Below are 144,179 nucleotides of genomic sequence, written 5' to 3'. Positions count from 1 at the left end.
ATGAGCGCCCACCAGCATTTGCAACAGACCACCAGGAGTGCCCCCCCAGGACCACCCCCACCACCAGGGTCCCAGATACACATCCTTATCCCCCCCAACCACTAGAAGGGAGCTACACCAGTGAAGCTACCAGAGAATAGTAAAGGAACACCCCCCTAGGGTTCCTTACCTTAGAGTGGCTGGTGCTGTTGTCTTCAGTAGGTGCACGTGAAGTCCATTTCCGACATCTCCGCTGAGGATATGTGGTCACAACGCCCAAAACCGTCGTCCGTACGACCAAATCAAAAGGGCCGCACCAGCCCCGCGTCTGGTCCTATTTCTAATGCTGCATCTGGGACCGAGACGCGCATCCGGTGGAAGTGCCCGCCCCTACCAGAACTGACGTCACCCGTCGTCCGGTCCAGCTCCTGGTCGACTGTACTATACAGGGAGCCTGACACGCCGCCTGCAGTGCCACCCCTGGGCAAAAGAATAAATGGACCTCCTCGGCTGTGTTCTTTCCCCAAGAGACGCAGAGGAACGCACAAACAGCAGCCTGCCTCGGTGTTCAGCTCCCTAGCTGACCGGACTGCTTCCTACTGGCCCGAGATCCGGAAAGACCTGCTTCCCCTCTCAGGTATGCATAGCCTCAGCCTCCCCAGCTGTTTGACCCTTGGTCCCTCAGTGGTGTATCCCCGCCGGAGGAAACACCATAAACTGAGGAGCTGGAGGGAGAATGAGGTTTAAATCTCTAATTGGAAGGCGGTGTTTCCTAAGAGGGAAGGAGCCTGTGTCTCTCTACGGTGGCTGTCCTGAAAGACGAACAGGGAAAAATAGAGATATGATAGTGCAGATCCTCAATGTCCACACAAGCCAGAAAGTCTCCCTGATAAAGGAGGAGGCTATGACAGACCTGGTGAATTCCATGTAGAATTTCTGGACATTTAGAGCCTTGAAATCCAAGATGAGGAAGATGTCCTTTTAGATTTTTACTGTGAACAGATTGGAATAGAATCACTAAAAAACATTTTGCCACAGACAAGGGGGCAATGACCCCCTTGCACCAAGAGGACTGCATGGAAATCTGCAAATCTATGCTGTGCCACAAGCAGGGTGGAAGGCATGAATCGAAGTGGGCCAAGATCCATATTCAAGCTTGTAGGCCCTAAAAACCACCTGCTTCTGATGAGCTGGCTGACCAATTTTCTGCAAAAGCTTAACAGACATCCCTCCACTTTAAAAAGCATGGGCTGAGGAAGGCTAGTCTGAAGACTTTGGTATTTTGGTCGTCCAGGGTTTGCAGGCAAACTGACAAGCTTTACTTTGGCGGAAGAGGCCTTCTTGGTCTCTGGAGGAGTGGGGCTTCCCAGGCTGAGACCTAGGCTTCTTTTTGTTGGGGCCGATAGGTGCTCTTGCACCCAGTAGCAATATTATGGAGGGTGTCCAGGGCAGTCCCAAAGAGACACCTTTAATGTTAACCCATTTTGTGGTGAACCAAAAGAAACCAAAGAATAGTAAAATGGCACCCAACTGTCCTAATAACAAGGAGCTCCTAGTGCTCATCTCACAAGGCTTACTTACAAAGTGAGCCTTCACAGACAGGGTCATACCTAAACTGTGCCATGGTTCTGGACCCGAAACACACGCCACAGCCAACTAGTTAGTACACTCAGGTTGGAAAGTGCCAAGTGCAGAGCCCTGTGCCAGAAAGTTGTGTTTTCGGCTAGCCTTCTGTTGTCCAGGGGTTTCTGTGTATGTAATTCAAAGCTAGTGCCGAGGACCTGCCAATCTGGATATCTGTGTACATCTTGACTGAAGAAAAAAAAAAAATTAAAACTAAATGTTATGACACTAGCAAAAAATGAGGCATGCTGGTCAGTTTATTTTCCAGTGTTCGAATCTTCCTATAGGCTGCAGTATAAGCCGGTAGTCATTGAATACTCGCGTCCCTCAATGAACGCTAAAGAAATTGCATTTTTGATCAAGTGCAACTTTGAATCTGATTGATGGTAGTGGAGCAGTACATTTGGAATCCAGTAACTGCTATTATTAAAAGGGCAAGAACATTTTTTTTTTAACTAGATGCCAGGAAGCTGGTCGGAGCATGTAACTAATACTACCCTTAGTAAAAAATAAACACAGCAGGCATTTATAATTGATGATCTGCCATCAGGCGACCCTAGATTTAGCCACGCCATATTTCACCTGTGAGAGAATTATGTTTTATTACGAAAAATCAACATTTCATTACAATGGAAGGCCGGAACACATTTCCTGCTTTGTACTTCTACGCAGAGCCCATTTCCATGTGGATTTACACAGGTCCATCAAAGTTAGTATTAGGACCACTAACTTTGTGTGGCCAAGGGACTTGGAATGGCTGTAAGATGAAAAGTAAAACGTACGGCAGAGCTGACAAAACAAGGGTGGAACAACACAGCACATGAAATCTAAATAATGAAAACTTAAGTTAAGAAACATAGCTATGGCCATAAAACTATGTGCTTACAAGGATTGAGTGCAGCAGTAGCTGCAATGGCTTTGCAAATACAAGAAAAGTATTGAGACTCTTGACTTGTGTAGCAAAAACAGTTGAAACAGCTGCAGTATAAAACGTAAAATGTGCTGCAGAGCTGCCAGTGCCAGGGTGGAATGCCACAGCAAATAAAATCTTAGGAGATAGCAAAGTTTAAAAAAAGAGTTAAAGTGACACTAAACTCTGGTTTAAAAAAAAAAAAAAAAAAATGAAGTTCTATATAAAATTCTATGTATTCTTAACTCAAAAAAGTACATTCTACTGCTTTCTGCCTCATCCAATTTATTTTGCTGCTCTGCTTTGACTTCCTGTTTAAGGGTAGCCATGTTCATTCTCCATGGTATGTAGAAACGTAGCCACTCTCCCTTGCTTACTCCTGAGTTAGACTAGGGAATATGCCATTTGTATTGCGCATACAGCAGTACAGAAGACCACAACTAACGTGCACTGCTCTTTCCAAAGGGAAATATGGGGGGGGGGGGGTTTAGGAGCTTACAGAGGACAATACAAAGCAAAAAAAACACAGTAAGAAACAATTTCAGGAAAAAGATTAGAGAGCCCTGAATCATACAATAATGGCACAGCTGGGGGAAAAGTGAGAATTTTCTGTCATGTTAAAAGAACATTGCATGAAAATGCTCGTTCTTTCCAATATTGTTACTCTCAAACATTTTCAAAACATGTTAAAGAAAACATGTATAAATTTCACAAAAGTAACAACTCAGTAACATATACAATATGCTATTTTGTGGAACCATTGCAGTACTTTCCATTGCGATCCAAAACATTTTCTGTTATGTTTTAACTATTCAGTCTGGTTAAAGCGACTCTGTCGCTATTTTCAAAAGATAAAAAAAAAAAAAAAAAGGAAGAAAGGAGGAGGATAGCTCACTGCAAAGTAAACTAACAATACGTACCTTTCTCCCACAGCTGCAATAAAATATGCTTGCTTGAAAGCCTTCTGCATTTAACAAATGTGGGATTGTTGGCCTTCCCTGCTGCACTCTGCGCTTTCCTCCACAGTCCTAAATATCGCTACAGGATCTAGCAGTGGGTGAAAGAAAGCACAATGCACAGCAGGGGGCCAAGCATCCACACCAAGATGCTGAAGATATTTGAGCAGGCATCTCTCATCAATGCAGCAGGACAGCAGGGTTGGCAAGTATTGTTTGCTCACTTATCAGGGAGCACTTTATCTTTAGTCCCTTTAATGCACTGAAAAACATTATTCATCTGATTGAGAAACACATTCTGGTGGGCAATCCTGCTGGACAGCACAGTCCTCTTCTGGCATATCCATGTCTTGTGGAATTGGTTCATCGTCACAAGTATTATTTTCTTGGGTAACTTCATCTTCAGAGGGCTCATCTTCTTGAGTCACGCATTCGTTTGGATCTGTCAACATCATGTGCAAACCACTGGAGTGCAGGAAAGACTTTAACTTATCATCATAGACCACCTTAAGTGATAGTCGCTTGTCCTTGAATCTTACACGGTCTAGTTTTTTAGCCTTGGAGGTTTCTTCTGATGAAGAGAATTTTACCAACACATCCCCAGGACAAGTATTTTTTTTGTCAAATAGCAGAAAAATATCATCTTCATTCAAAGAAAAGCCCACAAAGAATTCTTTAACATCACTTTTAGTGACATCAGGAGAAAAGTTTGTAAGATAAATGTATGCTTGACTGCTAGGAAGTAATTTTTGCATTTCTGATCTAGAGATTTGGGATATGTACAACTTATGTCCTTTAAACATTACTTTGTTTAACGCAAGAGCCTTCCTAAAGTGCTCCTTACTTGTGAATGTTGCAAAACCTTTTCTTGTTCTGTGACCTCTTTCATCATACACAAAGACAATATGATCATCACGTACATGGTTTTTAAAAAGCTTTTTTAGGTCCTCTCTTTTAACACTGTAGCTCAAGTTTCTCAATTGCACATGGTACTCAGCGGAGTTTGTTGAATTCTTTTCTTCATTTTGACTTGCAGGTGACCTAGAACAGCTTAGGGGTGTTCTAGAGGAACTTAGTGGAGACCTAGTATACCTTCGCGGAGACCTTCGAGGCGACCTTCGTGCAGACCTAGAATGCCTTTTTGGAGATCTAGACCCCTTTCGAGGAGACCTAGAGCGTGTTCGTTTTCTATTTCCTGATGTGCTTGAAAGGCAGTCATCTTCATAAAGTTTTCCACCATATTTGATCCACTCTTTTTGATCCGACCACGCTATGCTCGAGATCTTGCCATCCTTATCCTTGTATCTATTATAGCCTTCCAATGCACCATTTTGGTTGCCAAACAGGATTATTACAATTACCTTACTAGGTGACTCTTCATCTTTAGAGAACACCATGTCCTTAATGGAAACGCCATCAAAGAAATGTTTGATATCTTTCGGAGTTGGATCAACCTCATCAATGTCTATCCGCAAATATAATGATCCGGAGCTAGAATGAGCTTCTCTGCCTTCTTTATTTTTCTCATCTGTACCATTTCTACCATGTGCAGAATCTTTGACCTTCTGGCAGTTTTCCAAAGCTTGCTGCTTTTCTTCTGTGGAGACAACTGAAATTTTTATTATGGAATTCTTTATTTGTTGGCCTGACATCTGAAGAGCTTGATAAGCATTGTCCCATGTTGCAACATCAACAAAAGCTTCACCATCTGGCCCACCAGTGATACTAACACCTCCCTGGGGAACGTCCAGTCCAACAAAGAATTTTCGAATATCATTGGAATTTGCTCTGCGAGAAAGACCTTCTAACCGAAGAGTAACACTCATTCTTGGTTACCTGTAGAGAGAAAAAAATATATATTTTTTTACTGACAAACATTAAAGGAACACTAAAGGTTCAATTTTTTTTTTTTTAAATAACATTCATGTTATACTTACCTCCACTGTGCAGATCGTTTTGCACAGAGTGACCCGGATCCGTGTCTTCTGGGGTCCCTCGGCGGCTGTCTCGGCTCCTCCTCGCAAAAGCTTTCCACGTTCATGCGAGCTCCCTCGCATGGTGGAAAGCTTTTGCGAGCGCGCTCCCGTGATACAGCAGTGGCCATAGCCGCCGACTGTATCACTCGGCCCCGCCCCCCCGGCGTCATCCGCTGTGATTGACAGCAGCGCCAGCCAATGGCTGCGCTGCTATCAATCCGCCCAGCCTAGCCAATCAACGGCCAGGCTGGGAACCGAGCAGGATGACAAGCACGCGCCCGGGACTTTCGAACAGTGAGGTAAGTAAAACGGGGGCTCGGGGGGGGGGCGGTGCTGTCAGATGTTTTTTTACCTTAATGCATAGGATGCATTAAGGTAAAAAAACTTTTACCTTTACAAACCCTTTAACCACTTGAAGACCAAGCCTTTTCTGGCATGTGACAATCAGTATTCTTTGCTAGAAAATATCTTATAACCCCAAACATTATATGTATTTTGTTTTTTAGAAGAGGCCCTAGAGAATTAAATGGTGGGTTTTAAAAAAAATAAATAAAAATTATGTCACACAGTATTTGCGCAGCAGTTTTTCCAAAAAAAATTCTGGAAGAAATATTTTTTGTTAAAAATAAAAAAAAGTTGTTTTTCTTAACATATAAAAGATGATGTTCTGCCCAACAGGTCGTGCTTTAAAATTGCACATGCTTGTGCAAAGACAAATAAAATTTACCTTATTATCTATAGGCGACTCTTTAAAAGCCTTTACAGGTTACCACTTTAGATTTACACTAGAGGTCGACCGATATGGGTTTTTCCCTGGCCGATGCCGATATTTAGAAATCGGGGCGGCCGATATATGATGCCGATTTTTGCGGACGATTTTTTTTTTTTTTTCCAGGTGGCACTTACAGGTGACACTGGCAAGTGGCACTGATTGGCGGGTGGCACTAATTGGCACTGGCAGGTTGCACTGGATGGAATTGGCACTAGCAGATGGCACTGAATGGTACTGGATGGCACTAGTTAGCATTGGCAGGTGGCACTGGTTGGTACTGGCAGATGTCACTGATTGGCACGTGGCATTAAGGTGACACTGGCAGGTGGCACCAATTGGCACTGGATGGCAATAGTTAGCACTGGCAGATGGCACTGGTTGGCATTGGCAGGCGGCACTGGATGGCACTAGCAGGTGCCACTGGTTGGTACTGATTGGCAGGTGGCACTGGATGGAAATAGTTAGCACTGGCAGGTGGCACTGGTTGTCATTGGTAGGTGGCACTGGCAGGTGGCACTAATTGGCATTAACAGATGGCACTAGTTGGCAGGTGGCACTAGTTGCCACTGGATGGCATTGGCAGGTGGCACTAGTTGGCACTGGCTGGTTGGCATTAGCAGATGGCAGGTTTCACAGCCCATAATGTAGCTGTGTGAAACTCTCTCTCTCCATACAGTTTCATATGGTGCTGCTGCTGCAGAGAGGAGAGAGAGAGGAGCTCAGATTCATCTTGATGTTGGAGGTGGGTGGGACCCGAGGTGGGCGGGCCCCAGCAGCTATCTAGCCAATGATCTCATCCCATTGGCTGGTGTTGGACAGCTGAGTCCCGCCCACTCCGACATCAGACCGTGCCAATGACAGCTCCCTTCTCTCTCTCCTTGGTGTTTCACAAACACGGCGCTGCTCTGCAGACAGTGTAGAGAAGGGAGGAGGAACCCCATGTAGCTGTGTGAAACTTTCTCTCTCTCCATACAGTTTCACATGGTGCTGCAGAGAGAGAGGCTCAGATTCATTGTGATGTTGGAGGTGAGCGGGACCCGGGGTGGGCGGGCCCCAGCAGCTATCCAGCCAATGATCTCATCCCATTGGCTGGTGTTGGACAGCTAATCCCACCCCGACATCAGACCGTGCCAATGACAGCTCCCTTTTCTCTCTCCTTGGTGTTTCACAAACACGGCGCTGCTCTGCAGACAGTGTGGAGAAGGGAGGAGGAACCCCATGTTCCTCCTCCCTTCTCCACACTCTGCTGATGCAGATATGTTAAATATCGGCCACATTTGGATAATAATCGGCCGATTTCTCCAAAATGACCGTATATCGGCCGGCCAATATATCGGTCGATCTCTAATTCACACAGGGGGTCTGTGCTAGTATCATTACTGCCCAAGAACTGACAATAGCAGTTATACCTCACATGTGTGTTATTGATCAGTTTTATTGCTGTCACAGGGAATGCAAAACATTCCTTGTGATGGCAATATGCATGTGACCCATAAGGGCAAAGGAGGGATTTGGGGTCTTAAGAGCAATAAATCACACCAAGATCTATGTTTTCGAATGCTTTTGATTATTGAAAATGGTGCAGTTGACATCCAACCGGAAGTGATGTCAGGTCATTGTTTCTGGATTACCATAGCCAAACAAAGCTAATGCCGTCTTTGTTTGGCTCTCCTATCAGCCAGTATACGTGATTTGCTGTGCCTGAGACCATTGCGAAAGGCAGCAGTGGGGGGGTGGTGCACAGAACAAACGTCCCCTCCTTTTCACAAGAGAGCCAACCACTGGCTCTAAAGAACAGTACGGGGATGATGCTCCATGAATTCTAGGGATGTAATGGTATGTTGCTAGTTGGCAAGTGGTTAAAAAGCCATAGGAAGGTTACAGTATCAAAGTCAACAGTATAGCTTCATTGTAGATTCATATTGAAAACAGTTTTGATGACATAGTGCTAGTATAGTGGCTAATAGGATAGTAGTACTCTGAAAAACCACAGGTCATTCATATATGTCTACTCACCTTTGGTTATTTTCGTTTTTCAAAAACAGTCACCTCTATGAATATACTGCCGTCACTTTAGGGAAGGCTGTAGGAAAACAAAAAGAGAAAAAAACAAACAAACAGTAAACCGTCAATTCCCCACTTTAAGAACACAAAAAAAAAAAAATTATATATAACATATTAAAGTGGGAGAGAGGGAGCGAGGGAGATGATCTGTTCAAATCCACTGCAATAGAGCAGGTAAGTATGACATGTTTTCTTATTTTTAGAGGAAAAAAAATTAAAACTGAAACTTTACCATCACTTTAAAAGCCCATTCACACGAGTGCCGTCCACTGCAGTATTTAAACCTTTTTTTTTTAACCTTGTGCACTGTGTTAAGGCAGTCCATTCCTATGCACAACAATCCAAAAATCACACCTGGCACACTTTTGGTGGTGTGTTGTAAAGATATACTGGGCTTATGCAGGCCAAATATGGGTCCAATTCCAAACTAATTTCCTTTCCAAAATCAGAAGTTTTGTGCGTTTTGTGATCCGATGATGCCACCATAGATTTTGAAATTCGACCAACCAAGTTGCTATAGAAAATACATTTTCATTGCTAGGAATCTTCTTTTCTTGCACTCATGCGCATTTCTTTTTGCGTTCCCATAATACAAACACTTCTCACGCAGTTAGCAAGCACTCCCTGCACAAAACATAACCCTTTGATCGCCTCTGATGTTAACCCATTTTCAGCCAGTGTCATTAGTAGCGACTGAATATTTTTTTTAGCACTGATCACTGGATTAGTGTCAATGTTCCCCAAAAAGTGTCACTTAGTGTCCAATTTGTCCCCTGCAATGTAACAGTCCCGTTATAAAGTTGCTGATCGCCGCCATTACCATTTTTATTAATTCCGTAAATCTATCCCATAGTTTGTGGACGCTATAACTTTTGCACAAACCAATCAATTGTGATAGATTTTAACCAAAAGTATCAGAATCCATATTGGCGTAAATTGATGAAGAATTTTGATTTATTCAATTTTTTTATTTAATATGTTTTGTAGCCGAGAGAAAATTGTTATTTTATTTTTTTAAATTGTAGGTCATTTTTTGTTTATAGCGCAAAAAATAAAAACCGCAGAAGTGATCAAATACCACTACAATAAAGCTCCATTATTTTAGGTACAGCGTCGCACAACCGTGCAATTGCCAGTTAAAGAAACGCAGAGGAGTATGGAAAATAATGGTCTGGTTCATAAAGGGACGGTAAACGTGCACACTCAAGAGAATGCCTTTAAGATTTTCTCGGGATGGTAAAAGACTCCCCAGAGACTACACGCCATCTACCCTTCCTTTTCCCCCCCTATGTTGGAGATGTGGAGCCGAACCGGGCTCCTTACTACACATATGGTGGTCGTGCCCTAAACTACAACCATTTTGGACTGAGGTCCATCGCATCACCAACTCCGTAACGAACGACCTATAGTCTAGATTGCTTGCCGGCGCAGTTTCTGCTCCACCACTCCAACATGCCCCCCAGGGTCTATTTCCGATCTCTAGCGATGCATTTAATTAATGCAGCAAAACTTTGCATTCCCGTGAAGTGGCGTTCTCCTGAACCTCCGACTGTGGCCGACTGGTTCAGGCGCATAAATCAAACGTCACATATGGAAAACCTGATTCACCAGGCTCATGATACAACATCTAGTTACTCAAGATCTTGGGCCTGCTGGATACATTATACCTCGACAGACGAATATAAGCGGATGTGGTCTTAGTGGATGTCCGAGAGCTGTGGTGGGAGCACATACCTCTCCCACACCTTCCTAACCATCCCATTCTGGACCCCCTCCCCTCTTCTGTTGCTACCGCTCCGCCCTCTCCCGTTTAATAGCTTCCTAGGTTTCTACATGTCAATTGTGCCATAGGCCCTTTAGAGTTAAAGCGGGGGTTCACCCTAAAAAAAAAAAAAAAAAAAAAAATGTTCTTCATCTACCATCCCACCCAGCATACCAGCGTCAGCTACAGTATGCCTTTTTTTTGCGCTGTACTTAACGTTTAATCGTCCAGTTTCGTTTCAGACTCCGGCGGTGAAATAGGCGTTCCTATGAAGAGGGGAACATGATTGACGTCCGGCTTTGGCGCGTCACGCGTTCCGAAAATAGCCGAAATAGGACTCCTAGTCTGTGCGCAGGCGCCGTGAAGAGCCGAGTCCTACTCCGGCTTTTTTCGGAATGTGAGACACGCCATAGCCGGACGTCAATCATGTTCCCCTCTTCAAACGAAACTGGACGATTAAACTAAGTACAGCACAAAAAAAAAAAAAAAAAAGGCATACTGCAGCTGACGCTAGTATGCTGGATGGGATGGTACATAGTTGTTTTTTTAGGGTGAACCTCCGCTTTAACTTTGCACCTACCCTGCGGTGCCCCCCCCCCCCCCCACACATGCCTAGACTCCCTCGCACCTATATTTTGATTACCCGCCCTCATGACTGTTTTTTCACGCTCCCCATGACTCATCTTGACCTACATGGGCAACCTTCCTACCAGGTTATCTACCATTGTTGTACCTTACGATTTCCTTTGTTTATTGTTAAACTGCTTGCTGTTACGTGGCAGCTATGTCCGCGAAAATGCTTATCTTCAACTTACTATTCGTGCCTTGTATCCTTTGTATTGTTTATCTTTCGTTACAATAAAAGATTGAAAAAATAAAAAAATAAATGGTCTGGTTGCAAAAAAAAGGGGGGGGCAAATAGTTAATCACCACTGGGTTTTAAAAATGTTTGCTTTTGCGGGACGTAAAATAAATAAAGTCCTGCAAGCAGCATCACTGCCCCAGCGTGAAAGTGCCTCAATACTAGAATTATTGCCCTCACTTTTACATGTGTGGTGCAAACAGTTTACATATGTGGGCGTGACCTACGTATGCGTTTACTACTGCACGCAAACACGTGGGGACAGGGGTGCTTTAAAAGAAAAAAAAAAATATTTGGTCACTTTTACTACTATTGCAAGGAATTCAAACACCCCTTGCAATAACGATACAGCATGACATGTCCTCTTTATGGAGAGACCTGGTGTCTAAAAGACCCCACATCTCTCCTCTACCCTTAAAAGCAAAATAACATAAAAAAAAAAAGTTGCTTTAACCACTTAAACCCCGGACCATTTCGCTGGCCAAAGACCAGGTCACTTTTTGCAATTCGGCACTGCGTCGCGGCACGTGGCTCCCAAACAAAATTGACGTAATTTTTTTCCCACAAATAGAGCTTTCTTTTGGTGGTATTTGATCACCTCTGCAGTTTTTAATTTTTTGCGCTATAAATAATTAGAGCGACAATTTTCCCTCTTTTCGTCCATGGACGGACACAGCTTCTTAAATCTTGACAACGTGGGTTATGTACAGTCTATTAGGAGAGGACAAGGCAGACATGTTAGATATTTAAATACATGTAACTAACAGTGTTGAACAGCCCAGCCCAGCCCAGCGGGCGGTCCCTCCGGTCAAAACCCCTCACCCTGCAGCTCAGTTTTTTTTCTGCCTAGGAGAAGGACCTGGCTCCCTTTGGGCCCAGAGTTCTGAAGAAATTGTTACTTTTTATGGTTTATTTTTTGATCCTGAGATCCATCAACTGCCGGCTGGGTGACAGGCTGGATAATATAGATGCTTGTAGTCTCCCCAGTCCGACCATCGAGCGTGAGCAGACCTTAGCTACGCGATGGGTTGGCCACGACATGCCCCGTTTGCTCCAGGGGTGGCCGGTGAGCTCTATGCTCCGGGGTTCACATATGACCGGGCTGCTGTTGTCTCAGTCACAGTGGACCATGGCCGACAGCCACTCCGAACTGCTAGGCCGTGGGTCGGTCAGGAACGCAACAGCAAGTACGCGCATGGACGGGTAAGTAATGTTCCTCCTGTTTCGACAGAACAGCTGGGTCTCCTGTCCTCCCTTTCCTCTTCCTGTGCCCCCCTGCTTCCTCCTCCACTTGAGGGGCCCGGGTCTGCTCTCAGTGGGGGGTGTTGGTATGTCACTTAGAAGCCTCCGCTCGGTGTCTCTGCGGCCTTCTCGTCCACCTCAGTGTGTTTGGGCGCAGTTTTGGGTAGCGCCGGCACCATTTTCTTGTTTTTTTTCAGCATTGATATTCCCATTTTGTCGTGGCCGCGCTGTAGCGCTGGATGGCTTCCTGTACGACGCAAATGACCCCACAGAGCACCTCAGTCACACGCTGTGTGTGGAGGCAGAGCGGACGACGGCGCTAAGCAGTTTTTTGCTGGGTGGCGAGTTGCCTGGGTGAACCCCCCCCAGTCAGTGCAAGAATGGTGGACATTTTTTGTGTGCAATGCCTTGACTTAGTCCCTAGGGCTGTCAGTGAGTCAGCAGCTGACATTTCTTCCCCAGACATTCCAGAGTCATTTGTTGCCAGGGTGGAAGCAGCGTGTGGGCGTAAGGGGGGGTTAAAAAGCGCCCCTCCCCCGCCATCTCCTAGGGCAGTGATGGCGAACCTTGGCACCCCAGATGTTTTGGAACTACATTTCCCATGATGCTCCACTGCACTGCAGAGTGCATGAGCATCATGGGAAATGTAGTTCCAAAACATCTGGGGTGCCAAGGTTCGCCATCACTGTCCTAGGGGAATGATCTGACTCAGACTTGGGCCTGGCTGCAGCACAGGACCACTGTTCTGGAGCGTCAGTGGATGCGGAGCACTTGTGGGTGAACTTAACGCAAGTCCTTTTTGGGTCTCACCAACAGACCCGCGCTGTTAAGTTCATAGATAAGGAATAGGAATGGCCACAGGGGGTCCTTTGTGGTCCCTCAGCGCATAGTGGCCCGTTACCCATTTAAAGAGCCTTTTGAAAATATGGGCTTCGCCTAGGTCGTTGACCCCCCCCCCCCCCCCCCGGTATCGAGGTTGCGCAAGGTAACCACTATTCCGATAGAGGAGACCCCTGTTTAATGAACCCGCTGATCGGAGGTCCAAAGCGGTAGATGGGCTAAAATGTTGCACCGGGCAGAGGAGGAGCATAAGCTCCCCCCAGAATGCGTGACACCGGCTGATAAGCTGGTGCAGGGCCTTGTGTACGTCTGATGCAACCCTGGATGTGGCCCCTTTAATCTCCAGGACCTCTGTATCTGCAATGGTTTTACGCCACCTGATATGGCTAAAATGATGGTCCACGGACCGAGCTTCTAGGGAGGCTCCGACGGATTTACCTTTCAAAGGTGGGAGACTCTTTGGGACCTCGCTGGAGGACATATTGAGGTTGTCACTGGAGGTAAGAGAACACTTCTCCCACAGTCCACTAAAAGTAAGGAGCCGCGCCGTAAGCTGAGGCCCTCCTTTTCCACACAAAAGCAGAATTTTCGTCAGGGCCCGCTGGCAGACCCTCCCAAGCCGACAAAAGTCCAGCTGGGGGACGGAAGCGTCCCTGGGTGCAATAGCAAACCAAGCCCGCAGACAAGTCTGCTACCTCATTAAGTTTTGCCCCCACCCGATTCTTGGGTGGGGGGGATGTCCTCATGAGTTTGCAGCTCGGTGGATCTCCCTGCCTTCCGACCGGTGGCTTTGCGAAGTGGTCACCTCAGAGTACAAGATCGAGTTTCTTTCTTGTCCACCAAACAGATTCTTTCCCTCAAATCTTCCTCTCCTTCTGGCTCGTCGGAATGCCCTAACGGGGGCAGTACAGGATTTACTGAGGTGCGGGGTAATCATACCTGTACCGCTGCTGGAAAGGTTTCAGGGATTACACTCAAATCTGTTCATGGTCCCAAAGGAGGATGGAGTTAGTCCAATCCTAGACATCAAGGCCCCCAATGCCTTGTGAAGGTTTCGGAAATTCGGGATGGAATGGGTTCGCTCGGTGGTCGCTCCATCCGGGGGACTTTCTGGCGTCCTTGGACATCAAGGACGCATACTTGCATGTCCCCATCTGCGTCAGACACCAGAGGTTTCTGCGTTTTGCAGTTGGGGAATACCACTATCAATTTGTGGCGCTCCCCTTTGGCTTAGCGTCGGCACCAGCTTGAGTCTTGCAGAAGGAGATTCTGTCCAAAGGGAACAAATCTCCATTGTCTCTGGATCATCAGATTCGGGTGAGTCACCTAGTCAGGGCCTCTCCAAGTTGGTGGCTGAGATCCCTCTGGACTGTGATTACGGCAGACACCAGCCTGACCGGTTGGAGGGGAGTCTGGGGGGAGGGTTCAGTCAGCCCAGGGTCGCTGGACTCCTGAAGAATCCCTTCTACCGATCAATGTCCTCGAACTTCGGGCGATCAGGCTCTGCTTCTCCACGTGGCTACGAGAACAAGACACTCGGCTACAGCGTCGGGGGTTGCTCACATTCTAAAGGTGGGACGAAAGGAGCGTGCCCGCTCTAACGGCCGTTTACATTTCGGGCGTAGAAGACTATCTATGTTTGCAGATGCTGGACCGTCGGGAATGGTCGCTACACCCAGAGGCGTTTCAACTCCTTGCCGGAGATGGGGCACACCAGATGTGCATCTCTTGGCTTCTCAATTGAATCGCAAGGTGTCGTGGTTTGTGGCCAGGTCCAGAGACCCCTGGGCAGACGCATTGGTGGCTCCATGGGGTCAGTAACGGCAAATTTTTGCCTTTCCCCCACTGAAGTTGCTTCCTTGTCTGCTCTGCAGAGTGGAGGCCGAGGGCATTCCGGTGATCCGAATTGCCCCAGAGTCCCTGGTACGCCGACCTTGTGCGCCTGTTGGTGGGCCCTCCCTGGCGTCTTCCAATGCGGGAGGACCTTCTGTCGCAAGGTCCCATGCTTCATCCTGCTTTACAGTCGCTGGCTTTAACGACATGGCTCTATAAAGCCAGGTACTAAGGGACCGTGGTCTGTCGAATTCAGTAATCTCCACCATGCTGAGGGCCAGGATGTCATCTTCACGGAAGATCTACCATCGCACTTGTAAGGCCTACATCTCTATGTGTGAAGAGATGGATTGGCACCTGAGGGCATATTCGGGTTCTCGGATCCTGCTGTTTTTTCGGCGTGGAGTGGATCAGAAACTTGCCTTAAGCTCTATTAAGAGCCAGATTTCAGCCCCTGGCGGCTCATTCACTGGTAAGTACGTTTGTGCAGGGGGTCCGACATGTGGTTCCCCCAATTAGACTATCACTTCCTCCGTGGGATTTGAATCTAGTGCTCTCAGTACTTCAGGAAACCTCCCTTTGAGAACATTAGGGAGATTCCTCTCTTGACACGCTCTACGAAAAAAATGCCTTTCTAGTTGGTATCACATCGGTCAGAAAGGTTTCTGAATTGGCAGCCTTGTCTTGCAAGTCTCCATACTTGGTCCTCCATAAGGATAAAGTGGTAATACGCCCGCTGCCTTCCTTCCAAAAGGTAGTTTTGGCTTTTCACCTGAATGTGGACATTGTACTTCCATCCTTGTGTCCTTGCATCCCAGAGAGACTGCTACATACTTTAGACGTGGTACGTGCTCTGCGGGTGTATCTGTCTGCTACGGCTCCGTTCCGGAGGTCAGACTCACTGTTTGTGTCGCTGACTGCTCCACAGAAGGGCCTGGCGGTCCCGTCGGCCACAGTCTCTCGGTGAATCAGGCAGACCGTCATCCAGGCCTATGCCCTTAGGGGCGGGCCCCTCCCTTTCCTGTCTCGGCCCATTCGATCGGGTCAATTGGTGCCTCCTGGGCTTCCGACATCATGCGTCTGTCTCACTGGTGTGTTATTCGACGACCTGGTCGTCCGTTCACGCCTTCTCCAAATTTTACAAGGTTGACTTGTGTGCATCTTCGGATGCTTGCCTTGGTTGCAAGGTTTTGCAGGTGGCTGTTTGAGGCTGCAACTGCTCAGTTGAGGAGCTCTGTTTTGGGGTGAAGTTTGTTTTAATGCTGTTCCCACCCCTCGCTTTTGACACTACTTTGGGACGTCCCACTTAGTCAAGATTTAAGGAAGCTGTGTCCGTCCATGGACAAAGAGAGAAAATAGGATTTTTTGTACTCACCGTAAAATCCTTTTCTCTGTCGTCCATGGACGGACACAGCACCCACCCCTCCTTTTAAGTTTGTACTACTTTTTGACTAACTGAGCTGTTGGCTGCAGGGTGAAGGGTTATGACCGGAGGGACCGCCTCCATCATTGGTATCAGTGGGAAGGCAAGGTCACTGTGCTTCTGCCCTTCACATAATAGCATGGTGGAGATGAGCTCTCCCAAGCAGTTGGCAAGTGGTTAAGCATCTGGTGCAATAAAAAAAAAAACTTTTGGCTAGTGATACACTTCAGAAACTATCCACCATACTCCCCAAAGCTAGGTTCACACTGCTGTGATCCAATCTTCAGTGTAATTATGCGATCTGATTTGGATACAATTTTGAGGTGGTCTGCATGTTCTATGGGGCCAAAATTGTGCCAAAGCTGTACAGCAGGGGTGCCCAACCAGTGGCCCGCTGAGCTCCCTCATGTGGCCCGCAAACCTCCTTCTCTGGGATAGAATAGAATAAAATTCTGTTATTGAGCCCTGGTTCACACTGGGCTGCGGGAGTGAAGCTGTGCGAGTTCAGCTGAACTCGCACAATTTCACTCCCGCTGGCAGTCCCGATTTCGGCCGAGATTTAAGAGACATCTGTGCAGGTTTCTGCACAGATGCCAATGTAAATCGTGGCCCGAAATCGCAAAAAGTAGTACAGGAACTACTTTTTGAAATCGGTGCAGCGCCGCAGATGCGGTGTCGCACTGATTAGGACAGTATCTTTGCCGTCAATTGCCACCGATTTGAGATGCGATTTCACATGTGAAATCGCATCTCAAATCGAAGCAAATCGTACCCAGTGTGAACCTGGGCTAAAGGTATGTTTATTAATAAAATCACAGTGTATATATGGGCATATCTGTTCTGCAGTGGTTACTGGGCAGTGCACCTGCAGGTTACCTGCACTGAGCCATAGGCCCCTTTCACACGGGCAATCTGACCCAATTGGACCCTCCATCGCCTCTAAGGAGTAGCAGATGTAAATGGACTTGCCTGACAAAAAGGCCCTGCGTGGCTACGAAACATTGCACTCTCTTTTTGTTATCTGATCCATGGTGTGCTGGCAAATATGTACGCTTGCCTGATGTTTCCAGGACCCAACTAGTAATCGCTGCAGCACCCACCATTTTATGAGCCATATCTACCAGGAACGTGTGCGATAGGAAAATTGATCCGTCAGTAAATGTAAAACTTGTGTCTGTTTACAAACGCCTACGTCCAATTCTATCCAAAAAAAAAAAGAAGGAAGAAGTAGAGTGGGCTGCCATCCACCTGCTCCGCTCATTGTGGCCTGTGACCGGCAGTTTCCCTTTTATTGTGGCCTGTGACCGATTACCAAGTCCCTTGGGTGGCCCACGCTCTTCAAAAGGTTGGGCACCGATTTGAATCAGCACCATTGAAAACAATGCGATTTCCAGTCTTATGCGATTCGGACCAACTCACGTTGCATCTGAAATCCCATTATGTAAACTATTGGTTTTCTATTGAGTTGATGGAAATAAATCGATTGTGAACACCACCACCTTGTGGAGAAACAGATTCTACAAGCCAGTAACAAGATGGCTTTCATCTGACGTACTCAATTATCACACCTAGAGCAGCCCCTATACCCCCGTGAAGTTCATTGAGGGACATAAGAAGTCTTAAAGGGGTTGTAAAGGTAAAACATGTTTTCCCTGAATAGCTTCCTGTACCTTAGTGCAGTCCTCCTTCACTTACCTCATCCTTCCATTTTGCTTTTAAATGTTCTTATTTCTTCTGAGAAATCCTCACTTCCTGTTCTTCTGTCTGTAACTCCACACAGTAATGCAAGGCTCTCTCCCTGGTGTGGAGAAACCCTCTTGAGGGGGCGAGCAGGAGGGTCAGGACGCTATCTAATTTTCAGATAAAGGAGCTGTGCGTTAGTGGGCGTCCTGACACTCCTGCTCACCCCCTCAAGAGGCTTTCTCCACACCAGGGAGAAAGCCTTGCATTACTGTGTGGAGTTACAGACAGAAGAACAGGAAGTGAGGATTTCTCCGAAGAAATAAGGACATTTAAAAGCAAAATGGAAGGATGAGGTAAGTGAAGGAGGACTGCACTAAGGTAAAGGAAGCCATTTAGGGAAAAAAATAAATTTACCTTTACAACCCCTTTAAAGCATAACTAAAAAGGCAAAACCTTTTCTTTGATTTGGATAAAGTGGAGTCTTTTTTTTTTTTTCCTGTGTCCCTTTTAGACCCCTTTCACACTGGCAGATCCTGCCCGATAGCACTAAAGCGCCGCTCATTTTTGTTGCAGTGCTTTTTGGCCGCTAGCGGGGCACTTTTTACCCCGCCCCCCGAAAAAAGGTAAAAAGTTCAGTTTACAGGTGTTTTGGAAGCACCGCCCATTCATTGCAATGGGCAGGGCATTTTAGGAACGCCATTTACAATCCTCCCAAACCGCCGCAAAGATGCTGCTTGCAGGACTTTTTATAAACAATTTTCGAAAAACAATGCAATGAAATGGAGGTGCCTTTCAGAGGCTATAGTGCTAAAAATAGCACCTGCAAAGCGCCTTTTAACCACTACACTACCGGCCACCGTCAATTGACGGTGGCACGATAGCTCTATTATTCTGACAGGACGTCATATGACGTCCTCGTCTTTTAGAGCCACTAGGGGCGAGCACCCGCCCCGTTACTGGGAACACGATGCGTGTGCCCGGGATTGCCCAGTAACTGAGCAGGACCGTGGATCTGTGTGTGTAAACACAGAGCTCCACGTCCTGTCAGGGAGAGAGGAGACCGATGCTGTGTCCCTTGTACATAGGGACACAGATCGGTCACCTCCCCCAGTCACCCCCCTCCCCCCACAGTAAGAATCACCTTGCAGGGTACACATTTAACCCCTTCCTCGCCCCCTAGTGTTTAACCCCTTCCCTGCCAGTCAGATTTATACAGTAATCAGTGCATATTAATAGCACTGTTCGATGTATAAATGTGAATGGTCCCAAAAATGTGTCAAAAGTGTCCGATGTGTCCGCCATAATGTCGCAGTGCCAATAAAAATCGTAGATCGCCGCCATTACTAGTAAAAAACAAAAAAAAAAAAAAAACATAATTATGTCCCCTATTTTGTAGGCGCTAAACGCTTATTGCGATTTTTTTTTACCAAAAATATGTAGAAGAATACGTATCAGTTTGCAGTCCAGAGTCCGGTGCATTTCTGCTTACCGGCTCAGGTGCAAAGTTTTGCCTGAATTTGCACATGAACCAGGCACAAAAATCACACTGCGGCCCCAGACATCACATTTTATGCAAAGTCGAACGTGGTTAAAAACACAGCCTTATAAGACAAAGGCATATTGAGCTAGTATGCACGTGGGGGGGGGGGGGGGAATGAACTATTTTCACATTACTGGGTTTAGAAACACTAAGAATGAATGGAAGCCCCACAAATCTCTACGAGCAGCGCAATGTGGTTGCGGAAACAGCTGCGATTTCCTGCCCCGCTAACACTGCTCAAGCGCAGTCTGGACTTAGTCCGGGGTCACACTGGCGCGCTGTAATCTACCCGCAGCGCGGGTGCGTTTTCCCCGCGTTCCCATAGGCTTCTATGAGGTCCCGGGTTCTTGCTGCATTTTTGGAAAGCACCCCAAAAGTCATGCTTGCTGCCTCTTCCGTGCGCTTTCAGCAGCAAAAACGTGCGACTGCATAGAAGTCTATGGAAAGGCAGCTCGAATCGCAGGTAAAACGCACAATCTTCACAGATACACAAGACCTCCCCCATACCAGTGTGATACATGCGATTTCCTTTATATTACATAAGTGATATGTGTTTTATGACACACCTGTGTGATTCTAGTTTTGTTACACAAGCGATACGCGTTTTTTTACGATGCACCGGTGTGATTGGGCCCTGAAGGAGGGATTTGTACCGATGTGGATGGACCATACTAATGTATGCTGTGATCAGCCCATCAGACACAATCCAATAAAATCATACATTCACTAATCTGTAGCACATGCGTTATTATAACGATCGTTATTTGAAGCGTCACTGCTCACAGGGAGGGAGACCACAGCAGATACAGGCCGTTACGGCGCAGTGCGTTGCCATTACCACCCGGTGGTCACGTGTTTTCTCATCCTGCTCTCCCCCATAGGGCCATCACACACAAGCGGCGGACTAGGAAGGCGCCCCTGGGAATGAAGACAATTACCGTGTAATCCGCTGACCTCCGCCGTACAGCCGCTTTCCGATCACACCAATGTATGGCGCCCACAATGCTCCGTAGGAGGGGTCACAGCGCATGCGCACTCGGGTCTCCCTCACAGACAGCCAGCGACACACCGCTATTGGTCGTTCGCGGCTCCTGTACCAGAACGGGAAGTGCCGCCGACGTCACATCCTGGCCGCCCGGGTCAGGGCGGAAATGTGTTGTTTAAACGGGACAGAGCTGTCTCGTTTAAATGGGTGCCCAAGGCAACCCTATGCATGACTACATGTGATTAGAGTAGTTTAAGATGGTTTCATGTGTCTCAGAAAAAGAGAGATGATAGAGACAGCACAATGAGATTCTTCTATTTGTTTAGCAGGTTACTTCACCTTTATGAGGAAACTGCCTCTGTAGGTAAATGGTGTCTGTAAATAAAAACAAACTGTGCAGTTCTGACCAAGTTAAATCCTGCCCTTTGTTATAGGTGAGACCATTTACACCTCCTGAAGCCTGACTGGAAAACTCTGATGATGTTACCAAGGATTTCTAACTCTTACTGTTCACAGGAATGAGCTCTTTCTCAGACTCCTGTGACGGTGAACAGTAAGGCCCCTTTCACACTAGGGTGTCGGCGGGAAAGCGCTGCTATTTGTAGTGGCGCTTTACCATCGTATATGCGGGGGTATTTGGCCCGCTAGCGGGGCTCTTTTAACCCCTGCTAGCGGTCGAAAACTGGTTAAATCCACCTGCAAAGCACTGCTGCAGCAGCGATTTGCCTGCAGTATAGCCGCGGTGCCCATTCATTTCAATGGGCAGAAGCGGTATACACACCGCTCCAAAGATTTTTACCGTCCTGCTGTCGCACCATGAGGGCTTTCACACTGGAAAGGGAGCTTTGCAGGCGCTATTTTTAGCGATATAGCGCCTGCAAAGCGCCCCAGTATGAAAGGGGTCTAACATCTAGGATTCCCTTAGGCCCCTTTCACACTGGGGCAGGACGTGCGGTGGCGGTATAGTGCCGCTAAAAATAGCAGCGCTATACCGTCGGAATTCGGCCACTAGCGGTGTGGTATTAACTCCCCGCTAGTGGCCGGAAAAGGGTTAATACCGCTCGTGGAGAGGCGCATTGTGGGCGGAATTACCGCGGTGTCCCATTGTTTTCAATGTGAAGGAGCGGTATACACACCGCTCCAAAAGATGCTGCTTGCAGGAGATTTTTTTCTCTCCTGCCAGCACATCGCCTCAGGCTTTCACATTGAGAATGCTGGGGCAGGAGTTTTTCAGGCGGTCTTTAGGCGCTATTTTTATCGCTAAACCGCCTGAAAAACTCCTCAGTGTGAAAGGGGCCTAAACAACATCCTGGGAGCTTTTCAGTCAAGCTTCATAAGGTAAAGTATGTAAATGGTCTATGTCTATAGCAAGGGCATTATTCAACTTTGGTCACAGCTACACAGTTTGTTTTTATGTATTCCTATAAGGAGCCCCATGCCTGCATAGACAGTTTTTTTTTGGCAACAATTAGCTATGACTTAAACCACTTACAGACTGAAAAATTTGTCTGCTTAATGACCAGGCCGTTTTGATCATGTGGTAAGTATGGGGGGCTGAGGAGGCTGCTGCACACAGAAGTTTTTTTTTTATCTTAACCACTTAAGCCAAATGCCCAGGCCAGGTTTTGCGATTTGGCACTGCGTCGCTTTAACAGACAATTGCGCGGTCGTGCGACGTGGCTCCCAAACAAAATTGGCGTTCTTTTTTCCCCACAAATAGAGCTTTCTTTTGGTGGTATTTGATCACCTCTGCGGTTTTTATTTTTTGCGCTATAAACAAAAATAGAGCGTCAATTTTGAAAAAAAATCAATATTTTTTACTTTTTGCTATAATAAATATCCCCCAAAAACATATATACATTTTTTAATTACGCAATAAACGTTTATCGATTGGTTTGCGCAAAATTTATAGCGTTTACAAAATAGGGGATAGTTTTTTTTTTTTATACTACTAATGGCGGCGATCAGCGATTTTTTTTCGTGACTGCGACATTATGGCGGACACTTCGGACAATTTTGACACATTTTTGGGACCATTGTCATTTTCACAGCAAAAAATGCATTTAAATTGCATTCTTTATTGTGAAAATGACAGTTGCAGTTTGGGAGTTAACCACAGGGGGCGCTGAAGGAGTTAGGATTCACCTAGTGTGTGTTTACAACTGTAGGGGGGTGTGGCTGTAGGTCTGACGTCATCGATCGAGTCTCCCTATAAAAGGGATCACTCGATCGATGCAGCGCCACAGTGAAGCACGGGGAAGCCGTGTTTACATACGGCTCTCCCCGTTCTTCAGCTCCGGGGCGGCTAGAAACGAATAGCCGCGCCCTCGTTCCAGATCGCTCCCCGCGGGTTACCGACCGCCGCATGTACCGGGGGGGTCCCGATAGGACCCCCCGACCCGCAGAAAGTCGGGGACGTACATGTACGCCCATATGCCTGTACGTGCCATTCTGTGAACGTATATGTACATGCGGCGGGCGTTAACCGGTTAAAGGGGTTGTAAAGGTTCGATTTTTTTTTTAAATAACAAACATATTATATTATACTTACCTCCACTGTGCAGCTAATTTTGCACAGAGTGGCCCCGATCCTTCTGTTCTGGGGTCCCTCTGCGGCTGTCTCGGCTCCTCCCCGCTATAGATAACTGCCCCCTGGGAAGCGCCAAGGGGGTTACCTTGCGGGTGCGCTCCCGAGTCCTGCATTCTGCGTCCATAGCCGCCAATTGCATGACTCGGCCCCCGCGTCATTGGATTTGATTGACAGCAGCGCGAGCCAATGGCTGCGCTTCTATCAATCTATTCAATGAAGAGCCGAGAAGCCCGGGCAACGATTGAGCGCGTTCTTGATGCAGGACTTTCCAGGGCTCAGGTAAATAAAACAGGGGACTGGGGGGCCGGTAATCATTAGATATTTTTTTCACCATAAAGGGGTTGTAAAGACATTTTTTTTTTTCCCTAAATGGCTTCCTTTACCTTAGCGCAGTCCTCCTCCACTTACCTCATCTTTCGATTTTGCTTTTAAATGTCCTTATTTCTTCTGAGAAGCCCTCACTTCCTGTTGTTCTGTCTGTAACTACACACAGTAATGGTGTGGAGAGAGCCTCTTGAGTAGAGAGTGTCCTGACACTTCTGCTCGCCCCCTCCCCCCTCAAGAGGCTATCTCCACACCAGCAGGGAGAAAGCCTTGCATTACTGTGTGGAGTTACAGACAGAAGAACAGGAAGTGAGGATTTCTCAGAAGAAATAAGGACATTTAAAAGCAAAATGGAAGGATGAGGTAAGTGAAGGAGGACTGCATTAAGGTAAAGGAAGCTATTTAGGGGAAAAAAATGTTTTCCTTTACAACCCCTTTAATGCATTAAGGTGAAAAAACATAAACCTTTACAACCCCTTTAACCACTTGCCGTCGCCGCACCGTCATAATACGTCCACAAGGTGGCTCTCCTAGGCGAGACCACGTAAATGGACGTCCTGCCTTTTAGCCGCCACTAGGGGCGCACGCGCGCCGCCGGAGGCGCGCGCGCGCCCCCGCTCGCCCCCGACTCCCGTGCGTGTGCCCGGCGGGCGCGATCGCCGCCGGGCACACGCGATCGCTCGGTACAGAGCGGGGAACGGGAGCTGTGTGTGTAAACACACAGCTCTCGTTCCTGTCAGCAGGGGAAATGCTGATTTTCTGTTCATACAATGTATGAACCGAGGATCAGTGTTTCCCCTAGTGAGGCCACCCCCCCCCCCACAGTAAGAACACACCCAGGCATACTTAACCCCTTCCCCGCCCCCTAGTGTTAACCCCTTCACTGCCAGTGGCATTTTTATAGTAATCTAATGCATTTTTATAGCACTGATCGCTATAAAAATGCCAATGGTCCCAAAAATGTGTCAAAAATGTCCGAAGTGTCCGCCATAATGTCGCAATACCGAAAAAAAAATCGCTGATCGCCGCCATTACTAGTAAAAAAAAATATTAATAAAAATGCCATAAAAATACCCCCTATTTTGTAAACGCTATAACTTTTGCGCAAACCAATCAATAAACGCTTATTGCGATTTTTTTTTACGAAAAATATGTAGAAGAATACGTATCGGCCTAAACTGAGGAAAAAAAATGTTTTTTTATATATTTTTGGGGGATATTTATTACAGCAAAAAGTAAAAAATATTCATTTTTTTCAAAATTGTCGTTCTATTTTTGTTTATAGCGCAAAAAATAAAAAACGCAGAGGTGATCAAATACCACCAAAAGAAAGCTCTATTTGTGGGAAAAAAAGGACGCCAATTTTGTTTGGGAGCCACGTCGCACGACCGCGCAATTGTCTGTTAAAGCGACGCAGTCCCGAATCGCAAAAAGTACTCTGGTCTTTGGGCAGCAATATGGTCCGGGGGGTAAGTGGTTAATGCATTAAAATAAAAAAAACTTCTGCCTTTAGAACCACTTTAACCACTAGAATACCGGCCGCATGTAAAATGACGGCCTCACAGTGGCTCTGGAAACTCAACAGGACGTCAATTGATGTCCTGGATTCCTCCGGCCACTGGGGGGCGCGCGAGCGCGTCCCCGAGATGCCGATGCGCGTGCCTGGCGGTCGCGATGTCCGCCAGGCACCCACGATCAGCAGTGACAGAGCAGGGACGTGGAGCTCTGTGTGTAAACACAGAGCTCCACGTCCTGTCAGGGGACAGAGGAGACCGATCTGTGTCTCTTGTACATAGGGACACAGATCGGTTACCTCCCCCAGTCACCCCCCTTCCCCCACAGTTAGAACACACCCAGGCTACACATTTAACCCCTTCCTCACCCCCTAGTGTTAACCCCTTCAATGCCAGTCACATTTATACAGTAATTAGTGCATATTTATAGCACTGATCGCAGTATAAATGTGAATGGCGCCAAAAATGTGTCAAAAGTGTCCGATGTGTCCGCCATAATGACGCAGTCCCAATAAAAAAATCGCAGATCGCCGCTATTACTAGTAAAAAAAAATAATAATAATAATAATTCTGTCCCATATTTTGTAAGCGCTTATTGCGATTTTTTTTTTTTTTATTATTTTTTTTTTTTTTTACCAAAAATATGTAGAATACGTATCGACCTAAACTGAGAAAAAATTTTTGGGAAAAAAAAAAATTTGGCTATTTATTATAGCAACAAGTAAAAAATATTGAATTTTTTTTCAAAATTGTTGCTTTTTTTGTTTTATAGCGCAAAAAATAAAAACCGCAGAGGTGATCAAATACCACCAAAAGAAAGCTCTATTTGTGGGGAAAAAAGGACGCCAATTTTGTTTGGGAGCCACGTCGCACGACCGCGCAATTGTCAGTTAAAGCGACACAGTGCCGTAAGCTGAAATTTCACCTGGTCAGGAGGGGGGTATATGTGCCCGGTATGGAAGTGGTTAAATCAGACTTGCAAACAGGAGGGTGTGCTTAGCAGACAAAGCCCCTCCTCCACTTTAAAGGAAGACTGAACACTCCTGGGACGTATGACATAATTTTGGCATAGGCCAGAAACCAGGAAGCAACTGAAGATATGAAAATAAAATATACTTTCCCATCTCAAAATAAAATCCATAAGCTGCACATCATAAAGCAGACCCATGTGAATAGGTAAGATGAATGGCAGCCTCAGCCCGGACTCCAGCCAGGCAACAGACCCAATGCGTTTCGCTCCACCCCTTGGAGCTTGATTATGATTAAGCTCCAAGAGGCTGAGCGAAATGCATTGGAGGCTTGGCCTGGCTGGTGTCTGGGCTGAGGCTGCCATTCATCTCACTTCATTCACATGGGTGCAATTTATGATGTGCCGCTAAGGAATCTTTTGCGTTGACATTTCTGCAGCTTGGAGCTAGGACAAGCTCCCTGTCCCTGCCTGCACTCACAGTGGTCTAGTTGGACTTTACATTTTTACCTGAGCGGCACCTAAATGTTATACTTTTCAACCTATTTACTAATTCTAGCAACATATGGATTAAAAATAGTTAAAGCGGAGTGCCACACTTTTTTATTCCCCACTTTGCAATGCCCCCCAGTGCACAGTGCTAAATGGCAATTATTAAAAATAAAATAAAAAAAACCTGTGCACAAGATCCCCTCCAGCCCCCTCTTAAGGCCCATACACACGGTCGGACTTTTTGCCAACAAACTTCAAAATGAGCACGTTTTCAAAATAGTCCGACCGTGTGTACGCTCCATCGGACATACTTTTTTGGGTTTCATCGGACAAAAACTTTGGTCTGCAAACTGACAAACTTTATGTCAACAAGAGTCCGATGGTGCCTAGTCCGATGGTGTGTACAGCAAGCAATCAGACTTTTGGACAAAGTACAAACGCGCATGCTCAGAAGCAAAGACCAGCCGGAAGCGTTCTGTCTGGTAGAACTAGCGTTCGTAATTGAAAGAGCACATTCGTGGCGCAGCAAGTTCTGAAATCAAGAAAAGCAGCGCACATTCTCATCTTCTTTATAATGTGATAATACTAAAAGCTGCTTTGCTGGTGATACTGATGGAGTAAAAAAAAATGTCTTTACTTTGGATTTGTGTATTTTGGTTATATGAATCAAACATATTTCTATATTTTTTGGTGGGTCAAGTTAGCACAGCCCCATTGCGCAACATGTCTGCTTGACGAACGGACGTTTAGAAACTAACAAAATTGCACAAAACTGAAAATCGCGAATGCACACAGACGAAACCTCTACTAACTCTCGATTAGCAGAAGGAGCCCAAAGGGCGACGCCGGAGAATGGAACTTCCTCTTTTAAACTCTCGTCAGTACGTTGAAACGTCACTACGTTCGTGTTTGTTGCCGAAAAAGTCAGAGCGTGTATATGCTATGGGTATGACCAGACAACTCCCTTTGGACAAAAATCCAAGGGAAAGTTTGTTTGATGTCCGATCGTGTGTACGAGGCTTTATACTTACCTGAGCCCAATCTCGATCCAGTGCTGTGCCCAAGAGCAGTGTTGCTCTCTCCTCACTGGCCATGGAGGCAGCAGTGGCAGCCACTGGCTTTTGCTGCTGTCAATTACAGCCTGTGAGAGAACAGGGGGTAGGGCTGATCCGCACCAAGTGTTAAATGGACACACATAGTGCAGATCAGGATCGAACCTGCATGAGTGCCCTCCCACAGCAAGCAGCTTGCTATGGGGGCAATCAGAAGGGGATGGCGCAGGAGCATTGGCAGGGGACCCCAGAGACAAGGATCAGGGCTGCTCTATGCAAAACCATGGCACAGAACAGGTAATTGTGACATGTTTATTATTTATTATAATGAATCACCTTGACAAATCGCATGTTAACACACAATGGGGGTTATTTACGAAAGGAAAATCCACTTTGCACTGCAAGTGCACTTGGAAGTGCAGTCACTGTACACCTGAGGGGTAGATCTGAAATGAGGAGAAACTCTGCTGATTTTATCATCCAATCATGTACAAGCTAAAATGCTGTTTTTTTTTATTTTCCTTGCATGTCCCCCTAGGATCTACATCGACTGCACTTCCAAGTGCACTTTCAGTGCAACTTCAAGTGCACTAGTAGTGCAAAGTGGATTTTCCTTTAGTAAATAACCCCCAATGTGTTGCATTTAGAGTTGCCACCTCATCCCTTTAAAACAGAACACTGGGCTCCCAGTTGATGGTGGCTTCACATGTGGACTCTCTGACCAGAAGTGCATTCTTTGATCAAAAGTGCGAGTTAAAAACCAGGAGTTTGAAACAGGAGGTAAGACAGGAGTCTTCATTATTTTTTTCAATCACTGATCCAGAACAAGCTTGCAGCTAATAAAGTTGGAACTCTTGCTATATAGATTCAGCGGTGCAGCAGACGCTCTCATCTTAGTCTGCTCACCCCAGGGATAGTGAGAGCAGGACGCTCTCAAACGAGTCGGCTCTCCCCAGGGATAGTGCAGCCAGGCAGGGTCCACCACACCCCCCTAGCCAATTGATCCAGGGTTGCACCGATCGCCGTTAAGGGGTCAGGAAGGAATTTTTTCCCCCGATCGCTGCAGATTGGCACAGCACGCCTGGGGTTTTTCGCCTTCCTCTGGACCAATCGGGGAGAGAAGACTCAACGAGTGACGGCTCACTTGGACAGTCTTCCACCCATCACGTCCGGCGTCTCGCGGCTCTTCCCGCATCCGCGCCAGACCAGGCCTCATTCGCGGCCGCCGCAATTAGGAAAGACTGACGACAATGTGACTTGCGACAATGGCTAATCTGCGATACTCTGCGGACTCTATTCGGGGTCTGAGACAATTCGCAACAGCATTACCAGCCGTCACCAAAAAGGCCTTAAAAATAGAGCAACTTTTGAGATTCGATCGACGATCGACCATCAAAAATGTTAACTATTTAACCCAGCTCGAGCACATATCATGTGCTTTGATCAACACAAGATCGGCAGTAAAACACTGATTAGAAATCCACGATTTCTTACTACAAAACGATCTAGACTGCCTCTTTATTACAGAAAGCTGGCTCTCAAGACGACTGCAACACCATTCTCGGAGAATTGGTGCCAGAAAACTATCGCATTATAACGGAAAACAGAATAGGGCAAAGAGGAGGAGGCCTGGCGGTGATCCACAAGAATCGCATTACAATCACTAAGCCAGCCCTTCAAAATCCTCTTCCATTCATGGAAACCCTTAGGCCCCGTACTCACGACCAAACATGTCTGCTGAAACTGGCCCGCAGGCCAGTTTCAGCAGACATGTTTGGTCGTGTGTGGGCGCGAGCGGGCCGAATTCCAGCAAACATTTGCCCGCCGGGCCTTTTCCCAGCAGACAAATATTCGTGGACTTGTTTTAAAACAGTCCGCTGGAATTCGGCCCGCTCGGACATGTACGGTCGTCAGTACAGACCTACCGTACATGTCCAGGCGCCCGCCGTCCCTCGCATGCGTCGAATGACTTCGACGCATGCGTGGAAGCATTTTAAAGGCGGGCCGCCCACGTCGCCGCGTCATTGTCGCGGCGACACCGCGTCATCGACGCGGCGACACCGCGGACACGCCCCGCGTATTGTTTACGCGCGGACTTCTGTACGATGGTGTGTACAACCATCGTACAGAAGCCCTCTGGCAGACATGTATGGTGGAAACGGTCCGACTGACCGCTTTCACCATACATGTTTGCTCGTGAGTACCCGGCCTTACTCTTCAACTTCAAACTTCCCCCCAGGAGACTGTTCACATTCTCCTCTGCTATAGGCCACCTGGGCCAAAATCGCAGTTTTTGCCATCATTAACGGAGTTTATATCCACTTATACCCTTAACAGCAAACACCTTTTGCTGCTCGGGGACTTTAATCTGTGGGCCAACTCCGCACAGGATCCCATTGCGGACGCCTGCATTGATCACCTGGAGGGATTAGGGCTACAGCAACTTATATGCGGGCCAACACATGCTTCAGGTCACACACTCGACCTAATTTTCAGACAAAATCTGAAAATAAGCATTTTAGAAAATGAACCATTGCCATGGACAGACCACCATGCAATTAATTTCATAATCTCCAAAATTCCCCCAGTGATAAAAGCACCCAAGCCGGTGACAATACACTGGGCTAGATCTCAGAAGAAGCTCCATTCGGAACTCTTCAAATCTACCTTGGGAAACAGAATCAAAACAATCCATCCACATCAAACAGCCGCAGATACACTGGATGCCATAAACGCAGCCCTGCTACAGTCAGCCGATTTAGTAGCACCGAAACGCAAAGCCTGCATCCGAAAAAGAAAGTCCGGCTGGTTCAACAACCAGCTGTCGCTTCTGAAGCAAGAGCGCAGAAGGGCGGAAGCCGCCTGGAAAAGAAGTCCTGCAGAGGATAACCTCATCATCTACAAGGCAATAACAACACGATATCAAAAAGAAATCTTCAAAGCCTAGAAACATCATTTTTCTATGGCGATTAACAGCGCCCTAAACCGCCCCCGCAAACTCTTCAAGATGGTCACCCAGACCATGAATCCAGGATGTCTTAAAGTCCCCAACTCAGACACCCAAGAGTTCTGCAATGAACTATCGGATTTCTTCATCAACAAAATTGAAAGAATCCAGGAAAGCATCATGCAAAACAATACCCCCCTAAACCCCACTGTCAATCAACCACAAAACACCCACAGAAACGCTCTACAATCAACAAAGTTCACTCTGGAACCGATCTCCATCGATACCACAAAAAATATCATTGGTGCTTTGCGGAACAGCACATCGCCCAATGATATCATCCCCACCAAACTGCTGAAGGAATGTGCCGACATCCTGGCACCACCCATCACACAGCTTATAAACCAGTCATTTAAGGAAGGCACAGTGCCATCCCTGTTGAAAGAGGGCACAATCCAGCCCATCTTGAAAAAACCTAACCTGGATCCCAAGGACCCAACTCACCGCCGTCCCATAACAGGCCTAAATGTTCTCTCCAAGATAATGGAGAAAGTAGTGGTACAACAGCTGCAACAGCATCTAGATACCCACAATCTACTGGATCCATTACAATCAGGCTTCCGTCCCGGACACGGGACAGAAACGGCCTTACTCAAAATATGGGACGATGCCCTCGAGGCCGCAGACGAAGGAGAATCTTGTCTCCTGGTTCTGCTGGACCTAAGCGCAGCCTTTGACACGGTAGACCACAAACTGTTACTGATGCGACTAGCCAAGGTAGCAGAAGTCGCAGAAGGTGATTTACCATGGTTTTCTTCCTTTCTTGAAAACCGATCACAAACAGTTAAATTGGGTTGTTTCACGTCGGAAAAGCGCACGGTGTCATGTGGAGTCCCCCAAGGATCCCCCCTGTCACCGGTGCTTTTCAACATCTATCTTCGCCCTCTCTTTGATATTATCAGTAGCCAAGAACTACTCTATCACTCTTATGCAGACGATACGCAACTGTATTTTCGCATCTGCAACAAAAAGGATCATCATCCCAGTTTAGAGAAATGTCTCTCTTTGATAGAAAACTGGATGACTAAGAGTTATCTTAAACTCAACAGTTCAAAAACAGAACTCCTTATGTTTCACGCCAGCCGAAAGAGTCAACTGGCAACAACCTGGACACCGCCGCCCATTCTGGGCCAAATCATCACCCCTAGCTCCAAAGTCAAAAGTCTCGGGGTCATCTTCGACACCTTCATGACAATGGACGCACAAATAGGGTCAGTAGTCAGCGGAGTGCACCATCTGTTGCGCCTACTACGCAGACTTATTCCATTTATCCCCAAAGAAGACGTAGCAGTCGTGGTGGGAACAATCGTGAATTCCAGACTGGACTATGCTAACGCCCTGTACCTCGGACTCCCAAAGTACCAAATCTCCCGTCTGCAAGTCGTTCAGAATACGGCCGCCAGACTGGTGACTGGGAAAAAAAAATGGGAATCAATCTCACCTCCGTTGAGAACCCTTCACTGGCTGCCAGTAAAATACAGAATTGCATTTAAAGCACTCTGCCTGACACATAAGTGCATCCATGGGAAGGCTCCGCAATATCTTTGCGACAAGATAGAACCTCACAATTCGAATCGCGTTCTGCGATCCACCGACCAAAATCTGGTCAGGGTACCAAAAACCAAATACAAGTCCAAAGGAGAAAGAAGGTTTGCTTTTCAGGGTCCTAGACTATGGAACGCTTTACCAACCAGCATTCGGTTGGAGGAAAACCACCTGACTTTCAGAAGACAGATCAAAACTCTGCTCTTTTGATGTCATGAGACACGAACAACTAGCGCCCAGAAGTGATTCAGTTCGCATGCGCCGCGCTTTATAAGTTTTTCATTCATTCATTCATTCATATGAATTACACAGGTTCTGTGGCTAATTAAGGTCATAATTAGACTCATTTGGTGCCTTACCTGCATTAAATTAGCCTCAGAACCTGTGTAATTCATATGTGTTCTGTTTTAAAGGGATGAGGTGGCAACCCTAGTTGCATTAAAGCAGTGTTTCTCAATTCCAGTCCTCAGGCCCCCCCAACAGGTCAGGTTTTCAGGATTTCCATTATTTTGCACATGTGATTTGATCAGTTTCACTGCCTTAGTAATCACCACAGCCTTTTCATCTGAGGGAAATCCTGAAAACCTGACCTGTTGGGGGGGCCTGAGGACTGGAATTGAGAAACACTGCATTAAAGCAATGTTTCTCAACTTCAGTCCTCAAGGCTCAGGTCATGTTTTCAGGATTTACCTCAGATGAAAGGGCTGTGGTAATTACTAAGGCAGTGAAACTGATCAAATCACCTGTGCAAAATAATAAAAAGCCTGAAAACATGACCTGTTGGGGTGCCTTGAGGACTGGAGTTGAGAAACACTGCATTAAAGCAATGGATAGCATGAATGCACTCCGACATTTTGTGCACTCAAGAAAACATGTTGCTGTCTTGGAAGGGAGGGTGAGATTTAGCTGGTCATACAGATTTTTCTTTTTGAATCAATTGGAAATAACCATCTTTGAATTTTTTTTATTATTGCTTGTCACATATAGACCTAGTTTCCACTTGTGGTGGTCTCAGAAAAGCGATCCACAGTGGATGGCTTTCAGAGACAGGACATTCGGGAGGGGATACTGCCACTTTCTGCCTGTTTTTGATAGCTAAATTAGGTTTTTGAATGGGAATAGCGTGTCATAACTGTGAGCTTAGTGTTAAGCTTGTTGTTGCGGTGCATTCTCATTTACTTAAAGGAATTGCATTTGGTGTGGGGGTACTGCCAGCGGGACAAGAAAGGGGGATAATTTTTGCCGCAACCTTTTTTTACAGGGAAACAATGTTTTATATAAAATATCTTCTAAGAGTATACTCCCCAAATAGATGTGGGAAATTGCAAGAAAAATACAATTATACTTTCATGTACAGGAAAAAATAATAAAATAAAACAATATAGAAAAACGGACAGTCACAAATTAATGGCATCCACGTCGTGTCTTTGTGTGTGCCAACCCACATGGTGTCCCAGCACTATGCATTTTTAGCGTGATTTAAAAAAAAGTAAGTCTCTTGGACTTCTTGCTGTACATTTCTCGCAGTAGGGCAGCTCATCAAAATTAACAGGTTGCTCTATCCATGGCATGCACACACAAATGCAGATATGTCAAGCAGGTCTTAGCAAATCACAGAGGGTCTCCTGTACTGTGCTCCAATATAGGGAATTTACACAGGTCAAAATTCCTATTACCGGTATCTTAACCACACAGAAGATATGTGTAAAGACTACTTGTTATGGAACAATGTATGTACCTTCGTCCTATTACTAGATAAAGGATTGAAAAAATATGGAGGCAGGCTGGACAAAAGTATAAAAAATATAAATTTATTATAGAAAAATATACACAATAAAAAGCCTTAAATGAGCAAACATTTAAAACTGGATGCTGCTATAAGTGAAGCATCTAAATTATGACACAGACTGGAAGAACTTTGATGTATATGATGGTTCTGCACTGTTAAACACGGAAAGCTGTTACTCCAGTTGTACACTCGGGGTTACTGTATTCTTCAGAAGTAAATTAGATAAGACTATAAAAAAGGCAAATGAAACAAATACATAATGTTAAAGCGGAGTTCCGGCCACAATTGCACTTTTTAAATATAAATACCCCTGTAATACACAAGCTTAATGTATTCTAGTAAAGTTAGTCTGTAAACTAAGGTCCGTTTTGTTAGGTTGTTACAGCATTTAGACACTTTATAAAATAGAAATTGACTGGGGCCATCTTAAGTGTGGGCATCATGAAGCCAGACTGTATGACTTCCTGGATTTCAGCCTTGCAAATCTTGCACATGCTCAGTGATGCACAAGCAGTGTCAGATCAGGTTTCAGCACCTGTGCTGTCCAAGTCACATGATTCTTTGAGACTGGGGAGTGCACAGACTCCTGGAAAGTTACACCCACTACATTCCCAGGAGTCTGTGCGGTGAAGCTTAAGCACCTAGGTGCAGGAAGTGGGAAGATTAACTATTCTGCCTAGCAACAACACTTTGAAGGCATCTAAAAAAAAAAAAAAAAAATTTCGTAAAGGACTAATGACATTTTTTTAAAACTACTGATGTAATGTTATATTTATGGGTGGAACTCCACTTTAACATTAAACATATATATATAACTCACTACCGACCTTCATGGTAAGCTGTCTTTATGTATTTATATAGAAAATAATATAATGAAATAAAATCTGGATCTGATCCGTGCTTAAACTCTGAACATTATGTTATACTTCTTGAAACGTGGACTTCAATAGAGTATAAAATGCTACTCTAACTGTAAGATTTGAGAATTTTTAGATAGGTGAGTGTTTTTTTGATTACCCTCAATAGGACCAACTGGACAGCATTGACCACAAATTACTGTCATGAATAACTTTATTTTTCTATTTTCATATAGACTTGTTCTATGTTCTTACGTGGCGTCTTGGAATATCTATACGATCACTTGGTCTTAGTACCCTCCTGGATACATAATATACTCCCCGCCAAACCATATGCATTGCATAGTGAAGACTATATAGGTGTGTACTTTTATTTTAAATACCACAAATGTACTCTATTCCTTAAATTAATTTGTGGGAAATGATGAGTGTGAGATACGACATCTCCACTCTAGGAAAATTTGAATTACTAAATTTCAATTTGCTATATTCTGATTGAAATATATGTTTTTTTCTTATGAAACAGCTGTTTTTTGCTACTTCATTCATCCTGGTTCCCACACTCGCCCGGGAAATTGCCGTTTTTTTTTCTGCCTAGCAGAGGAGGTGGAACGGGATCCCTATGGGCCCAGAGTCCTGAAGAAATTTTTATTTATTTTATTTTCGTGATTCTTCTATGAACTGCCGGCTGGGCGACAGGCTGGATATTATAGATCCTTGTAGTTCCCCCAGTCCGGCCATAGAGCGTGAGCAGACCTTAGCTACATGCTGGGTCGGCCACGACATACCCCATGGCTCTTGGGGTGACCGGTGAGCATATGCTCCGGGGTCCACATATAACTGGGCTACAGCTACTCCGTACCACTCGGTTGTAGGTCTGTCAGGGATGCACCAGCAAGTCCTCGCAAGGACGGGCAAGTACGGTTCCTTCTGCCTCGGCGAGATGGAACAGCTGGGCATTCCCAGGATTAAGGGGTTCTCCTGTCCTCCCTTTCCCTGCTCTCTGTCACCCTTTCCCCTCCTGCCCTAAGGGCCGCTGCAACCGGGGTGTACCTGTGGGGGGACTCCGGGTCTCTGTTGGGGACTGTGGGGTGTCGGGGTCTGCTTTCTGTGAGGGGCGGTCTGTTCCCTGGGAAGTCTCTGCCACGACCTTCGCGTCCACCTCGCAGTGCTCAGGCACCATTTTTGCAGCGCTGACGCCATTTTTAGTATCCCTGCCTTTATTGAAATTTCCATTGGCGGCCATTTTGCCGTAGGGCTGCACTGTGGGCGGCCATTTTCTTGTGGTCCATGCCCTTTTATCTGAGTCGTCTGGCAGCCATTTTGGCCTCTAGCACTGGCTTTCTGAACGGTGTGCAGTACATTCACCTCAGTTTTCTTCACACACACTGTGTACAGGCGGAAGGCGGGGGGCAGCAGCGCTGAGTGGTCTCCCTCTGGGTGGTGAGTCCCCTAGGTAACCCCCCAGTCGGTGAAACGAGGGTGGAGTTATTGAGTGTTTTTACTTAGTCCCTGAGGGCTGTCAGTGGGTTATTATGGAGTCAGTATCTGGCCTTCCTTCCCTTAAATTGTCAGAGGCAGCAAACGGTGCCCCTGCACCTGCGGTTCCCATGGATACGCTGTCGGCAGTCCTGCGTAATTTGTTGCTAGGGTGGAAGCGGCGTGCGGGCGTAAGGGGGGTAAAAAGCATCCCCTCCCCCTGCCATCTTCTGGGGAATGCTCAGACTCGGATTCAGGCCTGGCTGCGGCTCAGGACCCCGGTTTTGGTATGTCAGAGGATGCAGACAAGGATATCCCTTGTGAGGAAGACCCCTCGTCCGGGTCGGCGCAAGACAGGGCACTTGTCAATGCTCTTGAGGAACTCTCTCAAGCTGGAGGATACAGCTGAGACGTCCACGCAGGGGTCTGTCTCATTTGGGTCGCACAAAGCGAATGGCTCTGTTAAAGTTTTTCCTTATGTGTCTTTCTTTGATAAGTTCATAGATAAGGAATGGGAATGGCCGCAGAGGTCCTTTGTGGTCCCTCAGCGCATGGCAGTCCGTTATCCTTTTGAGGAAAATCTTTTGAAAAAATGGGCTTCTCCTCCAGTTGCTCGGTTAAGTAACCACTCTCCCGGTAGAAGGCACCCCTGCGATTAAGGACCCTGATAGGAGGTCCGAAGCGGTGAGCCATTCCATGTTCACCATACTGGGGTCAGGGTATATTGGCTGCGACTTTGGTGTCTCAGACACTCACTTAATGGGCAAAGATTTTGCAACAGACAGTTAGAGGAGCATCAGCTTCCTCCAGAGTGCGTAAGGCTGGCTGACCAATTGGTACAAGGCCTTGTTTATGTCTGTGATGCCACTCTGGATGCGACCCCCTTGATTTCCAGAGCCTCTGTATCTGCGGTGGTATTGCGCCGCCTGATTTGGCCGAAATGCTGGTTCGCTGACCAAGCATCCAAAAAAGCTCTGGCAGATCTGCCTTTCAAAGGTGGAGGCTCTTTGGTACCTCGCTTGACGACATTATTAAGGTTGTCACTGGAGGTAAGAGCACACTTTTCCTTCAGTCCTCTAAGGGGAAAGGAGCCACACCGCAGGCAGATCCTTCCAGACTGATAAAGGTCCAGCTGGGGGACAGAAGCGTTCCTGGGTGCGCAAGCCAAACAAGCCGGCTAACAAGACTACTACCTCATCAAGTTTTGCCCCCGCCCAACTCATGGGTGGGGGGACGAATTTGCGGGTTTGCAGATCAGTGGACCTCCCTGCTCACTGACCAGTGGGTCTGCGAGGTGGTCACTTCTGGGTACAAGATAGTTTCTTTCCTATGGCCAAACTGATTTTTTCCCCTTAAATCTTCCTCTTTCCCCGACTCGTCGGACTGCCTTAATGGGGGAAGTACAGGACTTACTGAGAGGGGAAAATTTTGCCTGTGCCACTACAAGAAAGGTTTTTAGGGATTCTACTCGAATCTGTTTGCCAGGTATTAAGGGACCGAGGTCTGTCAGATTTGGTCATCTCAACCATGCTGAGGGCGCGGACGTCATCTTCTCGGAAGATCTATCATCGCACTTGGAAGGCCTACATCTCTATGTGCGAGGAGATGGAGTGGCGTCCACGGACATATTCAATTTCCAGGGTCCTGCTGTTTTTGCAGCGAGGAGTGGATCAGAAACTTGCCTTAAGCACCATTAAGGGACAGATTTCAGCCTTGGTTGTTTTCTTTCAACGACCCTTGGCGACCCATTCACTAGTGGGTACGTTTGTGCAGGGGGTTCGAAATGTGATTCCCCCAATTAGACCACCGCTTCCTCCATGGGATTTGAATCTGGTGCTCTCGGCTCTTCAGGAGCCTCCTTTTGAGAACATCAGAGAAATTCCTCTCTTGACACTATCTCAGAAGGTGGCCTTTCTAGCGGCCATTACATCTGTCAGACGAGTTTCTGAGTTGGCGGCCTTGTCTTGCAGGTCACCTTACTTGGTACTCCATAAGGATAAGGCGGTGCTACGCCCACAGCCTACTTTTCTTCCGAAGGTGGTTTCAGCTTTTTACCTAAATTAGGACATTGTACTTCCTTCTTTGTGTCCTCGGCCGTCGCATCCCAAAGAGGCTGCGTTACATACCTTAGACGTGGTACATGCTTTGCAGGTGTACCTGTCTTTCCACGGCTCTGTTTCGGAGGTCTGACTCACTGTTTGTGTCAGTGTATGGTCCACAAAAGGGCCTGGTGGTCTCGTCGGCCACCATTTCTCGGTGGATCAGACAGACCGTCATCCATGCCTACGCCCTTAAGGGATGGGCACCTCCCTTTCCTGTTACGGCGCATTCGACTAGGGCTATTGGTGCCTCCCGGGCTTTCCGACATCAAGCGTCTGTCTCACAGGTGTGTAAGGTGGCGACTTGGTCGTCCGTTCACACATTTTCCAAATTTTACAAGGTTGATGTGAGTGCATCTTCAGGTTTTGCAGGCGGCTGTTTAAAGTTGAAACTCCTCTGTTGAGGAGCTCTGTTTGTTTGGGGTGAAGTCATTTTTTGACACTGCTTGGGGACGTTTCACAAGTCAAGATTTAAGGAGCTGTGTTCGTCCATGGACGAAAAGAGCAAATAGGATTTTTTGTACTCACAGTAAAATCCTCTTCCCTGTCGTCCATGGACGGACACAGCACCCACCCTTCCTTTTTAAGTTTATACTGCTTTTTACGATCTGAGCTGCTGACTGCAGGGCGGAGGGTTATGTCTGGAGGGATTGCCCCCTGGGCGGGGCTGTTCAACTCTGTTTAAAGTAACATGTATTTAAATATCTAACATGTTCTTCCTAGTCCTCTCCTATAGAACAGGAACATAACCCACAATTCAAGATTTAAGGAGCTGCGTCTGGACGATAGAGAAAAGGATTTTACGGTGAGTACAAGAAATCCTATTTTTCCCTCCAAAAAATTTTTTTTTCACTTATATTGCAAAAAATTATGATTACCACCAAAAGAAAGCTCTATTTGTGTGGAAAAAAATATAAAAATGTGGTTTGGGTACATGACTAAGCAATTGGCGTTCAAAGTGCGAGGGCACTGAAAGCTGAAAATTGGTCTGGGCAGGAAGGGGGTATAAGTGCCCTGTATTGAAGTGGTTAAGCAGGTGGTCAACTGCTGGGGAAAAAAAAAATGAGGATGAGGCTGCAGACCCTAGCACTTATAGGCAGGAAATGTTACTAAGCTGTAGCAGGAAGGAAAGCAATTCTAATACCACAGCAGGCAAGATTAGCAAAAGTAGGAAGGTTAGTGTGACGTCACTGTAGTCCCATCACAACACTGTTAACCACTTCAATACAGGGCACTTAAACCCCCTTCTTACCCAGACCGATTTTCAGCTTTCGGTGCTTTCACACTTTTTTTTTTTTTAACTTCAAAACCAAGTTTATTGAGATGTTACATATAAAAGGCATATACATGTTAGGCATTTGATTAACATTAAGCGATGTCTGATACATATCTGCAGATATACAATTTACAGTGTAGGTTCATACCCCGTTTCACATCTGTCCCTTTACACAAGGGTTCAACCTTATTACGCGTAGGAGAAGATACCCCATACGTTCCAGAAACCCAGAGCACTCACCAGATCAACCGTACCCCCCCAATTCCATATACCCTCTTCCTTTGCCAGAGATTTACACCGTACATGTTTCCCCATCCGCCAGCCACCTGTCCCATGGTGCTTTCACACTTTGAATGACAATTACTCAGTCATGCAACACTGTACCCAAATAACATTTGCGTCCTTTTTTTTTCACACAAATAGAGCTTTCTTTTGGTGGTATTTAATCACTCGTGGGTTTTTAATTTTTTGCGCTATAAATAAAAAGAGACTGTAAATTTCGTGAAAAATTGCCTTTTTATTTGTTTTCGTCATAAAATTTAGCAAATTAGTAATTTTTCTTCATAAATTTTGGCCAAAATTTATCTTGCTACATATCTTTGGTAAAAATAACCCAAGTTGGTGTATATTATTTGGTCTTTGTGAAAGTTATAGAGTCTACAAACTATGGTGCCAATCCCTGAAAATTGATTAATCTGATCACACTTGAAGTACTGACGGCCTATCTAATTTCTTGAGATACTAACAAGTCAGAAAAGTACAAATACCCCCCAAATGACCCCTTTTTAGAAAGTAGACATTCCAAGGTATTAAATAAGTAGCATAGCGAGTTTTTTTAAGCTGTAATTTTTCCCCACAATTCTTTGCTAAATGAAGATTTTTTTTTTTTTTTTTTTTTTACAAAATTGTCATATTAACTGGTTATTTCTCTCACTGAGCATATGCATACAACAAATTACACCCCAAAATACATTCTGCTGCTCCTCCTGAGTATGGGGATACCAAATGTGTGGGACTTTTACACAGCCTGGCCACATACAAAGGCCAAACATTGAAGTAGCACCATCAGGCGATCTACGAGCATAAATTGCACATCTAATTTCTCAACCACCTATTACACTTTTGAAGGCCCTGGAGCACCAGGACAATGGAATTGCCCACAAAATGACCTCATTTTGGAAAGCAAACACCCCAACGTATAATCTATGAGGCATAATGAGTCTTTTGAGTGTTTTTTTTTTTCCATAAGTTTTTGGAAAACGTGGAAAAAAATTAAAACGCATTTTTTTTACACAAAGTTGTCCATTTATAAGATATTTCCAACACATAGCAAAAATGACAACCCAAAATACATTCTGCTACTCCTCCTGAGTATGGGGATACCACATGTTTGGGACTTTTACACAGCATGGCCACATACAGAGGCCCAACATTGAAGTAGCACCATCAGGTGATCTACGAGCATAAATTGCACATCTAATTTTCCAGACGTTTTTGGGAAAAAATGAAAATGATTTTTTTTACACAGTTGTCCATTTATAAGATAGTTCCAACACATAGCATGTACATAGCAAAAATGACACCCCAAAATACATTCTGCTACTCCTTCTGAGTATGGGGTTACCACATGTGTGAGACTTTTACACAGCTTGGCCACATACAGATGCCCAACATCCAAGTAGCACCATCAGGTGTTCTAGGAGCATACATTACATATAGAATTTCCTGGCAACCTATCATTTTTGAAGGCTCTTCATATTTCTAACACATAGCATGTACATACCAAGAATTACAATCCAAAATAAATTCTATTGCGGAAAGGGTAAAAAAAAGTATTAACTGTGCTTTCAGTAGTGTCCACAGAAGAGAGCACTGGTCCAGGCAGCAGTCAGGGATGTGCTTAGCGACAGCAATAGTAATTCTCAAGGCAGCATATTTGCATAGTCCAGGTAGCAGTGGTGTGACCCGTTCATGCGGCAGGCAAAGATGATGGCAGTACGTCAGCAGCAGGCTGAGGGCCGCAATCGTGTAAGACCTGTGCACAGGGGTAGAGGCTTCGACCCACCCAAATCTCTATGAAGCCTCCGGACTCCAGACCCTAATCCAGAAATGACAAAACCCGGAGAAAACCAAATAAATGTTTTCTCCATCCGGACAAACTATTCTGGAGCCCCTCACATATGTGAGACCCCTGTGTACTACAATAGCAGGGCAACAGATCAGTCCAAGCGGCAGGCAAAAGCATAGTCCATAAAACAGGTCGGGGTCAGTTCACGTGGAAGCAGTCCAAGCGGCAGGCAGAGGCATAGTCAAAAAACAGGCCAGGGTCAGTTTACGTGGAAGCAGTCCAAACAGTAGGCAGAGGCATAGTGAAAAAGCAGGCCAGGGTCAGTTCACGTGGAAGGCAGTAGCATGAAAATGGTAAGATGGGGGAAATGGTTAAAAATATAGGCTATTATTTTAGGGATGTATGATAAAATTCGAAGCATTCGCCAATGCAAAGGCCAGGTTGGGAGGGACACCGGGAACAATGGTAGCTGGTATATTTTCGACATCCTCCTTTGCTGCACATGCAACACCTTTTTTCCCTTCTTCGGACTCCTTCGGATGGTGGAATGTTGTACGGGAAGTGGTGTCAATGAAGTCGGCTAACGACTTCAGAGCAAAGGGTTTCTGAGGGGGGTCTTTGTGGATAGATGAGGGTAGTGACTATTTCTTCTGTGAAGTGTAAGAAGGGGGCAGGGTTTTCAGTGAATTTGGAGTAGACTACGTAGGAATTATAAAAGGCCAAATGGATAAGAAAAATTTCAGGACCTCCTTATTGATAAATAGGGCTGAATCATTTGGTCATTGAAATCCACCCCCCCCATGTACAGATTGTAATCTTGGACACATGTCGGCTTTTCAATGGGACCTCGTCTTCGCTGAACTACAACTGCAGTGTCGTTGTGAATGGTGGACATCATGTGCACGTCTCTGTTATCCTTCCACCTCAAGGCCAGCACTTCATTGCACCTCACTGTTGTTCTTTACCCCCTTCGCAGCTTTTTGTTTATTATGGATTGTGGGAAGCCCTTCCTATTTTTTCTGGAGGTTCCGCAGGCCAGGGTTTTTTCGATATATAAGTGTCGGAAAAGGGGCAGGCTGGTATAAAAGTTATCAAGGTAAAGATGATATCCTTTTCTCAGGAGTGGGTAAGCCAGGTCCCATACAATTTTTCCAGCTGTGCCAATGTAGGCTGGGCACTCAGGGGGCTGGAGCTGGGAATCTCTTCCTTCATATATACGGAACGCATAAAGATATCCCGTGACTCTCACACAGCTTGTGAAATTTGACTCCATATTTGGCCTTTTTGCTAGGAATGTATTGCTTTATTCCTAGACGGCCTGAAAAGGGTACCAGGGACTCATCCACACATATATGTTTCTCGGGGACATAGAGTTCTGCAAATCCATGGGAAAGGAAATTTATCAGGAGTTGAATCTTGTACAGCTTATCGGAATCTGGATGATTACAGGGAGGGCACTGGGTGTTGTCATTAAAATGAAAGAATCTCATTATCATCTCATATCGGGACCTGAGCATTGTGGCAGAATAAATGGGCATGTGGTAGATGGGTTTGGTGGACCAATAGGAATGTCCTTGAGTTTTTTTGTCAAGCCCCATGTTTATGGTGAGGCCAATAAACAATTTGAACTCCTCCAAATTTAGATCTCTCCACTCAAATGGATGGGCATAAGATGATTTGGGGTTGTTGGCAATATACTGCTGGGCATACAAATTTGTCTGGTCGATAATGAACTGTAGAAAAGTGTCGGGCAAAAAGAGATGAAGGTAATCAATTTCTGATTCGGAATCAGAATCTGATTAAGAACTCCCCGGTGCTTTCATCGGTCATTGAGAGGATCTGGAACACCTCCTCACTAGTATATAATCTTTTGGACATGGCTGTGTGGCGGGTAGCTGTATACGATGGGCGACAGGTGACGGTCACTGATGGGTTGTGTGATGGGTGGCAGGTGATGTTCACTGATGGGTTGTACGATGGGTGGCAGGTGACGTTTACTGATAGGTGATGATGGTGTGACAGGAGATGGTCACTGATGGGAGACAGGCGATGGTCACTGATGGGTGACAGGCCACGGACGGTGACGGGTGATGGTCACAGATGGTTGACAGGCGATGGTCACTGATGGGTGACAGGCCACGGACGGTGACGGGTGATGGTCACAGATGGGTGACAGGTGCACCGCTGATGGTCACTGATGGGTGACAGGGCAGGTTACTGATGGGTGACGGTTGCACCGCTGATGGTCACTGATTGCAGTCTCTTATGTGACAGGGCACAGTCACTGATGGGTGACAGGGCACAGTCACTGATAGGTAACGGTGACAGGGCAGGTCACTGATGGGTGACAGGGCAGGTCACTTATGGGTGACAGGGCAGGTCACTGATGGGTGACTGGGCACGATCACTGATGGGTGACAGGGAAGGTCACTGATGGGTGACAGGGCAGGTCACTGATGGGTGACAGGGAAGGTCACTGATGGGTGACAGGGCAGGTCACTAATGGGTGACAGGGTAGGTCACTGATGGGTGATAGGGCACGGTCACTGATGGGTGACAGGGCAAGTCACTGATGGGTGACAGGGCAGGTCACTGATGGGTGACAGGGCACGGTCACTGATGGGTGACCGTTGCACCACTGATGGCAGTCTCTTTATGTGACAGGTGCACTTTATATGGGTGACTGATGACAATTGGGGGGGGGCGCGATGGGACAGGTGTGGTGTTGGTGCAGACACTACAGAGATCTGTAACTCACTGATTGTAGCTCTTCTCTCCTCACACTGAAAACGATGTGTGAGGAGAAAAGAGCTGGCAACAGTTAGTTACAGCATTTTGTTTACTTTTTGTGATCAGGCTGTGAATGGATCACAGCCGATCACGTGGTACACAGCCCTGACCAATGGCTGTGTACCATTGTCGATGACGAGCAGTGTTCCCGGGAACACGCTGCCACCGACGGGCATTGCACCGTGCTCAATGGGGTGTTACCATTCGTGATCAGCCGTGACTTCATCACGGCCGATCACGTGGTAAACAGCGCATCCGCGCCGCTGTTCACCCCTGTCGGTGACGAGCAGTGTCTCGGTGACACGCCGCCACCGACAGTACAGGGATGCGCGCATTCCCTATTTAAATGACAGGACGTCATATGACGTCCTGTCAGAACAATAGAGTATTCCGCCCACCGTCATTTGACGGCGTGCGGGTGTAAAGCAGTTGAAGAAGTTCACCTTTTAAAAATAAATTCTATAATTTTTCAGGTTAAAAATAAAGAAAAATTGCCAGATCGGGTAGCCAGAACAAGCCAGGTAATCAGGAAGCCAGAGGCAGCAGACAGGATCAGGAGCCAGAAGGGACGTCAGCCAGGCAGTCTTTAACAGGAACATAGCAGAGTATCTAGATATGTTGACAAAGGTCAAGGCATTGAAGAAATGAACCAGGCAGTTTAAATAGCCAGAAGGGGCTGGCTGTGGGCTTGACTGACGAGCAGATGATCAACAGGTGAGCCACTATGGAACAATAAGTACTGGCAATTAACTGACAGCTGAGCAACCTGAGTGCCCAGCCCTGACATTACCCCCTTCTCAATAACTCCTCCCCCTTGGGGGACCACCAGGTATGGAGGGGAAATCGTCTATGGAAAGCACGGAGGACAGGAGCATGTACATCCAAGGAGACCCAAGAGCGTTCCTCCGGACCATACCCTTATCAATGAACCAGGTACTGTATGCACCCATGGAACCTAAGGGAGTCAACAAATAATTCATACTAATGGTTCTCGACCTGCATTGGGTGAGGACGTGGTACCGAGGTGGTGAAGCGGTTGCGCACCAAAGGTTTTAATAAGGAGACATGAAAAACATTTGAAATACGCATGTTTGAAGGAAGGTATAATGCATAAGCCACTGGGTTGCCGCATGACGGCGTGGCTTGTCTGCGCATGTGCGTGACGTCAACATGTCGTGCAATTGCTTAGGAGGTGACGGCAGTTGCCGGGGCTTCGGCCTTCCGGAACGCTGAGGGAGCCACGCCGACGCCGCAAGGAATGGCAGCGGTGACCTTGGAATCCGGGGGGAAGAGACAAACACCTGAAATTAATTAAATTACTTTAAAATATATTTAAACTGGCAGCCTCCAGTGGATCGCTAAGTGATCTATGGATGATTGCTGACACATGTAAAGGAGAGACATGATTAAGTAAGTACTGCTGTGTGATCATTTAGACCAATTGTCATTTTTACTATACTATATGAGATGTATATACTCCTAATATCACCAATACTATTTTTCACCACTTTTTTTTAACACAAATATGCTCATCATCTCCACAATAAAGTGAGTTTCATACCCTGTTTATTAAGGCAATGATCATTCCATTGTTGTTCACTCCAATATAGGGGTGAGTGCACATCCATCCCTTCCGTAGTAAATATAATTTCTCCACTTTACACTTTAAACCTATAGTTGTCTGAACACTATAGGTCAGTGATGGCAAACCTTGGCACCCCAGATGTTTTGGAACTACATTTCCCATGATGTTCAGCTACACTGTAGAGTGCATGAGCATCGTGGGAAAGGTAGTTCCAAAACATCTGGTGTGCCTAGGTTCGCCATCACTGCTATAGATAATTTCAAATGTTACTTTTTCTCACTTTTCCAGTATTAGTCCCTATCACCTTATTCATTCCCATCCTTTTATCACACACAGGCTTTCACATATTATTATTCACACATTTCTCCACAATCAAATAATTTTATTAGAATCTTTCAAATCACTTAATTACATTAAGGGGGTCTATGGCAACAATCCTGAAATAGATTAAGCATTAAAATAATAAACAAATCAAAATCAAACTGGGTCTCTTCACTGGGTCCATTTTTGATCCGCAGCTAAAACCCCACTCCTTATCCTAAATTAAATCAAACTATATTCTACAGGTGTTCGCTCTAACTCTTCCTCCTCCTTTCGCGTTCTGGATAAAAGGTAACTCATTTTAAGCCTAGTGGATTGGAGGACTGTCCGGGGGAAGCAGCGGGGGGGGGGGGGGGGGTCCACCCGAGGTCCTTTGGATCACTGAATACATTTTTTTTTATTATGGTCGAGTGTTGTACACCACTTTTATCCATCAAATGGTAAATATATTCAAATGAAGATGTATATTGTTAATATTTCAAAGTGGTACTAAAGGTTCGCGTTTTTTTTTTTTTTAAATAACAAATATGTCATGGAAAAGGTAAGGATCTTGCGCCAACTAAATAAATATATTAATTTAACGTGCAAAATAAAAATAGTGAATAATACTAATTAGTAAATGAGTAATAGGCTGCTCCCCAAAAAATCAGTGAACTGAATTGAATGGTGAATAATGAATAAAGGGGCGCTCCAAAATTAAGTAAATAGTGATATTAATAAATCCTAATACATCAACAGGTAAATAAATAAATAAATAACTAAATAACAAAACTAACAATAGATATTGTGAACAGTCTCCAGAAGTACCACCCAAAGATGGTGGATTTATGCAAAAAAATTCTTAGTTTCTGTGATAAAATTTTGCAAATTATTAATTTTTCTTCATAAATTTTGGCCACAATTTATACTGCTACACGTCTTTGATAAAAATAACCCAAAGTTTTTGGAAATTATTTGGTCTGTGTGAAAGTTTTAGAGTCTACAAGCTATAGTGCAAATCATAAAAAATTATCACATCTGATGTACCGAAGGCCAATCTCATTTCTTGAGACCCTAACCAGCCAGGAAAGTACAAATGACAGATGGCACTGATGAGGTGGCACTGAGGCGGCACAGATGAGATGGGTACTGATGTGCACCGATGAGGCCTGTGTACTCTGGTGGGCACTGATGAGGCGGCACAGATGACACTGAGGCGGCACAGATGGCACTGAGGCGGCACTGAGATGGGTACTGATGGACTATGGCACAGGTGGGCACTGATGAGGTGGCACAGGTGGGCACTGATTTCAGATGTGCACTGAGGTGGCAGATGGGCACAGGTGGTACTGGTGGGCACAGTGGCACTGGTAGTACTGGTGGGCACACGGTGGTACTGGTGGGCACAGTGGTACTGTGGGGGGCACTGTAGTACTGGGGGGCACTGTGGTACTGTGGGGGGCACAGGTGGTCCTGGGGGCACTGGTTAGTCACTTTTTTTTTTTTTAACGCTGGTTACTCAGATTTCTCTCCCTCCTCACACGCGGTGTCTGTGTGAGGAGGGGAGAGCTGGCAATGAGAGATGATCTCATATGTTTACATATGAGATCATCTCTCATTGGCCGCACAGATCGCGCTGTAAATAGCCGCTGTGATTGACTATTTACCGCGATCTGTGTTTGGCTGTGTCCAAGAGACACGACCAGCATAGCAGTTCCCCGCTGCACGCTCGGGAGCGCGCGCGGGGAACGAGCAAAGGAGCGGCCGTAAAAACACGGCCTGTTAGAGATTTAGAGCCGCGCTAAGGCCGTACAAAGTCGTACGGCCGTCAGCTAGTGGTTAAATAAATGAAAGAAGTGCTTGTGCTCAGATGATTTCTTCAAACTTCACTGTGAAAAAGTTTCCACCTTCACCAGCTTTAAAATTACCCAAAATGTGCTCAAGGGATGGCACCTTACCAGACGGTGTTGACCTATTTAATTAAAAAGAGGTCAATAGTAGCTTTGTGTCACAATAGACTTTATATGCAGCTTAAATTCAGCCTGACTTCAACATCATGTAGCGGGACAAAGAAAAGAAAAAACTGCCATAGTATAATTCCATTTATTAAAAATTGTAAAAAACACACAGTGCCAAGTGGCTCCTTACTTTTGTTGGTGCCTGTAACCCGGCACTGAGGTTGTTCGGCGTGTAGTTATGGAGAGATGGCTCCACACTGGGGAAGCTGGCATGCGTTACACCTCCTTGTTACAGAGAACCAGCGGCGTCAGGTATAGCCTGAATATAAAACTTAGAGAGCCAGAGGATGTAGTGCTGTTTGCTACAGCTAGTGAGAATAGTTTTTCTGATGAGCCTCCTTTAAGCTGCATATAAAGTCCATTGTGACACAAAGCTACTATTTACCTCTTTTTAATTAAATAGGTCAACACCGTCTGGTAAGGTGCCATCCTTTGAGCACATTTTGGGTGATTTTAAAGCTGGTGAAGGTGGAAACTTTTTGGCCCCGATTCTCCTCATCTGGGGTCCCACGGCGGCTCTCTCCGCAATAGATAACCCCCTCTGGGAAGCTCTCTCCCGAGGGGGATACCTTGTGGGTGCGCTCCTGTGTCATACACTTGGTGCCAACAGATGTTGAGTGTATGACTTGGTCCTGCCCCCCCCCCCGGTCATTGGATTTGATTGACAGCAGCGGGAGCCAATGGCTGCGCTGCTATCAATTAGAGCTGCACGATTAATCGTCAAGATTCGTTAACGCAATTTTTTTCCCGTTGCGATCTTGACAAAGGGTTTCCCGATCTTCAGTATGCAAAGAAATTTTCTCTCGGCTCTCTGCCATCAAAAGTCGAAGTCTGGGCACTCTGACAAGTTTTCAAACATTTAGTGGAATGTGAAGTCTAAACATTGTATCAATTTGTCTTTTACATCAAAAGGAATAGGATGCATTAAGGTGAAAAAACACAAGGCTTTACAACCCCTTTAATGTTTATCTTGATAATGTTTATACTGTACCTTTTTTCTCCATAGTAACAAAATACTCCTGATTAAGGGCCAATTCACACCAGATGCAGTTCCGTTTTTTCTGCATCAATACAGTCAGTTTCTGCACCAGAAACTGACTGCATGGTGTGAACTAAAGCCATTGGAATACATGGAAAACACTGTGGATGCATTTTTAGTGCAGAAAAAAAAAGCACATGGAACTGCGTTTGGTGTGAACTAAACTAGCACAAAGACCATGAATGTAAAGGTTGAAATGCATTCGAGTACTCATATGTAATGTCACATATACAACGCCTGTAATATCATTGTGAATGTGCATTCTATATCATTGATGGATATTTGTTGCTGTTTAATATTACGACCAGAGCTCATATTTTAAATTTCTTGAAACTAATATTTTGTACTTTTTTTGATAATAAAAAATTATTCATACCTTGATGATCTTTTTTGCTGCTAAAAAAAAACCCTTGGGGAAATTAAATTTTTTGCATTGAACTGGATTGCCCCCAAATCGCTGGGGAAGAGAAGCGACATCAGACATATCTCTTACAGAGGTAATATTTGAGGTGGGTGCCTGCACAAAGACTGGAGCAAAAGCTGGGACGGCCTGCAGCACAGGTTGTACCGGAACAGCCACAGTGGGAGGATCCAGGTGAGCAGTGCGAATCAGGAGCGTCTGTAACTCTTTGGCAAACTGATTCATGTGGTGATCCTGTGCATTTAACCTGGAATAACTATTACCACTAGGTGGATTTCCTGCATTTTCTGAATTCATGGCCTTCACCTCAGGAACCATGAAACAGATGGAGACAAAAAAAAAAGCAGAAAAAAAAAAATCACACCTTTTAATAAAATGGTACAACTGGTAAACGTAGTCAAAACATCACAGGGTTCGGTAGCCAGAACAAGCCAGGAAATCAGAAAGCCAGCGATCAGCATAGTCAGAGGCAGCAGACATGATCAGGAACCAGAAGGGATGTTAGCCAGGCAGTCTTCAACAGGAACACAGAAGAGAGTCTCTAGATATGTTGACCAAGATGAAGGCATTTAATTAAATTAACCAGGCAGTTTAAATACCAGAAGGGGCTGGCTGTCAGCTTGACTGACGCGCAGGAGATGATCAACAGGGGAGCCACTATGGAATGACAAATACTGGCAATTAATCTGCAGCTAAGCAACCGGAGTACAGAGACGGAAAGGCTGAGAGCCCTGAACAACATTGATCTCCTGAACCGTAATTGCACAATGCAGTACTGGTCAAACAAAGCCTAAAGCATGTCCTTACTTTCACTATTCGAGAAAAACCCGATGGTTAAGTTCAGTATTTAATCTAAAAGGTATGGGATTAAGGTATGCAATTTGTAAATCCACATTAATGTAGGCCATTTAACTTTAGGGTTACTGGAATCCAGATAAAAGGCAGTGGTATCCTGAGAGGATGCCGTGTAGAGGCCTCTTGAGCCAGTAAGAGAGAATGGTCTGGGTCCCCCCAAGTATAGTGGGGCTGTTTCCTCTGTCTATTTGCAGACGTGTTGCACCCTGCCTTGCAGGAAGCCAACTAGACCAAAGTGGAGGCAAGGCCTCAGGTACAAATCCAAGCAGCTGGTGCAGATGAGGGTCAGATAGCCAGAGCTGACCAGGTCACTGTAGGCTAGCAGAAGGAACAAGCAAGAACAGCAGCAGGATTGTGTGCTTCCTCCATGATGAGAAAGTGCATGGAACTAAAGCACGTGAGGTGCCACCCAGTAGAGGATTCAAAGATCAGTCCTTCAGTGTTAAACTATTGTCAAAGAAAGTGAGATTGAAGATTTCCCTTGGGTTTAGCACTGAAGTGTTTTATAGAGAACATTGCAACAGCCATTCGAATCCTTGGACCCATTGTCAGACCCTACGCTGGTGCAGTGGTTCCTGGGTTCCTCTTGGTGCACGACAATGCCCGGCCTCGTGTGGCGAAAGCATGCAGCCAGTTCCTGGAGAATGAAGAAATTGATAGCATTAAATGGCCCCCACGCTCACCTGACCTAAATCCAAAAGAACAACTCTGGGACATTATGTTTCGGTCCATCCGGTGCCGCCAGGTTGCACCTCGGTCTGTTCAGGAGCTTAGTGATGCTCTGGTCCAGATCTGGGAGGAAAAACCCCAGGACACCATCTGTCGTCTCATTAGGAGCATGCCCTGATGTTGTCAGGCATGCATACAAGCACTTGGGGGCCATACAAATTACTGAGGTCCATTTTGAGTTGTTGCAATGAAATTTCAGCAAAATGGACTAGCTTGCTGCATAATTTTTTCACTTTGATTTTCGTGGTATCTTTGAATGTAGGTGGATAATTTACATTTCCATCAAAGGATGTGCCATCCTTTCATTCCTAACACATTACCCAGTCCATATCAGTATAGATATCCAGCATGAGATTTTTGCATTTTTTTGAGTAGTGTATATTGGCGATTCCGTTTGTCTACATACGCAAGTATCCACATAGCCAAACATAAAACAGTCTACAATAAAAAACGGTTCAGTTTATATTTATGCACTGCAGTGCGACTACTATGTAACTATATTTACATTTCGGATAAGAACAAAGTCATCCAAAATATATATATATATATATTCCTTCATCAGGTGAGATTTACATCAATAAATTCCAAAACATATTAGGATACATGCCATACATTTTCTTGGACTAACCAGAGTTTCACTCAGGTAGTGTCTGGATACATTTGCCTTGGGTCTGACATATGTATAACTGTGTTGACCTGTATATTCTGTATACTTTAGTAATATTGCCTACGGCCATGTTAATATTTTTTTCTATGTTGTGTACCCAATAAAAGTGGCACTGCATTGCCTTTTATCCACTTTTCTACTCCAATTTTCTGCCCTAAAAGGTCCAAGGGGGCTGCCCCTATTGCACTTGTTGCATGTCTCTCTTCTCTGTATATAGGATGTTGGCAGCCCGATATACTCAATTCCCATAAATATTTATAATTTTAGTTTTTGCTCCCTCCCCAAAAAAGATTTCAGTTTGTTTTTCAATTGAGTAGTACAGTTTATATGTCACATTAAAGATGGAAAACGTCTGAAATGATTTATCTTTGACTCTTTTTTTACATCACAGAAACCTGACATTTTAACAGTGGTGTATAGACTTTATATCCACTTTAGGTTCTAACAATAATATCAGACACTCAAATAGGAAAAGCAAATAGAATGGTGAGGGTCAGGAAGAGAAAAGAACAGTTCAAAATTTAGCAACAAAATGCTACTTGCCCGGTCTACTTACAACACCTCCAAAAAAACGAGACAAAAACACACATTTATGGAACTAATTTTGTGTCTGCATCAAAGCACAAGAAAAATGTTTTTAACAGAGCACGGCCTGCTCTCAACAGAATTAATGGGTATGGAGTGGACTAGCAAATCTACGGATTACTGTTCTCGGTTTAACAATCTCCAGATCTTAGTGCCAAGAAAACAGATTTGCCAGCTAATCTTATGGTTGCCTTTATTTACACATTTAATGTTTATTTATATTATTATTCAGGATTTATATAGTGCCAACAGTTTGCACAGCGCTTTAAAAGTCTCTTTCAAATGCAGAGATCTTTAGAATTACTGTCAGTGTGTAAAACTAGAGGAAAGCCAGCCATGGACGTGACAGATTGAAGGGACACAAACAAAAAAAATTTCAGCCAGTGTTATTTAATCACTTAGAACAGGGGTGTCAAACTCAATTTTATTGGGGGCCGCATTAGCAATATGATTGTTCTCAAAAGGACTGGTTGTATCTGCAAGATTAGATGTCTAATGCGCATCTTCTCCCCTTACATTAGATGTCAAGAGCCACCCTAAATTTTGTACTGCCCAGTTTAAGTAAATATCCCATATGGGGTCTCAGAAGCCATAGTCTCATAGGTTTTTACCTTCATGCAGAGAATACAATAAATTAAAAAAAACTTTTGCCTTTAGAACCACTTAACAATATCCCATAATGAGAACATGAAAGAAGTTTGTTTGAAATCTTTGCAACTTTATTAAAAATAAAGAATGATAAATATCCCATGTACATAAGTATTCACAGCCTTTGCTCAATACTTTGTTGAAGCACCTTTGGCACCAATTACAGCCGCAAGTCTTTGAGTAGGATGCTACAAGCTTGGCACACCTATTTTTGGGCAGTTTCCCCTACTCTTCTTTGCAGAACCTGGATGGGGAGTGTCGGTGCAGACATTTTCAGATTTGGGCCACTAAAGGACATTTTTAGAGTTGTCCCATAGCCACTCCTTTTATCTTGGCTGTGTGCTTAGGGCCATTGTCCTGTTGGAAGATGAACCTTGCCCCAAAGGGCTCTGCATCAGGTTTTCATCTAGGACAGGGATCCTCAAACTACGGCCCTCCAGCTGTTGCGAAACTACACATCCCATGAGGCTTTGTAAAACTCTGACACTCACAGACATGACTAGGCATGATAGGAATTGTAGTTCCTAAACAACTGGAGGGCCGTAGTTTGAAGACCCATGATCTAGGATGTCTCTGTACATTGCTGCATTAATCTTTCCCTCGATTCTTCCCATTCTTGCTGCTAAAAAACATCCCCACCATGCTTCACTGTAGGGATGGTATTGAGCGACCATCAGGTCACCTCCCAGACTAAGGCCCTTCTCCCTGATTGCTGAGTTTTGGCAGGCAGCCCGCTCTAGGAAGAGCCCTGGTAGTCCCAAACTTCTATTTATGGATGATGGAGGCCACTGTGCTCATTGGGACCTTCAATCAAGGTGGATAAAAAATAAATAAAAAAAAACAAATTATTTCTTTTTATTTTGATCGGATTCATTTGATTTTTTATCAAATTCAATTTTAATAAAAATCTAAAGATAGTTTTCTATTTAAGATACATTAATAATTTAGTTTATTCAGCATGAAATGGAGCTTAGTTATGTAGCATGAAGCTGTATATTCTGCAATATTTACATTTTTGGTAAACTTATTCAATAAATTCAAGCTCTGCAACCTGAGGTAACACGAACTACATGGATGCATTTACACAATTCACAGTAAACCATGAGATAAAACAAAGTTCAGGAATATTCCTTTTACCCATTGTTTTGTAAATCGATGCGCACTACAAACTGTGTGATTGAATTGGTTCTGATATCGCCGTTTTACTAACCTGACAGCTTATTCTAAATAGGAAAACTTAATTTTGTTTGCCTTCAATGCTACAGACATTTTTCTGTACCCTTTCCAAGATGTGCGCTTTGATAACATCCTGTCTTGGAGGTCTACAGACAATTCTTTGGACATCATGGCTTGGTTTGTGCTCTGATATGCACCGGTAACTGTATGACCTTATATTATAGACAGCTGTGTGCCTTTCCAAATCATGTCCAAATCAACTGAATCTACCACAGGTGGACTTCAATTAAGTTGTAGAAATATCAAGGCTGATCAGTGGAAACAGGATGCACCTGAGCTCAATTTTGAGTGTCATGGAAAAGGCTGTAAATACTTATGTACGTGTGATTTTTTTTCCTTTTTTTTATAAATTTGCAAAGATTTCAAACAAACTTCTTTCACGCTGTCATTATGCGGTATTACTTGTAGAATTGTGTGGAAAGTAATGAATTTAATCCATTCTGGAATAGGCTGTAACACAAAATGTGGCACTGGGAATACTTTTTGAATGCACTGCATATTCCCTCACTATTTTCGATTTACAAACTTGGAGAATAATGATCATTTTCTAAGATTATGTCTGGATTTTTGATTTAGCCGGTATTTGTATACTTTGAGAAGGCTAAAATGTAGACTCACTACTCATTCAAAAATTAGATGTGTTTATTTCTTTGGAAGATATTAAAGAACATGCAAACATACAAAACTGTATCCATCAAACTAAAACCCAAATAATTTTTTTCTCTAGTTTTGGATAGGGTTGGAAACCTTTATGCCAGGGTTGTACTATTGTCTCATTCACATTAGGGAGCTTTTCCCATCTTCTGTCCTGGCGACAGCAAATGAAAAATGCGTCATCCAGACAAGATGAAGAAAAGAAAAAAAAAAAAAAACTTACACCATATCAAAATCGAACTCTGCAAAAAGCATTGTGTTACTTATTGCCCCCAGTGACAAGTGAGGAGCGATATCTGCAAGAGAATTACAGACAGCAACCAAACCCTGATAAAGGTGCAAACAGTTCCCCACTCTGCTCAAAACTTGGCTGGGATCGGGAGAACTTTTATTAGTACAAAAAAATCAAAACAAAAGTGAACAAGAAAATTGAAGCCAGCTCAGCCTTTTTTAAAACCCGAAAATAAGGATCATTTATATTACTGTGTTTTCACATATTGCACAACCATAATATATTTAATGTGAAATACTATCATCTACCATGCAGATGGAAATTTCTGCCACCTGCAGCAATACTATTCTTTTGATTGGATGAAAATAGACTCCTTTCTTAAAAAAAAAACATGAGTATATAAAGCAAAGATTTGTTCATTCACTGAACCCCATTTCCCAAGTTTGCTACAGGGCTTGATATATACCTACCCTAGAGTGTGTACCCTTTTTGTCCTAAATGTTTTGTAACTTGCGCCATGACAACTCTTGCCGAGCATCACTTGTTGTTTTCTTGTTAACTTGGTTACAGTTTAAACAACCCCTTAAGTCTGGCATTGACTTTTATTGGGCACTCTGCTACCCAATGACACTCAAGGCACAATATACACATTAAAAAAAAAAGTGAGCTGGGTACTCATAATTGCAGATCTCTGCTTAAACCTTACTTTGTTAACTCAACTTTAAATCTGTATATACATTCAATATATATATATTTTTTTCTGAAAAACGTTCTAAAATTATTTTGAGCTCCGACAACACACCACATACTCCACACCTCCCCCCTCCCCCCATCTCCCTAGTCACAGGTTCACCCACCAGGTAAAGCATCAATTAGATACTATAGTACTTTACATGTGGTGAGATCTACCGTTCCCCACACATAACCATCCTAATTATAGTCCCCATGATCTATGATCGGGGCATCAAAAAATTGCAACCATTTTATGATGCATGTCACTGATGTGTGAACCTTCAGCGCGCGTAGACGGGCGCCGTTATTTGTAGTCCAGTGAGTCTTGTAAGTCTTGTTTTATGTGTTCAGGAACTTTCAAACACTAATTAGATTTTTTATCTGATTATTTGTCAAATTGCACAAACCTGTGCTAAATAAATTTCACTTTGATATATTTCTAAATCAAGTTTTTTGGTCAATTACTGCTACTAAAAGTAACCCTCTTATCTAGATTCTATAGTCTTCCCTTAACTACTCCCCACCCCCCCACTTCTCTATTTCTTTAATTTACTTTGTTAACTCAGCAGTAAAGGACAAAATAAACATATTCGCTTATTTGCTGTACAAATGAAAAGTTCCCAATACTTTTTTGCCATTAATATGATACTGAATTTGTCATTTTCACAGTTGTTTCAGTCTCTGCGAGCATGCCCTCATCGCATATCCTGCAAAGATCGATTGTCGCAGTGGCATCCCATGAATTTACACAGTCAGAATACAGTCATTAACATGGTGAGCCCCAAGTCTACGAGGAATCACATGTGACATCAGGAGGGTCATCTGCAATGCTGACACATGCCTGCAACTCTTCTAGCTGGCATTCCTCCTTGCTGCTAGAAAAATCCAGACTGTCAAAAGAGGAACATCCACAATTATTAACACCAAATACTTTCAGTTGTTCCTCAGGAATGCATCTCAGCAGGATTTCAGTGCCTTGGAAGAGTTTATGATTTAGAGTTTCATCAGCAGCAGCAGCTTCCTCCTCACTTGAAAATTTAACCAATGCTTCACCAAGCCCATTCCTATTGTCATCATATAAGAGATAGATGTCTTCTTCATTTAAAGCAAAACCTGCAAAAAAGTTTATTATGTCACGTTTGGTTACATCAGCTGCAAAGTTTCTAAGATAGACGCATGTCAGTTTGTATCCCGAACTACTTGGACTAGGGGAGTCCTCCTCTGAAACAAAATCTTCCTCCGAAACGGGATCTTCTGTAATGTCCATTTTTCTGCTTTCAACAAATTCCATCATTTTTTCCTTAGGTACAGGCAAAACTCGAACAGGGCGCCCTTTAAAGACTGATTTATCTAAACCAAGGGCTCTTGTGTAATCATTGTCCGTTACAAACATTACAAAACAGTCTCGTGTCCTACAGCCATATTTGTTATACACAAACGTGATCTGAGAATCATCAACAAGATTAAATAAAAACTTCATTATGTGCCGTTTCTCAGCATGGCGACTAACATTCATTAGGTGGGCATAAAACTCATGGATATACAATGTATCATAGGGTGGTTCTGATGTGCTGCAAGACCAATCCTTTGAACCTTTTCCCCTTGAATCAACTCTGCCGCCAAATTTGATCCATTCTGCTTCATCAGATTTCTTAACCGATATGACAGAAAAACACTTTTCATGCTTGTGTTTATTGGCACCTTCACCATTAGACAATGTGCAAAAGAGAGCTTCACATGCATGGCTACGGTTAGCAAATTTAACAAGAGCCTGGCCATTCCTTACTTTGTTTTTAGTTAAAAAAATGACACTTTTGACAGAAATATATTTGAAAAACCTTTTCACATCAGAAAATGAAGAATCAAATGGCTGAAATGATATGCGTACATACCCAGGCTTTTCCACAGGTCTAAGGTAGCGTTTATAGGCACTGCTATCAAGAAAAACTTGAACACATGAATTCATTAGAGGTCTCCCTGACCTTGCGAGGGCACGGTCTGCGTCTTGAAAGTTTTGAAATTTAACAAATGCCTCGCCTTTCACCCCACCAATAATAGTAACACCTCCAGATGGAATCTTCAGTCCATTAAAGAACCTTCGAATGTGAATGGAGTCTGCCAGTGGTGGAAGACCTTGTAATCGGACCTTTACTGACATTCTTTAGCCTCATGAAATGCTTTTCCTGTTGGCATACAAAAAAGGGCATATTTTTTAAGTCTGTCAAAACAAACCTTACATGAAAAAAAGCTATATGTGCTTCACTACAATTACTGAATAAGTACCGTATTTATCGGCGTATACCGCTCACTTTTTTGCCCTGAAAATCAGGGCAAAATCGTGGGTGCGCGGTATACGCCGATACCCGCTTTCCCGCGCCGAGTTTGAATACTGCGCCGACATATACCGAGCGCAGTACACTCGTGTATTGTCGGGCAGACTCGGCTCCTCCCGTGCTGACGTCAGGACGAGAGTAGCCAAGCATTGCCGACAATACACGAGTGTACTGCGCTCTGTATATGTCGGCACAGTATTCAAACTCGGCTCGGGAAACGAGCGGGGAGGACACCGCAGAAGGACGCCGGGCCCGACACCCGAAGCCGCAGACGGACGCCGGACCCGACGAGGCCGCCGATGGACGCCACGCAAGACACCAAAACTGTAAGTACAAAAAAACTTTTTTCCACAGGAATTCGGGGCAACTTTAGGGGTGCGCGCTATACGCGGGAGCGCGCTATACCCCGATAAATACGGTAACTAGCAGGAGGAGACCAGCAATAGTATCTTCCACATTTCTCTTGTGACAGATTACTTATAAGTACTTTAAATCTTATGGTAAAAGATGAGCTAAACTCTGGAAGCTGCTGACCACCAGTATTGCCTGTTGCTGTCTTTTCCCCAATACTAAAATTACCGTGCCACTTCAATGAGCGTGTATAGGCAGCTATTTTGGTGGAGACAGGATTTTTCTTCCTCGCATCAGTCTCCAAAAAAAAAAACACCAATGAGCAGCACAGTACCTGTTCTCACAAAGTCTCACTCCAAATATTTGGAGACTAGCAGCCAGAGGCAGCAGTGCCTTAGATCGCGCACTGCATTTATACAGCTATGAGGCTGTATGTACAGAAGTCAATACATTTTTTTTTTGCGCCCCCCCCCCCACCAAAAAAAAAGAAGACAAGCTTAGGCACAATTAACAGCTCTAAGGTTCCTTGGAAACAAGTGGACCTATCAGTTTCTTAGGCGGACCAGATCAGACAATCCATTCCCCTCTATTGAGCACCAGGTGTCAACGGCTGATATCCGATTCGATCCACTGAAAAAACAGGCAGATGGGGGTTCCCAAACCATCTAGTGGATCAGATGGGTGTCAGGTGTGAACAAACAGGCAGTGCATTTACACCTGATCACCCATATAGGACAACAGGCTGGTTCCACTTGGTACAAGCAGAGCGGACACCGATAAGGCTACCACCTGCTCAGTGGAGATCAACAGACAGATTCCCCGCAGAGCATGCTCTATGTGAAAGGGTCCTAAATGTTCCCCATAACACAGCAAATCATTTATTTTTTAGTTCAGTTCTACAATAGCTATCCCACTACCAGCATACACCGTGACCATGATTTTCCTAGGTACTTCATCACTGTTGTACACCTACATTTCCCGGATGCCCTAAAATTCACAGCCTGGCGTGTGAATGCCTAATTACCCCTCTGTGCTACGTGGTTCTATACACTGACCCTTATATGTCACTATATTATACGCTAATTACATAGGAGGGAAATAGATAGTAACACAAAATGCAGCAGGTGACCAGTGATCCAACACACCCTGAAGTTTGTCTAATGTAGAAGATTCTTTAGGCAGCGGCTTCTCTTGAATATAAAGAAGATCAGCAGCATGGGTAGTGGTAAGTTTAGTGTTCTTTAGTCATTAAGAGGAGCTCCAGTCTCCTCTCACCACAAATACTGTAGCTTCTGACTTTGGGCCAGCATCTTCACTAAGGCTACCTTCAGACTGAGGCGCTTTACAGGCACCAAAAATAGCACCTGTAACACACCTCTCCTGTCACTCCAGTGTGAAAGCCTGAGTGCTTTCACACTGGAGCGGTGCACTGGCAGGACGTGCAGAAAAGTCCTGCAAGCAGCTTCTTTGAGTCATTTTAGGAGCAGTGTATACACTGCTCCAAAAGTGCCCCTGCCCATTGAAATCAATGGGCAGCAACGCTTTGCCGGTGGTTTTAACCCTTTTTTCGGACGCTAGCGCCAATTTTAATGGGCAGGGGCGCGTTAGGAGCAATGTATACGCCGCTCCTACAGCGTCTCAAAGATGGGGCTGGCAGGAAATTTTTTGAGCGTCTTTCCAGAGCACGGCTCTTTTGAGAAGAAAGCAGTATTCAATAACAAGCTGGTACATTTTTACTGCCTGTAACCGCAAGAGAAAAATTCTAATTAGCGGATATATATTTTGCTCTATTACATAAAGCACTCAAGCTGATAACCAAAAAACATGTAGTTTGGGTACACACAGGTCCAAACTGGATGAGTGTTAGAATCATCTATCAGGCCCCGTACACACGACCGAGTTTCTCGGCAGAATTCAGCCAGAAACTCGGTTGGAGCTGGATTCTGGCGAGAAACTCGGTCGTGTGTACACTTTTCAGCGAGGAAGCCGACGAGGAACTCGTCGGGCCGAAAAGAGAACATGTTCTCTATTTTCTCGTTAGTCAATGGGAAAAGTCGGCCCGCCGAGTTCCTCGGCGGCTTCCACACTGAACTCGACGAGGAACACGATGTGTTTGGCACGTCGAGTTCCTCGGTCGTGTGTACGGGGCCTCAGACAGTTTTCTTGCTGGAAGTGAATATGTTATAGTTTGGTATTGAGGGGGGCAACACTTTTTGTGTGTCCACCCATGGTCACTGCAAGTGACTTCTGGCTGTGTGAATAGCTGTGACTGCTGACAGACTGTCATAGCACTGTACGGGCTTGGTGACTGTGGCTATCCGCACAAAGCTGCAGGAATCAGATTCTTGGCGCTGGGATTCACAGCATGGCAAAACAATACCCGCGTATTGTAAAATGATGGCCGCAAGGTGGCTCTGCCATCCTGGGTGGCAGTCATATTGTGTCCTCTGGCCTCCTGGCCACTAGTGAGCGCGCGCGTCACTTGGGTGCCGATGCGCGTGCCTGGTAGCCGCGATGTCCGTCAGGCACCCGCGATCGGCAGTTGCACAGCCAAGGAGGTGGATCTGTATGTGTAAACACACAGATCCACGTCCTGTCAGGGAGAGACCGATGGCATGTCCCTTAGGGACACCGATAGGTCACCTCCCCCAGTCAGTCCCCTCCCCCCAGAGTTAGAATCACCCCCTAGGACACACATTTAACCCCTTGATCGCTCCCCCCCCAGTGTTAACCCCTTCCCTGCCAGTCACATTTAAACAGTAATCAATGCATTTTTATAGCATCGGTAGCTGTATACATGTGAACGATCCCAAAAATGTGTCACTGAATAAAAAAGCGCCATAAATCTATCCCCGATTTTGTAGACGCTATAACTTTTGCGCAAACCAATCAATTTTTTACCAAAAATATGGAGAAGAATACACATTGGCCTAAACTGAGGGAAAAAATAACGTTTTTTTTTTTTAAATTGGGATATCTTATTATAGCAAAAAGTTAAAAAATTTAGTTTTTTTCGAAATTGGCGCTGCTCTTGTTTATAGCACAAAAAATAAAAACCGCAGAGGTGATCAAAAATCACCAAAGGAAAGCTCTATTTGTGGGGGGGGGAAAAAAACAAAAAAATCATTTGGGCACAGTTTTGCATGACCGCGCAATTGTCATTCAAAGTGCGACAGCGCTGAAAACTAAAAATTGGTCTGGCCAGGAAGGGGGTGAAAATGCCCTGTATTGAAGTGGTTAAAGTGTAACTTCAGTCATTTTATTGTCTATTTATTAAATCTTCTGCCTTTTTGTTTTAACTTTGGATATATAACACATTTTTTTTTCTGCCAGGAAATACCTTATACAGCCCACTTCCTGTTTCTTGTCTGGTGATCAGCCTAGGCTTATGACATCATGTACAGCTCTCACTCTTGTGAGAGTTTGCCAGAAAGAGAAGGGTTGGATGAGTCATAAGAGGACCAATGAAAGCTGCAAAGCTGGAGGCGTGTGTCTAAGTGAATAGACAGCAGCTTCAGCTACCCACAATTAAAATGGCTGCAGCCAGAATCAGTGGAGGGGGATTTCTGCAGCATATTTGGCAAGCACAGTATATATAAAATAATATGCAGTGTTTGGAGGGAAGCTTCAAAATGGCAAAGATGTTTTTATTACAAATTATGTGAGCAGACTGCAGCTCCTCTGTAAAGCATTAGTAAACACTTAGACCCCTTTCACAATGGAACAGCTCTGCGTTAGCGGCAAAGCGCTGCTTTACCGTAGTTTTAGCGGCATTTTTCAGCCGCTAGTGGGGCATATTTAACCCCAGCTAGCAGCCGAAGAAGGGGTTAAATGCGCCCGAAAAGTGCCGCTGCCGAAACGCTTTGGCAGCGGTGCCCATTGATTTCAATGGACAGGGGAGGCGGAGGAGCCTAAACCTCTCCAAAGATGCTGCTGGCAGGACTTTTTTAGGGCCTGAAAAAAACCCTCAGTGTGAAAGGCCCCCTGCAAGTTAATGCCATATTGCGCTAGCACAGTGATCTCCAAACTGCGGCCCAAGGGCCGGATGCGGCCCTTTGCTTGCCTTTATCTGGCCCCTGGGGCACGATCCCTCCCAGTGATACGAGAAACTATTCTGCCATCTGACACCGACAATGGAGCACCATTTCTCCCACTGACACAAATAATAGAGCACTATTCCTCCCTATGATACCAGCAATGGGGCACTATTCCTCCCCCATAATACCAGATGTTTACTAACAATGATGTCAGAAAAATGTTCACTCCCGCTGGCCAAAGTCCGGCCCTCAAAGAGTCTGAAGGACAATAAACCGGCCCTTTGTTTAGAATATTTGGAGACCCCTGTGCTAGCATATTATAGCAGACTTACCTTTCAAACTGAGACCTCCAGCAGCATGTCATCACTGCTTTCATTGTCTCCCAGTCTCTCTTCTGGGTTCTCTCCAGCTGTTTGAATGGTTATGCCACCGTGACATTACTTTTACGCATGCGAGTCACAATGCCACGATCAATGTGCCCTGAATGCAGAGCTACTGCACATGTAGCAATGACATCACTACTGCAGCAACAGTGGCTTGTCGGCTCTTCATTGGTTAGATTGATTGCAGCGAAATCCAATGATTCGGCACGCTGGGGCCGTGTCATACACTCGGCGGCTATGTACGCCGAGTGTATCACATGGGAGCGCGCCCGCAAGGTAACCCCCTCGGGAGAGAGCTTCCCAGAGGGGGTTAGCTATTGCGGGGTGGAGCCACTGTAGGACCCCAGAAGAGGACGATCGGGGCCACTCTGTGCAAAACGAACTGCACAGTGGAGGTAAAAAAAAAAAAACACAACCTATAGTACCACTTTAAGGCTCGGAAAAGCCTGTCCCCTGCCAGCATGCTATGGAGAATGCCCTTGCTCTCGCTCTGTGTGTGAGTTTGGGTTCACACCAGTCCGGTGCGAATTCCAGTTCCGTTTTCCCTGCCAAGAGGAAAATCAGTTGTTTAGCGTTTCACGTCAGTTTTTGATCAGAAATCAGGCCAGGATTGCATCAGTATAATGCTGCAACTAACGATTTAAAAAAAAAACAACCAAAAAAAAAAAAAAAAAAAAAAAAAAGGTAATTTTGCTGCGGTTTGCATTTTGACATTTTTTTGGGCCAATTTATTGTTGGGCAGATTAAAAAACACAAATTGCCGCAAAAAGGCATTACACACTTTTCTGCAGCTTCTCCATTAAAGTATATTGAACCAAAAACAATAATCGCTACTGTAAGGGATTCATTTTTTACTGTGGGACAGTGAAGGTAATATTTACAGTAGATTTCTCTTTTTGTACTATAAAGGGCTAATTTCATTTTTTTTAACCCCATTATTTACTGGCCAATTAATCGATTAGTTGTTTCAGCCCTACATCAGGATCAGGTCAGTTTTTGATCAGGATTTTATCCTGTTCACAACGGAATGCATCTGCGAATCAGATGCATGCCCATAGAAAATAATGGGCCTGAATTCGCACCTTAGCCAGACCGCACTGCCTAGAAAACGCACACTTTTTTGGGCAATGCAGAGTGCGAATGCACCGTAGATATGTGAACCAGCCTCATTCAAATGAATGTATTTTAAAATGTCATGCAAATTGGATGCGCATCCAATTAACATAATTGTGAGCCCAGCCTGAAAGTTGAGATCAAACAAGCCCCCTACTGAGTCAGAGTACTCCCATCAGTGGGAAACATGAGCTTTGATGACTGGAGAGCTACGACTGGTAAGGTGTGTCAGACATCAGCAATGAGATCACCGCTTCTCTACAGAAAGAAAGAGTTCCATTCTGCAGCTGCTGGCAGGGAACAGGATTTTCTATTCAGGTTGTGGCTGCTTTAGCAAGAATACCAGACAGCAAGACATAGCACACCTTTTTGTTTTGATGCACCTGGAATATATTAAGCAGATTTAAACTGAAGGTTCAATTGGCCTTTAAGGGTTTTGTACACAGGGATCGTTTTCCAGATTGAACATAAAATGCAGGTCAGCAGAATCCCATTTGCTTCCATGGTGTAGCAAGGAGGACAGCTCTAAGGTTATTGGACCCACTTTGATTTTCTTTGGATGCAGATCAATACTGAGCTGCAAAGTAGTCAAACACCACCTTTCACCTACAAAAGTCAATGTTTGATGTACACGATCACTGACAACTGTGAGTAAAGGTCAATGGCTATATGCGATTTTATGCTACAGGTGCTCAGACTTACTAAGCATGTCTGACAGCGCCACTGACGAGGAGTATATGCTTTAGCAGACACATCAAGGTACACACAATTGGTCACATTCCCTGTCCAGGCTGCTGCCAACAGTGACAACCATAGTAAAGGTGGGTGCACAAGGGCAATTTCTGGCAGTGCAGATGCGTTTCTAAAATAATTAACCAGTAATTGATTAGTGAATCATGCATCATTTAGTATCATGTTCCAAGCCCCCCTCCCTCCCCAATGACAGCCAGAACAAGACAACTACAAGTCCCATTTGTCAGTGCACAGATAACTTGCAGTTCTCAATAAACCACTAAGGCACCAATGAGCGCCCTCAAAGTAATCACAAGCCCTGCAGTTTTCGAACGGACAGTCCATATAGAGGTATGGGCAGGAGACTGACATCGCACCTGTGATCCACACAACACCAATGCTTTGCAGGTACCTTAGGGAACAAAATTAAACTGAAAAAATGTACATGTATTATTTTTACATTAAAGGTGAACATCCTTTAGGCTGGGTTCCCACCTATGTGGATTTCTCCACCTCCAATTTGCATGGTAGGAGATTGTCAACGGCTCTCTATGGAGCCAGTTTACATATCTCCGCTACGGCTCGGGTGCAAATTAGCACAGGGATCCTGTGCGTCTTTTGGTCCATAACAGGTCCGAATTCAGCCCCAAATTCAGGCTAAAATCGGACTTGAAAGGGTGAATAGGGATGCACCGGACCCCTGCTGTGAGCCACATGCGGCAATAGTGTGAACCCAGCCTTAGACCCCTTTCACACTCACAGCGTGGCCGCGGTAAAGTTTTAACAGTGCTTTACCTTTGTGTTTCAGCCGCCAGTGGGGCGCTTTTAACCATTGCTAGCGGCTGAATAGGCTAAATGCGCCGCTGCCGAAACGCTTTGCAGACACTTCGGCAGCAGTGCCCATTGATTTCAATGTGGAGGAGCGGTGTATACACCACTCCAAAGACACTGAATGTCCTGCAAGCGCACCGCACCAGTGTGAAAGCACTCGGGCTCTCACAGTGGGGCTGCAGGGGAAGTGTTTTTCAGCACTTTACATGCACTATTTTTTAGCCCTTTAGCGCCTGAAAAACTCCTACAGTGTGAAAGGGATCCTAAACCGGGGCTCAAAATTAGGGAATCGACCCATTATCGATGGGCGATATCAGCATTTTCTGAAAAAATAAATAAAACACAACGCTATTGGTTTCAAACTAGACCGATACTACCAATATTGCTTCAAGGGGTTTTACCGGGTGATGCATGCAGCTGCACCCCGGTAAAAAAAAAAAAAAAAAGATACCGGTCGATCCCTACTCAAAATTTTAAGTCCTGAGCTACTAGCCAGGCCTCAAGAGTTACTCGCCACCAATTGCCCCACCCAACCCAGTCCCTAATTTGGCCCCTAAATACACCCTTGTAAAGAATCTCATGAAATGACACAGGTAAATGTTTTATGCAGAATTAACTTAAAAAAAAAAAAAAAAATACACATTAGCAACTTTAACAATATTAACATAAAGCATATCAGTACCCATCAGTGCAGCAGGGATGACAGGGATTTCTGGCCAGATCACAGAACGGGGATCTCACACTGGGACACAGCTTGTATATAAAACACCGGCCGCCGCTGAGAAAATCCTGCCTCTTGGACCAGTGTGCGGTCTATCATAGGAGTTGGTCCAAGAGGCGGGACATTGACAGCGGCCGATGTTTCATAGGCAAGTTCTGTCACAGCAGGAGATCCTCGCTCTGTGTGATCCAGCCGGCTTTCCTCCTGACAGTTTTCTGGCTGATCGCTTCTGGCAGAAGAGATGCAGCCTTTTTCAGATGCCCTGTTAAAAAAAAAAAAAGAATTTTAACTTGCCAAATGCAAGCAGAATTTTGGGGGCTGTTTTAAAGTAGAACTAAAGGCAAAACCTTTGTTTTTTTTTCAACAGAGTAGAGAAATTACATCAGTAGGGTTTTAATTGCTGTCTAGGCCCCCCAATAGGGAGATGTCCCCCCTATTTGTCCTGTCTACTGTTACCACTGAAAACCCCAACCTTTGTGTAGTCACCAGAAGATAAACGGAGGAGAAACCTTCCAATAGGGGACACAGTTCTGAGAGTTCCCTCACTTTGGAAGAATTTCCACTCGCTTAGCGATGGGACAAGTGAGGTCACAAATAGCAAAAATTACTATACTGCACAAACAAAAAAAAAGGGGGGTCTTAAGTTCTATTTTTAGGCTAGGTTCACAGTGCTGCGAATTTAAGCCGTTGCAATTTCTCAAATTCGCAAGTCATTTAAATTACTGTATTTATTGGCGTATTACACTCACTTTTTTTACCCTGAAAATAGAGGATAAACAGTGCCTGCGTGTTATACTCAGGGGGCTGTGGAAAGTTTTTTCCCTGAAACTTCCCTCTTAAAGTTAGGGTGCGTGTTATACGCCTGTGCGTGTTATACGCGATAAATACGGTACATCGTTTAACATTAGTGCCGTTCACATCAATGCTTTGCGAATATAAGCTGCGGGGGGAAAAAAGGGTCCTGTGCGAGTTTGATCCGTGTGGGATGGGAATTCAGATCTAGACTGGCATTCCCTGAAATCGCGGCCACGAATCGCGGCAAAAAACACACCCGCGAAATTACAATTTTACAGCAATTTTGAATTCACAGCAGTGTGAACCTAACCTTAAAGTGGTTGTAAACCCACTTTTTTGACTTTTGCCTACAGGTAAGCCTATAATAAGGCTTACCTGTAGGTATAAAGAATATCTCCTAAACCTGTACGGTTTAGGAGATATTCCCCTCGCAAGGCGCCGCTGATTGTCTGCCCCGCCGACCCATGCCGGATTGAAATCTCCCACGCGCATGCGTGGGAGTGACGTCATCGCCGCTCCAGCCAATCAGCGCTGGAGCGGCGATACCCGGAAGACACGCTCGGCGTGGACCAGGTAAGTTCCCTACCTCGTTCCGAGGTAAGTATTTCATAATGAGCTAATATGCGGTGCATACTAGCTCATTATGGCTTTTGCCTTGCAGGGTTAAAAAAAAAAAAATATGTATAATAATTAAAAGTCAGCAGCTACAAATACTTTAATATTAGAAACACTTACCTGTCCAGGGCGCCCGCGATGTCGGCACCCAAATCCAATCTCTCCCTTGGCTCTTGCCGCCGCCATCTTCGGTAAGGGAATCAGGAAGTGAAGCCTTGCCTTCCCTACTGCGCATGCGCAATTCCACTGGTCCTTCTGTCTTCTGGGACCTGTCTGTCTCCCAGAAGATGGGGGGGGGGGGGCGCCGGACGTGGCATAGGTCTGTATTACACAGGTATCTGCTCCCCCCTGAAAGGTGCCAAATGTGACACTGAAGGGGGGGGGGGAGGGTTCCGAGAAGCAGAAGTTCCATTTTTGGGTGGAACTCTGCTTTAAAAGGGGTTGTAAAGATAATTTTTTTTTTTTTAATAACAACTATGTTATACTTACCTCCACTCATCAGCTCGTTTTGCACAGAGTGGCCCCGATCCACGTCTTCTGGGGTGCCTCAGCAGCTGTCTCGGGTCCTGCCCGCAAGAACTTTCCACCTTCATGCAAACTCACTCGCATGGTGGTAAGTTCTTGTGGGCGCCCTCCCGTGATACAAACGGCGGCTATAGCCACTCACTGTATTACTTGGGGCCGCCCCCCGGTGTGCCACGTCATTGAATGTGATTGACATCAGCCTGAGCCAATGGCTGTGCTGCTTTCAATCCATCCACTCTAGCCAATCAACGACCAGGCTGAGTGGCGAAGAGGACGTCGGGGGGCGAGCGCCACAGGTAAACAGGCTCAGATAAGTAAAACGGGGGGGCCGGTATAGTCAGACGTTTTTTCACCTTAATGCATAGGATGCATTAAGGTGAAAAAACATGTACCTTTAATGTCCCTTTAAGTAATGGCCCGTACACACACTCTGAAAAAAATATCGGGCAAAAAAAATACCGCTTTCGACGCGATCGTACGATAATTGGATCGTTAGTACAGAGCTTTCGAGAGACGATCACAACAGTTCATCCGATATTATTCGATTGGACATGCAGGAAAATGTTCCTCGTACAATTTTCGTTTAATCAGTACAGTTGCCATCCGAAAATACAATACAAATACATTACAACACATGACATCACTTCCAATTTTTTTTTCCTGTCATACGAGACTTTTTTTTTTTGTGACTTTAGTAACCTATTTAATTTCTACTTGAAACTAGTAAGCGAAAAAAGTAGTCCGATTTTTGGATCGTGTGTACGGGGGATAAAACACAGATTGCTCTCCTCGACGCAATGAAACGCACTTCTTCCAATGTAATCCTGCAGTGGGCAGATGGTGAGTGGACCTCTCACTGGCTTATCCCATACTGGAGGCATTCTGCAGGAAGACACAACACTGTGTGCAATGCATCAATAAAAGCAAAAAAATACAGAACCCCCTGAGACCTGCACACACTCAGACACACCCCCTCCCCCACACTGGAAGGACCCCCTCCCCCTTCCCAGCACTGAGCCACACAACACTCTCCTGCTGCACCGCCCCTTCCCTCAGAACACTAAGCATGGACCAGACAGTATTTCCTACGTGGGTCCCATGAAAGTGCTGTGACGGAGCAAAGGGCGAACAACCTCAGTCACATTACCGGGAATATACAGAAGGCGTAGCTCCGAACTACACGCCGAACCCAACCAACTCAGTAATGGCGCCGCCGGGAAGCGTGGAGCCTAGTACGCATGCGCCTCAAGCAGGCGTCACAAGTCAGCCTCCTCCTAAACGGCACTTCGCGACTTGTGCTGCGCATGCCCACTGCTAGTTCCTTGTCGTTTAACGTAAGATGTATCTAGAGGTCTGTGATGACAGTTGTCATTAGTGAGGACTTCTGTCTATCCGTGCTTAGAACGGCTTTTAAATGGCCCATTGTTAGGAATCATTAATGCAAAGGGCACACTGCTTTTTAAAATGAGGTGTAATTAGAGAAATTGGTACTGACTGTGCAATTTATTAGTGTTTACAACCTGGACAAAGTCTGCGACTGATAATGAAAAGGGAGGAGGGGACAAAGCAGGACACCCCCCCCTCATATTAGGGCCATACAATTCACCCCGGTTTATAGTTGTAAACAGTGGCGGCTGGTGCTCAAAATTCTGAAACAAAAACATCAAATGCAGCCCACTGTGCCCATCATATGCAGCCCACTGTGCCCATTAATTGCAGCCCACAGTGCCCATCAATTGCAGCCCACAGTGCCCATCATATGCAGCCAACTGGGACCATCATATGTAGCCCACTGTGCCCATTAATTGCAGCCAACTGTGCCCATCAATTGCAGCCCACAGTGCCCATCATATGTAGCCCACTGTGCCCATCAATTGCAGCCAACTGTACCCATCAATTGCAGCCACTGTGCCTATCAATTGCAGCCACTGGGCCCATCAATTGCAGCCACTGTGCCCATCAAATGCAGCCAACTGTGCCCATCATATGCAGCCACTGTGCCCATCATATGCAGTCAACTATGCCCATCAAATGCAGCCAACTGTGCCCATCATATGCAGCCCACTGCCCATCATATGCAGCCCACTGTGCCCATCATATTCAGCCAACTGTGCCCAGCAAATGCAGCCAGCTGTGCCCATCATATGCAGCTCACTGAGCCCATCATATACAGCCAACTATGCCCAGCAACTGCAGCCAACTGTGCCCATCATATGCAGCCAACTGTCACACCACCCGCCCGCTGTCTGACCAGCACTTACCCTATCGAGGTGGTGGGTCAGGAAGCGGGTGACGGCGGCGAGCTGTGGGACGGGTAGCGCAGGTTGGGGGCGACGGCTCCTGTGTCCTTCATGCATCTCTTCTTGCCTTCTGCTAGGTGGCCAATGGGATAGCCTGTGCCTTCAGCCAATCAGGTGACAGTATTAGGCCCCCGCCTCCTGATTGGCGGAGAGGCGGTTCGGTGTTAGAAAAGCAAATATTAACCACTTAAGATCCGGACCAAAATGCAGCTAAAGGACCTTGCCCCTTTTTGCGATTCGGCACTGCGTCGCTTTAACTGACAATTGCGCGGTTGTGCGACGTGGCTACCAAACAAAATTGGCGTCCTTTGTTTCCCACAAATAGAGCTTTCCTTTGGTGGTATTTGATCACCTCTGCGGTTTTTATTTTTTGCGCTATAAACAAAAATAGAGCGACAATTTTGAAAAAAACTCAATATTTTTTACTTTTTGCTATAATAAATATCCAAAGGTTGGCGCTGCGCTAGTAAATTAGTGATAAAAAAGTGATGAGTAATGTTATGAACAAACAAAAAGAAAGACAAGTAGCAGCTAGCACTAAAATGTGTACAACAAATTAAAAAGCATAAATATAGAAAACAGTGCAGCGCTGTTATTAGTAATAGAATGCTTAAATACAATTGAGTAAAAACAGTGTATACAAAAAAAAACTCTTTGATGTAAGAAAGAGTCCAGATGAATAAATGAATAAGTGATAAAGAAACAGCAAAGTCCGTTTGAAAACCCAAAATTAAAAAGTGTCTCAATCCGGTGTGGTTTCATCTATAAAACATTCCTTAATTAACAAGATGTGATGAGATCTTGATTGCTGTGAAAAAGTGTTCACCCATGCAATTCGTGAAGATAGGATTAACCGCTTACCAGAGGTAAAGACTGTTTTCCACCAGTCTTATAGAGCCTATGGGAAGTCTGGTCTCCCAATACCTTTTCAGCAATAATATAACTCAGCATTCGATCCGGGTGTCATAAATTGGAACAAAAAGAAACTTCTCATAGTGCATAACGTTTAAACCAAAGGTTATATTTAATAAAGGTAATGCACTTACAGTTAAGTTGCCAAAAACTGCATAACAGTGGACAAGGATAAAAAAGAGAGCGCTTCAGCTGTAGTGTTCCGATGCTCCTCGCTACTCAGTCTGCAACCACGGCCAGCGTTCAGGACGGAACGCAATGACGTCACGGCACCCAACAATTGTTTCGTCACGAAGGGACTTCTACGGGGGATTAGCCGGATATGGACGTCAGCTCGCTTGGTTGTTTTAAATAGCCCAGGTATCCATTAGTGAAGCTGGAAAACTGGATCTGGTTCACATGTAGGACTGAGGGCAAACCATTTAATTTGGGTAGCAAGAGGAGCGGAAGTCCGCTTACTTGATTATAAAGACGGACCACCCGGAACAGAAAATAATATTATAATAAGAACGTGGAGGTGTTTCAATTTCTGGCAGCGGAGCAACGAAACACTACTGAAAAAGTAAATAGCAATTAATCTATGTACATCATAGATGTCCACTAATCACTAAACCTATCTGGATATGAATACAGCTTAGATTAAATTAAATGTTCAATAAATCTACAAAAATGGAAATGTAGATTAATATTAATCTTAGAACCCAAGATATATAAAATTTTATAATTTGATAATATATATATAATTTTATTTGTAAAAAAATAAAATAAAATTAATTAAGTAAAAATATTAAAAAAGATTAAAAATGATTGCATCACCTCTAAAATAGATTAAGAATTATTTAAAAAGCAGTTGACATCCCAGTCGACATTAAGCCCGAAAGGGATGAAAGATTTTAAACAAAAGATCCAGCGAGTTTCGAGCCTAGAGATAGCACGTACCATATTAGTGCCTCGCCAATGTGGGCGGACATTATCTATGGCAAAGAAACTGGTACCTTTCAGTTGCCTCCCATGATATTTATCATAATATTTTGAGAGGTTGTGTTTCGGAAAACCACTTTTAATTCTCCCAACATGCTCACTGAGGCGAATATGTAATTCTCTTTTTGTGCGGCCTATGTACTGTTTGGAGCAAGGGCATTGTATCATGTATACAACATACTTGGTAGAGCAGGTAATGAATGAGTCTATGTCATAAGAAGTCCCAGTGACTGAGGATTGGAAGTTGATACATTTGCGCTCCTTAAAATAATTAATTTTGCAAATGTTGCAACGGCGACATGGAAAGAAGCCTTTAAGTGAGTGAAAAAATGATATTTCCTTTGGGGGGTCTACAACATTCGGTGCTACACTGTGTCTCAAAGCAGGTGCGCCCTTAAAAATTAAGACAGGGTGCTCAGGAATGTGGGCCCCAAGGATCCTATCGCTTCTCAGAACATCCCAATGTTTATTTAAGATTTTTTTAATGGAGAAGTGTTGGTTAGAATATTTGGTTGTTAAAGACCAACTAAATTTGTCTGAAGGGATGAGATTCCTTTTATTGGTATTTTTGGTTAGCAAAGATTCTCTCTCCATCATTTCCACATTATTAATGGTTTCATCAATCAAATTTACTTGATATCCTTTACTAATGAATCTTTGCCTAAGCACACTAGCTTGGTTACGGTAGTCTTCAATCTCTGTGCAGTTACGCCTTAAGCGCTGGAATTGTCCTTTTGGCACTGCAGCAAGCCAAGAGCTATGATGACAACTGGAAATCGGAATGAAAGAATTCCGATCCGTATCTTTGAAAAATGTGTTGGTAATCAATTGGCCTTCCTTGACAAAAATATTTAGATCCCGGAATTGTATGTGCGAAGTGCTGATAACATGTTGCAAAGTAATGCCTCTTGTGTTGGAATTAAGATTAGAAAAGAATAATTCAAGTGATGCGACATCTCCTTCCCATATAACTAACACATCGTCGATGTAGCGTTTCCAAAGTCGCAGTTGCGGTGGTGGTTGGTTGTCAATAGCTTCTCGTTCCCAAAAAGCCATGAATAAATTGGCGAGGCTGGGGGCAAATTTAGCCCCCATCGCCACGCCACAGATCTGAAGAAAAAACCTACCTCCAAACCAAAAATAATTATGCATTGTCGCAAATTTTAATAGTTCCAAAATAAATTCCCTTTGAAGGGGAGGTATAGTAGATTCACGCTGTAGATAAAAATCAACTGCTTGTAGGCCATGCTGGTGTGAAATAACTGTATATAAGGAGGCGACATCTGCAGTAGCAAGAATGTAGCCCTCCTTCCATCTAACTTTTTTTAATAAAGTTATCACCTCCATCGTGTCCCTAAGGTATGCAGGAGTGGATGTGACCAGTGGCTGTAAAAAGTTATCTACATACTTTCCGAGCAAAAAAGATTACGACGAGAGAGGGGCCTCAGAGGGGGGAGGCAAATCCGGGCCAAAGAGAGGAAAACCACGGACATAGCGGGTATTTTCAATCTTAGCACAGCCACTTTAACCGTCGGTGAACAAAATCTTTTAAGCCATGGACTCAAATATGCCCCCCCACGCCAACTTAATAAATTTGAGACTTTCATCGATGTCAACAAATTTATACGAAAGATGAACATAAAGAGGCATTTCATTCTAAATCCAATTGGAAATGGTAGTCAAATCATACATAGAATTCCTCCATCCTCTATTCGCCGATCCGGAGTCAATCCAGACGACACTTCATCTTTAAATACTGCACCCATCCAGCATACTAACCTTAAGAATGCTTCACTATTTAACCCTCCTGGGTTTGTAGCACCAGCCATACAAGTATTTAAGGAATTAGTGATCAAAGACCTCTTATCTCTGAATGTTACCAAGCCTAAAGGTCTTTTTCCTATTCAGACTAATATCAAAAACATCTGCCAGCGGAACAAAATAATAATCAGACCTGCAGATAAAGGAGGGGGTATTGTTATATTGGACAAAATAAAATATGTGGAAGAAATGAACCGTCAATTATCCGATAGCTCCACATATACCCCTCTACCTTCAAACCCCACAGTCAAATTTAGAAAGCTTTTATCTACCCTCGTTGATCAGGGTTTACAGAGAGGCATACTCAATGAGAAGGAACATGCCTATCTCATTCCGATCACACCCAGAGTACCAGTCATCTATTATTTACCCAAACTCCACAAAAGTTTGGTTAATCCCCCTGGCCGTCCAATTATAAGCGGAATTGATTCCGTCACGGCCAGGATCGGAAAGTATGTAGATAACTTTTTACAGCCACTGGTCACATCCACTCCTGCATACCTTAGGGACACGATGGAGGTGATAACTTTATTAAAAAAAGTTAGATGGAAGGAGGGCTACATTCTTGCTACTGCAGATGTCGCCTCCTTATATACAGTTATTTCACACCAGCATGGCCTACAAGCAGTTGATTTTTATCTACAGCGTGAATCTACTATACCTCCCCTTCAAAGGGAATTTATTTTGGAACTATTAAAATTTGCGACAACGCATAATTATTTTTGGTTTGGAGGTAGGTTTTTTCTTCAGATCTGTGGCGTGGCGATGGGGGCTAAATTTGCCCCCAGCCTCGCCAATTTATTCATGGCTTTTTGGGAACGAGAAGCTATTGACAACCAACCACCACCGCAACTGCGACTTTGGAAACGCTACATCGACGATGTGTTAGTTATATGGGAAGGAGATGTCGCATCACTTGAATTATTCTTTTCTAATCTTAATTCCAACACAAGAGGCATTACTTTACAACATGTTATCAGCACTTCGCACATACAATTCCTGGATCTAAATATTTTTGTCAAGGAAGGCCAATTGATTACCAACACATTTTTCAAAGATACGGATCGGAATTCTTTCATTCCGATTTCCAGTTGTCATCATAGCTCTTGGCTTGCTGCAGTGCCAAAAGGACAATTCCAGCGCTTAAGGCGTAACTGCACAGAGATTGAAGACTACCGTAACCAAGCTAGTGTGCTTAGGCAAAGATTCATTAGTAAAGGATATCAAGTAAATTTGATTGATGAAACCATTAATAATGTGGAAATGATGGAGAGAGAATCTTTGCTAACCAAAAATACCAATAAAAGGAATCTCATCCCTTCAGACAAATTTAGTTGGTCTTTAACAACCAAATATTCTAACCAACACTTCTCCATTAAAAAAATCTTAAATAAACATTGGGGTGTTCTGAGAAGCGATAGGATCCTTGGGGCCCACATTTCTGAGCACCCTGTCTTAATTTTTAAGGGCGCACCTGCTTTGAGACACAGTGTAGCACCGAATGTTGTAGACCCCCCAAAGGAAATATCATTTTTTCACTCACTTAAAGGCTTCTTTCCATGTCGCCGTTGCAACATTTGCAAAATTAATTATTTTAAGGAGCGCAAATGTATCAACTTCCAATCCTCAGTCACTGGGACTTCTTATGACATAGACTCATTCATTACCTGCTCTACCAAGTATGTTGTATACATGATACAATGCCCTTGCTCCAAACAGTACATAGGCCGCACAAAAAGAGAATTACATATTCGCCTCAGTGAGCATGTTGGGAGAATTAAAAGTGGTTTTCCGAAACACAACCTCTCAAAACATTATGATAAATATCATGGGAGGCAACTGAAAGGTACCAGTTTCTTTGCCATAGATAATGTCCGCCCACATTGGCGAGGCACTAATATGGTACGTGCTATCTCTAGGCTCGAAACTCGCTGGATCTTTTGTTTAAAATCTTTCATCCCTTTCGGGCTTAATGTCGACTGGGATGTCAACTGCTTTTTAAATAATTCTTAATCTATTTTAGAGGTGATGCAATCATTTTTAATCTTTTTTAATATTTTTACTTAATTAATTTTATTTTATTTTTTTACAAATAAAATTATATATATATTATCAAATTATAAAATTTTATATATCTTGGGTTCTAAGATTAATATTAATCTACATTTCCATTTTTGTAGATTTATTGAACATTTAATTTAATCTAAGCTGTATTCATATCCAGATAGGTTTAGTGATTAGTGGACATCTATGATGTACATAGATTAATTGCTATTTACTTTTTCAGTAGTGTTTCGTTGCTCCGCTGCCAGAAATTGAAACACCGCCACGTTCTTATTATAATATTATTTTCTGTTCCGGGTGGTCCGTCTTTATAATCAAGTAAGCGGACTTCCGCTCCTCTTGCTACCCAAATTAAATGGTTTGCCCTCAGTCCTACATGTGAACCAGATCCAGTTTTCCAGCTTCACTAATGGATACCTGGGCTATTTAAAACAACCAAGCGCGCTGACGTCCATATCCGGCTAATCCCCCGTAGAAGTCCCTTCGTGACGAAACAATTGTTGGGTGCCGTGACGTCATTGCGTTCCGTCCTGAACGCTGGCCGTGGTTGCAGACTGAGTAGCGAGGAGCATCGGAACACTACAGCTGAAGCGCTCTCTTTTTTATCCTTGTCCACTGTTATGCAGTTTTTGGCAACTTAACTGTAAGTGCATTACCTTTATTAAATATAACCTTTGGTTTAAACGTTATGCACTATGAGAAGTTTCTTTTTGTTCCAATTTATGACACCCGGATCGAATGCTGAGTTATATTATTGCTGAAAAGGTATTGGGAGACCAGACTTCCCATAGGCTCTATAAGACTGGTGGAAAACAGTCTTTACCTCTGGTAAGCGGTTAATCCTATCTTCACGAATTGCATGGGTGAACACTTTTTCACAGCAATCAAGATCTCATCATATCTTGTTAATTAAGGAATGTTTTATAGATGAAACCACACCGGATTGAGACACTTTTTAATTTTGGGTTTTCAAACGGACTTTGCTGTTTCTTTATCACTTATTCATTTATTCATCTGGACTCTTTCTTACATCAAAGAGTTTTTTTTTGTATACACTGTTTTTACTCAATTGTATTTAAGCATTCTATTACTAATAACAGCGCTGCACTGTTTTCTATATATATAATAAATATCCCCCAAAAATATCTAAAAAAAAAAATATTTTTCCTCAGTTTGGGCCGATACGTATTCTTCTACCTATTTTTGGTAAAAAAAAACGCAATAAGCGTTTATCGGTTGGTTTGCGCAAAATTTATAGTGTTTACAAAATAGGGGATAGTTTTATTGCATTTTTATAAAAAATTTTTTTTTTTACTACTAATGGCGGCGATCAGCAATTTTTTTCTTGACTGCGACATTATGGCAGACACTTCCGACAATTTTGACACATTTTTGAGACCATTGTCATTTTCACAGCAAAAAAATAATTTAAATTGCATTGTTTATTGTGAAAATGACAGTTGCAGTTTGGGAGTTAACCACAGGGGGCGCTGTTGGGGTTATGTGTTCCCTGAAGTGTGTTTACAACTGTAGGGGGGTGTGGCTGTAGGTGTGATGTCATCGATTGTGTCTCCCTATAAAAGGGATGACACGATCGATGACGGAGCCACAGTGAAGAACAGGGAAGATGTGTTTACACACGGCTCCCCCCGTTCTTCAGCTCCGGGGACCGATCGCGGGACTCCAGCGGCGTTCGGGTCCGCGAGTCCCACGGTCACACTGCTTCGGACCAGGTCGTGGGAGCGCGCCCGCGACCCCACGGCTGGGCTTAAAGGACAACGTACCTATACGTTGATGTGCCCAGCCGTGCCATTCTGCTGACGTATATCAGCGTGAAGGGGTCCTTAAGTGGTTAATTTGCTTTTCTAACACACCTGGGTGGACTGCGAGAGCAATGCTCTGTGCTCCAAGTCCACCTTTTTTTTAAGCCTATTAGAGCCTATGGCTCTAATCAGGAGCTTAAAAAAAAAACACCCCCGCCGCTGTAATTCAGGTGCCCGGCGTCCGAAAAAGGGCTGGACACCTGAATAGGGGGTGGCTACAGCGGCCACTGATAGATTAATTCTACATATGGTGGGGGGTGGCGTGACAGAGGGGGCGGTAAAATTAATGGACCCTGGGTGTAAATAGGTGCTTGGCATTTTCTACACAGTCATTCATCCACCCCCCTCCCGTTTATATGCCTCCCAATTTTTTAAGATGGGAACGAGGGACACCTATTGGCAAATGTATGTAGGTATAGGACCCTTAAAGGAGAATTATCCAAAAAAAAAAGATTTGCTAAACGCAAATTTGCTTTATTTTTACCACTATTATTCCTTTATATTGGGGTTTTAAATTTACAGATGCAGTAATTTAGAAATTGAATGAAAGGTTTAGCACCGGGAAATTAGTTATGCAAATTGGCTATGCTCATGTGCTAACACATTCTACATGATATTTCCAATTGGGGAGGGTTGAGGAAAGACCTGGTGACCTACTTCATAAAAACAAAAATCACCAAGCAAATCCAGTGAGAAATGGCTTCAAGCACATGGAACCTAAAGAGCTGACCCACCGAATTGCTGCAAGTTTGAATTAATTAAAAGGTTAAACTGGTATTAAACCCAAAACCAAAAATGTAATGTTTTTGAGCTTACCAATTAATTAAACGTGGTGGCTGCATTCGTTACTTTTAATTTTATTTGGCTTTTTCCACTCTGTTTTCACCTGGTGATCTGGCCAGTAACACACCTCCTGGATGAAGGAATACTGGGGGCACCATTGGGCAGCAACATTGTCAGTCTGCGTGGAGTGGAAGATGTGTGTGTAGATTTAGATACAGTGGAACCTTGGATTGCGAGTAACGCGGTTAACGAGCGTATTCGCATTACGAGCACTGTATTTTGTAAAATCCTAACTCGGTTTGCGAGTGTTGTCTCGCAATACGAGCAGGATTCAGGCCAAAGCAGTGTGCAGTACTGAGGTGGGGGGGGAAAGACTCTGAAATACTACGTTCCCGAGCCTTTCCGAGGTCAGCCGAGCTGTCCTTTGGCCTTTCTGGCTGTTTTCGAGGCTTTCCGGCGCCCCCCCTACCTCTGGCCGCATGCCGTATTGCATGCCATTGAAGTCAATGCGGAACAAATTATTTTCGTTTCCATTGACTTCAATGGAGAAACTCGCTTTGATATAAGAGTACTTTGGATTACGAGCTTTCTCCTGGAACAGATTGTGCTCGTAATCCGAGGTTCCACTGTACACTAAAGCCTCGTACACACGATTGGATTTCCGTCGGATAAAGCCGTGGAATTTTGTCCGTAGGACGTTGGCCGTGAACTTGTTCTGCATACAAACGGCAAAACTTTTGTCGGCTAACAAACCAAAACTACATGTTTTTTCTGCTCTTTAGCGCCAACCTTTGGGCAACTTCTGCTAATGATGTGCTATGGTTAGCATTGCTTCTGAGCATGCGTGTTTGTACTTTGGAGTTTTTTCCAAAGGACTTGTGTACACACGATTGGATAATCCGACATCACACATTTGTTGTCGGAAAATTTTAAAGCATACTATAAAACATTTGTTGTCGGAAAGTTCTACAACAATTGTCCGATGGAGCATACAAATGGTCGGATTTTCCGACAAAACCCTGCCATCACACAATTGTTGTCGGAAAATCCGATCGATTGTACGAGGCTTAACAAATTGAATCCAGACTTCAGCTAACGCTTTATAAGCAGTTACAGCAAACAGTTTTCTTTTTCTTTTAGGATAAAGGTTTTACATGAATAAATACAAGCTGGTCATGATAAGCATCCCTGCCAGCAGGGGCGGACTGACAACTCATGGGGCCCCGGGCAATAGAAGATTATGGGGCCCCTGGGCAATAAGCGATTATGGGGCCCCCAGGCAATAGAATATGGGGCCACACAGTATACAGTATACATACACACACTGAAAAGGTACTGGAGAGGCGGGGCAGCTATAATCTTGGGATTTTTAGACCAAAAGGATGTCGGTAAGGGACATTTCAGGGACAGATGTAAAAAAACACAGATTTTTACATACTGTCCCTTGTTTTACTGAGGCTGGCAACCCTGATGGGGCCCCCAGTGGCATGGGGCCCTTGGGCAGTGCCCGAGTGCCCAAATGGTCAGTCCGCCCCTGCCTGCCAGTGTTAAATGGTTTGTCATGTCTCTGATACAATCGGTATGAGAGCTTGTTCTTTTATAAAACAACAAACTTACTGGATAAAAGACTAAAAAAAGAAAATGAATGCAGCCATCACATCTACAGTGGGAATCTACAGTGGGGATCGAAAGTTTGGGCATCCCAGGTAAAAATTTGTATTAACGTGCATAATGAAACCAAGGAAAAATTGAAAAATCTCCAAAAGGCATCAAATTACAAATTAGACATTCTTATAATATGTCAAAAAAAGTTAGATTTTATTTCCATCATTTACACTTTTAAAATTACAGAAAACAAAAAAAAGGCACCCTGCAGAATTTATAGCATGCACTGCCCCCTTTGCAAAGCTGAGACCTGCCAGTGTCATGGATTGGTTCTCAATCATCGTCTGGGAGGACCAGGTGATGTCAATCTCAAAGGTTTTAAATGCCCAGACTCATCTGACCTTGCCCCAACAATCAGCACCATGGGTTCTTCTAAGCAGTTGTCTAGAAAACTGAAACTGAAAATAGTTGACGCTCACAAAGCTGGAGAAGGCTATAAGAAGATAGCAAAGCGTTTTCAGATGTCAATATCCTCTGTTCGGAATGTAATTAAGAAATGGCAGTCATCAGGAACAGTGGAAGTTAAAGCAAGATCTGGAAGACCAAGAAAAATATCAGGCAGAACAGCTCGCAGGATTGTGAGAAAAGAAATTCAAAACCCACGTTTGACTGCACGATCCCTCCAGAAAGATCTGGCAGACACTGGAGTTGTGGTACACTATTCCACTATAAAGAGATACTTGTACAAACATGGTCTTCATGGAAGAGTCATCAGAAGAAAACCTCTTCTACGTCCTCACCACAAAAATCAGCGTTTGAACTTTGCAAATGAACATATAGACAAAGCCTGATGCATTTTGGAAACAAGTTCTGTGGACCGATGAGGTTAAAATAGAACTTTTTGGCCGGAATGAGCAAAGGTACGTTTGGAGAAGAAAAGGCACAGAATTTTATGAAAAGAACCTCTGTCCAACTGTTAAGCATGGGGGTGGATCAATCATGCTTTGGGGTTGTATTGCAGCCAGTGGCACAGGGAACATTTCACGAGTAGAAGGAAAAATGGATTCAATAAAATTTCAGCAAATTTTGGATGGTAACTTGATGCCATCTGTGAAAAAGCTGAAGTTAAAGAGAGGATGGCTTCTACAAATGGATAATGATCCTAAACACACCTCAAAATCCACGGGGGATTGCATCAAGAGGCATAAACTGAACGTTTTGCCATGGCCTTCACAATCTCCTGACCTCAACATAATTGAAAATCTATGGATAGACCTTAAAAGAGCAGTGCGTGACAGACAGCCCATGAAATCTCAAAGAACTGGAAGACTTTTGTAAGGAAGAATGGGCAAAGATACCTCAAACAAGAATTGAAAGACTCTTGGCTGGCTACAAAAAGCGTTTACAAGCTGTGATACTTGCCAAAGGGGGCAGTACAAGATATTAACTCTGCAGGGTGCCCAAACTTTTGCAGATGCCATTTTTTTGTTTTCTGTCATTTTGAAAGTGTAAATGATGGAAATAAAATCTAACTTTTTTTGACATATTATAAGAATGTCTAATCTGTAATTTGATGCCTTTTGGCGATTTTTCCATCTTTCCTTGGCTTCGTTATGCACATTAATACTAATTTTTACCTGGGGTGCCCAAACTTTCGATCCCCACTGTAAGAATTGGTAAGCTGCAAAATAATAATTTTTTGCTTTTGATCTTAATACTGCTTTACATTCATATTTAGAAAAAAAAAAAAAGTACCGTATTTATCGGCGTATAACGTGCACTTTTTCCCCCTTAAAATAAGGGGAAAATCGTGGGTGCGCGATATACGTCGATCCCCGCTTCCCGAGCTGTGTTTGAACACCGCCGCCGACATATACCGAGCGCAGTACACTCGGGTACACTCGGCAAGGCTCGGCTCCCCTCGCGGTCACGCCCTGTGCCGCCTCCTAGCCTTTATGCGAGAGAAGCCGAGCATGGCCGAGCGTGGCTGAGTGTCCTGCGCTCAGTATATGTCGGCGGCGGTGTTCAAACACAGCGCGGGAAGCAGGGATCGACTCAGAAACAGCGCAGGAGAAGCGGGGAGGACTGCCGATGGACGCCGGGCAAGAAACCGACGAGGGGCATTCAAACTGTAAGTATTTTTATTTTTTTCAGGAAATTTACCTTCCAGGTTGGGGGGTGCGCGCTATACGCCGATAAATACGGTATATCTTTTTGCAAAAAAAAATAAAATAAAAAGAATGTGCATTTTTTCTTTTCACAGGAGTCTCCAAAAGATTGCTCCCGCAATCAGTAGATTACAGGTTTAGCCCTGGTTCACACTGGTGCGATTTGACATGTCAAATCGGTGGCAATTGCCGGCAATGGCACCGCCCTAAGCGGTGCGATGCCGCATCTGCAGCGCTGCATCGCTTTCAAAAAGTAGTTTCTGTCCTACTTTTTGTGATTTCAGCCCGCAATTTACATACCTAGGTGAATGTCTCCCCTTAGTTCTAGCACTGAGAACCGAGCGATCAAACACCGCTGATCGCTTGGTTCTTACAGCTCCCTGAGCAGAGAGCTGGTGACTGTCGGCTGAAAACTGATCACAGGAGTGCAGAACGCACTCCACTCCTGTGATCTACAAGAGAAGTTCAGCCAAATAAGCTTTGGCTGTACTTCTCCTTTAAATTACCATCATAGTTTTTTTTTTTTTGGGCCGCAAATGTTGGATTAACATTGAAATGACATATCTCCATATATTTGAATATCCAATGTTTTGCATGATATTCTCTTTGTTTTTTTGTCTTGGGCTTTTGGATCTAGAGTCCACACAGGTTTTTTTTCCTGCCCCTCCCAGTTGTCTTTAATTGCATTCATCTGGGTTTTCCTTGTTTGCCGTTTTTTACCACCCTCCTCTGATACAATGTATGTCCAGTGTTGGACATCTTTCACATGGGCTGTCCGATCAGGTCCACCTGTCAGTTTTTCAGGCAGACCTGATTGGACCTTGCATTGTCCTCTGTGAAGCAGCGGATGTCAGTGGGCACAGGTTCGCTGACACCCGCCACCATCCTAACCTGTCTGCCAAAAACAGACGAATGGTGGTCCTATTTTCCATCCGATTGTCCCATAGAGGAGAGCAGGCTGTGTCCACTCTGCATAGCGAAGCGGACAGGACCTGTCATCTGCCTGCTCAGGGGAGAGATCCTCCGCTGAGCAAGTGGATTCCACATAGCAAAGGTGCCCATGCGAAAAGGGCCTTAAAGTGGTTGTAAACCCTAGAAAAAAAAAAGCTGCAAGACAAAGGCATAATGAGCTAGTATGCATAGCATACTAGCTCATTATGAATTACTTACGTTCCATTGATGCCCCCACAGCGGTCCTCGTACCCCCCTCCGGCCGGCGACATCGCTCCCGTAGTTACTTCCAGGTATCGCTGTCTCCGGCGCTGTGATTGACCGGAGCCACGATGACATCACTCCCGCGCAGGAGCCGCCAGTAACAACACACTCACTAAAGCAATGGCACGTACGTGCCGTTGCTTCAGTGCGCATGTGCCGATCACATCCACACATGCAGATACAGGGGATATCTCCTAAACTGTGCAGGTTTAGGAGATATCCGGGGGAACCTATAGGAAAGCCTTATTATAGGCTTGCCTGTAGCAAAAAGTGGTTGTAAAGGGTTTACAATCACTTTAACATTCTTTGACTGATAGCTAAAACACGTTAGGGGTCTCCAAACTACGGCCCTCCAGTTGTTCAGGGACTACAATTCCCATCATGCCTAGTCATGTCTGTGAATGTCAGAGTTTTACAATGCCTCATGGCACGTGTAGTTTTGCAACAGCTGGAGGGCCGTAGTTTGGAGATCCCTATGTTAGTGTATTCATGTGGCACTTACCGTCCGTGTAGCAAATATACTTCACCACATTTGGATGATGTTGAGTTGCTGGCTGGATCTTACAATTTGAAGCTATATGTCATGTAAATGGGAGTCACTATCAGCCTGGACACCGGTTTTTCCAGTTCCTGTAAGGACTTTGGTCTTTGCTTGTTTTTGTGCGGTGAACATTCCTGCATGCTGTCACAGAGGGGAGGGGGGAGAAGAAGCGCAGGGGGGTTGCTTAGTAACATGTTACAAGCTAAATACAAGTGTCACATGTTACTAAAGATGGTGTTAGAATTTAGAGGATAGGTTCACCTTTGTGAAAAAAATAAATAAATGCACATCTTTTTGGAGGTAAAAAAATGTGCATTTATTATTTTTGTTATTAGGAGCAAATAATTGCACCCGCTAATCAGCAGAACACAGGTGCAATCTCCGGCTCCTGCAGATTGTCAGTGTAGCTGTCTGCCCGTACCTTGTATGGACAGGCAGTTACTGAATGACAGGAAGCATCAATGAACTACCCAGAGAGCTTATCAACACCCTGGTAGTTCATTGATCACTACAAGCCATCAGCTACAATGGATGATTGTAGTTCTTCCGTTCACAGAAATCTGTGAGTGAATGACATGGCCGGATGGGCGAGGAAGTGCAGGTGCTGTTGCAGCACTAACAAGTTACACCGTGGATACCTCTGTAACATGTTAGGAAAGGTGAACTTATCCTTTAACTACAGTTCTGCTTTATTGAACATAATGGTCTATTAGTACCAGAGGCCCCAATACTTAACACTAAGGCCCCTTTCAGACTGGAGCGGGAGCCGTGATGGCTATATAGCGGCGCTATACAGCCGGGAGTGCCGCAGGAATCGGCCGCTAGCGGTGCGGTATTAACCCCCGCTAGCGGCCGATAAAGGGTTAATACCGCCCGCAATGCGCCTCTATATTGCTGCGGGTTCCCATTGTTTTCAATAGGAAGGAGCGGTATACACGCCGCTCCAAAGATGCCGCTGACAGGAGATTTTTTTCTCTCCCGCCAGCGCATCGCCTCAGTGTGAAAGCCCTCGGGCTTTCACATTGAGTAGGCAGTGAAGGAGTTTTTCAGGCGGTATAGCAGCGCTATTTTTAGAGCTGTACCGCCTGAAAAACTCCTCAGTGTGAAAGGGGTCTAAAAACCTTAATCCCAAAAAGATAGAAACTTTTTCTAGAATGGCTTAAAGTGGTTATAAACTCAAAAAAACAAAAAAACCTGCAAGACAAAGGCATAATGCATAGCATACCAACTCATTATGAAATTATAATAATGAGTTATTTCCAGGCATCACAGGCTCCAGAGATGGAATTGGCCAGAGCCACGATGACGTCACTCCCAACGCATGCGTGCGGGTAACGGCACTCCAGCTGAAGAAACGGCATGAACAATCGCATGTGCTGAAGACGTCGGCGCATGCTGATACAGGGAATATCTCCTAAACTGTGCAGGTTTAGGAGAAATCAACGGTAGTGACAGGTAAGCCTTATTATAGTCTTACCTGTAGTAGAAAGTGGTTTGTACGGGTTTACAACAACTTTAAGAAGTTATAGCAAGAGTTCAGCTTTAATTTGTTAGAAATTCCATCTAAATCTGCTAGTGCATTTTAAACCATTTCCATCGGAAATTCCGACCGTGTGTATGCACCATCGGAAATTCAGATGAATTCCATCGGAGTTTGGATAGAGAACATGTTCTCCTTTACTCCGATGTGATTTTGGTCGGACAAAGGTCTGATCGTGTATATGGGGCTTAATACTTCCCTCGCCCCAGGCCGACAATGCTGCTGTCCTAAGATGTCTCTGTTGTGCCTTCATGACTGCTGAGGCGCAATGCTACCAGGTACCCCTTGCTACAAACAGCTCTTCCCAGCGCGCTTCCAAAGGACCCAGAATTCCCTGGGGCGATCCCTTTTATCGGAGCTCCGGCCCAACCCAACCCCCCAAGTAGCCAATCCCACCATGACCACCGCCTTGTCCAGTACCTGGTCATGCCCCCATCAGTCAAGGCTCTCTTTCCCTAGGGGGGCTCAAGAGGCCTTCATCTAGAGTGGAGGCATCTCAAGTGTGCTACTGACCAGATCACCAGGTGAAATATCGTGTGTGGGGGGGGGCCTAAAAATAGAAAACTAACACGGTCACCACCAAGGACTGGTAAGCTGCAATTTATTAAATATTTGTGTTTGGGATTAACACAGTTTTAGGTCACTCCCCTAGGACAAACATGCAGACAGTTCTTGCGTGCCGACCTTTGGCACAAGAGGACGTCACTCCTGCACTTGGTGGATTTATGTATTGGGTGAATGCACATGTTCATATATATGGTGCTACATGATTTGAATTTAAAGGTACAGTGCAACAATTTTTGTTATTGAATTTATTCATTTAAAAAAAATATGACAGATGTTCTATACCTTCCCTACTCTGTTCAAACGATGGGATGAGATGCCGTTATCTCCATTGAAGTATTATTATTATACAGAATTTATATCGCACCAACAGTTTGCACAGTGCTTTACAATATAAAGAGAGACAGTATATTTGCAAAAAAATACAAGAGGACCCTGTTCATAAGAGCTTACAATCTAATAGGGTGAAGCAAGTAATACAAAAGGTTATAAGCGGATGGGAGAATTACAAGTTCAGTCGTTAAGGGCAGGATAGGCTTCTCTGAAGAGATGAGTTTTCATGTAGCGGACATATGGTCTGTTTACATCCAACCGCCCATAGAGGAGAGCAGGCTGTGTCTGCTCTGCATAAGTGGACATGGACCAGCCATCTGCCTCCTCAGCGGGGATAAGCAGATAGATTCCTCACTGAGCTGGCAGAATCATGCCCCGTGTGGAAGGTGCCTTAACCACTTGCTTACTGGGCACATAAACCCCCTTCGTGCCCAGGCGAAATTTCAGCTTCTGGCACTGCGTCGCTTTAACTGACATTTGTGCGGTCGTGCGACGTGGCTCCCAAACAAAATTGACGTCCTTTTCCCCCCACAAACAGAGCTTTAATTTGGTGGTATTTGATCACCTCTGCGGTTTTGATTTTTTGCGCTATAAACAAAAAAAGAGCGACAATTTTAAAAAAATATATATATTTTTTACTTGTTGCTATAATAAATATCCCATTTAAAAAAAAAAAAAAAAAAAAAATTTTCTCAGTTAAGACCGATACGTATTTTGACGTATTTTTGTAAAAAAATAAAAAAAAAAAGAATCGCAATAAGCGACTGGTTTGCGCAAAAGTTATAGCGCCTACAAAATGGGGAACAGAATTGATTTTTTTAAATTTTTTTTTTTTTTTTACTAGTAATGGCGGTGATCTGCGATTTTTATTGGGACTGCGATATTGCGGCGGACGTATCGGACACTTTTGACACAAATTTGGGACCATTCACATTTATACAGCAATCAGTGCTATAAAAATGCACTAATTACTGTATAAATGTGACTGGCAGTGAAGGGGTTAACACTAGGGGGTGAGGAAGGGGTTAAATGTGTATCCTGGGTGTGTTCTAACTGTGTGGGGGGTGACTGGGGGAGGTGACCGATGCTGTGTTCCTATGTACAAGGGACACAGCATCGGTCTCCTCTCCTCTGACAGCACGTGGAGCTCTGTGTTTACGAGGCAATGAAACAAGAGGCAATGAAACAACTACACCACAGATCCCTCTCTTCAGAGGTGTGTAAACGAGCCCTTAATGTGCTTTTTCCAGGTCCCCTACATGTAAATTAACATTTAACTTTCTAAGTACCGAAACAGCCCTATTGGAAGGGAGGATTCTTCCTGTACTCTAAGATAGGCTTTAAAGGGTTAGTTCCCCTTTTCCAAAAATCTGTCTATGCAGGTGAGGGGCGCCTGTTGATGAAATTAGCTGTGCAGTGATTAAAGTTGGATAATGCCCTTACTATAGGTGTAGGCGATTTACATACCTCCTGGAGCCTGGATGAAAACCCCCCAGAGTTGGCATTCCCCCTCTCCTGCCCTTTTGACAGCACATTACTAAGATGATCCCTGCCGTTACCGATCAACCCTACCATCACAGAAGCGAGGTCTGTCTGATGCAAAACCCTCTGCATGTGCATTCTTTCTTCCCTGTTGCAGCTTCTCTGACAGAGCAGACAGCAAACCACACATACGCAGGGTTCATCTGGCAATGTCCAAGTAACAAGGCAGAATGCCATCAAGAGTTTTTCATTAATGGCCCACACCTACAGCAGGGCCATTATTCAACATTACAGTGCACAGTTGGTTTCATCTCCATAGGCAGTTTTTGGCTAAACAAATGGAAAAAAAAAAAAAAAAAACACCCTAAATTTTTCTTGGTTTCTGTTATAAAAGTTTGCAAATAAGTAATTTCTCTTCTTCACTGATGTGGCAGCACAGATGGGCACTGATAATCAGTGTCAAGAATGTACCGAGAGCCTTGCCTTGCCGCTATTGGCTCGCCTTTACAGACACAGCGTGAGGAAAGGACTGCCGATAACCAGAAAGTCTGTTTACATGTGATCAGCTGTTATTGGACACAGCTGATAACATGGTAAAGGGCTGCTGTGAATGGCCTTTTAATACGACCTGTGATCAGCTATGTCCAAAAGACACAGCGTGCACCTCAAGGGGCACAGTTCTGGGAGGAAGTCAATGGAAGCCCTCCCGAAACTAGACAGCCACACTCAGGGGAGGGCTGGCAGCCTTAGGCCTGGGGGGCAAGTCCAGTCAAGTGGCCCACTGAACCTCCAAATGAGCTCACCATCCATGGCCCATCATTTTTTTTTAATGCAGCCTCATCAGTGCAGCCAACTCCAGTGCCCAACAATGCAGCCTGATCACTGGGGCAGGTTACATGGCGTGTATGGGGGGGGGGGGGAATGGGGGGTCAGCTAGGCGTGTCAGGGTCTCTCACCTCAGTGATCTCAGCTCAGCAGGTCCTTGCATGCCACCGCCTCCTGGGAGGGGTAATGCTCCTGGGGTCAAGTGGCAGCCAGCGCCCAGCATCCCGACTCCCTGGCACACACTTCCTCTGCCTGCTTCCAAGAATCCGCTCCCAGGGAGTTGTAGTTTCCTCTGCGCTTCTCTACAACTCCCAAAATACAACAGATAGTGGTCAGCCACTGTGGCCTTGCCCCCGACCCGACTTCCTAGTGCAGAATAAAAAAGAAAATGGTAGAGGGCAGCGGCTGCCGGCCATTTTAAACATAAGTTAGAGCGGCCTGGGAGGCAATTGCCCCCCCTGTCCACGCTTGTAGCCATCTTTCGGCTATAGCGTGGCACTAAAGTGGTTAGGCCCTTTCACACTGGGGCGGGGGCAGCAGTAAAGCGCCGCTATTTTTAGTGAAGCTTTACCGTCAGTTTTACCCCTGCTAGCAGCTGAGAAAGTGTTAAAAACCACCGCAAAGCGCTTTGCCGGCGATATAGCCGCAGTGCCCTATTGATTTCAATGGGCAGGAGCGGTATACACACCGCTCCAAAGATGCTGCTAGCAGGACTTTTTTTTACTGTCCTGCTAGTGCACTGCTCCAGTGTGAAAGCCCTCAGGGCTTTCACACTGAAGAGACAGCAGTGGCTGTTTCAGGTCGCTTTGCAGGCACTATTTTTAGCATTATAGCGCCTGCAAAGCGACCCAGTGTGAAAAGGGTCTTAAAGAAAGCAAAAGGTCAGTCAAAAAAAAAGTACACCTGTGAAGAGAGCACAATATACTGTATATTGCTGTCCTCTAATTGCGAAAGCCAGTGGCCTAGCTGTGTCTGCCTTTGATAGGGAAGTCAGAAAAAAAAGCTGCAATGGTAAGAGAATATTTCTGGTCATCTTCTAAAAGTACATTTCCTTTCTTACTCTGCTGCATGTGGATAAATAATATTTTAGGGCAGCAGAGCCACGGGTAAAACCAAAGCTGTAGCTTATTGCCTTATGTTCGGAACTGTAACTAAACAGGAAAGTGTTGGAAAGGTTTGTGTGTACAAGCTATGGGCAATTCTAAAAGAAAAGATAAATCATATTAAACCTCAACAGAAATGACAACTGTAGCAAATATTTTATTATTGTAAATTTCAGGTATAATACATATACACATTAAAAAAAAGAAAGAAAAAAAAATATCACAAAATACACATTTTCATAGAATACATACCAAATATAAAACTCATACAATATATATATAATAAGTAATAAAATAAATGAAAAAGAAGAGGCCAGCTGAACTACAACAGTAAAGCACAAGCTCACCCAACATGCATTACTCCTTAGGGCTGATTGGGGCAGTGGTCAATAAGGGTCTGAGACTTCCTTTATGCGTCTTTCGAGCCAAAGCTAGAAATGTTTCTTTGGACCAATGGAAAATCTGTCTGGTGGTGGATGACATCAGTTTTGAATAAGAGGAAAAACTGAATAAGTGAGTTTCATTGCAATCGTAATACTGCCAGAGCTTTGTTGTTGGAACAATATTTATGACGTGTTGATATTTTACAGTCCAAACTACAGAAGGCAGACAGTATATTTATTAAAATGGATGCTTGAACCCGATTTGACAATTCAAACCCCTTGTTCTTGATTGCAATGAAGTGATGTGCATTCCGTTTGCCTCTGTGCCACCAATCCATAACTGTGTGTGTCAAGTTTGCACATTGGAATACTTCCCCAGCATGGAGATTTAGTGTAATTCACATTATGACACGTTTAGGCCATGTGACACAGGCAATCTAATGACCGAATAATAAAAAAACCTGCTTACATTGTTCCATAGAGTTGTTCTGTCATTACTCTTAATAGCACACTTTGTTGCCCACCCAACATTCCCTTTCTAGGGACTGATTTTTAGCATAAATCAGATAATGAAGGATCTGCTTCCTGGAATGAAAATTAAGCTTGGAAAATCTGGAAAAGGGTTGCCAGCAACAGAATCACCCATGGTTTTAACCATAAATTGGTCTATTTACCAATGAAGGCTATGTGGTACCAAAAAGTGCACCGATGTTCAAGTCGAGGGCACATTTTATAGATCATCTCCAGTTTATCTGCAACAATCAGAAAAAGGCATTCACCAGGGAAAAATAAGACTTTATAGAAAGGTTTCAGGACCTGCATGGAAGCAGCAATCAGACACACATTCGCAGGAATGTGAAAGGCCCTCTGCCGTTTTCTATATAAAATGCTTTAGGTTTAGGACATGGAAACAGTTCATTAATGCACACTTCCCCTTTAAGTTTTGGCAAGAAAAATGTATATGGACAATACTTAACTCACAAGAATACTTTTAACCCCCCCCCCCTTTCCTTGCAGTACCATAACACTGAGGTATAGGATTTTAAGGCACAGTTGAATAATTTTTACCCAAAAATAAACAATGTAGCCTGCATACTACCTTCAAATGCATACTAATAAGAGAATTTAAAAGGGTATTTACATTTCTGTATCCCACCCATACAGCCCCTTTCACACGGCAAGCCCGCTCGGATTTGCCTCTGTTTTTCAGGCGGACCCAAACGGGCCATCAATTGACTCCTATGGGGAGACGGATCTCAGCGGAGATGTGTCTGCCGACACCCGCCCGACCATCCGATCCGCTAAAAACAGACGTATGGCATTAAGTTTGCATCCTTCTGGGCTAGGGGTGCAATGGATCGTGCGCGATCCGAACGGGTCGACCTGTTCGGATCGGCACAGTATGCGATCCGCGGAACGCACCGCCGCCGCGGCCTTAGGAAAGACCGCGGCTTCGGCCTAGCTCCGGAGCGGTCGGCCATCTTGGTACACGGTGCACGGTACACGGTGCACGGTACACGGTGCGCGCTGACGTCATCACCCCTCCCTCTGCTCGTGGATTTTTTCTATTTTGCAAGAGCGCGCTGCGAGGCTGACTCTGCATGCAACCCGAGTACAGTGAGATGGACCGAGTACATCAGTACAGTGAGTTGGCTAATGGCTTAATAGCCATTAGCCAACTCACTGTACTGATGTACTCGGTCTAGTAAAACAGTAACACTGTAATTACCATTTTTGCCACTGTAATAATAGTCATAGCCAACATTGCCCCCAAACTAGTAAACAGTAACACTGTGTGTATAGCCATTTTTCCCACTGTAATCAGTGGGAAAAATGGCTATACACACAGTGTTACTGTTTACTAGTGTGGGGGCAATGTTGGCTATGACTATTATTACAGTGGCAAAAATGACAATTACAGTGTTACTGTTTTACTAGTGTGGGGGCAATGTTGGCTATGGCTATTAATAATAGCAAACATTGCCCCCACACTAGTAAAACAGTAACACTGTAATTGCCAATAGTAGTTAAAAAAAAAAAAAAAATATTAATAAAAATGTAAAAAGACAAAACTTTTGTTTGTCTTGTGTTTTTTTTTTACTGATCCGAAAATGATCCGATCCGTGACTCCTGATCCAAGGATCGATCCGATCCGTGAGTTTTTTGATCCGTTGCACGCCTATTCTGGGCGGATCGGATGAGATCTGATTAACAGACATGCTGTCTGTTTTTTGATCCGATCTTTTCATAGGAATCGGCGGCGCTCTGACAGGTCCCTCCCGGGCAGTTAACAGAGACGGATCCGCCGGCTCAGCGGAGATCAACAGAGCGATCTCCAGCTGAGCTAGAGGACTCCGCTAAAACGGATCCACCTCGTGTGAAAGAGGCCTAACTCTTGTTTTAAATCAAACTACACATCTCAAATGTAGACTAGAGGCTCCAAGCATTTGAGCTTGAGTTCACACTTGTGCGATGCGGGACACCATATGTAATTTGTTCAGGAATCGCACCATTGCCATGCAAATAACGATGTCTGTGCAGTGCGATTTAAGACATTCATTTTGTACGGCTCAAATTGCACCGCATCAAAATGGTGCAGGACCCTTTCCTTCCTTCACCTGAATCAGATCGCATGGGTGTTGACAGCCATGCGATCTGAATCTAGCAAAAGCACTGTGTTTTGTGAGCTGTTTTGGGGTGTCAATTTAACTTTAGCACCCACAGCAGATCACATGAACAAAGTGCAATTTTAATGAGGTGCGGGATACGCACAGGATTCACAGCATTTCCCGCATGGCACCAGTGTGAATCTAGGCTCAATCTTGCAGCACCCTGTTCTCAGCAGATGTGCACAAGTTAGACCTGAGCATGGAGAATAATGATCAGCCTGTAAAAACTCGAGCACACCTATTTTTCTATCTGCCCAGGCCTGGTGCATATGCACTGGCTGGAGTACAACCTGCAGGAGAACTTGCATCAAGTATTTGAAAGATTCTAAAATTTGAGATAAGCAATTTCCTTTACCGTTTCTATAAGATAAGTGGTATGGGGGGGGGGGGGGGGTTTTGTTTTAGGCCCCTTTCACACGGTCGAACTGTTCAGGTCCGCCTGTCAGTTTTTTCGGCGGACCTGAACACCGCTCCATGCTTCTCTATGGAGCGTCGGATGTCAGCGGTCACATGTCCGTTGCCATCCAATCAAATCAGATAGATGGCGATACGTCGCCATTCGTCCATGGCAGATCGGATCGGGTGAGATCTGATGAAAACAGACATACTGTCCGTTTTCGTCCGATCTCTCCATAGGAGACAGCGGCGCTCGACAAGCCCCTCCCTGCTCAGTGAGCAGAGGGGGACCCGTCATCCTCCAGCTCAGCGGAGATCAACAGAGATCTCCCAATGAGCTGGCGGACTGCTGCAAGCACGTGAAAGGGGGCCTTACAGTTTATTTTCCTTTTAAGGCTAGAGAATAAAAAAATTAACCCAAAGTCTGCACACACATAGTGATAGGATTTCTCCCTCATTCTTAAAAAAAATAAAAAATCATAAAAACAAAAACAAACAAAAAAACAGCACAACAGGACAAACACCATACTTAAAGTAGAACAGAATGTCTTGTCAGAAAGTCCAAGAGCTTAGCGATTGAAAGAAATTAGAAGAGTAACCAACTTTTTTACACTTCAGATATCACATATCTGTGATGTCCTTAAACCATTACATGGGTAGAACTTGATTTCATGCTGACCCAGAAGTTACTTCATCTGTAGTGTAGCTGAAGATATGATCTCAGATCATCTGTATTGTAGATGAAGATTTCAGATTCTGACGTTTTATAATTTTCTTATATAAAACAAGCCAGTTGTCTCATCCCCCCACCCTCTAAAAAAGAGAAAGACAAAAAAACATGGGATTTGGAATGTCAGTTTTCCTCTTCAGTTGACCCATCATCATCTTCATCTAGGTCGTCATCCTCTTCTTTTTTGCGTCGACTCACTGAAGATTGCTGTAATCCAATGCAAAAATATTCGAAAACTTTAGGCAGGAAAACTGGAACTTTTGTTCTGGTGTATACAGGCAAATACTCAATGTCCATGATTTGACCACATGATAAAAGTTAGGATTGTACTGTGTGGAGCTCTCGTATCTATAAAGAACCCAGCACACTCATGGGGTATATGCCCTGCCTGTAAGTAGAACTCTAAAATGCTGCTCCTCTCCTTATTGGCTATACCCCCTGGTCGATGCAGGTTCCCTTCAGCCTTTGCTTTAATGACTTTAGGATATAGATGCTATAAGACCTTCCAGGTCTAATGCCGCGTACACACCATCACTTTCTGTGAAGTAAAAAATGACGTTTTTGAAACTTCAATTTTCAAAGACGAAGTTGCCTACACACCATCGTTTTTCTCACAATGATCTTGCAAAGTGAGGTTACGTTCCACCACGTTTTACCATTGAAGCTCGCTTCATAAGTAGCTTCTGGGCATGCGTGGATGAAAAAACGTCTTAGAAAACAACGTTTTTTGCTACACACGGTCAATTTCTGTGAAGTAAAAAGTGCACTTTTGAAAAACGACACATAAAATTGAAGCATGCTTCAATTTTTTTTGGTCGTTTTTTACAAGACATAAAACGACGTTTTCCCCCACACACAGTCAATTAAAGTGACGTTTTTAAAAACGTCATTTTTTTTCATCACATAAAGTGATGGTGTGTACGCGGCATTAGTCCTCGCCGGTGAAAAGAACATATGTCGTTAGATTTTTTATGATGAGATGGATCCAGTTATGACTTCTACCATAACAACTGTACAGTATTACTGCCAACTTCCTAAAAGATCACAAGCCCAGTAAACCAATGCTCACCTCAAACAGGCAATCAAGTTAATCAGAAGGGTTTATGCAGTTTTTAATTTGTTAATAATACTGCTTGAATTTAAGACCATTTCATGTCTGGGGCAATTTTGTAATTTTTCACACACATTTCAAATCTGCATTTTTTGTTAGACAATTACTTAAATCCCCCCTCAAAAGTATATATTTTCTGAATGCAGAGCCCTGTTAATTAAAATATTTGTATTTGGAATTTTTTCCTTGCATTTTTTTTCGATGTTGCACAATATCCACGCAACTGTTTATCACATACTGTATTTTCAGTAAAACAATACACTAACATTTTAATGCACATTATAATATACATTTTACAAAAAATTGGGTATGTGGGAAAAACTTCTATGCTGCAAGTAAGGGCTGCGCTAGCCTGATGCAGATATCTGCATAAACCTCAAAACCAATACATACGTGCAATCACTTATAATCATGAACATATACCAATTATTTGGTATACGTTCATGATAAGTGATTGCACATATTTATTATTGGTTCTGAGACACATATCTGCGTCAGGCTAGTATAGCTCGCTCACACACAAATTATATATATATATATATATATATATATATATATATATATATATATATATATATATATATATATATATATATATATATATATATATTTATATATTTTTTTTTTATGTATGAGAAAACTCGTATATAATGTATTTCACTATTTTAAAGTGCTTAAAAGGGGGGCACACATTGAGAGCAGCAGTTAGGAATATTAGAGTTCATAGGACATATTATTATGCTTTGAGTAAATAGAGACCAAAACATGTCAAGCCTTAAAAATTGTCCCTTCCAAGTTATTTAGTGGCAGAGGAGATTGGGGCACAGCATCCTGACCTAGTTTACAGTGGTCCAGCCCCCCAGAAGAACAGGAGAGATTAGAAACCACAGAGGGCAGCACTTTTAACTGCAGTAAAAGTGATCTGGCAATCCCAAAGCTGCCCATATCGCGACTAAAAAAAATACAGTTGCCAGCTGAAAAAATATATATAAATAATACAAAAAAAAAAAAAAAAAAGGATCCCAAGCTTACGATTGAAGCTACAGCTGTGAGCTTGCTTTACTACTTGACGCCCAGGCCATTTATAAAATAGGTTATGCATGACAAGTGGTTAAAATGTAAATTTTTTTTTTTTTTTTTAAAGAGTAGGGAAGAATTAACAGGTTTTCTAACACTATACCAGTTCTGGGTCAGGTACTTGCAAAGTAATAAAATAAAGTGAAGAGTGACAGCCCAGATTTTACCTTCCAAAACAAGTCAATGATGGCAGCTCCTATAGTTCCATCCCGAAAAGGCTGCTTTTACATCTTTTTTATTAAAACTGTCAGATATTTGACTTACTATAGCCAACAGAGGAACACAGTTAGCAAATATTTTTGACAAATTTCAAATAGTGTGATTTACAGCTCCTTATGCAGCCATTTCCATCACGGGTGTAACATACAGTATTCTAGGAACACACAAAGAATGTTTTATCATAATAGATGAATGGGTAAAAAAAAAAAAAAAAAAAAAAAAAAGGGGGAGGGGGGAAAATTTGCGCTAGGTGCAAAATGTAAGTGAATAAAAAATGAATAAAAAATATCCTTAACGGATGTCCTGCTGCTAAACACCACAACCCTGATATAAGGTACAACAAAAAATATATACATACAAAAAGTGTAGCGCTGGAAAAAGAATAATAAGCAGCCATATAGTCCAATATATAAAGAACAGTGAAAAAAGTATGAAAAAAACTACAAAAATCAATGATCAAAAGTCAATCAATAATGATAAATAAAGTCCATGAGTGAATATTAGTTAGTCACTAACCCCATACCACCGGATGTTTATACACCTCTCCCTGGAAGTGTTCTGTGGATTACATCCTGACTCAGCTTGGGAATCGTTGATTTGTACCCCTCGATTGACACGGGTGGGAGGATTCCACAACATCCCTGTGAGGACCATCAATCTATTAAGCCTGTTTGACCCCCCTGTGAAGGGCGGTCACTGGCTAGTCTGTAAGCCTTGAATCTGTTTCTTGGTGGCGGGTTGATTCCACACATTTTCTTCTCATCACTGGATGTTTATTTGAACTAAGTGAAGTTCTCCTCCTTGGGAATATTCACTCATGGACTTTATTTATCATTATTGAATGATTTTTGTTCTGTTTTTTCACTGTTCTTTATATATTGGATTATATGGCTGCATATCATTCTTTTTCCAGGGCTACACTTTTTGTATATATGTTTTATCATACCACATGCAAGAGTGATAGCAGCCTCAATTACTGTGGTTGAGTTTCTTTTTTGTAGAACGACGTACCCATGCCCATGTTTAATGTATATTTTCAATAAAAACAAGATTTAAAAAAAAAAAAAAAAAAAAAAAAAAAAAAGGCAATAGCAGACTCATCCTTTAGACATATCAGAACAAATCACTACATTACATTTTACTCCGGCTTATTAAAACACCTCAAAATCTCACCGAGAAGGAGGAGGACGTCTGTTTCATGGATCCTGTTTTTGAATTGGCACGTACAATGTCAAGTCGAGACTGAAAATCTGGTGGGTGCAGAGAACTTCTGAAAACCTAAAAAGATAAAAAAAACTATTAATTAAAAAAAAAGCCCAATAAAAAGAAAGAACGGTTCTAAATATCAATAACTCTGCCAGAAGACTGCAACATCATTATATAACAAATATAAGAGATTTTGATACCTCTAAATCCTCCTCCTCATCAATATCTTCAATATGATGAAAGGCGGCAGTCAGTACCTCCAAAGCCTTCGCATGGAACACCATTTCGACGGTGACAAATTCTCCAAATATTTTCTATATAGGGGGTATAAAGACAACACTATAACAAGGAGATTATATATATATATATATATATATATATATATATATATATATATATATATATATATATATATATATATATATATATATATATATATATATATATATATATATATATAAAAAAAAAATATGAAACTGTGTACTTCAGTATTGTTGGAGGGCAACAGGTTTTTTTTTTTCCTAGCTTGGATACTGTTGGGGGTAGCCTGGGATGTCAGTACAGCAGGTTTATCCAGCAGTGCTATGTAACTGAAGAATGCATATCAGAACCTTCATCTAGAAGAAAGGAGTCACGCATACCCCACTGGCAGTGGAGTATGGGATAGGAGACCTTTGCTTTAAATCACCTGGTGTAATAAAGGGTAAGGGCTCTTTCACACATGCGGACCGTATGTCCGTTTTTCATCCATTCGTTTTCGGATGAAAAACGGACATACATGTATGGGATTGCGGATGTCAGCAGGTGAACATCTGCTGACATCCGATCTCATTGGTCTCCACTATGCTCCGTTTCTGCAGACGGAGGAAAATCCTATTTTTCCATCTGTCCATGGATCGGATAAACACGGACAGACGGTCCGTGTTCATCCGATCCCCCCATAGAGGAGAATGGCGATCTGACAGCCGCCCTTTCATCTGACGGCTCAGGAGCGATCCACGCTGAGAAAGTGGGTGTTAAAGGAACGGATCCTCATGGGATTTATACGTGTGAACGGGCCCTTAAGTGCCCGATTACTACGACTACTAATGAAACTTCAAAGATCAGTTGCTGTTGGAATGTTGACCTGCATCAAAGCAGTGGTTCATAGAATAATGTTGCCCCTAGTGGAGACTACAGCATGCTTCCTGGAAGATGGGAAGGAGAAGAATATACTTCCTGGTGATTAGGAAGGACGGACTCGTATGGATTTTTTCATTGGACAAAGGACTAGACAGGCGGGCAGAGGGTGTTTGTATGGGTGGTGTCTGAGTAAGCTTTAAAAGTAATGATCAGCTAGAGTTCATCCTCTTTTTGTCCTGGAGCCAAGCCAGCATACAGAACCTAAAAGTAAGTACTTACTGTACTCACCCCTGCTCTTTTGTTTTTTATGCTCTGTATTATTCTTTTAGTGTTTGTTATCATTTCTTCTTTGTAAGTAAATTAAATTATTGCTTATTTAAAGCAGTGTGCTTATTTCTATAGCCACCATTGTTATTATATCATCATTAACCTCATCAGAGCTTTGATAGAGTAGCCAACAATAGGAATAGACAAAATAATAAATATTTATAACGAATAAGGGAGACTCACGTTTAAAAGATATTACAATAAAAATGAAGTCATGGAATTGGCATACCCTGTGCAACAAACATTGGTACCATTTAATAGAAGATAATGTGCTTCGCATAGCCTGGCCTGTGCAGGGCATGTATAGTGTATACATTTTAAAGCCCTACATATGCAGGGTTGCAGCATACTCAAAGATAACAATGGGGGAAATGGCCTTGGTTTAAGACAGGCATGTCAATATATATATATATATATATATATATATATATATATATATATATATATATCTCTTTTGTGGCCCCCCAGGGCCACAAAAGTGAGTGCCGTCAAATTACATACAGGAGAATCTCCTGTGTACTCAGCGGCATCTGTAATAGGAAGTCCCGTCTCCTGGGCTGCCATTGGACGACTCCTCTGTCTATCATATGAGGAGGGACATTGTATTAAAGAGGCTGCTTGTGTAAACAGGAGATTCTCCTGTATGGATTTCTGTTGGCGCTCGTCCCGCCATCCCTGTCCCCCCCCCCTCCTCCGAGGCTGCAGAAGGGCCTCAATCAGGCTGCATTCATGGCAATGGGGAGGCTGCATTCATGGCAATGATGAGGCTGCAGATGGGCACTGACCCTTATTTTGCTTCACAGTTCTTTATTTAAATTTTTGTTTCCCCCCTGAAACTTCCCTCCTAAAGTGAAGGTGCACATAAATACGGTATATCCAAATAACACGCCCAAGCTCATCCTTCGTTGGGGCCACAAAAGAGATTATATATATATATATATATATATATATAATCTCCAAATAACACGCCTGACCTCATCTCTTCACCACACACAGCCACAGAGGCAAGAAAATTCTTGTTGGGCAGCGTAGTAGTGCTCAGACGAACACACCTAGACCGACTTTTAATTGTTCAAAGAATGTCAGGCAAAATAGTTGGCCCTCACGCATTTTCACTTCATCAGATCTGGCCCTCTTTAAAGACACCCCTGGTTTAAGACAAACCTGATGCAGACTAGACACTCTCCCCCCAATCTTCAACTACATGACCAGTCTTACCAATGGCATACTCCTCACCAGAAGATGTAAAGGCTGCCCTATACATTGATTTTCAGTAAAATGGAACACAACTTTTCCTTAATGCAGAGCTGCAGTTTTGCTGGGGAGTTCATTATCCTTTAAGCACCTTTAGACCTATGTGACTCAATGCTGTTGGGTATGCTACAATGGGAGGCTAGGTTATGAAAAATTAGATGGGACATATGTTATTGCCGAAGCTGGAGAGATGAAGTCAAATCTTAGAACTCAGGTTTAGCCCTAGTTCATTCCTCTAAATTTCCTCTCGGTAGCTGGTGCTTCCCCCCCCCCCCCCCTTCCTCGGTGCTTCAGAACTCTAATGCATCCTTCCCATTAAATACAATTATAAGCAACAAGGTTGAAAGGACCATTGGGACCCTTCCAACTTCTGTGGATTATTATGAATCTGTAGCTTTATATGAGAAAAGTTTCAGCTCCTAACTGGGTCATTATTTCTGCCTGTAAATCTAGGGGTGGAAGTGTCCCTCTCCACTGGCTATATCATTATAGCTAGGGCTCTGCCGCTTGCTGAAATTCCTGCTTCTCTCTGGAGGCGATTCTCCATGCACTACTCTGGCTAAACCACTAAGGGGTAAGAGACACCATCATGTCATGCCACGAACATTCTAAAGCACAGGTGTCAAACAAGGCCCCCCAGGCTACTGCAACCATGAGCTTGCGCTTAACTCTCCACTCTCTGGACGTGCTATGTACCTCCAAAGAGATTAAGTGGTTAAACAGCTTCTCCAGTTTAAAGCTAAAGAAAATTTTTAGCTTAGTCTTTTACAAGTATGTATACATAATATGTAGATTACGGAAAATCTTCAACAATTCCATTATTCAGACATCACCATCTTTATAAATTCCTGCCTCAACACACCATTGGCGCATAGACTTTTTTTTTGTGATGAAACAAATATGAAAACAGATTTTCCCAATTCTGGCATTCCCTGCACAGCTACTGGATAAAGCTCAATAAAAAAGGAAATAAAAATAAAAATTATTTACTTGCCTTTAGGTCTTTAATTTTCTGCTTTTCAAAATTATCAATTGTTTCCTCAAGTTGGCGGCTTATTCGTGCAGCATCCATCGTGGCTCTTTGTAGCTCTGTTTCAGCCTTAAATTTAGAAAAAAAATATTTATTTAAAAAAAAAAAAAAAATAATATAGGGCAGCAAGCACATATTATTCCCCCGATTTAAGAGATCAAGTCCGGTTGATGAGGGCACAAAATAAACTTTTTTTTTTTTTACAGGTTTTTCGGACAACATTGTAGGGACCTGGAGTTTAATCAGGAGGGGAAAATAAATTATAATATATATCATATGTGATGCAGGCGCAATTTTGAAGCGTGACATGTTGGGTATGAATTTACTCGGCGTAACATAAAAAATAAATAAAAAATTTAGCTAACTTTACAGTTGTCTTATTTTTTTATTTAAAAAAAGTGTATTTTTTTTTTTAAATAGTGCGCTTGCAAGACCGCTGCGCAAATACAGTGTGACAGAAAGTATTGCAACAACCGCCATTTTATTCTCTAGGGCAGTGGTTCTCAACCTGGGGGGTCGGGACCCCCTCGGGGGTCAAATGACGATTTGCCAGGGGTCACCAAATCGTGGGCTGTTCTTGAAGCCCGCACTGCTCTCCCAGCCTTTTCGTGGCTGTCCAGCTGGGGCTGTTCCTGGAGCCCATGGCTGCCCACACAGATTCTTCACAGCTGCCCATTCAGTTCACAGAATGGCTAGGGGGCAGAGACTAGAGGTCAGCTGACTGATGAGTAATGTAAAGTGGGAGGGGCAGAAGGAGACCCTATCTCCTGATTTCGGCATAGTTGTCACTGCTGTGAGACACCAAAGTTGGAGACACCGTGAAGCTTGAGACACAGTGAGTAACATTACCTGTAATTATAGTTGTAATTATAGTTGCCATTAAAAGTCCCTACTACAGTTCTCAGATCACTAGATGACCTTGATCAAGAGCACCTAAGTGCTGACCAGAACTCCCCCGATCACTGTCACAGATCCCACTCCACACCAGCACTACCACTCATCCCATACATGTAAGGGAGAGGAAAAAATGGGGAGGAATAAAGAAAAAGGGGGAGAATGAATAAGGCCCCGTACACATGTCCGAGGAGCTTGACGTGCCAAACACATAGAGTTCCTCGTCGAGTTCAGTGTTGAAGCCGCCGAGGATCTCGGCGGGCCGACTTTCCTCATTGAACAACGAGGAAATAGAGAACGTGTTCTCTATTCGGCCCGACGAGTTCCTCGTCGGCTTCCTCGCTGAAAAGTGTACACACGACAGAGTTTCTCGGCAGAATCCAGCTCCGATCGAGTTTCTGGCTGAATTCTGCCGAGAAACTCGGTCGTGTGTACGGGGCCTTAGAGGAAGAACAGGAAAGTCGGCTAGAGAGAGGGACGGGGAATTTTTTTTTTTACCTTAAGGGGTTTTAATACTGTACGAGTGTAAGGGACTCAGGGAGCACTAAATGTCCGTAGGTTAGGGGCGCAAATTACTTGTCTTGCCTTGGGTGCCGACAACCCACCCTACGAAAATTATTTTAATGTTAGGGGTCCCCACAACTTGGGAAATGTTAAGGGGTCACGGCACTAGAAGGTTGAGAACCACTGCTCTAGGGTGTTAGAAAGAAAAATAGAAAAGTTTGGGGGTTCAAAGTAATTTTCTAACCCCAAAAAATATGTATATTTTAACTTGTAAACAACACATGTCAAAAAGAGGCTCGGGCCAAAGTGGCTAATGTTTAAACTGTTGGCAACAAAAGTGAATACACCCATAAGTGAAAATGTCCAGATTAGGCCCAAAGTGTCAATATTTTGTGTGGTCCCCATTATTTTCCAGCACTGCCTTAACCCTTTTGGGTATGGAGTTCACCAGAGCTTCACAGATTGCCACTGGAGTCCTCTTCCACTCCTCTGATGACATCACAGAGCTGGTGGATGTTAGAGACCTTGCGCTCCTCCACCCTCTATTTGAGGATGCCCCACAGATGCTTTAATAGGGTTAAGGTCTGGAGACATGCTTGGCCAGTCCATCACCTTTACCCTCAGCTTCTTTAGCAAGGCAGTGGTCATCTTGGAGGTGCGTTTGTGGTCTTTATCATGTTAGAATACTGCCCTGTGCCCCAGTCTCAGAAGGGAGGGGATCATGCTCTGCTTCAGTATGTAACAGTACATGTTGGCATTCATGTTTCCCTCAATGAACTGTAGCTCCCCAGTGCTGGCAGCACTCATGCAGCCCCAGACCATCACACTCCCATCAGCATACTTGACTGTAGGCAAGACACACTTGTCTTTGTACTCCTCACCTGGTTGCCGCCACACAGGCTTGACACCATCTGAACCAAATAAGTTCATCTTGGTCTCATCTGACCACAGGACATGGTTCCAGTAATCGATGTCCTTAGTCTGCTTGTCTTCAGCAAACTGTTTGCGGGCTTTCTTGTGCATCATCTTTAGAAGAGGCTTCCTTCTGGGACAACAGCCATGCAGACCAATTTGATGCAGTGTGTGGTTTATGGTCTGAGCACTGACCGGCTCCCCCCTCCAACCTCTGCAGCAAAGCTGGCAGCACTCATACTTCTATTTCCCAAAGACAAACTCTGAATAGGAATGTGCACTCAACTTCTTTGGTCGACTATGACGAGGCCCGTTCTGAGTGGAACCTGTCCTGTTAAACCGCTGTATAGTCTTGGCCATCTTCTTATAGCCTAGACCATCTTTATGTAGAGCAACAATTCTTTTTTTCATATCCTAAGAGAGTTCTTTGACATGAGGTGCCATGTTAAACTTCCAGTGACCAGTATAAGAGAGAGAGAGAGAGAGAGAGAGAGAGAGAGAGAGAGAGAGAGAGAGAGACACATTTATCACACCTGCTCCCCATTTACACCTGAGACCTTGTAACACTAAAGAGTCACATGACACCAGGGAGGGAAAATGGCTAATTGGGCCCAATTTGGACATTTTCACTTAGGGGTGTACCCACTTTTGATGCCAGCGGTTTAGACATTAACGGCTGTGTTGAGTTATTTTGAGGGGACAGCAAATTTACACTGTTATACAAGCTGTACACATTACTTTACATTGTAGCAAAGTGTAATTTCTTCAGTGCCGTCACATGAAAAGGTATAATAAAATAATTACAAAAACGTGAGGGGTGTACTCACTTTTGTGAGATACTATGTATGTATGCATGTATGTATGTATGTATGTATGTATGTATGTATGTATGTATGTATGTATGTATGTATGTATGTATGTATGTATGCATGCATGCATATACACATACACATTTTATTTGAACTTGTACAATATTTTTCATTATAGATCAATAGAGGAGTGATCTTATGCTGCAGAGAACACTGGATAAAGCCAAGACAAATCTGTCTAAGAAGATTGGAATCCCAGGAGCCAATTCTTTCAGCTACTGGGCTTTTGTGCTGGGTCCTGACTGTCACAGTCGCTGGGACCCGCAGGAACCACCAAGACCAGTTGCCATCTTAAAACAGTGTTGGGGGACTCAAGTGTTAAAAGCACATTTTAGAACTGCATTGAGTATTTTGTACCACTTTAATGGTCTGTTTTTAATCCAGTGCATTATCCCATAATTCTGCTAGCTGAACATTTGGTATGACTTTCAGCAACTGCACTTACTACTGGGAAGAATGGCAGTGCATACGAAACACAATAGATGCATTTACGCACAATACACCCCATTTTACAGATAGGGGAAAAATGTCCCACGGTGCACAAAAAAAAAAGCTTAAAAATGTTAAACTGCCAAGCTGTGACTGGGCCCCGACATTTATTGCCTTTCATTAGCTTGCCTACTTTTAGGCTATGTTCACACAGGCACCTAGAGGGTGCAATCAGTAGCCAATATGAAGTCTGACTTGAGACAAAAGGGTATATACTGAGCTTAAAATATAACTAAAGGAAAACATTTTTTTATTTTATTTTGGAGAGTGTAGAGGGATTCGAACACTTTTCAACTTTCATGGCTGTCTGTGCCCCTCTCTGACCCCCCTTCTCTATTTGTCCATTATCATAGAAAGTGAAAGTAAGTTTAAAATTAAGATTTTTGGGGTCACCAGAAAAGTAAGAGGGGAAAATCTTCCAATGGGGACACTATTTCGTATGACCTCAGGATCCCCAAGGAATTCCTTTAAATTTGCAGGGGTTTCCTCTCACTTCATGTTTTGGCTATTGGACAGGAAGTGAAGAGAAATCCCTGCAATGGGACACAGATAGCGGGGAAAAATAAATAAAAATCTGACAGGGTTTATAACCCTATAGTTCTACGTTAGCTGCTCAGAACAAGAGTTGCTCAGAAAGAGCTGACTCTGTACTAAACTGATTTGAAAAGGAGCCTCTGAGGTTAAAAATCAGTAAACAACTTAAAAATGTACCATCATCCTAAATTTCGATATAGAGGGATTGGTTCTGAGGTCCCCAAACCAGGCAATGTCATTTTATTCTTCACTCCTTGCCGTGTTTTACTGATGTTGTATTAAATAAAAATGTTTTCTATATAATTGTATACCTGTGTTTGTACACTTTATATCTATATTACTAGTACCGCAATAGTCCAACAATGGCCCCACCCCCCTTTTGGCTCTCTGGTTTGGGGACCTCAGAACCAATCCCTCTATATCTGTACTAAACTACATTATTCTCTTTTATCAGATGAGAAGTTTGCTTTAACTCTGCCATTCCAGACCTGCATGCTTGTTTCAGGTCAATCTCAGGCAAGTAGAGACAGCTAAGAAACCAGTATACTCAGATTTTCAATGGCAGCCCTGATATTTCTCTCAATGCAAACTCCATTAGAGACCAATAATCATCTGAAAATGAATGTACTATAGTAACTGTACACAGTAGATTTGTAATTATAGTATGCAGTATATGAACTAAATTGATTTTATACTTTCCATGCAGACCAAGCTGACCAACAAAAGTGACAATTTCAGGGGTTGGAACAAACCAAACACTGCTAGAGGTGCTTATAACTGTCAGCTTTTACCCCTACCTCACCAAATAAATTTTCTGCAACTGAATACAAAGTGGTAGCGGGAGTTGGGGTTTAAAATTAAACTTAAAGTCTGACTTGTACACAAGGTGACAACACTGCCCTGATTTCAGGAAGCATTGTGTTGTCACCGTGCTGAAGAAAGCTGGAAATCAACAAAACCACTGGTAGGATCAAAACTAATAAACCTATGGTACGGGGGACTCAAACAATAAATATGGTTTTATTACCATTGACACTGAATCATTTGTCAATTTTTCATTTAACAATAGTTGTACATTATACCTTAACAGATCAGCTCTATAATTGCGTTACAGCACAAACTGTATAATAGAATAATGTTACCAATCTACCCGCTCCTGAGAGTTCATTTTAATTGAGGTTTATACCTGTGACTTTTGATTGGTTAAGGAAAATAAATATATATAGTATTTGCAAACTGGTCACACACACACACACACACAAATGTATTACTGCCAAAGGCCATTGGTCCTTTTTAAAGGATACAATGATTTGCCGATCTGATGGGTTTCTCTGGCGAGTTTTCTCCAGCTGAGACATTTGCTTTGCTTCTCGATTCCGAGCAGTTAACGTCACTTTAAGGTCCTCCTATAAAACAAAGTTTGTAAAGAAGTTAAATTTCTCTGCTGTCTTGCTAAAACTTACTGCAGATAAAGGTGGGGGGGAATGGGCTTGACATGACAAGCAACTTTAAAGAGGACCAGTCACATATTTAATGTTTTTTTTTAGCATAAATAAAAAATTATTGTTTCAAACACATTTCTCACACCTTGCTGAGAAAAGCATCCCTGTAAAAGAATAAAGAAAAATCTCACTTCTTCTGCTGCACCACTAAATACTGCTTCATTTTAGAATCCTTTGAAATTATGAGGATCTGCTGCACCACCCAATGGCCCGGATTCACATACATTGGCGCATATTTATGCCGGCGTAGCGTATTGAATATACGATACGCCAACGCAGCGCACGGATGCAAGCACAGTATTCAGGAAGCCAGTGCTCCCACTCGCTCTCAAATCTACGCTGGGTTTCCTCGGCGTAAGTGGAAGTGGGCGTAAGCCATGCTAATGAGGCGTGACCCCATGCAAATGATGGGCCAAGCGCCATAGAAGTACTTAAAATGAACGGCGCATGCGTATCCCAGTACGCCTAGCCATATTCACGTACTACGTAAACGACGTAAAATATGACGGCTCTGTTCCCTGGTCCATACCTTTGCATGAGTTGTGCCTCCTATATGGGGAATAACTTTACGCCGGACGTACGACTTACGCAAACGGCGTATATATTATGCACCGGGTGCAACTACGTTCGTGAATCGGCGTATCTCCCTCATTTGCATAGAAAATCAATGGGAGCGGAAAATGCGCCCACGATACGACGGCGTAGGCAGCCTATTTTTAGGCGTATCTCAGATTGTGGGCACGGCTTACAGATACGACGGCGCATAGTTACATTTACGCAGTGTATCTCGAGATACGTTGCGTAAGTGCTTTGTGAATCCGTGTCAATGTGTTCAGGGGAGATTACCCAACATCCAGAAATAACAGAATTTTACCTTTTTATTATTTCAGGGACCGGAGTACTGGAGGGTACCGATCTCAGAGAGCACAGCAAGTTTGGATTTTATTTTCGGGTGGTGGGGCTGAACTGGTAAAGTGAACTATTTTCTGTGCTCAACCTCCTCCACCTAATTAGCATAAGACAGAAGACCACAGCTAGGGTTCTTGCAAGCCAACTTAAATTTAGAAACTATAGGCTGATCCTTGAATGTAGTCTATTGTCAAAAGGCTAAAATCCAGTCATGACATGGACGCTAACATGTTTTGGCCAATGAGGCCTTAATCATAGCCATCTGTCAGACCCTGTTATATCATGAATAAATAACATCAGCTCCCTGTTGCAACAGTGGGGGGTTACAAATCACCAACTGTATTACATTGCAATTAAAATAACTAAAAACAACATATATACGATAAATGCCCAAACGCTACATCAGCCAGCCCTGTGTTCATACAGGAACATATCTATTCATATCATCAATTAGGCTCATAAGCTATTATAAAATGGCGTAAATTGATAAAACCAACTTTATTTTAGAAAAGGGTCGACATGAGCGAAGTCTGAAAATCCACCATACTTCCAGGTAGAAATACCCTTCTCCTTTCTGACTACAGTAGTATGGGCCCCTCCACAGATCAGCGCTCCAATGAGCGTGGAGGAGCAGTGCAGGAGAGATGCTGACTGACAGGCAGCAGCTCTCCACTCAAGGTGGTGAGAGAACCCAGCCATCGGCAGTGTTCGGTGGCTCGGTTCTCAGTGAAGAGGCGGTGGGGGACAGATGCAGCATCTGGCCGATGCTGCACCCACCTAGGTAAGTATGAATACGGGATAAAAAAATGAATAAATCCTATACTTCCCTTGTAAGTCAAAGCTGCACACTGTTTTTATCTAAAGAGGCCCCTTACTACCATAGGCAGCTTTTTGGTAAAGGTAAGCTAACCCTATAAGGGTATGCACAGGCGAACATTTTTGCAACAGGATGAGCCCTAAAGCCAAATGGCCATTCACTGTCTAAACATTTTATGAGGGAAATAGGACATATTTTTGCAGTGTATAGTTTATTTTTGACAGACAGAGGTGGTGATTTACACCAGAGGCTCCTTGAGCAAGAAATACTGTGGATTTTCAGATAAACGCTCAAGGACGCCTCTAGGTCTGAATGACTGCTGGGATGTTAGCCTTTTCCTGACAATGTTTCATCCCGCTGCAGTTTATCATAATAACCTATCGATACATTTGAGGTCATAAATTGATCATTTTTTTTTTTATATAAATCACTTTTTTTCCCTTTATTGTAACAAATTTCAACATACAAGATAAAAATTACCAAAAACAAACATACTACACAAAACATATATACAAATACACTCCAGGACATAAAACACAATAATATTGACACACCCCTGTCTTGTGGCCCCATATTCAAAATAAATTTAAAGAGGGGCTTATTAGCGCCTCGTCTCCCCCCCCCCCCCCAAAAAAAACTCCAAATAATAACAACTTTCCATTGTATAGGGTGCAAAAATGTCACAACATTTAAAAAATGGCACTTAATAGCTCCTTATTTCATAAAAAAAGGGCACTTAATAGCTCCCTATTTCATAAAAAATAAAATAAAAACAAGGGGGTGCCAGCTTTAGTGTTGGTCTCTATGGGACCTACATTTCCTTGCCCATCACCTTCCTCCCTAATCACTCCACCCTTCTTCATATGTTTTTAGATATTACCTTATTCCGTGCATTTTAAAAAAAAAAGGGATTTTTAATACAGCTTACCTGTAAAATCCTTTTCTTGGAGTACATCACGGGACACAGAGCGGCATATTCATTACTAGTGGGTTATATGGAGTACCTTCAGGTGATGGACACTGGCAATCTCAAACAGGAAGTGCCCCTCCCTATATAACCCCCTCCCATAGGAGGAGTACCTCAGTTTTGTAGCAAGCAGTATGCCTCCCAAAATGGTCCCCATAAGAGGGGTGGGAGCTCTGTGTCCCGTGATGTACTCCAAGAAAAGGATTTTACAGGTAAGCTGTATTAAAAATCCCTTTTTCTTTATCGTACATCACGGGACACAGAGCGGCATATTCATTACTAGTGGGATGTCCCAAAGCAATGCTTACAATGAGGGGAGGGAGACATCTTCCCAAGACAAAAGGATTTAATTTAGAGATATACTCAAATCATAATAAATCCAACTTAGTTGAGAAAAATAAATTTAAATTTTAAATTTTACTCAAAAGGGAGCCCCCGGAGTCCGAGGGTCTCAAACTGCAGCCCGCAGCACTGCCTGCCCAAAGGCTGCATCAGTATTCCTTCTTACGTCCAACTGGTAGAACCTTGTAAACGTGTGGACAGAAGACCAGGTTGCCGCCTTGCAAACTTGAGCCATAGAGATCTGGTGGTGTGCTGCCCAGGAGGCGCCCATGGCCTTAGTAGAATGAGCCTTTAATGATAACGGAGGAGGCAACCCCTTCAAGCCGTAGGCCTGAGTGATTAACTGTTTAATCCACCTTGAGATGGTGGATTTTGCAGTTGCCTGCCCCTTCTTGGGCCCATCCGGTAAAATGAACAACACATCTGTTTTCCGGATCTTCTCTGTAGCTTTAAGATAGGCCTTCATGGCCCTGACAATATCCAAGGTATGCAGCAACCCTTCCTTTCTGGAAGTAGGTTTAGGAAAGAAGGATGGTAATACCAAATCCTGGTTTAGATGAAAACTGGATATAACCTTTGGTAGGAAGGAAGGATGAGGGCGGAGAACGACCTTGTCCTTATGTAAAATAAGATATGGTTCCTTACAGGATAAGGCTGCCAGTTCCGATACTCTTCTGGCGGAAACTATGGCGACCAAAAATACTAACTTCCTTGTCAGTAAAACCAAAGGAATTTCAGCCAACGGCTCAAAAGGTTGTTTCTGTAAACTTGACAGAACAAGATTTAAATCCCACGGACAAAGCGGGGATTTAACTGGAGGATTAATACGTAAGACCCCTTGAATGAAGGTCTTAACCAGCGAGTGGGTGGCCAGCGGCCGCTGAAACCATACTGACAAAGCTGAAATCTGTCCTTTGATTGTGCTTAATGCCAGTGCTCTACCCACTCCTAGCTGGAGAAAACTTAATACTCTATCGATGGTAAACTTACGAGAAAGCCATAACTTGGACTCACACCAGCCTACATAGGCCTTCCAGACCCTGTAATAAATCACCCTAGAGACCGGTTTCCTGGCTCTGATTAGGGTAGAGATTACTTTCTGAGACAGACCTCTACCCCTGAGAATCAGGGATTCAGCTTCCAGGCCGTCAAATTTAGATGCCGTAAGGCAGGGTGGAGGATCGGACCTTGCGATAGCAGTACTGGCCGTAGAGGAAGAGTCCAAGGGTCTCCCACTACCATCCTTAGGATTAGTGAATACCATGCCCTTCTGGGCCATGCTGGAGCTACCAGGAAGACTGGTATGTGCTCCACCCTGATCCTGCGCAGCAGGCAGGGTAGTAACTGGAGCGGGGAAAATGCATAAAGAAGTTTGAACTGATGCCAAGGGCAAACTAACGCATCGGTTCCGCAGGCCCTGGGATCCCTTGTGCGGGACATGAACCTGTCTAGCTTCTTGTTCAGTCTCGATGCCATGATATCCACGTCCGGCACTCCCCATTTCTGGCAGAGTGTCTGAAAGACCTGTGGATGCAGAGACCACTCCCCCGGCAACAGAGTCTGGCGACCTAAGAAGTCCGCCTGTAGGTTGTCGACTCCGGGAATGAATATAGCCGATATGCAGGGCACATGGGCTTCTGCCCACAAGAAAATCAAGCTCACTTCTTTCTGAGCGGCTTGACTCTTGGTTCCCCCTTGGTGATTTATATATATGCCACCGCCGTGGCATTGTCCGATTGTATTTTCACCGGGAACCCTTGTAGTTTGGACGTCCAAGCCCTGAGGGCTAGTCGAGCAGCTCTGAGCTCCAAGATATTGATGGGCAACTGCTTCTCTGCCGCTGCCCAAGAGCCCTGGCGAGTGCAACCATCCAAAATTGCTCCCCAGCCCATCAGGCTGGCGTCTGTGGTTACTATCTTCCAAGTCACAGGACTGAAAGTCTTTCCCTTCAGGAGATTCTGAGGTTTTAACCACCACGCTAGACTTTGCCGCACTCTTGGTGAGAGTGGCCAAGGAATTTCTAAGGCCTGAGGCCTCTTGCTCCAGGCTGACAGGATGGCTGCCTGCAGGATGCGAGTGTGGCTCTGAGCGTACGGAACCGCCTCGAATGTGGCCACCATCTTGCCTAGTAGCCGCATACATAGGCGAACAGTTGGCCTTCTCTTGCTTAGAATCATTTGTATTAGCTCTTTGATGGCCTTTAATAGGGGTAGAAACACCCTCTGTTGTTCTGTATCCAATCTCATGCCGAGATAATCCAGCTGCCTTGTGGGCAGGAATGCTGACTTGCCTCGATTTAGGACCCAGCCGAACCTCTCGAGGTACTGAACCGTGAGGGCCACTGCTCTTTCCAGGCCAGGAGACGAATGGTCTACGACCAGGAGGTCGTCCAGGTAAGCCAGGACCGTGACCCCCTGGATCCTTAGATTGGCTAGGATTGGGGCTAGGACCTTCGTGAATACCCGGGGGGCCGTAGCCAACCCGAAGGGGAGCGCCACAAATTGGAAATGACGCTGAGCCACCGAGAAGCATAGAAATACTTGATGTGGCTGAAAAATTGGCACATGAAGGTAAGCATCCTTTATGTCTATGGACGCCATAAAGTCGTCCTTCTGGAGCACGGCGACAGCTGACCGAATAGTTTCCATCCGGAATGAGCGGACCTTTAGATACGCATTTACTCCCTTTAAGTCCAAAATTGGCCTGACATCGCCGTTGGGCTTTGGGATGATAAACAGGTTGGAGTAGAACCCCAATCCCTGTTCCCGGACTGGTACTTCTACTATCACCTTCTGGCATAGCAGATGATTCAATGCCGCCATCAATGCGGCTCCTTTCACAGGGTCGCCTGGTACTCTTGACTCCTGGTAATGAGGAGGAGGGAATTTTAGAAATTCTAGCTTGTAGCCCGTGGTCACGGAAGACCGTACCCAGCAGTCGGGAATGGTGGCCTCCCAAACCTCTGCAAAAGAGACGCAGCCTTCCCCCCACCATCGTGGGTGGGGGCGCCCCTTCATAGGGCCGACTTGGGGGCTGGCTTCGCAGGCTTGCGGTACCACTGCTTCTTGCCCCCAGTGGCTTGGCCCTGCGGCTTATTGTTAATGCCTGATCTTGCAGGAGGCCGTCGATACTGTTTGGTATTAGAGGGCCCCTGCCCCGGGGAGGGCTGGCGCCTAAATGCGGGCCCTCGGGCCTTCTTCTTGACTGGCAAGAGAGTGCTTTTGCCGCTTGATATAATCTGAATATATCTATCCAAGTCTTCTCCGAAGAGACGTCCTCCATGGAAGGGAACCCTACCAGGATTTTTTTTTTTTTGCACGGGAGCTCAGCCTCCCAATTCTTCAACCATAAGAGCCTTTTCATATGGATTAGAAATAAGAATAAACGTGACGCCTGCTGGATGGAGTCCTTGATAGCATCCACCGTAAAGCGTATAGCCCTGGGTATATCCAAAATTCCTCTGCCTGCTGGGCAGGGATAAGTTTAAGCATTTGCTTAGTCTCATCTGATAATGCTTGGGCCACTCCAATAGCAGCCACAGCGGGCTGAACTATCGCCCCTGCTGAAGTAAAGGAGGCCTTAAGTAATGCCAAGCGTTTATCAACCGGATCCTTAAACACCTGCAAGTTAAAGATCTGTTCACACATGAGATGGCTGCGTCCACAGTAGGGACAGCCCATCTCTTGAAAACTCTTCCTCTAAGGGTTACCTGTCTGGCTTAGCCCAGTCCTGAAAAATCAGGTCCTTTAACAAAGGATGTACCGGGAATACCAAATTGGCTTGGGGCGCTTTCAGGGAGCCCAATGAGGATACCGCGGAGGCCAGAGGCTGAGGCACAGGTATCTTAAAAGCCAACCGCACCATATCCGTTAGGGACTGAACCCACAGTCTTTCTGTGTGAGAAGCTGAAAAAGGTTCCTCTATTGTAGAATCCTTAGAACCTAAATGGTCAAGGTGATCCTGACCTCCCTCTGTCTGGTCTCCCCAGAGACTCAGATCTGGGAGACGGGGATCTAACCCGCTTCTTCCCTGCCAAGGATGCCGTAATTAGAGCGGCCATCCTCCTTTCCAATCCACCCAAGGTGGAGGCTAACATCTCTTCCGTTACATAGGAAGGAGCTGGTTGAGTAGGGCCAGCCATAGCACCTAGCAACCCTGATGGCTCACCTAGGACAACAACTTCCGGGCATTCCGGAGTAGTAGGGGCCACTAGATTTTGGATATCCTCAGAGCCCGATGGAGAACCTTTTGGTTTTTTAACCGTTTTAGCGTTCTTAGGGCTACCTGCACCCTTAGGAGCCATAATATACAAATTCTGAGGCACTCCGCTAGTATACAACTGACTGTAATAGCTGGAGAAAATACACATATAATCAAATAAATGTGAAACAATAGGATAGGGTAATGTTAGAGGGACTCCAAACATCCCATAACCTATAAAAAGGGAAAATCAATACTGAGCCCCAAGGGCTTCAACCAGAAAAAATTTTTTTTTTTTTTTTTTTTTTTTTTTTTTGTCTGGTATTGACCCCCTAATGCTGGGCTAGGTGAGCACCCTAAGTGTTCAAAGGCGCTGCTTAGTACACAGGCTTGAATGCAAACTTTTAAGCCAGAGGCTCCTTAGTAAGGTGTACTTCCCACAACTGCCACCGGGTGTCACTGTGCCAGAAAGCTCTGTCAAACCTTCCTATGCTGTAGCCAGCATCGCTGCTCCGTGTCCCCTCACAGCCTTTACAGACTGAACAGCCCTCCAGGATTTATCCTCCCTGTGTGCAGGGGGGAGGAGCCGTCCGGCGTCAACCGCCCCCTCCCCGCAGCACCGCCGCGTATGCGCGCGCACAGATAAGTAAAAGCGCGCGCACGCGCGCGCGTCAAACGCCGCTAGGGGAAGCAGGAAGCCATGTGGAGAGGAGACACCAGGACCTTAGACGCTGGAGCAGCAGACACAGGTAAAAGGGAAGCTTTAAACTGTCTCCCTAATGGTATGGTTCCTTCTCTGTGGAACACCCTGCCCAAAAAAAGGCCCTCCTTGTGACAGAAGCAGCAGCAGCCTACTAGCCCAGCCAGGGGAACTATACCTGGGTGTTTTGAGCCATCCCGTTTGAAAACTTTGTGGTTCTCCTTTGCCCATGCACAGAGGCATAAATAGGCTGCCCAAGAATCCCCTGTAGGAAGCCTACTGACAAACCAAGTTCCGTAGGCCCCCTGCTTACCTTTCCACGCCGCAGGGTATTGCTCTGCAAGAGGCCCAATCTTCACCCTTCACCGTGGGTATGGTCATAGACCTTCAGGGACTGGGGTCTTAAAAGAACACCACAACCTGGACCTATATAGCACCACTGGCAACAGGTATTCTCTAGGTTAGAAACCAGACCTGGAACCCAGGGTCCAGCCCTCCAAGGAGAGGCATTATAGGCAAAACCCCATCCACGAATTGGGGCCCGGGTACCGTCCACTTTGGCTATGAAGCACCTTGGACGGATCCGGTCAGCTGGCCCTGGTCCCAAGGACTACTACAGGCACAGCCTCAACGTGCACCAACACCTAAGACACTGGCGAAAAAACTGAGGTACTCCTCCTATGGGAGGGGGTTATATAGGGAGGGGCACTTCCTGTTTGAGATTGCCAGTGTCCATCACCTGAAGGTACTCCATATAACCCACTAGTAATGAATATGCCGCTCTGTGTCCCGTGATGTACGATAAAGAAAAATCTTCCTTCTCTTTTCTTCAGTAGACTTCCCCCGGGGGAAGAAAGAAAACCCCATCTTCTCTCAATCCCCCCCATCCCCTCTCCACCCCACATATCCCCCAAGCCATACAGCCCAAGACAGCTTAGTCTATCCCTATTTCAGAGGAGTAGTATAGCCATCTCGCCCATATATCTTTAAATTTATTCTGCTGGTCCTTGACCGTATATACCCATCTCTCTGCTTCAAATATCCTCTCCACCTCCTTTTTCCAAACCATTAGGGTGGGACATCTGGATTATTTCCAGAATCTAGGTATCGGTGCCTTCGCTGCGTTTAACAAATGTGGAGTGACACTTCTTTTATAAAACTTAAAAAGCGGTTGTAAACCCGAAAAAAAAACCATCTGCAAGACAGCCATAATGAGCTAGTATGACTAGCAGCATACTATCTCATTATGCATTACTTACCTTAGATCGAAGCCCCTGAAGCCGCCCTCGTCTCTTCATCTGGCCACAGACATCTCTCCACAGATACCCGGAAGGTTACTGCTGGGTATCGCTGCTCCAGCGCTGTGATTGGCCGGAGCGGCGAAGACTTCAAATATGGCATTGCCGTTTTTATGAATGGGATTATCACTGCGCCGTAGACAATGGTGTATACCTTTTGACAAATATCTCCTCAACCTTTTGGTATATATCTCCTAAACCAACAACAATTAGTATCTACCGATGGGTACATCTGAGCCAATCAAGTAGGTGTGCGATACCATCTAGTTAGGAACTTGCAAGACATCTCCTGTATATAAGAGCTTATTGAGGAGTGTCGTGTTGTTTCCATCAACATTTTAACTTGCACCATTGTAAAGTTCTGACCCAAATCCCTCTCCCATTCCCGAATGTAGTAAGGGGTTGTCATACTTTGGGCACTCAGGACCAGTCTGTAAATCCGAGATAACATATGGCCCGGCTCTGATAAGTTAACACACCAATCTTCAAAAATAGTCAAAGGGTTTGCTGGTCTCATCTGATATTTCCATTTATTAAACAGATCTACCAACATAAATTGATACTATAAATGAATAGATATGTTCTTATATGGAGACAGAGCTGATGAAGTGTCATACTGTATGTTGTTTTTAGATATTTTGGTTATAATGTAATACAGATGGTGATTTGTAACACCTCCCCATGTTATAAAATTTTCGCAAGACCCTTGTCTTTGTGACCTAGAGGGTCTCACAGATAGCTATGATTAAGGCCTCATTGGCCGAAACACGTTAACAGTCCATGTCATGACTGGATTTTAGCTTTTTGCCAATCAACTACATTCAAGGATCAACATCTGACTGCTGTTTTTTTCCTACGTTTTCTCCAATAACCCGAACCATTTTCTTTTTAAAGAAATCTGTACTAAGAAAACAGATGCTGCCATTGTGGATCAAAAGCACAAAATGCTAGTCACCTGGCTGTCTCTGGGTTCCACAATTTTTTCACACAATAAGAATGTGCATTAGAAAGTCAGAACTTCCATTTGCATACTTATTTAATGTCAGTGTCTGAGAAAGTATTGAATTAGCATGATTGTGCGATAACTGGTATTTTCAGGAGGGGAGGTTAGCACTCTACATACTTCTGTCAGTACAAGTTTCCATTAGTACGTCCAAGATCTTTGTCTTTCTATAGGGGTGCGATTTTGCATCTCTTACTTACAAACTCACCTTCACTCTCTATATGTATATTGATTCTCCAGCAAAAATAAAAAACGTACATACCTACCCTTTTAAGCTTAATGATGGAACCATAGCTTTTCAATGGTTCAACCACTTTGGCTTCAAGTCGTTCAACCTGATAAAACATCAAAAAAATCATTAACAATCACAATACATATCATCTTTTAGATATGTTTACAGAAAAGTAATGCAATACAAAATCTGTTGAAACATTCCAGTATATAGCATACTGCATCAGACAGGTTTGAAAGCAGTTACTCCACATTCACAGACATTTAAAAAAAAAAAGGAAATCATTGATTTATATCCACCCTGGCCTCATGGGATTTGTAATTCCACAACAGCTGGAGGGCCGCCCGTTTGACACTTGTGTGCCTAGCTGATGCCTTCTGGAGTTTTGGACGCTGGTTTTCCAGGAGGCTACAGGAGCAGGGGGATATTATTTTTGCATAGGTGTGAATAGAGGCAGTGAATGGGATCTAAAAATGTAAATTGCCAAGCAGAAACCCACACTTATTTATGTAGGCATCTAGGTAAAAGGAAGGGGAACCTTCTATATTCTTTATAGAATAATTAATGAAAAGGTTACATTGGGGTTGATTTACTAAAACTGGAGAGTAGAGCTGCACGATTAATCATAATAAAATTGCGATCTCGATTCAGCTCCCTCCCACCCGATCTCCAGGCTAGATGACCTGTGATTTTCGGATCCAGCGTGGAACGCAAATGGCGCCGATCAAGCGGTACTCCTACTCGGGTGCGACCATAGGAAAGTCCCTGGCTTCGGCCTAGCTCCGGCCATCCTGGTACACCCGGCGGCGGCTGTCTCGTCAGGAAGTGACGTTTCGGTGCTGCCATCTTGCTTCACCCCACACTCCTGCACAGTAATGTTAGTGAGAAGGGGGCAAGCGGACATCTTGTTACACCCAACAGAGTTTTGGCTTTCACAGTTATTTTCAACACAAAAACTGAGCTTATGTGCTTAACCACTTGCTTACTGGGCACATATACCCCGCTCCTGCCCAGGCAAAATTTCAGCTTCCGGCACTGCGTCGTTTTAACTGACAATTGCGCAGTCATGCGACATGGCTCCCAAACAAAATTGACGTCCTTTTTTTCCCCACAAATAGAGCTTTCTTTTGGTAGTATTTGATCATCGCTGCGGTTTTTATTTTTTGCGCTATAAACAAAAAAAGAGCGACAATTTTGAAAAAAAAAAACTATATTTTTTACTTTTTGCTATAATAACTATATAAAACAAACTTTTTTTTCCTCAGTTTAGGCCGATACGTATTCTTCTACATATTTTTGGTAAAAAAATAAAAATAAAAAATAAAATTGCAATAAGCGCCTACAAAATAGGGGACAGAATTTATTTTTTTAATTATTATTATTTTTTTTTACTAGTAATGGCGGCGATCTGCGGTTTTTATTGGGACTGCGACCTTATGGCGGACACTTTTGACACATTTTTGGGACCATTCACATTTATACAGCGATTAGTGCTATAAATATGCACTAATTACTGTATAAATGTGACTGGCACATGCTTGCTAATGTGACAGAACACCTCCGATTTTCACATTTAGTTAAATGTGAAAATCAGAGCTGTTCTTTCACATTAGCAAGCATGTAAAGTCAGCAGGTTTGCTGCAGCTTTTAAAATTTAACATGTAAACAGTCCATCAGATTTACATATACTGGGCCAGATTCACATAGAATCGCGGCGGCGTAATGTATCGTAGATACGTTACACCGCCGCAAGTTTTCATCGCAAGTGCCTGATTCACCAAGCACTTGCGTGAAAACCTACGCCGGCGGCCTCCGGCGTAAGCACGCGTAATTCAAAGGGGCGTGTGCCATTTAAATTAGGCTCGCTCCCGCGCCGGACCTACTGCGCATGCTCCGTTTTGAAATTCCCGCCGTGCTTTGCGCGAAGTGACGTCATTTTTTCGAATGGCGACGTGCGTAGCGTACTTTCGTATTCCCGGACGTCTTGCGCAAGAATTTTTTTTTTGAAATTTGACGCGGGAACGACGCCCATACTTTAACATGGGCTGTGTAAAGTTAGGGCAGGTAAAACGACGACTAACTTTGCGACGGGAAACTAGACTAGCAACGACGTAACGAATGCGAAAAACCGTTGTGGATCGCCGTAACTACTAATTTGCATACCCGACGCTGGTTTACGACGCGAACTCCCCCCAGCGGCGGCCGAAGTATTGCATCCTAAGATCCGACGGTGTAATTCAATTACACCTGTCGGATCTTAGGGCTATCTATGCGTAACTGATTCTATGAATCAGTCACATAGTTAGGACGACCCTAAAACAGAGATACGATGGCGTATCAGGAGATACGCCGGCGTATCTCTTTTGTGAATCTGGCCCACTGTATTTAAGCACATAAGCTCCGTTTTGTGTTGAAAATAACTTTAACCACTTAAGGACCTTGCCTGTTTTTCAGACTTGGTGTTTACAAGATTAAAACAGCAGCAGACTTGACCTAAAGATATTATGTGTGACAAATGACAATACAGAACATAAAAAGTGGGGGAAAAAAGTCAAAGACGAAAACCCATTTGGTTGAAATTGTCATCAGCACCACTGTTCTTTGGGATGTCAAGCATGCACCCTTCTATATTACATTATTATAGTGAAAAACTATAAAGGTTGTTTGTTACCTCTGCTTGGCGATAATCCTGAAGTTTGGCAAGTTCATCAGCAAACCCCTTCAACCCACGTTTAAGGTTTGGCGTTTCAGTGTCCGCATACGCATGGACCTCTCTCACCAGGAGATCTGCCTTGTCCCGCAATCTGGCAGTTTTACGCACGTAACCAGCATAGATTTGGCACAGGTCACCAAAGTGCTTCTCCACATTGGTAACCGTTTCTTGAATTTGCCTTGTCTGATTGTCCCTAGGAGAAAATACACATATAGAGCAGATAAGTAAATGTATACTGTATGTTGATGCAGGTTTTAATCTAAAATACCAGGTGAGACATCTTTGGAGATGATTTTAGAAAAGCAATGATGAAGGTTACCTTCACTAGTTCGCACAAGTGTTTCATACAGATTTGGTCTTACATTAATAGTAGGGTCTTAAAGTGGCTGTAAAGGCAGTTTTTTTTTATCCTAATGCATTCTATGCATTAAGATAAAAAAACTTGTAGTGTGTAGCGGCCCCCCCCCCCCCCCCCAATACCTACCTAAGCCTCATCTCTATCCAGCTATATACAGCGAGGGCCTCGGCTGCGCAGGACTCCCCACACCTAATTGGCTGACACACAGCAGCGGTGCCATTGGCTCCCGCTGCTGTCAAAGTCAGTTGGCCAATCAGGAGAACAAGAGGGGGCGCCAAACCATGGCTCTGCATTTGAACGGACACACACACACACACAGCAGTGACTTGGCTCGGGTGCCCCCATAGCAAGCTTCTTTCTATGGGGCACTTGACAAGAGCACCGAAGAGGGACCCGAGAAGAGGACGATCCAGGCTCTTTTTTGTTCCCTTTTCTAAAAATAACAAACATGGTATACTTACCTGCTCTGTGAAATGGATTTGCACAGAGCAGGCATGTATACCATGTTTGTTATTTTTAGAGAAGGGAAAAAAAAAAATAAACACACAAGACTTTAGTGTCACTTTAAGTCCCCATTCACACCTAGGCGTTTTGTCGCCTGTAGTGTGACGCCGCTGCCGCCAGAGGGCTGGAAACACATTGCCCTCTATGGAGATGGTTCACATCTCCACGCCGGACGCCTGCAAAAAGGTCCCGGACCTTTTTTTCAGGCGGCTTTCGGCGTTCAGGGACCATCTCCATAGAGGGGCACATCCTAGGGGCACATCTAGGCGGACAATCGCTGCGTTTTGTCGCCGCAAATCGCGGTACAAAACGCCGCTATTTGCCGTCGCAATTCGCGGGACAAAACGCCGCGATTTCGTCCGCCTAGATGTGAATGGAGCCTAAGGCCTCATGTATGCTGCTAAAAGGCGTTTTCAACTGCTCCTGAACTCTCCTCTATGTTATCTTTTCAGTACATGTACACAGGGTCGTTTATAATCATTTCTAGGCAGTGGAGTTGAGGCTTTTTTTGGAAAGCAAAAAAATTGAGTTCAGACGCTGAGTTTAAAGGCATTTCAAACGTCAAACGCTTCTAAAACGTGGCAACTTAGAGCCCATTCACATCTAGGCGACAAAACGCCCGACGCCGGACGCTTGTGCCGCTAGAGGGGAGAATTCCCATTGCTGTCTATGGAGATGGTTCACATCTCATAGACGCCGTACGCCTGTCGCCTGAAAAAAAGTCCCGGACCCTTTTTTTCAGGCGACATTGGCGTTCGGCCATACAAAGCAATGGGAAGGCTTTGTGAGAAAAAAAAAAAAAAAAGTTACACACTCGCGGCGTATCTTGTCGCGGAGGTGTGAATGCAGCCTTAAGTCGAGCAGCTTTTCGTTTACAGGTGGTTTTTCATTTCTGGCTATTTAAAAAAAATATAATGAAACTACTCTGAACAGCCAATCTGTTATGAGAAAAACAGCAGCAAATAAAATAAACAAGGAAATCGCTTTTGCATAAAAAATAAGTCTCTGGAAATAGCTGATGATCCCTGGTAGTGATTGCAGAGATTGGCCGTTTGTCTATAGAGTCCCATGCAAACTCTGGGGTTTCCTGTTTCTACCTTGAAGTGCTAAACATCAAGAACTCCTTTGGAGACAGACTCCCTTCAGAGATGACCATGTGACCAAAAGTCTAGACATCCAATAGAATGATTTCAGCTGAAGTGGAAGATCAGAGTTCAAATTGGCTTGTCTTCCTGCACAGCAGAGACCACATGATCAAATGCCTAGGATTTTGGTCATTAGATTACCACTGTGGGGAACTTGGAGTAGGATTTTCACTAGTAAATATTTTAGCACTCCTATAGTTTTTTTTTTTTTTATCCATCAGAGCCAGGCTGTAAACATAGCTTTACGTTAATATTTGACTATAGGAATTTTTTTAAAGTGGACCTTTGCCCCCCAAACACTAAAATACATTGCTGGTGGATACAGTTCTGTATGCTGATTTTAAAACATCTTTAAACATTTGTTAGAATATTTTATCTGTAATTCACATTTCGTTTAATCCCACTTTCTGATACATTGAGACGCAGGCAACAGTTCCCCACAGCTGCCTCCTGGGAAGGATAAGTCACCAGCAACTTTTAGGGAGATCTCATCTGTAAAGCTGTAGCAATACGAGTGTTGGGTATCTTAATGCTGCTTACATTGCGGTCAAAAAGTAGAATAGCAAACAGACCCGAATCTCGTACAGTGCATACAAAAGATCTGATGTCATTGGTGGGCCGGCAGTGGCAGTGTGGAAGAAGCTGGCCACCAATGATATTTACTATTCAAAATGGTGTCACGAGACTATAAAAGGAAAAGAGGAGCATTAGCATCAGGCAACACAGAAACCAAGGAGGCAAATAATTATAATTAGATGTGTTTATTTTGCTCAATAACTAAAGTGATGGTGGCAGTTATGTCCATAATATGTTTTAAAAAACATGTATGGGTTTTGTTTTTTGATAGTCATACTTAGCTCTGTGGATGCAGCATCAGACTGCAGTGAGAACCGAGCCACCGAACACTGCTGATGGCTCGGTTCTCACTCCTCCCCGAGCAGAGCGATGATGACTGTCAGTCAGCATCGCTTCTGCTCTACTTCTCCGCGCTGAGCGCTGGGGTGGGGAGCGGCCGTCTCAGCGGCTCGCTGAGACTGCCATCAATCAAGGCAGCTGGCAGATTCAGACTTGGAAGTCAGGAAGATGCGCTGCCTCGACTGATGGCAGTGACGTCAGCAGAGTGTGGACTTCAGACCGTTCTCCACTGAAAATGGGAACACCTGAGACAAAGCTCTGACTGTATAGACATTCTATGGACATCACACTGTGCTTATGCTAATGCTGGCCATACACTATATACGAAAAATCGGCCGAAATTCGATCATTTCGAAAATTTGTTCATTTTTTCGACCAGTTAATGGGCACAAAAATCAATAATCGTTGGGACGTTTTTGAGCTGAAAAAACGAAGGACAAGTTTGGAAAGTTTCTCCCGAATGAACGATAAATTTAAAAGGTTAATGCGTTTCCCATTCAAACTGTTTGCACTAGGTACAGGCGGTCCCCGTGTTACAAACATCCGACTTACAAACGGAAGGAGACAACAGGAAGTGAGAGGAAATCTACCCCTAGGAAGGGAAATTCACTGCTGTAAGAGTCATTATGGGAAAAAGGTGTCTCCACTTATGCTTTATCACCAATCCTTGTTTCCACAACAACCCAAAAATATCAGGATTGTCATTGGGACAGAAAGCGAGGTGAAATCTTCTGAACAAGGACACAGACAGCAAAACAAATATTACAGGGGTGACAACCCTTCCCTAGGTTATGCAAAAAGCTTAAAAATAGTTTTTTTGGCTGGGGCTACACTTAATTTTTTTTTACCTGTTCCAACTTACAAAAAATTCAAACAAACCTACAGACCCCATCTTGTTTGAAACCTGGAGACCGCCTGCATATGTAAAAAAAATGAACAAAAAATGCATTAATTTATGTCGGCTGAACGATTTAGCAGTCATTACATGATGGCACTATTGTTTGCTCTCACGACCGAATGTTCATTTTTCAAAAATGGGTTCAGCCGATTTTCCGTATAGTGTATGGTCAGCATAAGTAATGATGGCTAGTTTTAACTAATCTTCCTACCTGCACAGTCTAGAGTCGAGTTCTCCCTTCTGCAATTCGCTTTGTTTGGTTGGCAAGTACATAGGCGAAATCAGTATCTCCTCTGCATTAGTAATGACCTCTATCCACCAGTGCAGAACACCCCCTTATGAATAATTTATATTTCTTAGCCCCTTGCTGGTGGATCATGTCAGCTCCTTATGGTGTTCTTAACTTCACTAGGCGGACTTCCCGGCCATGTAATGACTGGGATTGGCTGGCACAGTGATAAAGCCTGTTCCTGGCTTTCAGTCAAACAGTGACAGTGGGTAATAATACTGGGGGGCCACGTGAACCTGCTTCCAGAGCCACACCCCACTGGCCGCACGCATATATGTTGCAGCAGTAAAGCCTACCAATGTACTGACACATATAGATATACAAGTACAGTTGGCTGTAAGTGGTTTGAACACCAACATAGGGAACAGACTCTACATATCTAATTATATGTTTATTCTGGGAAAGACCAATCATAAGACTCAAGATCAGCTAACAAAACGTTCCTGAGTGTGTTCCTAATGTCAGTACAATGCCATTCCTCAATTCAGTAATGGAAATTGGTTACAAAGATATGGGACTTCTTAACTCTGAAATTACCAATCACCTGGCTGATCTAATAAGGCAACACTAAGGCCCCTTTCACACTAGGGCATTTTTCGAGCGAAGCCTCATCTGCAATCCCAATGTGCTGGTAAAGCACCCCTAACATTTTAGGGCGTTTTTGTAGTGCCTCAGTGTGAAAGGGTAAGGCGTTTTTACAGCGCTTTCAATTCATTTCAATGGAGAGGGGCGTTTTTGAAGCGTTTTTTTTTTTTCAGTGCCCAAAAGCTGCTTGCAGGACTCAGTGTGAAAGGGTCCATTGAGATGCATGGAGAGCGTTTTAATAGCGCTATTTTTAAAGCTAAAACGCTGTAAAAATGCTTCAGTGTGAAAGGGGTCTAAGGGAGGCCCAACGCAGTGATGATGCATTCAATGCAGCAGTGTGTACCGGGCACATAGAAGACCAGGTATTTTGCCTTGTCCATGCAGTGGGACTGTGCTGGAATAGCCGCCCAACGCAGTCCCCACACATGTGGTGAACCAGTCCTAACTTATTTTGTTTCTGTCTGAAACAGACATACAGGAGTCTATGGGCTGTATTGTGCAGGGGTGGCCAGGACTGTGAGACTTGAGGTGTGCATGTAAACAATCACTAGAGGCCTCCTCCAATCATGTTCCAGGAACTGGCTGAGAATCAAACCATAGAATGCATCAAGATAAAAAACCTGATTACAAACACTAAGGGCCTGATCCACAAAAACCATGCCTAACTTAATTTTTCCCGTTTAAGTTACACCGCCGCAAAATCTCTACCTAAGTGCCCGATCCACAAAGCACTTACCTAGAAATTTTGAGCGGTGTAACTTAAATCCGTCCGGCGCAAGGCGTTCCTAATTTAATCGGGCGAGTCCCATTTAAATTAGGCGCGCTCCCACGCCGGACGTACTGAGCATGCTCCCGACGTCATTTTCCCGACGTGCTTTGCGCGGTTTTACATTGCGCTGGGTAAAAAAAAAAAAAAAGAGTTGCGGCGGGAAAACATTTAAAAAAAAAAAAAAATGACAGCGACGCGGGATAGAAGGGTATACTTTTACAAGGTGTAAACAGTTTAGGCCTTGTAAAAGCAGCCCTAATTTTGCGACGGCAAACTAATACTTACGGAGAAAAAATGAAGCGTAAAAGCTTTGTGGATCTCCGTAAGTGCTAATTTGCATACCCGACGCTGGATTTCAGCGAGAAATGCCCCCAGTGGCGGATGCGGTACTGCATCCTAAGATCCGACAGTGTAAGTCCCTTACACATGTCGGATCTTCTGCCTATCTATGAGAAACTGATTCTGTGGATCAGTTCCATAGATAGAAACAGGGATACGCCGGCGTATCCCTTTTGTGGATCAGGCCCTACGTTTTTTTCCCCTTTATGCATTAAAGCGGAGTTCCACCCAAAAGTTGAACTTCCGCTTAATCCACTCCTCGCCCCCTTACATGCCACATTTGGCATGTCATTTTTTTTTGGGAGGAGTGTGACTTCCTGTCCCACTTCCTCCTTCCGCCGAGGGGCTGCTAAGGCGATTAGACTATTCGGCTTTCTGCAGCCCCTCCCTGTAGGCAATCGCCTGGGACACGTGAAAGGTCCCAGGCGACCGCCTGTCCAATTAGATGGCGCAGCGCCGCTCGCGCATGCGCAGTGGGTGCCCGGCCGTGAAGCCGAAAGCTGTCACGGCCGGGTGCCCACACTTGGAATGAAGACGCCGGCCGGAGAGGGGGGGAAAGGAGCGGAGCCCCGGCCGGCGTGTCGCTGGAACGTGGAGCAGGTGAGTGTATGTTTATTAAAAGCCAACAGCTACACTTTTTGTAACTGCTGACTTTTAATAAACATAAAAAATGCCCGGAACACCCCTTTAAGGTGAAAAACCTTTTGTTCTACAGCTCCCCTCAGACCTTTCCCCTTTTTCTTACTTGAGCCCAATTCGATCCAGCGATGTGCACAAGCACAATGGCTTCAGCTGCTCTCTCTTCTCAATGGACAGATTGATAGCAGTAGGAGCCATTGGCTTCCACTGCTGTCAAATGCAGGAAAACATTTCTCCTCGCCTCCTGTTCTGGGGGGGGGGGGGGGGAGATTTCTCCTCGCCTCCTGTTCTGGGGGGAAGATTTCTCCTCGCCTCCCGTTCTGGGGGGGGGGGGGGAATCTCTCCTCGCCTCCCGTTCTGGGGGGGGGGGGAGATTTCTCCTCGCCTCCTGTTCTGGGGGGGAAGATCTCTCCTAGCCTCCTGTTCTGGGGGGGGAAATCTCTCCTAGCCTCCTGTTCTGGGGGGGGAAATCTCTCCTAGCCTCCTGTTCTGGGGGGGAAGATCTCTCCTCGCCTCCCGTTCTGGGGGGGGGAAGATCTCTCCTCGCCTCCCGTTCTGGGGGGGGGGAAGATCTCTCCTCGCCTCCCGTTCTGGGGGGGGGAAGATTTCTCCTCGCCTCCTGTTCTGGGGGGGGGGAGATTTCTCCTCGCCTCCTGTTCTGGGGGGGAAGATCTCTCCTCGCCTCCTGTTCTGGGGGGGGATTTCTCCTCGCCTCCTGTTCTGGGGGGGAAGATCTCTCCTCGCCTCCTGTTCTGGGGGGGAAGATCTCTCCTCGCCTCCTGTTCTGGGGGGGAAGATCTCTCCTCGCCTCCTGTTCTGGGGGGGAAGATCTCTCCTCGCCTCCTGTTCTGGGGGGGGAAATCTCTCCTAGCCTCCTGTTCTGGGGGGGAAGATCTCTCCTCGCCTCCCGTTCTGGGGGGGGGAAGATCTCTCCTCGCCTCCTGTTCTGGGGGGGGGAAGATCTCTCCTCGCCTCCTGTTCTGGGGGGGAAGATCTCTCCTCGCCTCCCGTTCTGGGGGGGGGGGGAGATTTCTCCTCGCCTCCCGTTCTGGGGGGGGGGGGGGGAGATTTCTCCTCGCCTCCTGTTCTGGGGGGGGGGGGGAGATTTCTCCTCGCCTCCTGTTCTGGGGGGGGGGAGATTTCTCCTCGCCTCCTGTTCTGGGGGGGGAAGATCTCTCCTAGCCTCCTGTTCTGGGGGGGAAGATCTCTCCTCGCCTCCTGTTCTGGGGGGGAAGATCTCTCCTCGCCTCCCGTTCTGGGGGGGGGGAGATTTCTCCTCGCCTCCCGTTCTGGGGGGGGGGGGAGATTTCTCCTCGCCTCCTGTTCTGGGGGGGGGGGGAGATTTCTCCTTGCCTCCTGTTCTGGGGGGGGGAGATTTCTCCTCGCCTCCTGTTCTGGGGGGGGGGGAGATTTCTCCTAGCCTCCTGTTCTGGGGGGGGGGGGGAGATTTCTCCTAGCCTCCTGTTCTGGGGGGGGGGGGGGAGATTTCTCCTAGCCTCCTGTTCTGGGGAGGGGGGGGGGATTTCTCCTAGCCTCCTGTTCTGGGGAGATTTCTCCTAGCCTCCTGTTCTGGGGGGGGGGGGGGGAGGGAGATTTCTCCTAGCCTCCTGTTCTGGGGGGGGGAGGGAGATTTCTCCTAGCCTCCTGTTCTGGGGGGGGGGGGGGGAGATTTCTCCTAGCCTCCTGTTCTGGGGGGGGGGGAGGGGGAGGGAGATTTCTCCTAGCCTCCTGTTCTGGGGACGGGGGGGGGGAGATTTCTCCTAGCCTCCTGTTCTGGGGGGGGGGGGGGAGATTTCTCCTCCCGTTTTCTTTCACATCTGTACGTTCTGGGAAATGCAAGTTTTCACAACACATGTAAAATGGGTGACAGGCTTGCAGTGCCATTATTGCCAATGGTACCCCAAAATCAGGGAGCAAAAAATGCATAATAAATACAGAAAAACATGCAAACCGGCTCCATGAGCTACTTTGCTGCACTGAAATCAATTGGCTGCCTTATGTGGGTCGCATTAAAAATGCACAAGAAGAAGGAGAAAAGGGAAGGTTCTTTCCTGGAGCTATAGTGTGAGGGGATGTGGTCTCTGTCATGAATGGTCAGTAATGAGGAGACACTTTCAGGGAGGTGGTCCAGCATACATTCCCCCCCCCCCAATACACACCTGGGAGAGAGGAACATGTCTTCCTGTGTAGAATGAGATGAGGCCTCTATGAACACACAGTAAGGACCAGGCTGGCCTCCTTCCCCCGGGCTGTCTGTACAGAGCTGGCTCTCCAATACTCTCACACAGCCCCTACCATCACCCACACAGCCCTCACCTAGCCCTGGCCTCCGGCGTCTGGCTCATGTTGATGATGGCGCATCCTCCAGCATCGCCACCGTAGTTCCGCCCTCTACAGCCCGTCACCGAGGCAACTGGTGTGTATGGAAACCGAGCGGCGCGTCTGAACTGACGTCATCAAAATGGCGGCCTGCTGCGGTGTATTAGAATGAATGGCTGTGGGGAATGTCTATGCTCAGAGTCCCTCTAGGGGACACAGGCTGCCAATGCTGAGCTCCCTCTGACATTCCTGGTTGTCTGTTGTGCAGCCATGGCAGTCCCCTGTCTGCTCTGTACTCATTACTGGACCGTATACACTTATCATTGGAGAGGCTGAACACAATTCACATGTCAGCCTCATCACCACACTGCATAGAAACGAATGAAGTGTTATGCGACATTAACCACTTAAGGACCGGGGTTTTTTTTCAGACTTGGTATTTACAAATTAAAATATTTTTTTTTTTTTTTGCTATAAAATTATTTAGAACCCCTTTTTTTCACCCTAGAGAATAAAATGGTGGTAGTTGCAATACTTTATATCACACCGTATTTGCTCAGTGGGAAAAAATACACGTTTTTGTCTTAAAAAATAAGACGATAGTAAAGTTACCCCAATTTATTTTTATTTTGTGAAAGATGATGTTATGCCAAGTAAATTGATACCCAACATGTCATGCTTCTAAATTGCGCCCGCTCGTGGAATTGGAAAAACTTTGACCCTTAACTACTTCAATACCAGCCACTTACACCCCCTTCCTGCCCAAGCCAATTTTCAGCGCTGTCGCTGTTTAACCACTTGCCGACCGACGCACACACATATACGTCGACACAATGGCCCGGGTAGGCAAATGGGCATACCTGTACATCCCTTTAAATTTGTCGCCCAATTCGATGTTCCCGGGGTGGCCCGCGATTGCGGTCGGCAAAGGCAGAACAGGAGGATGCCTTTGTAAACAAGGCATTCCCCTGTTCTGCCTAGTGACATGTCACTGATCCACTGTTCCCTGTGATCCCCCTAACAGTTAGAATCACTCCCTAGGACACACTTTACCCCCTCAGCGTCACTTAGTGGTTAACCCCTTGCCTGCCAGAGTCATTTTTACAGTAATCAGTGCATTTTTATAGCACTGATCGCTGTAAAAATGACAATGGTCCCAAAAATGTGTCAAAAGTGTCCGATGTGTCTGCCATAAAGTCGCAGTCACGATAAAAATCGCAGTTCGCCGCCATTACTAGTAAGAAAAAAAAATGAATAATAAAAATCCTTGATCACCTTGCGCTAAACAAATAAAAAAAGACTGAAAATTATGGATTTTTTTTTCCTTTGTTTCTGTCATAACATTTTGTAAATAAGGACGTTTTTTTCTTCACTGATGGTAAGATAATGCGGCATCGATGAGGTGGCACTGATGGGCACTGACGATGGGCACTGATAGGCGGCACTGATGGGCTCTGGTAGGCGGTACTGATATGCAGCACTGATGGGCATTGATAGGCAGCACTGATGGACATTCATGGGTGGCACTGAAAGGCTGCACTGATGGGTACTTATGGGTGGCACTGGTAGGTGGCACTGATAGGCAGCACTGCTGTGCACTGATATGCAGCACTTATAGATGGCACTGGCAGGCATTGAGGATGGACACCGATTGGCATTTCCTTGGCGGTCCTGGGTGGGCATCCGAGGGGGGCTGCGCTGATAAACAATCAGGAGAGCAGCCGATCGGCTATCCTCTACTCACGTCTGCCAGACGCGAGTGAGGAAAAGCCAATCAACAGCTCTTTCTGTTTACATCGTGATTAGCTGTGATTGGACATGGCTGATCACATGGTTAAGAGCCTCCGTCAGAGGCTCTTTACCGAGAGTTGTGTGCCAGACTGACGCGGCAGCTGTTATCCTGTTGGACGCCATATGACGCTCAGTCAGGACAACTGAACCACGGCCCGGCCGTCATTCTGCTATAGGATGGGCGGGGAGTGATTACAAATCTCCATAGGCGACGTTTAAACATTTCTACAGGTTACCAGTTTTAAGTTACAGAGTGCTAGAATTATTTCTCCCCCTCTAATGATTGTGGCGATACCTCACGTGTGGTTTGAACACCGTTTCCATATACGGGCACGACTTACGTATGCGTTCGCTTCTCCGTGCGAGCTCGGCAGGACGGGGCGCTTTGATTTATTTATTTATTTTTTATTTTTACACTGTCCTTTAAAAAAAATAAAAAAATGGGTCACTTTTATTCCTATTACAAGGAATGTAAATAGAAAAAAGAATGTTCTTAGTGTGTGCTGTTAATTTCCTCCAGCATTTCTCCTGGTTCTTCGAGTTCCAGGCTGCCATTTTGTGGGTGGGGATTGGGATCAAGAAGGCAGTTTGTCTTGCACAAATTAAACAATTTATTTTTATTAAAGGAAAACCCGTAGTGAATTAGACATTCTAAATGAACTTTTATTAACCACTTCCCGACCGCCTTACGACTATATACGGCGGCACTTTAAAGATGGATATCTCGGTAACGGCAGCAGCTGCTGCCACAACCGAGATATCCATCTTTAGAGTGAGCGGTCCTGTAAAAGATAACGGTGGTCTCCACGGCGGATTCGCCGCGAGATGACCGTTATCGGCGGCGGGAGAGGGGCCCCCTCTCCCGCGCCCTCCGCCGCTTACCGGAGCCGTCGGTAGCGGCGGAGGCGATCGGGTCCTTTCACATGCTGTGTGGGGATGCAAGTGAGGGCAAGATGGCCCCCACAGCATTGCTGGGCGGAAGTGACGTCAAAACGTCAGTCCCGCCCATGCGTCTAAGGCCCCGTACTCACGACCAAACATGTCTGCTGAAACTGGCCCGCGGACCAGTTTCAGCAGACATGTTTGGTCGTGTGTAGTTACGAGCGTACAGAATTTCACCGTACATTTGCCCGCCGGGCCGTTTTTCAGCAGACATTTATTTGCAAACTTGTTTTAAAACCGTCCGCTCAAATCCTGTCCGAACGGACATGTTTGGTGGTGAGTACACAAAACCAACGTACAAAAACCCCGCGCATGCTCAGACTAAATGAGGCCACGGGAGCGCTCGTTCAGGTAAAACTCACGTTTGTTTGGGATATGGCACATTCGTCAATAGAAAGATTAATTCTAGCAATAGAACACTGAAGCAAACCACACAATAAACAACGCTTGATGCCGTCGTTTTATTCATTCTTCTCTTGCTATAAATAATCAGTTATTTAGCTCATGTTATTTCAACTGAGTTGTTCCATACTGAAAAGTCACATTTGTTAGCTGTGATGTAGTAAGATTTTAGCAATCTTTTATTGGCCCGACGTATCATATTTTTAGTGGTCCTCCACATGTATAATTTTTTGCTTTTAATGTTTAATGTTTATCTTTTCCACTTTATTTATGTGTTTATAGTTATGTCACCATTTAGAATTTTTTAATAGGAAATTGTTTGGATTTTGCTTTTGTTTGTATATTTAACTGGATTATTTTGAAGGTTGTTTAAATTGTCTACCATGTTGGCACACCAAAGGCCCCCCCCCCCCCCAACATGAGTTAGTGAATATTTTAGATTAAACATTTTATTTGTTTGTAATGTTTGATGCCTAAAATAATACCCACAGTATTACAAACAATAGGCACGTTTTTAAAATCAACAAAAAGGCTTTTATTTTAGCAAATGATAAAAAGGAACAAAAACAGAATGGCAGCACTTGAACAGCTAGCAAAATACATGCAAACTTGCATTGTCAAACATGGTGAAGGCTAAACTAGCCAACCTCAGGAGGCACACAAACTAAAATCTGAAGCAGCAGCACATAACCAAAGGAACCCAAGCTGTGGTAGTCCAAACAAGATGCCATTTGTGGGGGATCAAATGGAAGGCAGGGCATCAACGTCTCCTCTTCCTTGCAACCTTCCTTCCAGGCTGCCTTACAGCGGGTCTTCCCTGGGCCCTTGCAGGTGGGGATGATGTGGCAGCAGGAGTATGGTGTTGAGCAAGCCGGGCCGGGTCACATAGCCCAGTGTCTGGGGTCAGCAGCTCCCTCTGCATCCACCAAAGGGCCTCGTTGATCACACCCTTTGCCAGTAGCCTCTGCTCCTCCGTGCCTTGATTTAGATCGTGTGCCAGGGAGGCACTGTAGGCCTCAGTGGGGTTGAGGGGGGCCCTCATGATGGCACTCGCCTCCTTAATCATTTGGAGGCTGGCTTCCTCCACTGCCCCCAATTTCTTCTTACGGCCTGGTGGCCTAATATAAAGGGGAGGAGCCTGGCTGGTGGTGGTTGTCCTGGGGAGCTGCTGAACGCCACTGGGCCCGGCCTCCTCCTGGCTGCCACTGACCCCTTCGGCCTGGCTGTCAGTGAGGAGAGGATCTGCCACCTCCTGGCTGGTCTCTTCTTCCTGTGTAAAAAAAAGGGACATGTTGTAATATATTTCGAAATATAATCACTCACATTTTCATGCTTGAATCTTATTTTTTGCCGTGAATTTAAACTTGAAAACAGACTCACCCTCTGACCCCTGCAGTTGTCATCCCTGACACCTATTTGTTTGCCCACGACTTTTGATTTTTGCTTCCCAGCTTGTATTTTATTAACCAATATCAAGTCAAGAATCAAACAATAATTAATATTATTCCATAAATAGTTATGAAACTACTATACCTCATCATCGTAGAGGCGCAGATCTGCCTCTCTGTCAGCCAGGCCCTCTTCATCCGACTCTGCAGGGCTGTTGTGATCTGGGGAAGTCCCGCTGGGAGGTAGCGTGGAGGGAAGGTTGGGATTCAGACTTGACATTGATGGCCTGCCTTCCAGTTGATCCCGCAAAAATGACATCTGGCTGTAATACCACAGCTTGGGTTCCTTTGGTGGTCTTGCTGCTGCTCCAGATCTTAGCTGCTTTTGGTGAGCTTTGTATGCTCTCCTATATGTGCCCCTGAGGTTGGCAAGTTTATCCTTCACCATGTTGGCACTGCATTCTGGCACCCATGTTCTCATGTATGCTGCTAGCTGTTCAAGTGCTGCCGCTCGTACGTCCTTGTTATGGTAGGTGGGCTGCTTTGAATCCCACAGGATGGGCATTTCCCTAAATTTATCCAGCAAGTGCTGGATAATCTCTTGGGTCTGCAGGAGATCCATTGTTAAATGTTGATGTATTGATTTTTATTCTAGATTAAAAAAAGAAAAATAAACCAAAAACACAATTAAAAAAAGCCTCAGCATTTACATTGATATAATATGTTGTTTAAAAAGTAGTACCTATATCGAAATACAAACACAGTGTCTCTTGTTTACAAAATGCTGGCCAGCTCGGCCCCATTGGTTGGTTGTAGCTAACATTTTTTTTATACATGCCGCCCCTTTGGTTACATTGCAGGAAATAATAGAAATGTACAACCATACACAATTCTTACAAATGACAGCATTCATCAAGGCACTATTGCATGTGTAGATATCCTGCCCCTCAGCATTGATTACATGAAAGAAACTTCCTAATGACCTCTGTCCAACCAACACAGAACAATACTTGTCCTGATCTGAATACACCCTACATAATTGATAATGAGTCACAGCATTTTTGACCTCTCTATTTTGTGATGTCTACAAAAGCATTTGGGTACGAAAATCACATTCTGGTATCCAAGAGACATAATAGCTTAATAAAACTGTGCAACCAACAGACCAAACCCCCATCCCATGGCTCTACATTTTATAGCCCGCTGCTGATCCCATGTTTAAATTTCTTACCTGCCTCTCTCAAAATCCTCGTTTCTTACGCTCGATGAATTAACACGTAACCAACGTAATCACGTCATGCGCCTTTTATCCACTCCACGTATGTATGAAACGCCGCCCTCATCACCTTTGCCATGCCCCTAATCAATTGAAAAAGTAAATATGGCGTTAACTGTGTAGGTTCTGGAATCGCGCGAATATTCTCCGCGTAACCTACGTCAATACGTTGTTGGCATTCGCGACACTCCGCATATGCAAGAATCCCCGCCCTCATCTCCGCCCCTGACGGGACATTTCCTCGTTTCCACGCCCCTAATCTCTGTGGGAAGGAAAGATGGCGATGTCACACGAGCGGGCACGGAGCTCTCATGGCGCAAGTGAAGGGACAGAGGCAGGACCGTCCCGATCCAGGCCTAAAAGATATAAAGCCACTAATATGGCGTTTGAAGAAATGGTGGAGTTGGTTTACATCATGAGGAGGAAGGATTATGATGGTGAATGTGGGCCCTACAAAACACCGAACCGTAGAAAGTCACACATAATGGACAAGGTGGCAAGGAGAATGAGGAGAATGTTTGGTGTCACCAGGTCCAAGGAGCAACTCCGGAAGCGTTGGTCCGATTTAAAATTGAGGGAGCCACATCACATGAAGAAGATACTCAAAATTCTGCGGAAAAGTAAGTCCATATTATTTAAGGGGGGGGGGGAATGTCTGCAATAATGTGTTGACATGTAGTTTTTGACATCTGCCTCCTTGGCCTGCTTGTACTTTTGAACACGTGTAGATATTGTATTGTGTTTATGTAAAATAACAACCTTTACCAAATTTCGTGAAATAGTAAACACGCGTAATATGACATTGTTTTGCAAAAATGCGAGGTTACTCCAGGAACAACACACCTGGACATGGCTGACTGGCCCCAAACTTTGTTTTCAAACATTGTTGAATAGCAAAATCACAGAAATTAAATTGAGTGAATGTGACAGGCAAACAAGATTCATTCTCCAAAATGCAAATAAAGCTGATGTTTTAACATCTGGAAATGCAAAGCACCTGTGTCTCAACAATCAAAGGATATTTATTTGGAGGGTCGACGAGAATTAATGTTTTGGGGGGACATCCATGTGTGTCACTTCTTTGCAAAAAAGGGGCAGGATCACAGCTTGGCCTAGAACTACGCCAAAAATGGAGGATTGCTGAAAGAATAAACAAACAAAAATCATCATAAATGTATCGTCTATGCAATGTGTGCGATTTATGATATACAATATCAGTGTGCTGATGAGTATACCTTTTGTTTTTGATTATTTCTTATAGGGGAAAGAAGACGCCAGCAATTGGAGGAGGCAGAGAGGGCCAGACACCCACAAAATCAAACACCTCCACATGTTGAGGAGGAGGAGGCTGTGGAAGGAAGAGAGGAGGATGTGGAAGGAAGAGAGGAGGAAGACTTAACTCTGGATTTAGAATTCGGTGAAGATGAGGCGGAACTTGACGAAGCAGAATTGCGTGATTTTGAAGGGGTAGTGATGGATAAAGAAGGAGTTCTGGAAGAAGATGGAGGAGTCGTGGAGGATGAGGGGGAGGTGGTGGAAGAAGGAGGAGTCGTGGAGGATGAGGCTGAGGTGGTGGAAGAAGGAGGAGTGATAGAAGATGAAGAAATTGGGGATGTGGAAATTATCAGGCCATCAGGCCAGTGTCACCCCAACATTAACCACTTAAGCCCCGGACCAATATGCAGCCTAAAGACCCAAGGTGTTTTTACAGTTCGGGACTGCGTCGCTTTAACAGACAATTGCGCGGTCGTGCGACGTGGCTCCCAAACAAAATTGGCGTCCTTTTTTCCCCACAAATAGAGCTTTCTTTTGGTGGTATTTGATCACATCTGCGGTTTTTAGTTTTTGCGCTATAAACAAAAATAGAGCGACAATTTTGAAAAAAAAGCAATATTTTTTACTTTTTGCTGTAATAAATATCCCCCAAAAACATATATAAAAACATTTTTTTTCCTCAGTTTAGGCCAATACGTATTCTTCTACCTATTTTTAGTAAAAAAAATCGCAATAAGCGTTTATCGATTGGTTTGCGCAAAATTTATAGTGTTTACAAAATAGGGGATAGTTTTATTGCATTTTTATTTTTTATTTTTTTTTTACTACTAATGGCGGCGATCAGCAATTTTTTTCGTGACTGCGACATTATGGCGGACACTTCGGACAATTTTGACACATTTTTGGGACCATTGTCATTTTCACAGCAAAAAATGCATTTAAATTGCATTCTTTATTGTGAAAATGACAGTTGCAGTTTGGGAGTTAACCACAGGTGGCGCTGTAGGAGTTAGGGTGCACCTAGTATGTGTTTACAACTGTTTGGGGGTGTGGCTGTAGGAATGACGTCATCGATCGTGTCTTCCCTATAAAGGGAATGACGCGATCGATGCGCCGCCATAGTGAAGGACGGGGAAGCCGTGTTTACACACGGCTCTCCTCGTTCTTCAGCTCCGGGGAGCGATCGCGACGGAGCGGCTATAAACAAATAGCCGCGCCGTGGTCCCGGATCGCTCCCCGAGCGGACCCGACCGCCGCATGTAGCGGGGGGGGTCCCGATCGGACCCCCCACCCGCTAATAGGCGAGGACGTACCCATACGCCCATGTGCCTGTACGTGCCATATTGTGGACGTATATGTACATGGGCTGGTCCTTAAGTGGTTAATAGGGCCAAACATATGCAGATAGGCCGGAAAGTATTTACATATTTTGAATGCCAATTTGTTTGTTTTTAGGGGATGAAGATGGTGTAGCACATTTTTCACGTGCAAGTGCTTCAATAATTGTACAGCAAGTAATGGAGTGCAGCACGGAAATGGACAATATGCGGGAAAGGATGGTCGTCATGGAGCAGAATGTTCGAAATGTAATTTCAGAGTGTAGCACGGAAATGGACAACATGCGCCAAAGGATGCTAGTCATCGAACAGAATTACAAAAATATCATTGACATGATGGGCCGTGTCAAAGACTGAAACACAAAAGCCCATCCCCCGCCCACAAAACCATTTTTTATTTTTGTACTTTATAATACGCCAAAATTTCTAAATGCACACACAGTGTGCCAATATGTGCTATCTGCCATCACAGACTATCTATTGTCTGTGCTTTGTGGGTACAAACCCCTCCTCGATCCTCAAGTAGTTGAGAGGAAGAAGGGTTTGCTCCCACAAAACACAGACATTGATCACCCATGATGTCAGATAGCACATGTGGCCATTTGTCTGTTTAACCAATGACATTTGGCGATTTTTCACTGAATGTGAGGCTACGGCAGTATGCTGAGCCTGCATGGGATAGAGCAGAGGGAGAAGTGGGCTGCCGCGCTCTGGGGTAGTAACAGCCTCTGATTGGTCAGCTGCGGCAGCCCCCTTCTCTGATAGGTCCGTTCGCGTGAGGTAAAACCCGCACTGGACGAGCCTATATAAGGGAGAGGCTGAGGCGATTTGCTCAGTCACATCTCCTGACAAGCAGCATCGCCCGCCTCTCCCTCTCTCTCAGGATGAAGCGCGCTGTGCAGGACAGCCGTGAGGAGCTCTTATGTAGACTCCTAGAGAAGGCGGAGAGCAGGGGAGGTGAAGAGTGGCTGAAGCGTTGCCTGTCTGAGGAGAGTGGCTCTGTTTTATCTGTCAGCCCAGCTGCAGTACCAGAGATGAGCGTGGGCGCCCCCAGGAAACAGCCTGGAAGAAAAAAGAAATGTAAGACCAATAATTTAGCTCCTCAAGCTGAGGGAGCTGCAACAAGAGGTGCTTCTTGCCAGCAAGGGAGCAGCGCTGCCTCTTCCCCCCCTCCTGGGGACTTGGGTGAGCATGTTTTACCTGAAGTTGTTTTCAGTAATGTTAACCAGTTATCTGCATTTTCTAGTCTAATTGAATCTTTGTCTGTCATTGTGCAGCAGTTCAAAGGTATACATGATGCGGATTTTACCTCACAAAATGTAAATATGTATGTGCAACCAGGTGAGAGTCTGAGTACTCAGGCATGCACAGTAAGTCAGAGTGCACAGGAGACTGGTGCTGGAAATAGCGATAATGCTATTGATATGGAGGAGGTTGGTGTGGTGTGGCATGAGGCTGGTCATCCCTCTCTGCTAAATAAGGATGTTACTGTCAGATCGAGTGTGAGGTGTCCTGCTGTTAATAATACTTTACCCCTCAGATCCTCGGCTGCTATGGTCAGCGAGTCTTCCTTTAAGGAACCCCTCCCTTGCAGTTTATCCCCGCTGGGTTTTCATCTGTCTAAGTCAGTCAAAGAAAAAATTTGGAGGGGTGAATATCTCGATATATTATCACTTCTCCCTGCTTCTAAGGAGTTTTTGGCTAAATCTGACAGGCAGTCCAGCGAAAGAACAGAGGAAGATAGGAGGAGAGCGGTTCCTAAGACATTTCAAAACTGGCTGCAAGCGTTCTGTATCTATTCAGCAGTTATGGGAGAACGCTTCCCGGGGAAGTGCTCAGGTTTATTCCAACACCTGGATATTATTGCGGAGGCCTTTCGCCACTTTGGCGGCTCCGCATGGTTCTCATATGACGAGAATTTCCGTCAAAAACTAGCTGTGCACCCATCGCTGCATTGGGGGGCTAAGGACGTTGGTTTATGGTTAAACCTTATGCTGCCACCTAGGCCCCAGTTCACCCCTCGCCCCGCTTCAAATGGTCAGAGTCCAGTCAGGAAGGGTGTATGCTTTGCATTCAATGAGGGTCAATGTAAATTCTTATTGAATTGTAGATACAAACATGAGTGTTCTTATTGTGGCGGTACTCACGCGGCGAGCAGATGTTTTCGTAAAGCTGCCGCTAGTTCCTCTCATTCAGGACCCAAGGACACACATGGGAAAGGCCCCGACTCCGGTGAGCCTGGCAAGAATGCGCCCATGGCTCGAGCGCTATCCAGACCACAGGATGGCGGCTCTGCTAACTGAAGGTTTTGCCAATGGTTTCTTAGTGCCATCCTTTACTGGTTCAGGGTGTACACCAGTTAAAAATTTACTATCGGTATCCATGCACTCTAACTTAGTGCTTGAGAAAATTTGCAAAGAATTGTCTGAGGGTAGGGTGGCTGGCTCCTTTAATGACCCGCCATTCTCTAATTTCCGGTTGTCCCCTTTGGGCATCGTACCCAAGAAAGAGCTGGGTGCGTTCAGACTGATCCACCACCTATCTTACCCACCGCATTCGTCACTCAATGACGAAGTTGCCTCTGTGGAGGCTCCAGTCTGCTACGCCTCATTTGATGAGGCTTTGTGTCTTTTGAGGCAAGCAGGGCAAGGGGCTGTGCTAGCAAAGGCTGATATTAAGTCGGCTTTCCGCCTTCTTCCCGTGCATCCACAAGGCTTCAATTCTTTGGGTTTTCAATTTTTGAATAAATATTATTTTGATAAATGCATGCCAATGGGGTTTTCTATGTCATGCTTTTATTTCGAGGCTTTTTCCTCCTTCTTACATTGGGTCGTGTCAGTCGTTATCCCTCAAGGCCTTATCCTACATTATCTAGATGACTTCTTGTTTTTAGGTCCCCGGGGGTCATCAGTGTGTATGGAAGCTTTACAGGTTTTCTTTGACGTTTGTCATGACTTTGGCGTGCCTCTGGCCCAGGAGAAAACAGTTTTTCCCACGACAGTTATTGAATTTTTGGGGATCACGGTTGACTCCGAACGAATGGAATTCAGATTGCCACAACAGAAGATACATAAAATGAAGTCTATGATTGCAACCTTTCTTGTCAGTAAGAAGGTGTGCTTAAAGGAGGCACAATCTTTGCTGGGTCTTTTTGCTTTTGCAGCCAGAGTCATCCCTATGGCGAGGGTATTTTCGCGCAGGTTCTCGTTAGCCATAAAAGGTATGGTGAACCCTTACGCTCATTTCCGAATTTCAAAAAGCATCAAGGATGATCTAAGAATTTGGGATGCTTTTTTAAATGAGTTTAATGGTTCCTCGGCCTGGCAAATGGACTTTATTAATAGTTCTCAGTTGGAATTCTTCACCGATGCAGCTGGCTCTGCTGGGTTCGGGGCTTTCTTGGATGGGCGCTGGTGCGCCCAGTCCTGGCACCCTGATTGGCTCCAGAAGGAGATACTTCAAAATCTAGTTTTGTTGGAGCTCTTTCCAGTGATTGTGTCGGTGGTTGTGTGGGAAGACATCTTTAGGAATCGTAGAATCTTAGTTCATACGGATAATAAAGGTGTCTTTTTTGCCATCAATACTCTGTCCTCTAAGTCTGATCCCGTTCTGAGGTTATTGCGTTTCCTTGTACTTCATTGTATGAACTGTAATATATGGTTGAGAGCTGAGCATATTGCAGGTAAAGAAAATAACATAGCAGATTCTTTATCTCGTTCACAGTTCAAGAGATTCCGAGAGTTGGCGCCATCAGCGGATCAACATGGCACCCCTTGCCCAGACTTCCTCTGGGGCTTAATTTGGGAATAATATTCCGGAATCTCAAGGCTTCAGTAGCGGAAAACACCTGGAGGGATTATAGGCTTTCATGGCACAAATGGTGCTCTTTCTGTCAACCATTGGGTTTGGATCCACTAGATGTGTCTTCTTACGTGGCTTTGTCTTTTTTGTCCTTTCTCATTCAGTCTAATCTGTCCCCGGCTTCCATAGGTAAAATATTGGCTGGAGTTTCTTTTTTCCTTAAGTTTGCAGGCCTTCCTGCTCTTACCTCTTTCTTTCAGGTCACCCAGGTTTTGAAGGGCCTCAAAAAGTCTAGGCCCTCTTTAGATAATAGGCGTCCCATATCTATCCCCATTTTGATCGATCTTCTTCAGATCCTTCAAGATGTCTGCTCATCCAATTTCGAATCTTTGCTTTTTAAGGCTGCTTTCTCTATAGCATTCTTTGGAGCCCTTCGGTTAGGTGAGTTTACTGCAGCAAATAGAAACGCTTTTTCATTTCTCCGTTTTTCTCATGTTCAGTTTGACGTCGGTTCTGTCCGTCTGTTTTTGTCCAGATCAAAGTCCTCTCAGGTTGGCCAGTGGTTTTCTTTATCCAGTTCTCCTAATGAGGCTATCTGTCCCGTGTTTCATGTTCGTAATTATCTTTTGGTCAGACCATTGAGTAACGATTCCTTTTTTATTCATGAAGACTTGTCCTCTCTAACTAGGTACCAGTTCTCAGCTGTTTTGGCCTCCTGTTTGAAGCGCTTGAATTTATCTGGGTACCAATTTTCTTCCCATTCTTTCCGAATTGGCGCTGCCACCACAGCTGATTCTATAGGTTTTTCAGAGAGTAAGGTTAAAAAAGTGGGCAGGTGGGGCAGCAATAGATATAAGTTATATGTTCGTCCCAGTCTTCTAACTTTATGATTCTCTTTCAGATTTATCCAGGAATATCGCTTGGGTCATAGGTCACTCCTACGTGTTCTGGGCTTACAAGCACTCCGGATCCAGATCATACTCTGCTAACCTGGGGCTTGATCCTGATTTATTTTTAATTTTATGGTCAGGTGTTAGAGGTATGCGGTGGCGCAATTTAAAAGACCACCTAGCTTATTTGTCTTCTGTCTGGCCTCAACCCCAAGTGATAGTTATCCACGTGGGGGCTAATGACTTGGGTAAATTCAACACATGGGACTTGTTATGTGAAATGAAAAGGGATCTCTATTCCATAACTCAAATGTTCCCAGGTTCAGTGTTAGTATATTCTGAGATGGTTCCCAGGCTGTTATGGTCGCCGCACGGCACCCTTTTCTACGTGGATAGAATCCGCAGACGGCTAAATAGGACGATTCATAGTTTTATGCCTTCAATTGGTGGCTCTTCCTTTCGTCATTCCGAGTTAGAGGGTTTTTTGCCTGGGTTGTTTCGGGTTGACCAAATTCATCTGTCAGGCATTGGCCTGGACATTTTTAATATGGGTATCCAGTCCATGATCGAATCAGCCACGGTGGTGGGGGGGCCTCGGCCAACAGCTTCGCGGTTGGCCCCGGCCGGTGGGGAGTAGTCGTCCAGCTTTTGCTGGATGGACAGAAATTAATTTGATTTTAAAGTTTTAAGTTTAGCCAATTTGGCCTTTTGTAATTTAATTTATTTATTGAGAAAAATTTTGTAACCCCGCCCCCACATTTTATGGATGACACCGTGGCCAATTTTACCAAAGTTAAATAAAAATGTTGTATCAAATTGTTGTTTGGTCTCCTTATTCAATACCTCTGTACTAGCCCATGTGAGGCTACGGCAGTATGCTGAGCCTGCATGGGATAGAGCAGAGGGAGAAGTGGGCTGCCGCGCTCTGGGGTAGTAACAGCCTCTGATTGGTCAGCTGCGGCAGCCCCCTTCTCTGATAGGTCCGTTCGCGTGAGGTAAAACCCGCACTGGACGAGCCTATATAAGGGAGAGGCTGAGGCGATTTGCTCAGTCACATCTCCTGACAAGCAGCATCGCCCGCCCGCCCACCCTTACCTGTCAGTTTGTCATAATAAGTCATGGGGTCGTCTGTATGGGGGGAGTAGTCGTCCAGCTTTTGCTGGATGGACAGAAATTAATTTGATTTTAAAGTTTTAAGTTTAGCCAATTTGGCCTTTTGTAATTTAATTTATTTATTGAGAAAATTTTTGTAACCCCGCCCCCACATTTTATGGATGACACCGTGGCCAATTTTACCAAAGTTAAATAAAAATGTTGTATCAAATTGTTGTTTGGTCTCCTTATTCAATACCTCTGTACTAGCCCATGTGTGCATTTAGAAATTTTGGCGTGTTCCAGTGTGAAAGCACACT

General features: G+C 44.5%; 3 protein-coding genes across 6 annotated transcripts; all 3 read right to left on the bottom strand.

Annotated features, from left to right (window-relative positions):
• Positions 1 to 2,178: 2,178 nt before the first annotated feature.
• LOC120941327 (RNA-binding protein 12B-like) lies at positions 2,179 to 20,531 on the bottom strand. The gene is made up of 3 exons (XM_040354653.1): positions 20,404 to 20,531; positions 8,233 to 8,299; positions 2,179 to 5,304 (listed from the first exon to the last, which is right to left on the bottom strand). The coding sequence occupies exon 3, from the start codon at positions 5,292 to 5,294 to the stop codon at positions 3,741 to 3,743; it is 1,554 nt and encodes a 517-aa protein (XP_040210587.1). The 5' UTR covers positions 5,295 to 5,304; positions 8,233 to 8,299; positions 20,404 to 20,531; the 3' UTR covers positions 2,179 to 3,740.
• Positions 20,532 to 55,006: 34,475 nt separating this feature from the next.
• On the bottom strand, positions 55,007 to 84,698 carry LOC120941324 (RNA-binding protein 12B-like). Of its 3 annotated transcripts, none has more exons than XM_040354652.1 (2): positions 84,611 to 84,698; positions 55,007 to 58,183 (listed from the first exon to the last, which is right to left on the bottom strand). In XM_040354652.1, exon 2 carries the CDS (start codon positions 58,156 to 58,158, stop codon positions 56,788 to 56,790), a length of 1,371 nt encoding a protein of 456 aa, XP_040210586.1. In that variant the 5' UTR covers positions 58,159 to 58,183; positions 84,611 to 84,698; the 3' UTR covers positions 55,007 to 56,787. The 3 variants fall into 3 exon arrangements, with proteins under 3 accessions (XP_040210586.1, XP_040210585.1, XP_040210584.1); XM_040354651.1 differs by lacking the exon at positions 84,611 to 84,698 and adding an exon at positions 69,570 to 69,702; XM_040354650.1 differs by lacking the exon at positions 84,611 to 84,698 and adding an exon at positions 69,584 to 69,701.
• A 9,507-nt stretch (positions 84,699 to 94,205) lies between these two features.
• Positions 94,206 to 129,798, bottom strand: CIBAR1 (CBY1 interacting BAR domain containing 1). 2 transcript variants are annotated; one of them, XM_040354648.1, is made up of 9 exons: positions 129,663 to 129,798; positions 120,864 to 121,098; positions 118,227 to 118,295; positions 107,527 to 107,628; positions 107,409 to 107,414; positions 101,985 to 102,089; positions 98,488 to 98,601; positions 98,255 to 98,359; positions 94,206 to 94,881 (listed from the first exon to the last, which is right to left on the bottom strand). In XM_040354648.1, the coding sequence occupies exons 1-9, from the start codon at positions 129,689 to 129,691 to the stop codon at positions 94,798 to 94,800; spliced, it is 849 nt and encodes a 282-aa protein (XP_040210582.1). In that variant the 5' UTR covers positions 129,692 to 129,798; the 3' UTR covers positions 94,206 to 94,797. The 2 variants fall into 2 exon arrangements, with proteins under 2 accessions (XP_040210582.1, XP_040210583.1); XM_040354649.1 differs by having other exon boundaries at positions 129,506 to 129,760.
• Positions 129,799 to 144,179: the final 14,381 nt, after the last annotated feature.

The sequence above is a fragment of the Rana temporaria genome, chromosome 5, assembly GCF_905171775.1.
Source record: "Rana temporaria chromosome 5, aRanTem1.1, whole genome shotgun sequence".
Lineage (NCBI taxonomy): Eukaryota > Metazoa > Chordata > Amphibia > Anura > Ranidae > Rana > Rana temporaria.
The sequence above is the reverse complement of the archived record's forward strand: the minus strand, read 5'-3'. Positions and strand labels throughout refer to the sequence as shown.

Bases quoted from the DNA above. Each gene is read 5' to 3' on its own strand.
- LOC120941327 (XM_040354653.1), bottom strand. From the start codon at position 5,294: ATGAGTGTTACTCTTCGGTTAGAAGGTCTTTCTCGCAGAGCAAATTCC.
- LOC120941324 (XM_040354652.1), bottom strand. From the start codon at position 58,158: ATGTCAGTAAAGGTCCGATTACAAGGTCTTCCACCACTGGCAGACTCC.
- CIBAR1 (XM_040354648.1), bottom strand. From the start codon at position 129,691: ATGAGCCAGACGCCGGAGGCCAGGGCTAG. The intron at 107,629-118,226 runs GTAGGTATGTAC...TTTGTTTTATAG, and splicing joins CCATCATTAAGCTTAAAAGG to GAGGACCTTAAAGTGACGTT. The intron at 98,602-101,984 runs GCAAGTAAATAA...CCCCCTATATAG, and splicing joins AGAAAATTAAAGACCTAAAG to AAAATATTTGGAGAATTTGT.